The sequence below is a fragment of the Pristis pectinata genome, chromosome 3 (genome assembly GCF_009764475.1).
Source record: "Pristis pectinata isolate sPriPec2 chromosome 3, sPriPec2.1.pri, whole genome shotgun sequence".
Taxonomy (NCBI): Eukaryota; Metazoa; Chordata; class Chondrichthyes; order Rhinopristiformes; family Pristidae; genus Pristis; species Pristis pectinata.
In genome coordinates this window covers 23,546,475-23,685,982 of record NC_067407.1, presented here as the reverse complement: position 1 = coordinate 23,685,982, position 139,508 = coordinate 23,546,475, and the positions used below count along the sequence as shown (strand labels likewise).

At 41.0% G+C, this 139,508-nt stretch overlaps 3 protein-coding genes, 1 long non-coding RNA gene and 2 other non-coding genes across 7 annotated transcripts; 1 reads left to right on the top strand and 5 right to left on the bottom strand.

Moving 5' to 3' along the window:
• Window positions 1–23,332: 23,332 nt before the first annotated feature.
• On the top strand, window positions 23,333–33,794 carry best4 (bestrophin 4). Its single transcript, XM_052010629.1, has 9 exons — window positions 23,333–23,502; window positions 24,906–25,000; window positions 27,101–27,334; window positions 28,650–28,804; window positions 29,369–29,446; window positions 30,145–30,297; window positions 30,848–30,928; window positions 32,563–32,717; window positions 33,707–33,794. The coding sequence occupies exons 1-9, from the start codon at window positions 23,351–23,353 to the stop codon at window positions 33,792–33,794; spliced, it is 1,191 nt and encodes a 396-aa protein (XP_051866589.1). The 5' UTR covers window positions 23,333–23,350.
• Window positions 33,795–38,080: 4,286 nt separating this feature from the next.
• On the bottom strand, window positions 38,081–40,736 carry LOC127568247 (uncharacterized). Its single transcript, XR_007955979.1, has 4 exons — window positions 40,619–40,736; window positions 40,288–40,372; window positions 39,470–39,537; window positions 38,081–38,149 (listed from the first exon to the last, which is right to left on the bottom strand). It is a non-coding gene; the product is annotated as an uncharacterized LOC127568247 (long non-coding RNA).
• Window positions 40,447–40,524, bottom strand: LOC127568986 (small nucleolar RNA SNORD55/SNORD39). Its single transcript, XR_007956118.1, has one exon. It is a non-coding gene; the product is annotated as a small nucleolar RNA SNORD55/SNORD39 (small nucleolar RNA).
• Window positions 40,737–53,248: 12,512 nt separating the features above from the next.
• On the bottom strand, window positions 53,249–53,378 carry LOC127568990 (small nucleolar RNA SNORA35). The gene has a single exon (XR_007956122.1). It is a non-coding gene; the product is annotated as a small nucleolar RNA SNORA35 (small nucleolar RNA).
• Window positions 53,379–53,711: 333 nt separating this feature from the next.
• On the bottom strand, window positions 53,712–58,072 carry rps8a (ribosomal protein S8a). The gene is made up of 6 exons (XM_052011774.1): window positions 57,960–58,072; window positions 56,854–56,960; window positions 56,339–56,438; window positions 56,058–56,233; window positions 54,742–54,871; window positions 53,712–53,871 (listed from the first exon to the last, which is right to left on the bottom strand). Exons 1-6 carry the CDS (start codon window positions 57,961–57,963, stop codon window positions 53,762–53,764), a joined length of 627 nt encoding a protein of 208 aa, XP_051867734.1. The 5' UTR covers window positions 57,964–58,072; the 3' UTR covers window positions 53,712–53,761.
• A 12,345-nt stretch (window positions 58,073–70,417) lies between these two features.
• On the bottom strand, window positions 70,418–122,246 carry kif2c (kinesin family member 2C). Of its 2 annotated transcripts, XM_052011767.1 has the most exons (21): window positions 121,913–122,246; window positions 110,586–110,680; window positions 109,235–109,318; window positions 107,427–107,475; window positions 105,817–105,840; window positions 104,706–104,813; window positions 103,625–103,722; window positions 103,200–103,298; window positions 102,714–102,768; window positions 98,426–98,588; window positions 96,395–96,485; window positions 94,791–94,854; window positions 94,619–94,710; window positions 93,466–93,608; window positions 90,716–90,920; window positions 89,046–89,156; window positions 88,093–88,160; window positions 87,441–87,561; window positions 78,657–78,752; window positions 77,272–77,407; window positions 70,418–71,677 (listed from the first exon to the last, which is right to left on the bottom strand). In XM_052011767.1, exons 1-21 carry the CDS (start codon window positions 121,971–121,973, stop codon window positions 71,613–71,615), a joined length of 2,028 nt encoding a protein of 675 aa, XP_051867727.1. In that variant the 5' UTR covers window positions 121,974–122,246; the 3' UTR covers window positions 70,418–71,612. The 2 variants fall into 2 exon arrangements, with proteins under 2 accessions (XP_051867727.1, XP_051867728.1); XM_052011768.1 differs by lacking the exon at window positions 105,817–105,840 and having other exon boundaries at window positions 70,439–71,677; window positions 121,913–122,049.
• Between the last annotated feature and the right edge of the window lie 17,262 nt (window positions 122,247–139,508).

Here is a 139,508-nt window from a genome sequence, read left to right as displayed (position 1 = left end):
GCATATAGGGAAGGAGATGGAGAGGGGAATCATTGGGTGATGGGAGCCAGTGGGTTCAGGAAATAAAAGGGGAAGGAACAGAGGGGAGTAGTTACTGGAAAGATAAATGAGAGCATTCTTTATATTTGCCCTTCTCCTTTAAGAGTATAATTCAACAAACAGCAAGAAGTTCAAATGCACATCCACTTCAACCAGCCACAGAGATCAACTGAAAAAAGCTATACTTGAGACTCAAACGCTTCCTGCTGAATGCAGGAAATTGGGACTAGCTGGGTGGACGACATGGTCAGCATGGACTGGTTGGGCCAAAGGGCCTGTATCCGCGCTGTGTTGCACTATGATTCTATGATGAGTCCTGAATTCAAATTCACTGTAGAGTGAACCCAGGAGTTGAACAGTGCTGCATGCCTTTGGAGATGCATTAAAGATTGACATGATATACTGCTCACAATGCCATATCTAGTTGAATGTGCATCCTCTGAAGTCAGATTTCAATATAAATGAAGTGCCAATTGTGTGGTAAAAAGCAGCAAAAATCAGCTTAGAATTTTGTTGTCTGGTTCTGGAGGGAAATTGTGTGGTATTAAAGGTGAAGATTGTTGGAGCTTCATTGGGCATTCTGCCTACTATATTAATATTGAAAGAGAAAGAAATATTTGGCATTATATATTTTCTTTTCCACCACAGGACTATTCAAAGTGTTTACAGCCAATTTATGTTAAAAAACATGCAGTTGCTATGGCAATAGAGATTTAAATAGGCAAAGCATAGAAAGATATGGTCCTGATGTGGACAAATGGAATTAGTATACTGTTAATAGGCAATAAGGTCATGCTGGACTGAAGGGCCCATTTCTGTGCTGTACAAGTCTATGGCACTTTGACTCTATGAATCCTGAGAACTAATGGAATCAATTGTGTGCAGCAAGCCCCCATAACTGCACTGTGAAAAGGACCAAATGATCTGCTTTTTTGTTTCAAGGGATAAGGATAGGCCAGAAGAATGGGAAGAACCACATCGCTCCCAGAATGGAGCCATTGAATCTTCCATGTTCACTGAAAGAACAAACAGGCCACAGTTTAACATCTCATTTGAAAATGTTTGCTCTAATAGTATTGTACTGGCTGTAGTCTATATTTTATGTGTGGGTCAAAGGATAAAGGCTCACATTTATATAGCACCTTGCACAACCTCAGGACATCCCAAAATATTTTATAGCAAAGAGGTACTTATGTTGGGCTGTGACTTGAAGTACAATTTATGCACAGGAACTTATGCATTAGGAATTCACACAATCAGTAATATGCTAATGATCTGTGGTATTGTCTGAGAGTTAACATTGGCCCAAATACCAGGTGCAAGTGTAGTCACTTTGGCAATGCGAGAAACACCAGAACCAATCTTCAAATTAGGTGATCTTTTAAGTCCACCTGAGAGGGTAGAAAGGGCTGCAGTATAAAATCTCATCCAGAAAACTGCACCAATAAATCCAGATTTGCCAATAAATGCAGATGCACAAATTTCGAAAGTGCACAGATGCAGAGATGCCAGTACATCAGTCTGTGGGTTGAACTCATGGAGGAAAGAGAACTGGCACATATTACAGAACCACCTCCATTGGAACAAGATCTGGAATATAATACACAGCCAACCTAACAGATTGGAGATTATGAAATTCTGCTTTTGTTGTGTAACCTCATTGTGTTCATATGGTCACAATTAATCTATTCAGGGGCAGCAAGATGTTATTGCTTAAACACTTATTTTGTTTGAATAAACAAGAATTCCATTTGCTTTGCACAATAAACCCTCTGACAGTCAGAATTCAGCATCACGGCTGCACTGATAGCTCAGCATCTTTATTCAATAGCTCTCACATTGTCCCCTTATCCAAGTAAAAACATCCACAAGGCACTTCACAGGTGGGTTACCAGAGAAAATTTGATGCCAAGTCACATGAGACATCAGGATGGGTGAGTGGAAAGCTTGGGGAATATCAGAGCTGAGGGCCTAAGGTGTTGTGAAGAAAACTGAGCATATACAGGAGGCCAGAGAGGGAGGATTGCAAGGATTACAGGCTAAGCAAACATTTTGCGGAGCACCTGTGCTCTGTCTGCAATGGCCATCCTGAACTTCTAGTTGCATGCCATTCTAACTCACCCTCCCACTCCCACAGCAACCGGTCTGTCCTTGACCTTCGCCATTGCTGTGGAGTGGCAAAATTCTACCACTCTCATTGTGACCCCCGGTCCACTCATTTCTCCCCACCCATTCCTCCCTGTGCCCTGGCACTTCCCTCTGCAACCATCGGAGGTGTAACACCTGTCCCCTTACCTCCTCCCTCACCACCATCCAGGTACTTAAACATCCCTTCCAGGTGAGGCAGAGATTCACATGCACCTCCTCCAACCTAGTCTGCAGCATTCGGTTCTCTCGATGTGGCCTCCCCAACATTGTTAAAACCAAGTGTAGACTGAGCAACTGTTTTGTGGAGCACTTGTGCTCTGTCTGCAAGGGCCATCTTGAGCTCCCAGTTGTATGTCGTTTTAACTGTCCTTCAACTTGTCTGCCCTTGGCCTTCTCCATTGCTACGGAGAGGCCAAATTCAAATTGGAAGAATCACATCTCATATTCCACTTGTAACACAATTGAGTTTTCCAATTTCAGGTAAGCCACACCCTCTGTGTTCTCCTCCCACACACACTAACTTGTCCATCCAGTTTTCTTCTCCCTTTGTCCACCTCTCCCATCCCCCTCCCCTTACTTAGTTCTATCTGCACATCATTCCCTCCCCATTTAGTTTCACCTACCACCACCAGCTTCTATCCCACCTCACCCCACGCTTTTACTGCCATATACTGGCAGTCTTTCCAGTTGCCTCACAGTCCTGGGATAGGAGACTCTCCTGAGGAACTCCAGCAGAGATGTCCCAGGACTGAAGTGATTGACCACCAACAGAGACAACTCTCCAAAGACCTACGCAGGAAATGCTGAACGCTTCTTCAGGTGAGGTTAAATCAAGGTTTTGTCTGCCTTCTCAAAAGACACTGTTTGAAAAAGAATAATAGAGATAGGCATAGAACAGTACAGCACAATACAGGCCCTTCGGCCCACCATGTTGTGTCGACCTTTAAACCTCACCTAAGGCTATCTAACCCCTTCCTCCCACATATTCCTTTATTTTAAATTCCTCCATATGCTTATCTAGTAATCTCCTGAATTTGACCAATGTACCTGCCTCCACCACCACCCCAGGCAGCACATTCCATGCCCCAACCACTCTCTGGGTAAAAAAACCTTCCTCTGATATCTCCCTTGAACTTCCCACCCATTACTTTAAAGCCATGCCCTCTTGTATTGAGCATTGGTGCCCTGGGAAAGAGGTGCTGGCTGTCCACTCTATCTATTCCTCTTAATATTTTGTACACCTCTATCATAAGAATGATGTCCTGCCCAATATCTTTCCCTCAGTCAGTGTCACTAAAACAGATTACCTGATTATTACCAGATTGCCATTTGTGGTGGGACTTTCCAGTGCTATGAGACAGTCCAGTCAGTGAAAGAGACTATACGAATGCAAATTCTTTCATTATGTGTGAATGTAGCATGTAAAATGGATTGAGGGGAGGAGGTGGGTGGAAGGGAGGCCTACAATGGCTCTTGGGGGGACAGTGAGTGAGCTTTTGCAGTATTCCTTTTAAGTTATTAGTACAGGCACAAGTGGAACACTATAGTGTTCTGCCATCACTCACTGCGTGACCTGATTGTGCTCTCACCAATAACTAACTTAGTGTCATAGAGTCATAGAGCAATACAGGCCCTTTGGCCCAATGAGTTAATGCCAGCCATGATGCCCATCCATCTAGTCCCAATTTCCTGCGTTTGGCCCATACCTCTCTAAGCTCCACTCCTCCAAGTGTTTCTTAAATTATACTAATGTACCTGCCTCGACCATTCCCTCTGGCAGCTCGTTCCATATACTCACCCACCCTCTGTGTGAAAAAAGACTAGTGAACATTATAAGACTATTGAATTGTTATAAGACTGTTTTAAGACTATTGAACAGTCCCCTAGTATGATAAGATGGACTCTTGACTTCACAATCTAACTTGACATGGACTTGCATCTTATTGTCTGCATGCACTCCACTTTCTCTGTAACTGGAACACTTTATTCTGCATTCTGTTGTTGTTTTCCCTTTTACTACCTCAATGCATTGATGTGATGAAATGGTCTGTATGGATGCATGACTTATAAACAGGGACATTACACAACTGAGGAAACTTCATGAGGACCTAGGTGGCCTGGAGTGCCAATCTGATGCTGAAAAATATGGAGGGAGAAACAATTCAATGTGTCAACATGAGAAGGGGTGAAATGAAACAGAAAATGCTGCTAATACTCAACAAGCAATAACAGTGACGAGGGAAAAAGAGTTAATGTTTCGCATCTGGACAGACAGAAATTTTAGCTCTGTTTCTCTCTCTGTGAGAATGTTGCTTGACTTGCTGAATATCTCCAGAATTTCCTGTTTTATTTTGGATTTCCAAGAGGGGTGGTTGCAGAGAAAGGAATCCAGTTACTTGTCCCCCTCTGCTGAAGGTACAATGATTTATGTGTAAAGGGTGAGCTACAGTTCATGATGCCTGGTTTTTGTTCTGGTATTAAAAAGCAGGTGATCATATGCAGTGCAAAATGCCTGCCCAATAATGCCTCTGCAATGCCTGATAAAGTTTTACAGCCAATAAAACAAATATTTTGAGATACATATGAGGAAAGGATTTTATGACACATATTTGTTTTGGAGGTTGGTGACTTTTTCACACCCATTAAAATGGGGAAATATTGCATCATATTCCATTTTCAGCCCCTCGTGCCAACATTATGATTAAATTGTAAGTAAAATAAACGTTCTGCGTAGGTCAAGCTTTTATCTCTGTGTATTGCTTATATGCATAAGGTGAAATTCCAGAGCTGTGATGTTATCAGCCGACACTAATATGTCATGTTTGGCAACATGGAAACTTGTCAAGGTGCTTCATAGAGAGGTACCTTTTCTATGCATCCTTTAAAAACCTTATATGCCTCTGTAAGATTACCATGCAGATCTTTCCAAGATTAACCATGCAGTTTAGCTCAGGTCTCTGGAGTAGCAAAGTGGTGGAGCAGCACAGAGGCAAAGCAGTTAGTGACCAGGTTCGATTCTGACCTTGGGTGCTGCCTGTGTGGAGTTTGCACATTCTCACTTGGATTTCCTTTGGTGCTCCAGTTTCCCCCCCCACATCTCAAGGATGTGCTGGTAGGTTAATTGGCAACAGTAAGTTATCCCCGGTGTAGGGAAGTGAAAAAATAATCAAACGGGAAGTTGATGGGCATGTGAGAGAGAATAAGTTGCAGGAATAAAGGGAAATAGGAAGGAGAATGGAACAAATTGTAATACTTCATTGGGAGCCGGCAGAGACCTGATGAGCTGAATAGCCTCCTTCTCAATAATATGATAAGTATGACACCAAGGAGCAGCCTTACAGCTCACTTCAGATCACTGTCCCCAGGGATTTGTTGCTCAGGTCTCCCTGCCTTAACTTTGAGGTTTGAATATCCCTCTCGGTGATCCTTGCCACTAGGTAACTTTATTGTTAATGTTCACATCCATTGGATAAGTTACAATGTTGCTTGGATGTTAAGACCGGTAATTCCTAATTAATAAGAAATAATTGCATGAGGGAGAGAGATCTCAGCCACATAAAAGAATCTGTAGACACTGATTTGTCTACCAACCATCATCACCCACAGCAGCCTCATCACATAAATTACTCCTGTTCAAATGGAAAATGTTCCATTCCCACATGCTAGTTATATCCGGGCTTGGCAATATATTCTGAATTCTTGTTGAATTGTGGGGAATTTATGTGATGAGGAAGCAGGCAGCTGGGCTGCCCATCGCTTCATGTACAGTTGAAAGGAGATATTCACCTCATCAAATGTCCTTCAAACTCAGAGACCAGGGGAAGCATCACTGTCATATCTATCTATATAACTTCACAAATTAAAGAACTATATATGGCCTTTGGAGACAAAGGAGGAGTGAACTGAAGCTCCACCAGCTTTTTACAGAAGTTTCTTATGAAAGCATGTATTGTGACCTTGGCTTTCATTTTGTCTAATATTCAACTGATTGATGTGTGTGGTAAAGGAAAACACCACAGCCAATAAAACAAGGGAAGATTTTGTATCACTTGTGGAGTAAGTTCAACATCTGATTGGCAACTTATTGCAAAATACATTCAAAGCAGGTCTAGCATGAAACCATTCACTGAATAGGACCAGTGTACACACCCCTGCACTGAATTAAACCATGTGGTTTGGGTCAATTATATTCTACATTGTAGGTTAAAACAATATGTAACATAGCATTGACATAACTGAAAGATCACCACATACCTTGGGCCTTTTTATCAGTGCCATTCTGAATGAAGAAATAGAGACAAAATATTGAAACATAACCGAAAAGAGGTTCCAAAACTCAAAATCAAATGCAAGCCAGAACAAATTCAAGACATGACTGGTGAAGTGTCAACCTCTCCATTAGTCTGTGTGATACAAGCAGGGCCACAGTCTCCAGTCAACGCCTGCATAAGAACAGTATGCAAAGGGAAAGTGAACTGCAATTTTCCAACAATCAAAACTGTGCTGTGCTGAAAGCTCTTCCTCAAAAAAACAATGGCTTGGATCTAACTCAAAGATCTCAGTCAGGGCCACGCCAGTTCACCAGTCTGATTTCACAATGCTGTTGAAGGTTGGGCAACTATGAACAAGTTGATCAGCACAATTTGTTCAACGAGCTTTGCTTAAGATTAATTTACAGATGTTTAACATGTCCCAAGATTGTCCTGAGTAATTAGATTTCCTCCACTCCCAGTGTGACAAAATGGCCCTAACCAATGCCATGAATGGCATTTCTTGTAAATGTAACCATGGTTCTGATGCAGGGTCTTCACCTCAAACGTCGACCATCCCTTTGCCTCCACAGATGCTGTTTGACCTGTTTAGTTCTTTCAGCAGTTTGTTTAGTGCATCTGATCATTGTTGGTGGCCGTCATTTCCACCCCATCTCATCCCCCAAGGACAAATCCATGTCATCCCCCTCTTCCATGTCTTTATGCTGCCCCCTTAGTAGCATTATTCAGAGATACCACCAACTTCTACATATTGACTGTCTACATCTGCCTCAACTTCCTACTTTTGATGAATAGTCATTGACCTGACACATTAAGTCTGTTTCTCTTTCCACAGATGCTGAATGAGCTGCTGAGCATTTCCAGTGTTTTCTGTTTTTTTGTACAAGTTTCCAGCGTTCATGCTATTTAGCTTTGTAATATTGGCTCACTGCCACATCTCTTGCAGAAGTCCTCACAGAAAAGGTTTTACTCTTCTTTCCTATGGGGTTTCTATTCATTTCTTTTACCTTGTTCACCTTCATTGCTTTCAGTTTCTCTGCTCATCTTTGATCAGAAGCCTCTCATGATCTAGCTCGTTGCCTCTTTCATTAGTGACAGTCCCCAGCTCCGACTTGCTCCTTGCAGAATCCAACTGAAATACCAGGTTTCTTTTCTGTTCGAACCATGAGTGAAGACGGTTAATGTTACACAATCTATTGCTGTTGACATAACCTAAAAATCCATGCTCATTTTAGTAAGGCCTAATTAAATCATTTACCACTACTCTCACGTTGATGATAGGAAACTTCATGTTATCACAGTAACCTTACATAATACATCTTCTATCTAGTCTTTATGGTCAGAATGGTTATACAGCCCAGGAAGGAAGGCACGGTGATACAGTAGTTAGCACTGCTGCCTCACAGCTCCCGAGTCCTGGGTTCATTCTGACCAAGGGTGCTGTCTATGTGGAGTTTGCACGTTTTCTCTGAGAACACGTGGGTTTCCTCTGGGTGCTCCGGTTTCTCCCGAAATCCCAAACATGCGTTGGTAGGTTAATTTGCAACTGTTCATTACTCCTTAATGTAAGTTAATGACAAACAGAGACAAAGGGGAGTTAGTGAATATAGGAGAGAGAGGGTATGTTGCAGAGGTACAGGGAAATAAGGAAAGGGGAATGGTACTGTCAGGATTGCTCTGCTGGGAGCCAGCAGAACCCATTAGACAAATGACCTCCTTCTGTGACATTATAAATATAAGATTTGAACATGTGGAGTTAGCAGATCTGAGCTAGGGCACTAGTAGAGGAAAGGAGAAAAATAACAGGGGTTGTCAGGTGCCCATTTAAAGTCATGAGTCAGCACCTTCATGGAAGTGTATGCTTAGAACTGAACTGGGCTCATCTCAACTAATTATCTTTCTCTTTATCTGAAAATGAATGGCCTGAGGACAATATCAGTGTCTTAGTCTCCCATATAAAAGAGAGAATGGAGTAAATTGAACTTCAAGGAGACACAAGAGATTCTGCAGATGCTGGAATCTGGAGCAACACACACAAAATGCTGAAGGAACTCAGTAGGTCAGGCAGCATCTATGGAGGGAAATAAACAGTCGACTTTTTGGGTCGAGACCCTTCATCAGGATCTCAGGATCTCCATGTATGCTGACTGACCTGCTGAGTTCCTCCAGCATTTTGTGTGTGTTGAACTTCAAGGAGATTCTTGCCTCTTCTTCCACAGTGGCAGTACTGAGACTGACCATGAAGCTTTGTTTTATTACCTGGTGATGGCTTTCAAGCAATAACATGACTGTAAAATGGAATTCCTCAAAAAGAAATTCCCATCTTTCAAGCCAACATAACTGCCAATCCAGAACCGCAATGTGCATATGTGTCAGTAACTGTAAGTAATAACTGACATGCAGGTATTACAGGACCTATAAATCAGATGGTTTCTGACAATATCAAAACATGAAGGACTAACTTGAGTGGTTTATGATTGTCAGCAGGATCCTGTGGTTGGATTTGTGACCTTAAGCATCTATTACACATTAACCACAAATTTCAAACAAAAAAATCAAGTCTCATCCTAGGCCATCTACAGGGGTACTACTGCCAAGGCAGGCCAAAGATAATTGCAGGCTTTGTGGTTGTGACCAAACAATATTTGCTACCATGGAGGAAATGTGCTGGTGACCACTAACAAAAAAGAAAGCTCATGATTAGTCTGCAACCAAATTAAACACATCCTGACGGTAAAGTTGTAATGAAAGGAAACAGTTATCATCAACTATGATTCCTTTCTCTTGGCATCATTACAGAAAGCCTGATTCAGTCCTTAATTGAGGAAATTAATTATATTGAAATGGGCAACCCCTAATGTTTTCTGGCACGTTTAGTGGATACATATTGCATAAATGCAGCAATTCTCACCTCTTATCATGTGTGAATGCTGAGTCAGGGCTAAATTCTGTTAGAAGTTTCCAGAGGATCAGGCCTCCTGTAACAGTAACTTCCAGATCCTCATGTTCCATTGTGTGTATATGTGTTTGATACAAGTTGCTAACCGATTCACTCTAATGGCAGTGAGCAAGAGAACCTGTATAAGGTAGAATCTAATAATAGAATTTGTAGTTGTGGGCTTGCAAAGGGTGCTTGTTATTTCTACTTGGCCAATGAAACAGAAGTTAGTTTCCCCATGGTAAGGCGAATGAATCTGTGTCTTTGACAATGAAGGAACAGTAGCCTAAGAATTGGAGAGTGTGGTGCTATATTTTTCAGTGAGATGTTATCCAATTTCAAGTTTATCTGGAGGCAATTGTGCCAGCAACCACTTCTATGTTAAATCATGCCAATTGCTAAACTGGACTGGGCTGTTCTGCTTGCCATCAACATTAGTGCCTGACTTTATTGCAGCATCAGGTGCAGGAACCCAAGTTAATCAACTATTCAGGCAACACCTATTTCCACTCTCACTGACATAAATGGAACTCAAAAGTTCCACATTACAAATGTCAGACTTATTCCAACAAGGAGCACATTCACCTTGCACCAGTTTGAGGCTTTTCTTTTTACTTAAGTGTACACTCTGCTGACATTGGGAGACTTGACTAGATATCTTCACAACTGACTGTAGACTTCCCAAACACCTTCCACAGTCCACAAAGTATGCTAGATATCTGCTAGTATCTTCACACACTTAGCAGCTGAGGTACTGCCTCAGCTGTGACAACGCTAGCATCACCTCATTGGCGGATGCTCTTTAGGGGCAGGACTGGTACCTAGGGACCTCAGACCAGGAGGCACAGATATGCAACCCTGTTGTGAAGAGCCTGTTCCTATGGAGTCCCCAGGGGCAACACATCTTGACTGTATCTCTCCGATGGACAAAGTATTTGCAGGCCTGTCAACAATGAGATATGCAACTTTCTGCAGGAAAACTTTCAGCCATGCTCTCATGCCTCTCTCCATGGAGGTCAATGTCATATGGACTTTGAATGACACAATCATTCCGAGAGGCTACAGCAGATCTTTTCCATGTATCCCAGCTTCCTGCTCGCCACAGTGTCAAAGAGGTCACCCAGGCTCTGAGTTCACAGCTAGTGACTTGAGCTGCTTTCATTTCAGTGAAGACAGAGCAGCATTTCAGGCACAGGTATTTACCAGTATTGTTGTTTTTCCATAAAAACAACAACTTCTTGTAAAAATTGGGTATAACTTATGTATCATTTATGTTTTTCTTGTGAATGCTACATATGATGCTATGTGACTGTGATGCTGCTGCAAGTAAGTTTTTCATTGCACCTGTACGTATGACAATAAACTCAACTATTGAAAAGCAGCCATCATTGATTCACACACCTACTCATAAAGATTCTCCTTAATAATTTGGACTTTCTTATGAATTGGAGAGATTTCGACTTCCACAATGTGCAAGTTGCTATGGCTCATTCAGTGTCAAGCTCCAATCAACATTTAGCTCAGGCATACTCAGATAATATGCATGACATTAACAAACCTTCTATAAGAGACATGCCAGCAACTATCAGTGTCCACTATGCCCAGGACACAGTGTGAACTATCTCTGCACAATTAAGTATGTTATTTGATGCAAATCTGAACACTTTGGAATAGTATTTTAAGAATCACTTTTAGCAAAGCTACATTAAATGGTACATTAGAGGAAAAACGTAAGAGTAAAATTTTCCACTGGTCACCTATACCTTGGACACCATGGTTCTTTCATCTGGTCTAAATGATATACCATCTGTATATCATACAGCTAGCCTTCTTAGTGCCTCATTTTTATCTATTTTTAACCTATTTTTTAATTTGAACTATAGTTCAAGAGTTCTTGTCACCATCCCAAGTAAAAACAAATTAACTCAGCACAGGTTTGGGGATCATATCTGGGACCCTGCTGATCCCTGCACCTCTGTCCTGACTGGATAAGTCTCTGAGTTATCAGCAACATTGATAAGCTGCCATTGTGGAAGGAAATGATGAGAGGAGCTCAGCTCCTCCAGGAAACAGACAGTAAAAACTGGAAACACTGGCCCCATTGCCACTGGAAGGAGATGGCACAGCAGTGGGACAGACATAGGAACTAATTCTCAGGCAGCCCTCTTGGCTCAAGGGTGTAAGATGCAGGGAAATTACAAGAGGAAACAGGGAAAAGTGAAATTAGCATAAGTTAAATATTGAGATAGTCCCAGGGTAAGTGTAAATTCTTATCCTTAGGTAAATAAAAGTCTTTACACAGATTGAAGTTGGTGTTAATTAGCATCTTTCCTGTGACATAAATCCCACAAACAGGTAGGAGATGAAAGATTAGTCAATCTAATTTTAGGAGATTTTAAGTTGAGGGAGGAAAAGAATGCCCAGGAAACAGAAGAAAACTTCATAATCTTCCAAGCATCATACTACATAATTTTTGACACTGTCTTGAAATCGTGCTTGAGATATTATCTAAAAGAATTATCTGTGAAATTAATGTTAAATTAAAATATGAAACATTCATGGCAACATATCCTTCCTTAAAAAAATTATTCCTGTTAATAATTCTGGCACTTATTGTCCATCTCAAGATGTCGCTAGAGAAATTGGCAGTGAACCATCATCTTGAACAGTGGGGGAATTCTGATTACCCACAGTGCCATTGAGTAGGCTCACTGTATAGATTTGGTGAAGCTTGTGGCAGAAAAAAACAGTTGGCTTCTAAAGTTGTTTTAGTGAAACACCGTGTAATCCTCAAAAAGGGATCTATTAGTATAAAGCATACTGTGGTTGATATTTCAAACTCTACTTCATTTTATTTTTGAGCATATTTTAGACCGACAGACTTCAATTGTTATGATTAGTCAACCATTTTGTTATTATTACATCATGTGTCCGCTAGGATTGTTGAAAACAATCTTTGTGGAGTATGGTCTTTTCTTGCCTACAATTTTCTGTATTCCTAATATTTCTCCTATACTGTAAGTTTTTTCCCTTTCCTCTCATAAGATAGTGCCCCCTTGTGTCTGACACCCAATAAACAACAGCAACACCCTCAGATTACTAAAATATCCTTATAATATAACCAAAATTCCGGGGAGGACTTTCTACTACCCAATCAGAAAGCACTCCCAGAGCTAAGCTACTTAAAACCTTCTAATCTGCCTGTCCAGTGACGGAGAGATAACTGTGATCCACTGGCTGATATCTTACAGTCAATTCTTCCCAATTCTCCCACCATAACTCCCTTACCAACTCCCCCCTCCACACCCACCGCCCCCACCCACCCACACAATTTGTCCTTTGTTGTTCTACTTTTAAAGGAGCATCTTGCATTTATAAAGCACCTGTCCAAACCTCAGGACCTCACAAAACACAGCAGCCAAAGAAATCATTTTAAAGTTGTAATGTGGAAATGTTGCAGTTAATTTATACACAGCAAGCTCCCTCACGCAGTTGCATTATAATGAATAGATATTTTTGAGACAATTTGCATCAAGTCAGATTCCTGCGTAAAGCATACTGTGGTTGATATTCCACACTCTCTCTACCTCACTTATGTCTGGGTCTATCTTAGACCAATAAATAGACTTTAATTGCTATGATTAGTCAACAATTCTGTTATTATTGTATCATGTGTCTGCTAGGATTGTAGAAAACAATCCATGTAGACTGTGGTCTTTTTTTTCTTTTTAAAGTTGTAATGAGGAAATGTTGCAGTTAATTCATATACAACAAGTTCCCTCACACGGCTACTTTACAATGAATAGTTTTTGTTTGGGGGGGGGAGAAATGTTGGTTGAGGGATAATTAATGATTCAAATAATATTCCTGCAATGATATTTTGTAACCATCTGACAGAGGAAGCAGCACTTCTGTTTAATATCACATCCAAATTGCAGTACCTTTAAGAGCACGACACTCCCTAAGGACTGCATTGGATTGACAGCCTAGAGTCACAAGAGATTCCGCTGATGTTGGAATCTGGAGCAACAAACAAAAAAAGTGCTGGAGGAGCTCAGCAGGTCAGGCAGTATCTATGGAGGGAAATATACAGTCGACGCTTCGGGTCGAGACCTTTCATCAGGACCTTCATTGAGATCCTGATGTAGGGTCTTGACCTGAAATGTCGACTGTTTATTTCCCTCCGCAGATGCTGCCTGAGTTCCTCCAGCACCTTTTGTGTGTGTTGACAGCCTAGAGTTTTGTGCTCAAATCTCCGGAGTGGCATCTGAACCTATAACATCTTTGATTCAGAAGCATTGGAGCAGCTGATGGAGCTGCTACCTCACAGCTCCAGTGACCTAGGTTTGATCCTGACCTCCAGTGCTATCTACGTGGAGTTAAAAATTCAAAAATCAAAAAGTCAAGAGTTGAGTTTATGCACAAGTACATGTATGCACAGCTGCAATGAAAAACTTATTTGCAGCAGCATCACAGGCACATAGCATTAGAGGTATAACATTCACACGAAAAACATAAATTAAACATAAATTATACAAAACTTTACATGTTCTCAATGTGACTGTCTGGGTTTCCACTGGGTGATTTGGTTTCTACCCACATAACAACATAGTGCGGACTGATAGGTTAATTGCCAACTGTACATTGCCCCTAGTGTGTAGATGAGCGGTAGAATTTGGGGAAGGGGAAGGGAGTGGATCTAATGGAACGTGGGGAGACCAAAAAGAGTGAGGATAGGATCTGTGTCAAAATGGGTGCTTGATGGTCATCATGGACTCAATGGGTCAAGGGGCCTGTTTCAGTGGCTGTATCTCTCCATGACTATGACTCTATGACAGTACCAATTGAACAAGCACTGATAATGTCCAGACTCTTTACCAGCCTAAACTTGTCCCTGACAGATTCAATGATTTAGCTGCCAGTAGCTGAACCTGTTTTTCCTGTTCTTGACAGCAGCACTCAGACATGTCGGGGTGTAAACCTACACCAGGACTGACCCACATATACCATGCAGGACAGGAATTCTACACTGGACAGATTATTTTGGGTACAATGTTCATTGTGCAGGTTAGTGGTGGTTTTGGCAGGGTTGGGGGCTGGTGCTGTAGGAAAATCATTTTCTCAATGATTAAGCTTTTTGGCAGGGAAAGTTCTAGGTTTGATAATCGGGAATGATTAAACAGTCTCTTGTGGATTGGTTAAGAAATGTCAACATGGACTTGTTAAAGGCAAATCAAGTTTGTTTACCCAATAGAGTTTTTGATGAAGTAACAGAGTGGATCAATGAGGGCATTTGATAAGGTGCCACATAATAAGATTGGCACGGAAAAGCAACATGGATAAAAAATTGTTTTTTTTAATCAAAATAAACTTTATTCATAATAAAAGACAAACTATATACAATTATAAAACAGTGCAAGCCTTTACATTCTTGTACAGATCATTCATTAGTATTACCTTTTTATATAAAAAACAGCACCAATGCCACACTTGTGGCTCCCTGGGGGCTACCCAGTCCCGTATTTACAATATTTAGGGGCTTTCTTGTCTGGCCCCGCCCCTCCCCTCCCTCTCCAGAAGCAGAAGAACCCTAAACTGTAGTCCTTCCCCACCAAGCCCTTGCGTTGGCTGTACCCAGCTTCAGCGCGTCCCTCAGCACGTACTCCTGCAGCCTGGAATGTGCCAGTCGGCAGTATTCCCCTACGGACATCTCGCAGTGCTGGAAGACCAACAAGTTTCGGGCCGACCAAAGGGCGTCTTTCACCGAGTTGATGACCTTCCAGCAGCAGTTGATGTCTGTCTGTGTGTGTGTCCCTGGGAACAGCCCGTAGATCAGAGAATCCTCTATTACGCAGCTGCTGGGGGTAAACCGTGACAAGGACCCTTGCATCTTTCGCCACACCCTCCTCGCAAACCCACAGCCTGAAAAGAGGTGGTTAAATCAAGTAAAGAGGGAGTAGTGATGAAAGACATATTTTCAGACTAGATGTTTTCAGGGCAGGCATGGTGGTGTAGCGGTTAGCATAACGCTTTACAGCGCCAGCGACCGTGTTCAAATCCGGCTACTGTCTGTAAGGAGTTTGTACATTCTCCCCGTGTCTGTGTTATCTTATCTTATCTTACACTTAGCAGAGTCCCCCAGGAGTCACTAATAAAGCCAGTGATTTTCTCAATACATACTAATCACCTTGACTTGGGTCTTAAGGCACTTTTCCCACATTTTCAGATAACACAACATCTGGAGGCATAGTAAACTATGAGGAGGATAGTAATAGACTTCAGATATAGACAGCCTGATAGATGGCAAATGAAATATAATGCTGTGTTATGTTTTGATAGGAACTTTGAGAAGAAATAATGCAAAGTAGAAGGCACAATTCTAAAAGGAACACAAGGATAGAAAGTATATGTGAGAAGAGTTCAAAGTGGCTAAAATAATAGAGATCCTTGGCTATATAAATAGAGGCATGGAGTACAAGAGCAAGGAAGCTATGATTAACCTTTATAAAACACAGGTTTGGGCCACAACCGAAGTATAGCATCTAGTCTTGGGAATTACACTTTAGGAAAGATATGAAGGCTTTGAACAGGGTGAGGAAGAGACTTTAGTCCTGTGAATAGTCTGGGGAATCTGGGTTTCCCTCCATGGAGCAGAGGAAGTTGTGAAGAGATCTGAAAGAGATATTTATAAGCATGAGAATAGATGGGAGAGAAACTCTTCCCAATGGCTGAGGAGTCAAGAACTAGCAGACAGTGAAGAACTAGCAGAAAGTGATTGGCAAAAGAACCGAAAGTGACATGAGGAAACATGTTTATACACAGCAAGCATTTAGGGTCAGAAATGCACTGCCAGGGGTGATAGTGGAGATATACTCAACTGTAGTGTTCAAAACACAGTTGACTAAGTACTTCAAAGGAAAATATTTGCAAGGTTTTAGGGTGAGGCAGAGAGTGGGAGTAACAAGATTGCTCTTAGATAGAGCCAGTACAGAGTGGACAATCTGCAAATCTCTCTCCAGTCTATGAGAACAATGTCAAGCACAACAAGCTGATGCACAGATGAACAGGTGTACACCTGTACTTTCAGGTGAATACTATTCAGACCAACACCCAATCCACACAATCACTTGAGATCACTTAATCATGTTGATAGAACATAGAATATTGAACAGTACAGCATAGGAACAGGCCTTTCGGCCCATAACGTTGTGCCGAACTAATTAAGCTAATGATACCTAACTACACAAATCTCTTCTGCCTGCAAATAAGATATCTTTATTAGTCACAAGTACATCAAAACACACAGTGAAATGCATCTTTTGCGTAGAGTGTTCTGGGGGCAGCCCGCAAGTGTCGCCACACTTCTGGCACCAACATAGCATGCTGACAACTTCCTAACCCATACATCTTTGGAATGTGGGAGGAAACCGGAGCACCTAGAGGAAACCCATGCAGACATAGGGAGAACGTACAAACTCCTTACAGACAGCGGCCAGAATTGAACCCGGGTCGCTGGCGCTGTAATAGCATTATGCTAACTGCTACACTACCGTGGCCGTATCCCTCCATTCTCATTACATTCACGTGCCTACCTAAGAGCCTCTTAAATGCCTCTATCGTATCTGCCTCCACCACCACCCCTGGCAGCACATTCCAGGCACTCACCATCCTCTGTGTAAAAAATCTTGCCTCGCACATCTCCTTTGAACTTTCCCCTCTCACCTAGATATCTGCATCGATGATAAAGCTTTCATTTACAATACAATTCAAACCTTCAATCCAGTACAAAAAGAGCTTAACATCACCAGTTGCTGTGATCATAGAGTTATAGACTGATACAGCACAGATACAGGCCTTTTGGCCCAACTGGTCCATGCCAACCAAGATTTCTACCTAAGCTAGTCCCATTTGGCTGCTTTTGGCCCATATCCCTCTAAACCGTTCCTATCCATGTACCTGTCCAAGTACCTTTTAAATGTAATACATCATGTAATAAATCAATAGCAGTTGAAGCTCCATCCAGTTGAACTGTTGTTAAAAATGTCATGTGATTTATGGCTTATAACAATTCCTGGAAGATGAAAGGGCTGTAAATAAAGAATATTTGTTGAAAGAAAAAATATCTAGTAAAAAATTGCAACACTTTTGGTGGGAAACATGATAAGAGTCTTTGCAAATCATCACTGATCCCCAGTTTATGGTAAATTTGCACTTTAGACTCACCAAACCTGGGAAAAGTTAAAGACTAAAATTGTTTCAATTTAAACCTGGAGACAGAGTCAACTGAACCAGCTAAAATATACGATATATTAATTCTATTAGACCACAGCAGTTTTAAAAAAATTTCAGTGGAACCTTCTTGGACTAGAGAAAAACAACAAGTTTCCCATCTTTGCTGAGTTGAACTACAAGATTTGCAAACGGGAGTATCATGTTGATACAAAACATGAAAGGAGCAGCTGTTCATGTTGAAAGTAATCAAAGGAGAAGGCTACTCAGCCTCATGTATCTGCTCCACCATTCAATATGATCATGGTTGATCTTTTATCTCAGCATCACTTTTTAATCTCATGGTCATTGATTGTCTTAACATCCAATAAACAAAATGGCTTTTGGATAGAAAATTCCAAAGATTTTCTACCCTCTGAGTGAAGAAATATCTTCTCATCTCAGTACTGAATGACTGATCTCTTAATTTGAGGCTGTAATCTCTGGTTCCAGACACTCCAGCCAGAGGAAACATTAACTGAGCATCTACCCTGTCAATCCCTAAAAGAACTTTGTGTGTTGAGCATCTTTGGATTCTTATCCTATCAAAGATGATAAGGAGCCGGGGGAACAGCTATTTAGTTTGTCCCAATGATTTTAAATTTGTAAGAGATGCAACATCTCATAGTCAAATACATGTGTTTGTTCCACTAGGTCACAGCTAAAGGAGGAAAACCTTTGAGGTGTCAAAAGCAGTCTGGAGGTTTTGAGTCCAAGAGTACTGGTGAATGGATCACAGGAAGAAGAGGCGACTGTTTTGGTACCTCAAGAGTGCAAAGGATAAAGCTTTACACACCGTACTACCTCAATGCACTCTGTACTAACTCAATGTAACTGCACTGTGTAACGAATTGACCTGTACGATCGGTTTGTAAGACAAGCTTTTCACTGTACCTCGGTACAAGTGACAATAATAAACCAATACCAATACCAATACACAGTGGCAAGAAAATGATAACCCAGGCTAGAATGTCTTTCAGAATAAACTCAGCTATCGGACATAGCAGATGGGAGTGACTATGAGCACTGGAGAGGTTTAAAAGGGGAGCACTATAACTGCGTTGTCCCTGTCCACCAGTAGTAAAGAAAGGTGCAATTATCCTGTGCCATCATGCCGGAGAGACCTTGCAAACTCTTACATATATCCCCAGCATATCATGTGCATCCTGTTATTAAGAGAACATTTCCATGAATGGGATAGGCACAATGGAAAACCTTGTTGTGTGCATTAAATATAATGGGAGGAATTTACCTTTCAAGTGAAATTCAAAAGTGGATTGTCCAAAGGTGTGATTTTGGCAGCTTCACAATAGATGTACAATGAAAGTTTTAGTGAAATGACAGAATATAAATACATAAATAAAAGCAAACAAGAAATCACGGTAATAATTATTCCTGAAGGAATCCATCTCACTACACAGAACTCCAGAATCAAGTTACAAACTAAGATTAAAGCAGAAGATTAAGAGAATACAGTATCTTTTGGTTGCAAAATAAACATTCTATTGTCTATGACCAACTCTTTTGCACACTAAATAATCTTAACTAATAAACATACAGAGGAAAAAGAAATCCTGTGGTTAGGAATGTAATCTTCATCAAAAGTTTTGTTCTTGTCTCCCTCAACAAATTCTGAAGGAAAGCTGAAGATCTTTATAGCCCTCCATTCATCTACTCAGTTCTTGATGACTCATTAACTCCAGATAACAGTTAGTGTGACCAAGTTGCCCAGAGGTACTCAAAATGCCAGGTGCCAGCTTTTAGTACCTACCATCCATTGTTTGAAAGTGTATTCAGCTAAATTGTACATTGATATATCAACCTCTATAACATCCTGGGAATGAACAGTTCAATTATCCATATAGAGGGAAAACAAAATCATTAATCCCATGAGATGAAAACAAATTTTTTTTGAATAGAGTATTTTACAGAAGCATCATTCATTCATTTACATTCTTAATGAGAGGAAACTATAAAAATTAACAATCAATTGAAAATTCAAATTGTGACTCTAAAATAGAATGCCCTGTTTGATAAGATGTCCTTGAGTATGTCAATACTTTGCAGAGTAGAAGTGATTGTGTAAGAGAATAATGAATGACATGTGGTGATATTGGTGCAATGTATCAGCATTGGGCTGATTGTGCCTGAGGTCACTGTACTTAAAAGGAAGACCAAATCCTCTCATAGAATAAACTGCTGCAGAGAGTCACCTGTACTCATTAAGAGGTGAGAAATGATTACTGTTTATTCATGTTTTCTTTAATTCTTTATATTTGTTCTTTACCTCCTACCCACAAGTAGTCCTACGTTGACCTTACAATGCAACATTCACTCAGCTAAGAAAATGGGCAACTGACCTACTCTGAGAGCTTTGGTAAAGGGAGAGGGAGGGTTATGAAGGAGTGTGTTCAGTAGAAATGTATTCCTTCTCTTTATGTTCAAGGACTCTTCTAGATGGAACCAATCACTCACCTTGTGGGGAAATTACAACCCACAATGCCAGCAATCGATTGGAAGTCTAAAGCACATTAAGTTGGAAGGAGCGCATCATGAATACTATTTCTAGAGCCTGCAAAGAATAAGCAATTCAAGTGTCTATCTTGGCATAAAGCACTTTTATTGCATTGAAAAATTCAGTTGGCTGAGAAGAAGAAAGGAGATAAAGCAAAGATAGGAACCAATCAGGTAGTTAAGTAAACACTGAGGCGAGAAATACTGAAGGTAAAAACTCATTTTAAGATGATCCTCTGATGTGGGGAAAGTGTGTCATGTTCTGTAATTTGTATCAGACAAAGTTAATCTGATTGAAGTAAAGCAGCTTATGTCAGTTTGCTTATTCACAGAGACTGAAGTACAAGGGTATGACTACATATTTGGGTTCAGGTCAAAAGGGAGCTCTATTGATACACCTGCACCTTGTCACTGTACAATTAGATATTGGGCAGTGTGAGTCCTCCCATAAAAATATTCATTCTGCTTTTGCGAGCAATTAAAGACACTGAACCCAAGGTTGTGTCAGTAGAAATTCCAAATTTGGAACAATTGTAAGGGAGGATGGTCTAAAATTCAGAGGATTGGATACAGCTTTCAATGTGCATTACTATATTTTGGTAGCTTATTGAAATAGCAGAAGATCTGCTCCAAAGAACTATGAGTAATGTCAGTTTGTTCAGTCAGAGTGAATCAAATGTATAAGGTGTCAGTTGGAATGAGACCATCAGTAGTGCTGGCGAATCAGTATTGCCCTCCTGCTCTTTGCACTATTCCCCCATCCCCACAAACGTACAGCAGTTCCCTCTTCAAAATTCCTACTCACTCCATACCTCCTCCACAGATGCTGACCCATTTCTAGACCCTGTTCCATCGATCGCTAGGTCTTCAAATGCTCCATTGCTCCATGTCTATCTCTCTTAAAATTCTCAGTTTGAACCCTTTAATTTCAGAATTGACCCTGCTCGCAGTATGAACACCATCCTGGCCAAAGCCACAAACAAGATCCTTTGTGTCTGCAATAGTGTGTTCCTTGAACAGAATTTACTCCAGTTTATAATCTCATTCTTTTACAATACCCACCTCTACGAGCAGTCTTACTCAGACATACCTGCAACAATTATTTTACTTCCCACTCCTGCCTTATTAAGTCAGCGCTCAAAGGTTCCACCTTTTACTCATCTACATATAGCTCCCCGTCATCCTGGGACCAACTTCTGCATGTAGATTGAGGACAATCATTTTTACTCCATCAAGTCATTGAAGCCTATTTAGCGTGTAGCTAAAAACTGAACACTGGCCTGAACTTAGCCACTATTGTCAGCACCTCCCCCCCACCACACTCCCCATCAAATATACTCTGCTCCCTTGCCAGTGACTCCATTACCATTCTTGGTCATGTTTCAGGCTATGTTTGCCCATATAAGACATTATTAGGCCCCCAGAATCATAAATGATCATCAAACCCTCTCTACCCATTATCCAAATTGTTACCTCTACCAATACAACATGATCTGTCTCTGACAATTAGAACCCACATTAAAGTGGTTATGGTAAAGTATTGGTTGTGGTACTGGACAAGTATTCCATACATCATAAATGTTTATCCTACCAAAGTAAGTTGTTAAAATCAGTTCAATAAATGTGGCATTTTGTAGCCTGTGAAGCAAACCACTTCACATTATCAGAATCAGAATCAGACTCAGGTTTATTATCACTGTCTTATAGGATGTGAAATTTGTTGTTTGCAGTAGCAATACAGTGCTAAGACATGAAATTATTATAAATTACAAAATAAATAAATAGTGCAAACAAAAGGAACAATTAGGTAGTGTTCATGGGTTCATGGACCGTCCAAAAATCTGATGATAGAGGGGAAAAAACTGCTCCTGAATCATTGAGTTTGGGTCTTCAGGCTCCTGTAACTCCTCCCTGATGGCAGTAATGAGAGAAGGGCATTGAAGGTCCTTAATGATGGATGCCACCTTTTTGAGGCACTGGCTCTTAAAGATATCCTCGCTGGTGGGGAGGGTTGGGCCCGTGATGGAGCTGGCTGAGTCTACAACCCTCTGCAGCCTCTTGCAATCCTGTGCATTGGAGCCTCCATACCAGGCTGTGATACAACCAGTCAGAATGCTCTCCACCGTACATCTATAGAAATTTGCAAGAGCCTTTGGTGACATACCAAATCTCCTCAAATTCCTACGAAATAGAGCCGCTGGTGTGCCTTCTTTATGATTGCATCAATGTGTTGGGCCTAGGACAGACCCTCAGGGATGTTGACAGCCAGGAACTTAACGCTGCTCACCCTTTCCACCGCTGACCCCTCAATGAGGACTGGTGCGCGTTCTCCCAGCTTCCCGTTCCTGAAGTCCGCAATCAATTCCTTCATTGGGCCTTCACTGAGGGCAAACTCCTGGAAGGCATGGTCTGGAAGGCATGTGACTCCAGTCACTGATTCTTGACGATTTATGAAGAGACTTTGCATATCACTCAACCATAACAAAAAACTGGGAGATCGATAAGCCCATCCAAACATTTGGCATTGAATTTCTGCAGGAATCTTTCAATTTCTGCTGTATATCAGCAGACTTCCCCAAGAAATTATCTGAACAACTATTTTCATCCATCTGTGCTGTTTCTCCAGACGTGCTGCTGAACTGCCAGTGGATTCACAGACTTCCAGGTTTTTGTTCACATTCTGCTTTAAAAGAGAAGGAATGTTGAGCCACTGACACCAAGCCAAACCTGATGGGAAGAAAACTAGATTCCCATGACCTGTGAACTGAGGAAACATTTCAGAATGCAATGACACCCCACAAATCATTTCTCCAGACATTTAGAAATCAATAAAATTCAGAAGCAGACATATATTACTTTGATTTACAATTCAGTTTACTGGAATATAGGAGATAAATATTGTTTTAACAAATTGCATTAAAAGTCCCAGAGACTCTTTGCAATTTTTCTTTGGAGTTTTCCCAATAGATTTTAGTCTTTCACTCTATATTTCCCACTTCTTCATCTTCAGTCAAATCCACCTCACATAAGATGGTTAGTCTATCTTCCTACCTCAGTTGAGATATCTATCAGTTAACCTTGAAAGATTTTATGCAATACACTCATATGATCTTTGTAAATGTTAATTTGAGACTCTTATAGCACTTTCAGATTATTACACCCAAGAGACACCATGACGATCTCTTACACACTAAAAGTTGCAGATGCCCGATTCGCTGGATTCTCCAAGCTACTATTCCATTGGAAAGGAAGTATTTACAAACTTTTGTACAAGGAATTCATTGTTTTCATCACCTTGTACTCAACATTCAGTGTTATGTACAGGTAAGGATGTCATTCAACATCTGTTTTTCTCTTTATAATTGTATTCACCTGACCAATGAGTTCCCCTCCTTGATCCCCTAACAAACCCTCTCCTTCTCCATTTATGTTCAATATTTTTGAAATCATGTCCTTATCAAAGTAACTACAATCTCACTCCAGTCATTCTTTTCTTTCCGAAAATCCCGATCTTTCACTTCCAAGTCCCTCTTTCCTGCAATTCTTTGCTTAAATCCTTCCCATTAGAGTTCTAACCCTTCCACAGAAATGTAACTGCCCAAACCAATGGCATGAATTGCCTCTTTACACTTTATAACATCAGTCCACATGGGAAGGGTGGAGGTAAATGCAGGGCAGGCAGTGCAATGCATGGATAAGAAAGGTTTTATTTTATTTCAAACAGGGGCAGGCTCAAGTACAAGTGCACAGTTCACTGAAAGCGGGCATGCCAGTAGACAGGGTGGTGAAGAAGACGTTTAGCATGCTGGCCTTCATCAGTCAGGGCATCGAGTTTAGGAGTAGGGACATTATGTTGCACTATTATAAGTCATTGGTGAGGCCAGACTTGGAGTATTGTGTACAGTTTTGGTCACCCTGTTATAGGAAAGACATTGTCAAGCTGGAGAGGGTGCAGAAGAGATTTATGAGGATGCTGCCTGGACTAGAGGGCCTGAGTTATAGGGAGAGATTGGCCACTCTGGATCTTTAATCCTTGGAGTGTAGGAGAATGAGGGGTGACCTCATAGAAGTTTATAAATTCATGAGAGGTATGGATAAAGTGGATGGTCATAGCTATTCCCCAGGATTGGGGAGTCCATAATTTAGAGGGCACAGATACAAGATAAGAGGGGAGAGATTTAAAAGAGACCTGAGAGGTAACTTCTTTACACAGAGGATGGTGAGTACCTGGAATGAGCTGCCAGAGGAAGTGGCCGAGGTGGGTACAACTGCAACATTTAAAAGGCATTTGGATAGGTACATGGAGGGGAGGGGCTTGGAGGGTTATGGGCCAAATATAGGAAACTGGGACCAGCAGGGAGGATGCTGTGGTCAGCATGGACCAGTTGGGCCGAAGGACCTGTTTCCGTGCTGTATTACTCTATGACTCTATGCTCCACAATAATCTTCTGAGAAAGCATGCATGTCTGCAGGTCATGGACAGGACACACATCCACTTATTCATTTCATAACACCAAGGATGCATATGCATGCCTCTCCAAAAGATAGTAAATTTAAATTCCTGCACACATATTTATTTTGGATTTTTAATTCAAGGGGATTCTGTGCCTGAGATCAAAAAGCACATTCTGACACTGAAGAAAATGAAACAATTCAAGCTCTGATAAAATTATACTTGCGTTTTCAACTTGTCTCTGAGAATGTCTTTCCACTTCTATTTCTTGCAGGCATTTCCTCACACATGAACAGAGGCTTGTCTTCGAGAAGGTGGCTACGTACTGTGATAAACAGACCAGTCTTATTCCAATGTCATTTGTTTTAGGTTTGAATATAAATTTTCTGAAAAATACTATAAAACCATTCAGGATTGTTGCATTCGAACATAATAAATCAATATCAAAAATGTGCATTTATATTGTAATTTTAAAGTAGTAACATGTTCCAAGGCATTTGCTTCCTGACAGTTTTTGAGGATTCTAAATAGAATGAGCACATAAATAGGAAGTTGTAACAGCGAAGTTATTTCAAATCCCACAAAAGGACTCAGGGAACTGTCACCAATACCAAAGATACTTATGGATGTTAATAACCTAAACACCTGAGAAAATGACAAAACCAATGGCCGCGCAAATATTTGAACATTAGTCCGAGCAGGGTTTGGCCTGACCAGTGTGTCTACAGCATGCAGAGTGAAGCGATGATATGAGAAAATTAATCTCTCTGATGCATTTAACATTTTTGACTATGACCTTCTCCTGCAGTGTCTAATCAGCCTGATCCTTCTCTACTGTATGATGCTCTCAGCATTCCATCCCTTCTTTTCTAATGCATCCACTATATCATTTTCAATGATTTATTATCCCTTGCACAGACAAGTCTCACCACCACCACCATCAGCATGCTGCAAGGTTTTTCCCTTATTTATCATTGACATCCTACCTCATAGAAACATCATCCATCAGATCTACATCTTCAACTCGCTCCATGTTGTCACTCTGCTGAGAAATTGTCTCCATTCCTACATTCAAATCACACACTCCATTCCTCTGACTCCGAGTTACCACCAGCTTTCCATTCCTTCGGTTTCTGCACTGGTGGCTAATCTTTTAGTCAAAATTTCCCTTGTTTCTTGAATTGTTTCCAAAATCATTTGGCCTTGCCCACTTCACCTTCTTAACCATAAAAGACATAATAGCACTTATCTCTTTTAAGGTGCCTTTGGTCTCTCCCAGTAAATTCCTCCAGCATCTTTTCTTCTTGTAAGGAATACTGAGTGAAGAGGATGATATGTGTAAGTTGTTGGCATTTATGTTAAATAAAAATCTGTAAAAATAAATTTCAATGATTTGGAGGTAACATTGATGCCAAGTTCTCAAATATATCAAAATAAGGTAAAGCTACTGGGATATGTCAAAAATGTAAATCAGACCCGATTACACCTGCAGAATTTTCATATCTAAGGAAAAAAACAACAATCACAGTTAGCCCTTCCAATCTAAAGAACTTTTTGGGATCTGTAGTTACTTTTAAAAAAAGTCCAGAGTCCCTGAAAAATGAGCACCTGGGTAAACAGGGCATGCTCAGGTGACATGAGACAAGAGTAATTCTTGTCAAGAATGGCCATTACTTGCCAGTGGATCGATTGCCAGCTGGTTGTTCTGCAAATAAATCAAAGACATTTCTGTCAGAATGCCGTGGTCTGAGAGGAGTGGTTATTGGGTTCTCTGCAAGTATATTTCTATTGGTGATTGTTTTAATATCTTTCTAATCATCAACTTTTTTAAAAGAAAATTAAACAGTGTAGATAAGTGGAGCAATTCATTGGTATTCCAGTGTAACGTCCCACAGAGTAAGAGGAGAGGGACTGATCCATGTGAGATTTCAGGTTGCACTGCCCAACCCATTACAGGGAAATCAGAGCTCATCTGATACCCTGACCTGGCCTCATTGCTAATGCTGTGGTCCATTAGCACAAGAATTTGAAAGAAATTTCCTTCCACTGAACGCATTGTAGAAGCGGGTAATGTGACCCTTATTTTTAGAAGGACAATGAGTTGACATGCAAATCAATGTTTTACTGGTGATGTCCCACTGCTATTTTAATATTACTTATGGGTTCTGCTACTAGGATTGCAGAGTTGTTTTGGTAAAGACCCTTAACAGTCCTCTGAACAGTGAAGTATAAAATGGCATTAAGGGAAGCAAAAGGAAGCTTTCACATTATATTTTTGGATGTTTGTTTAAAGGCTACACACCTGAGTGTGATATCAAATGACGATTGTTGTAAAATCTCTTCAGAAAAATATTCACGCTTACTATAAAATATGGAAATGTATTTGTACCAGGTCAATGTGTCACTTTTTCACATTCCTGTGCACTGACAATAATCTATAACCCTTATCCCTGTGACCCACCTTGGCAGGGTTTTATGTTACCCTTATTATCAGCCGTTGGTGGAACCAGTACACAAATATCCCACTTCCAGATCAGCTGATGTGTGTGGTGTCCAGTAATGTTCACGGTGTTGACGAGAGGGGTCGGATTCTGCGACGCACACTTATCCGATACGCTAACCTGTCTGCGGTGCTTATTCTCCGGTCCATTAGCACAAGAGTGCGAAAGAGATTTCCCTCCATCAAACATGTTGTAGAAGCAGGTAATGTGACCCATATTTTTAGAAGAATAATGAGTTGACAGACAAATGAATACTTTTTCGGTGAATATTCTTTGGCAGAAAGTTAGGAACAGAGCATATGTCTTTGAGTGCATTAGTTCTTCTGTAAGTACAACAAAAGGATCCACAGCTTCTAGATTTTGTAAATGTACATATACAACTATAAGAAGTATTGTCAGTGGAATATTCATGCACAGGGAACATTACTGCTGAAACCCCTGCTTTTTAATCCAAGATGTTCTTGCACACACTTTAACATAGAGAAAATAGAATATAGAACACTACAGCACAGTACAGGCCCTTCGGCCCACAATGTTGTGCTGACATTTTATCCTGCTCTAAGATCTATCTAACCCTTCCCTCCCACATAGCCCCCTATTTTTCTATCATTCATGTGTCTCTCGAAGAGTCTCTTAAATGTCCCTAGAATGGAATCAGAGGACAATTTTTAGCAGCGATAATCTTGTCACTTCACAATGCTATGCCTTCAACCCTGATTCTAATGAATTAGTTAAGCAAAGAACAGTCACAAATACCTGTCTCAGAGTCAAAGTACTGTGATACTATCACTCATTCAGCCACTAGAGATAACCTCTCTCACACACCCAGCCTCCTACTTCAGCAATGCACAAATTCTTTGGTAAATATTCTATACTTTATAGCTGGAAATGATAAACCTTTACTATTTCTTAATTATATTCTCTTTTTCTCAGTTCATACCATGAAACTCCTGGACTGGTGTCATACCATTGTAAAAGATCTACTCCACCCATTTGGCCATTTGCAGGGCTGTTTGCCTATCTTTTCAAATCTGCAATACTCAGTAAAAAGCTAGTTTCTTGCCAGGTAGTAGATAGCGATTGCTCAAAGACTATTACCTATTTTCAGGAAATGTATCTACAGCCAATATGAGCTTAAAATTAGTGCAAAAGGAAGATGTGCCCACAAAATCATATCATTAAATAGTTATTGGCAGCTTAATTGAAACATTCTGTTACTTGAACAGAGGATATGAGACCAGAATTGTACCTGAGATGGTCAGATTTTCCTAATTCTGCAGCTGTGAGTTTTGAATTAAATAGACACAGCTAAAATAGAAATCAGGTTGGAAGAACATTTGACCATAGGTGGTGCCACCTAATGTCCAGTAGTTGAAATTGGTGGAACATTAGGAAAATTCCCTTGCAGGCATGTGATCCTTCCACTTCATTTTTCTGTGTTTGTTGCACTAAGATGAATTATAACTTATCAAGCGCATAAATACACTCCCATGAATGCTGGTCATTCTTGCTTACAGGTTTTATGACCCATGAAGAGTTAGAGAAATTTGAAAGCCTTTACTCTGACTTTAACAAGTATTGGATTCCATGTGTGTGGTTCACGAATCTGGCAGCTCAGGCAAGGAGAGAAGGCCGAATCCGAGATGATGTGGCTCTAAGACTACTGATGGATGTAAGCATGATCTCTGGGGTATTATGAAGAAATCAAAGTGCCTATTGATAACTTTATCTCGGTCATTGAGTTAGAGGACAAAGGTGTGTACATCAAGGCTCATAACAAAATTCACTGTAGTTAAGGGAATTTTACTCAGAAAACAATGTATCTAAAGTATTGAGAAAACAATCAATGCCCAATACTATAGCAACTTCTCCCAATAGAAAAAGTGATTTCTCAAGAAAAATACTATGAGTGGAGGATAGTTAGCACACAAATTATGTGCATAAAATCATTCTAAATCACGTATAACACACTGTTCAGCAAGCTTTAATGAAAGACAAATTATCCAATCATCTTTACCCTGGAATAGGGCTACCATTATTTGCAGTCTTCAACACATTGATAAAGTATAAATGACTACCAGCATGCAGCATCATTTACAGGTCAAATACATGATACTCCTCGGTGATCTTCACCATATGGATGTTGGTGCACTAGATTAATATAATTTGTACATACACACAAACATAAACAATTAAACAGTCTTGTAACAGATATATCTCCTTTTCTTACTTGCAGGAATTAAATCATCATCGGGCAAAATGCAGTCTGTTATTTCACTATGACTGGATCAGCATTCCCCTAGTGTACACTCAGGTCAGAATTTCATTGAACTTCATTCACAAAACTGAAAAATGCCAGCTTCAATCTTCTATTTATGCTGAGTCTGTTGATCTCAAATTGACCAGGCGGAAGGAGGCAGGAAACGCCTTGGAACTCCAGGCTATGCTGAAGAATGTGAGAATCTCCTCTAGACCATTAGACAGAGAACCCCTAAAAGTACTCCCGAAGCAGTTCTGTAACATGGGTGAGAAAAGGATCAAGAAAATGAACATTTTTCTCATCTACATGCTTATGGGGGAGTGGTGAAGAAAATTGGTGTGATTTTTTTTAGAAAAAGCAATGAGATTCACTGAGCTATTTTTGGTATTAATGGAATCAGCCTAATTTCATCCCATTGTTGATCAGCTAGGATTTTATTAAATAACAAGGGTTCAAGGGGCTGTATGTCCTCTTCATGCTCTTATTTCCTATGTTCTTGCTGAACTACCCATCATTATCTTTTGTGCGATGTTTGAAGTGCAGCATTATAAACGATGGAGTAATTTGGTCTCTGCAATGAATTTTCAGTTGCTGCTGAGGTAGTAAAAATTCACCTCCAGAAATACAGTAAACTTAGAGATGTGTTCACCTAGTGATCACAAGTGTAGATCTGAAAACTGATTTTCTCTGATTACTCGAATGGTCCACATATCATGACTAATGATTGTCCCTTTTGTTTCTCTTCTTCACAGGTAGTTACTATTGCTGTCTATTCCTTCTTTGCCTGCTGTCTGATTGGACGCCAGTTTCTGGAACCAAAGCCAGGCCACGAAGAAGATAAGATAGACATTTATGTTCCTATCTTCACCTTACTGCAGTTCTTCTTTTATGCAGGCTGGCTTAAGGTGAGAACTTTCCAATCAATTGCATCCATTGCACTTAAAGGGACAGATTAAGGGAATTTTAGATGGTATAATGAGTTGCATGAAAATGGCCGTGAATCCACAGGCTGCCTTATTTTTCATTTTTAAATTTCTCCTCAGAAATGTATTATTCACAAACATGGGAGAAGCTCATGGATGCATCCCAGAAACATCCAACTTCATATTCTAACACTGTTATTTTCATAACTGTCTGTCACAGTGCTGTACCTTTGCCTAGAGAACACCAAGCTGTGGATGAACCTAAATATCTTGTAGTTTAACTATGCAAAGACTTAAATTATGCAACAGAAACTCCGGGTAGTAAGTCTGCCAGTCCTAACCACCGTGTACCTGTTGGACTATGAGATGTGCATCAAACCCTCTTCTTATATGGTTATTTGTGCCTTCACTAATTTTGGATTCAACTTTTCTAACTTTCAATTACAGCCACCCTACATTATCCTCACATCATCCAGATGGCCTCTAACTATAATTTTTCTTAAGCTACTTTCGTGTCTTTTTCCACAACCAGGTAGCAGAACAGATCATTAATCCGTTTGGAGAAGACGATGATGATTTTGAAACAAACAAACTGATAGACCGCAATCTTCAGGTGTGTTACTTTGCACTAAAATGAACTTTTTTTTGTGTTCTAATTGAGTTCTTTCTTGTAAAATGTGTGTATAATTTATGTTTTTCTTGTGAATGCTGCTTATATAATGCTATGTGCCTGTGATGCTGCTGCAAGTAAGTTTTTCATTGCACCTGTGCATACATATACTTGTGCATCTGACAATAAACTCGACTTGAGTATGTTACAGACTTGGTGAAAGTCCCTTTAAGATAGAGAGTGTGTGTGTGTGTGTGTGTGTGTGCGTGCGTGCGTGCGTGCGTGCGTGTGTGTGGCGTGCTTACGTCAATAGAAGGTAGAGGACATAATGACGTTGTTGAAGAGGTCGAAGGAAGAGAGAGAGAGAGAAGGGAGAGAGACATCAGCCTGCTAGTTTTCTCTATCGATGGATGAGAAACAATAACTGTGTCTACCATTGAAATCCATGTATGGAAATTGGAAGTAATCCAGTGGAGTTCACTTTGTTGCTGACCTGTAGAAGGAAACAGGTATTTGTGTGGACGACCACGATTCGGATGCTTTTTGGGGTGAGGAAGTCACTACCGAGTAAACACTGAGGTGTCATTTGGGTTCTATCGTGGAACATTTGGATTTCGTAATTACTTTCTCTATGTTCTCTACATCTACGTCTTATCTTCAGACAACAGTGGTTGTTGAAGAAGCCTTTGCTCATGTTTCACCTTACGGCTTGCTGAACTGAACTTTAAGAACCATTCTTGGACTTGGAGTTTAGGACTTTGCCACACACACACGAAGAGTTTAGTTTTTGGGGTTTAACATTTTTGAATTCTAACATACTAACATTTTTACTTTTATTTTTTGAATTATCATAAGTAGTGATTAATAAAATAGTTTTTAACACTGAATCATGACTCAGTGTGTTTCGTTTGTTGCTGGTTCGTAACAAGTAATATTGTGGTTTTGGATTATTCACTGCAATGAGCAAGACAAGTGAAATGCAAAAATGATTAAAATCAGAGGTGTTTACAGCAGATACCTCCCATAGTTTCAAATATTTCACTTGTGATTTAATTTTAATCAACAACTTCTTTAAAGTGCCAGTGTTCTTCCTGTCTCCAAACCCACCCAAGAGAAAATATGGCTGCACAGTTGGCAAGTGCCTTCACGGAATATGTCTGACACCAATAGCTCGTGTGAGTATTGACTTTGAAAAATGAGGTTATCAAAGAGAAAATTAACTGTGCTGCCAAGGATCAGGTTTTGCGTGTTTTAAATAACAGTGATTAATTAAAGATTTGCCTTCCCTAAATTCTCTTAACTTTACAAAGTGCTTTTCTACAAGGAAATCCTTTGGGCTTAGTGAGTGTGGATAAACAGCAATTTTGTGCTTCACGGGCCACAAGGATGGTTGGGAGAAGATATCTTATACATTTTACAAACATAGTTTTATTTCCCATGAAATGATATCTTATATTAAGCACAAAATCATTAACATATACTAAACCACATATTTAGTTTGAAGACAATCAATCAGATCTTCGATCTGGAACATTAACTCTGTTTCTCTTCACACAAATGAGTATTTCCAGCGTTTTCTGTTTTTTATTTTAGATTTTCAGCCTTTTATTTTATTTTTTGTATTTTTGGATCTGTAGGTTTCCTTTCTCTCTGTGGATGATATGTACCTGAATCTCCCAGCTTTGGAGAAGGATAAATATTGGAATGATACTGCACCTCAACCTCCCTACACCATCGCCACAGCCAACGAGACCCACAAACCATCATTTTTAGGATCTACCTTTGACATGCGGTCAGTAAGAGTTTTATTCTATATTGTCATTAGAATGAAAAGTATCAGCAGAAAAGGGAGTTACAAGTAAATGTTACACTGGTAACAAGGTTTGAAGCTAATCAGTTAATTTTTTTGACAATGATGAGAACATCACTGCTGGTTCTGGCATTTATTGCCTATCTTTAATGGTCTCTGAAATGAGGAGGCCATTAAGATTCAATTGCTTTGGTTGGTCTGGAGTCACAAGTAGACCAGATGTCAGAAAGATGGCAGATTTCCTTCCCTGAAGGCCATTAGGGAACTAGACAGGTTGTTAAGACAATCAGCTAGTTTTGTGATTATAATACAGAGATAGCTTTAATTACAAAATTTATTTAATTACACAAACTTAAATTCTCCAGTTGCCATAGTGGGATTCAAATCCATGTTTCTGAACCAATAGTACAGAACTCCATGTTCTAGATTAGTAATTAACCATGATGTGACTGTATTGTAACATTTGCATACCAGAGTATCTATTGCATTAATTACCTCCAGACTAAACATTCTTTTTCAGTTAAATACAATCTAAATTCTTTTGTGTATGTCACTTGTATATTGAGTGGCTTATGTTCATTTGATGATATACCATTGACTGATAGCTTATCACCCTGAAAATAGGAGACCTACTCATAACAACTGGTACTTATCTAGCATTTTTAATGTAACAGTACATCCTTATGCACTTCATAGGAGTGTTATCAAATGAATTTGAACCTATCTGGATCAACAAATTCGCATTTAAATTATCAGAAATTGAAGCATCCATTTCATTCTGGGACTAGGGTTGATTTCTGATTCAAGTTCGCATGAAGTATTTTATAATTCTTCTTCAGTTGGCAGAGATCACAAGGACAGTCACAAAAGAGGCATCCTCGTAAATTGGTTACTAATCCATCTGAACAGGTGGCAATAATTACTTCAACATTTATTTTATAAATTAACTGTTCACATTTTCATTGTTTCAGTGTTATCGACAACCCGGTTCCTGACGTACAAGTACAGCAGGAGTCAGAAGTGGAGCTCAAAGTTCACATCCCCTTAATCGTTTCCTGAATGTTGCTGCTTCACCAGCCATTGGCAGGGGCAATAAAATAAATTTATTACACAGCCATATGGATGGTAGCCCTTCAAACTGCCAGCTTGATGAACCTGATTTAGCCATACACATGAAGGAAGAGAACTCAGAAAAGGACCAAGGCATTCCTAGTGAATCTTCTAGTCTTGGTAGCACATTAAAAAGCTCAGATGATCAAAATTAGAGTGACAGCCCTTGGTACAGTATACAATCTAATGAAAAATGGAAGAATGACATTCCATTTTCTGCTTGGGTAGCTTGCAACCCAATGGTACGAACAGTGAATTTTCCCGTTTCAGGTAACCCGCACCTCTGGTGTTCACCCACACACTCACCTATCTACCTGGTTTTCTTCTTTCTTTGTGCACCTTTCCCATCCCCTCTCCCCACCTGGTTCCATTTGCCCATCATCCCCTCCCCATCTGGTTCCACCTATCACATATCAACCACTAACCCCCCTCCTCCATTTGCAATCTTTCCTCTTCTGTCTCAGTCCCGATACAGGGTCTTGACGCGAAACATTGACTTATACCTTTTGCCTCCACTGATTCTGCTTGACCTGCTGAGTTTTTCCAGAATCCTGTTTTTCTGTAATGAAAAATGTTAATAAAGTGATTTGCCCAGATCTCAGCTCTGCATCTATACTCCAGCCTCATGTTAGCTCTTTACCTGTAAAATCAATGCTAGCTTAATTAAACTGTTCAGGGAATTCTTCTCTTCATGTGCAAAGCACTCTATATGGGATCGAAACATTTTTGCAATCAAGCACACAAATAGGCAATGACAAAAATAATCAACCTGCCTTTCCCATGGAGAAATCCGGTCATTATTACAATGATCAAGCCTGCCATTTGGTATTGGTATATTATTGTCACTTGTACTGAGGTATGGTGAAAAACTTGTCTTGCATACCGTTCGTACAGATCAATTCGTTACACAGTGCATTGAGATAGGACAGGGTAAAAACAATAACAGAATACAGAGTGAAGTGTCACAGCTACAGGGAAGTGCATTGCAGGTAGACAATAAGGTGCAAGGTCATAACAAGGTAGATTGTGAGGTCAAGAGTCCATCTCATTGTATAAGGGAACTGTTCAGGGGGTCATTTGTGAACTAAAGATCCTTCTTTGCATGCAAAATCAAAAAAAAATCCAAAGATGTTTTAGAAATACAAAGAGAGCAGAGAAAACAAAGAAATGAGGTAAAATGCAAGGAGCCTAACAAGCAGATGAACTTAAAAGAGAATTGATCGGCACATGGGAAAATGACATTGTTGCTCAGAGACATGGAAGGGCAGGACTGGCAACTCAACATTCCAGGGTATAGAATCTTCAGGCAATGACAAGGTGGGGGGACAGGGTATGTGCAAAAGATGTGATGGCATTGCAATACTCATTAAGGAGTCCATTAATGTAATGAGAGAAGACATCCTAAAAAGCTCTTCCAATTATGCATAGAGTAGGAGGAACAAAGGGAGAGAAATCACATTACTGGAAGTATGTTATAGGCCTCTGAACAGTCAGCAGAAACATATATAAATTACAGAAAAATGCAAGAGTAATAGAATTATAGAGGTAGGGGATGTCAATGGCCCCAGATTTAACCAGGATCACCCTAGGGTGAAAGAGTTATAGAGGGGTGGAATTTTTAGAGAGCTTTTTAAGGCAGTACATAGATGTTCCTTATTAGAAAAACAGCAGTACTGGACCTAATCATAGGAAAAGTATCCAGATCTGTAGTTGAAGTGTCAATGGAAGAGCATTTCAGCAATAGTGACTATAACTCAAAAGTTAGGAAAAAATTTCAAGGTAGTTGTGATAAAGATGGTTTGGAAATTAGTAGTCCTAACTTGGAGGAACACGAGATTCTGCAGATGCTGGAATCTGGAACAACACACACAAAATGCTGGAGGAACTCAGCAGGTCAGGCAGCATCTACAGAGGGATATAAAGTCATTATTTCAGGTTGAGACCCTTCATCAGAACTGGAAAGGAAGAGGGCAGAAGCCAAAATAAGTTTGAGGGAGGAGTACGTGCAGGCAGGTCATAGGCGAGTCCAGGTGAGAGGGGAAGGTAGGAGGGTGGGGTGGGGGAGAAGAAGCTGAGAGGTGATAGGTAGAAGAGGCAAAGGGCCGAAGGAGGAATCCAGTAGGGGAGGGTGGCGGACCATGGAATGAAGGGGACGTGGGGGATAGGCAGGTCATGAGGGCGGGTGAAGGGGAAAGAGGGCCACAGGAATGAGGGAAGACAAAGGAGAAAAGAGATGGGTGAGGAAGGAAGAGGGGAAGGGTTACAGGAAATTAGAAATTGATGTTGAGGCCGTCAGGTTGAAGATTACCAAGGCACAATATGAGGGGTTGTTCCTCCAACCTACATCTGGCCTCAACACGAGAGTAAAGGAGGCCACAGATAGCACATCAGTATGGAGTGGGATGTGGAATTGTCTGTGTAGCCACTTTCAAGTAACAATGTGCCTGCACCCTCAGGTCTCCCTGTCCTACAATAATCCCCAGATCATTTACTCTGCCCTGCCTTACCAAAATGCAACAACTTGCATTTATCCAAATTAAACTCATTTGTCATTCCTTGGCCCACTGAATCAAGATCCCCTTGCAGTCTGAGGTAACTCAGCAGCACAGTAGCATAGCGGTTAGCACGATGCTATTACAGCGCCAGCGATCGGGGTTTGATTCCTGTCACTGTCTGTAAGGAGTTTGTACATTCTCCCACATTGCAAAGACATACAGGTAGGTTAATTTGGGTTTAAAATGGGCAGCATGGACTCATTGGGCCAGAAGGACCTGCTACTATGCTCTAAATAAAATTTTAAAAAATTTAACTTTCTTCACTGCCCTCTATAACCAATCTTAGTGCTATGTGCATCCAAATCATTAATATAGATAGTGGCCCCAGAACTGATCCCTGTAGCACACCACCAGTCACAAGCCTCCAGTCTGAAAAATGCTCCACCCTCATGGAACAAGCTGCCAGAGGTGGTGGTAGAAGCTGGTACAATTACAACATTTAGCAGGGACATTGATAGGAAAGATTTAGAGGGATTCCAGGACCAGGCAGATAGGACCAACTCAGTTAGGCAACTTGGTTGGCATGGGCCAAAGGGCTTCTTTCTACACGATACCATTCCAGCACCGAACATGTTTAAAGAGGGAAATAGAAACCGATCAAGGACCATTTAACATCAGTGGCAGGTAAACCATCAGTCTTGAAGGACTAAAGGAGCACTCAGCATGGATGTTAAATTCCTCTCAAGAGGGTCATGAGTCAAAGAGCAGTAGAAGCAAAGGCTGAATATTTTATGGCAGAGGGACAGTTTCTGATAAGGAAGGGTGGGGGGGGGGTTGAAGGGATACCAGACCAGGTGAGAATGTGGATCAGCCACAACCTTACTGAATAGTAGACTAGAATCAAGAGGCTCATGCCTACTCTGAAATCTGTACATTTTTAGAAATGCAAATGAAATCTTTAGTCATTTAATATTCAGTGGACAAATAAGATCTTTATTAGTCATGTACATTAAAACAGTGAAATCCATCTTTTTGAATAGTGTTCTGGGGGCAGACTGACCACCCCCAAAATGTTTATTAAGCCATTTCCAAAATAGATCAGTACTAATGGTTCAACCCAACACATTGGAGGAATTCAGCAGGACAGGCAACATCTATGGAGGTAAATAGCTGACATTTCAGGTCAAGACCCTTCATCAGGACTAATGGTTCTTCAGTTTAACTCTTCTTCCCAGTGGTGAGAGCACTGTTGAGCCAAGTTAATTCTTCATGTCCAAACTGGAAGGGAAAAAATACATCACCTGTGAATACAATAAGCTAAATTCTGCAGCCAAATCACTTCCATTAGAATACTAAAGTATTTTTGATGATAAAACCATGTTTGCAGTTTTGCCATTCTCCATTCAAATTACTGACTAATGCAAAACATGCAGAAGTACAGCTCAAGGGAAACAGGTGACAATGCACCTGAAATTCCCATAACTCTCTGCCAGTTGGACCAAATGATAGCTACAGCTAGTTAAAGGTTGTCTTAGTATTTGAGCACTAGAACTGCTAACAAAATGCAAACTTGTATCAGGCAACTGTTTCCATGTCTTCAGTCTACAAAAGTAGCATCATTATTTCAGAAGCAGAACTGGATAATGGTGTCATCATTAGATCAGGAAACAGTTGATTAGCACCAAGTTATTTGAGATCAGTTACAAACACTCATTTATCTACTAACACCACTGGTACTTGCCTTGGGCACTTCTGTTCAGATAGGCCTCCACTTTGCCTTCATCTGCTACTTCACGATCATCTTCAAATCTAAGAATACAAAGACAAACAATAAGATGTACTACAATGACAGCATATGCCCAGACTACTTGCCCACTCATTAACCCTTTAAGTCTTCAGATCACTAGGTATCACCACAGATACTCAAGCAGAACTGACAGAAGTTATCATAAGACTGGGATCACTGCCAATGCAGAGTATCAGATGACAAAGAACAAACTGATGCAGGGTCTCCACCCAAAAAAATCAGCTGTCACCTTGCCTCCACAGATGTTGCTCAGGCTGCCTGGCATCCTTCCAGCAATTTATTTTTGCTCCAGATTCCAGCATTGGTTTGTTTCCCTGACTCCATGGCATTTATGTCTGATAATAGATCCAAGTAAAAATGAACCTCAGTATTCCCATTTTTGATTTTGAAGTCTTAATCAGGTCAATTGCATGCTTAATGACAATTTATAAAAGCTTTTTTGGAATTTGGTAATATCAACACAAATGTTTGAGTGGAAAATACAATAAAGTATTTGCAACATGGGGTGTATTACCTCAAGGAGCTCCAACATGTCATATAATTGAGTATGATGTGGTTTCCAACCAGGTTACCCACCAAGGGAGTTTATCAGTTATCCTACTGTAGAAAGGTATTGTTTGTCAAATCAAAAAAGTATATATTTCTTTTTCTCTGGATCTATTCCTCCCCATCTGTCTTTGACTTTGCTGCCAATTGCCCCCACCTCAATTATCTTATTTATGTGGTCACTATTTTTACCCAAGAGCCTGGAATATATATCAGCTGGATAGTTAACCACAAGGTGAGCCTTATCCAGTCTTGCCAAGTGCACATTTTGAAACCATGGGAGTGGCACAGCTAATGGAGCTGTTGCCTCACAGCTCAATCCTGACCACCAGTGGTGACTGAAATTTGCATGTTGTCCTTGTGACCATATGGATTTCCCCTGGGTAATTCAGTTTCCTCCCACATCCCAAAAGTGGGTAGGTTGGGAGGTTAATTGGCCACTGCAAATTGCACTGAATTGTAGAATCTAGGGAGAGTTGATGGGAATGTGGTGAGAATAAAATGGGTTTCAGTAGGATTAGTGTACATTTGGGTTTGCATGGACTTGCTGGGCTGAAGATCCTGTTTCCATGCTGTATCTCTACGCCCTGGAAATCTGCAGTCTCTTATGCCTCTGAGGAGGAAACTGTAGCAGATTTAAAACAATGCAGTTCATTGTTTCAACAATGAAGAAATTGGTGGGAAGCTTAGGAAGGACAAGGTAAGTGGTCTCCACCTCTCCAAGCCATGTTAAAAACCAATTCAACATACAGAATTGTAAAATTCAGTAAACATACCATGATCCCAAAACAGACATCCAATACTTCAACTTCATATTCAATTCCACCAGTTGATGTTGACAGATCTGTAAATAGGAAATTCTCTTTCAATGTCCAAAGAATATAATTTCCTTTATACCAACAGTTTAGTCAAAAAGTGAAGCAGCCTCAACTAAATGCTAAGAAACAAACTGTCAGAGGAACTCAGCAGATCAAGCAGCATCTGTGGAGGGAAATGGCTAGTCAACATTCCGGGTTCAGATGAAGGGTCTCTACACGAAATGTCGACTGTCCATTTCTCTCCACAGATGTTGCCCGACACTCCAAGGTCCTAAAGCGGTTAGTTTGTTCCAGATTGAGAAATCTACAGTCTCTTCCGTCTAAACTAAGTTGTAGTTTCTCATGAAAATTACACACCCGGCTGAAGGTCACGAGAGTCAGTCTAGCTTCAAAAGCAATATGTAAGGAAATTTAACAGCTCGATTTTAATCAGAGTAAGATTATCACTGACATAAGTGCCCTGCGATTCTTCTGAAAGTTATATACAACTTGCCTAACGACGCTAGGATTCGAGGAAACAAAACGCTACATTTAAAGTTTTTAAGCGCAACATGGTCAATTTTGTGAAACTAACTTACGCAGTAAAGGGCATAATAAACAGATAAAAAATACACACTGCATTAACATGCTTAGCAAAAAATACAACCCAAGCAGATCGGTATTTCGATTCTGCTTGCCAATACCACTTCCATAAAATAAAGTTATGTAATACAAAAGGATCTCGAGTCTTTCCTATTAAAATAAACATCAAAAATCATCAATGCAGCCACACTTACTTCATGGTTGATATCCGGACCCGCAAATCATCGCAGGTCTAACATCTATACCCATTCCAGTGTAACGCATGGCCCTCTCTGGACACTAAAATAAAACGGAATAAAAAAATTAACGTGAGCCCGGATGGAAATGCAGTCGGAGGAGAGCAGGTTGACTAACGAGTGCTCAGTTCTCCAAGGAACATCTCCATAATGTGAATTCGGGAGATTGCAGCGTGTTGTCCTCACAGACACTCGCCCCACCACGCCGTCAGTAGCCCGGCTGCAGCCTTGGGCAATGACCCGGCCCCGGGCTACGTTCGGAGCCACGCGCGCGGCCCCATTGTCTTACCCGGCACGTGGCCTGGCGAGCCCAGGGCGCCAGCAGCAGCGATACAACCATCCCGCTCCCGTAGAAAAGGCGGAACACCGCCCCGGACCCTGCTTATATAGCGCGGCGCAGACGCAAGTGAACGCTATTGGGAGACGACAGGCCTAAAATACACGTAATAATCCTTAACTACGTGATTGGCTGGAGGCAGCCCGTGGTTGAGGGCTGTGATCGTATTGGTCGCCCTTGAGCGCGCAACTATGTCTACAATGCACCAACCTAAAGGGACCTTGGACCTTGAACACCATGTGTTCTTATTCCCCACGTATCGCTTGGCCAGCTTTTCTCTGTTATTACTTTGCAAAGGGACATCTGGCTCATTGTGCATGTGCTGAAATGGTTTCAATTAATCATACTCCTGGGACATTTGTTTTTACAACAAAGTATATCCTTTGGCAGACACAAGAGACTGCAGATGCTGGAGGAACTCAGCGGGTCGGGCAGCGTTGATGGAAGGAAATGGACAGCCGATGTTTCGGATCGAGAGGCTGCCTGACCCGCTGAGTTCCTCCAGCATCTTGTGTGTTGCTCTATATCCTTTGGCGGGTGGGACCAGACGATCTTAAGTGAAGGGCAGAGTGAGATTTTTTCAATCTGGGATTACATGAGCGAATGGGGGAAGTAGTATCAAATAGGACATTCATAAGGGATAAGCAGTTTTTAGGAAAATAATTTACAGGGCTATGGGATTTTTAAAAAATTCATAAATAAACCTTATAATAAAAATATATACAAAAGAAGAAACAGTGCAAATTTTACATTCATGATCAATACATTAAGTAGTGTCAACCATAGCACCATTGCCATTTATGTGGCCCCCTGAGGTGAGACACCATTTCAGTGTTTGAGGGGCTTCCCCACCTGACTCAGCCCCTCCACGCGTGGCAGTGGAAGGAGCCTAGACTATGGTCCTTCCCACAGAGCCTTTGCATTGGCTGCACCAAGCTTCAGTGCATCCCTCAGCACGTACTCCTGCAGCCTGGAATGTGCTAGTCGGCAGCATTCCCTTGCCATGGGAAAAGAATAGAGAATTACAGATTGCCTCAAGCAGCCTGCTTTGACTCATTGAGCAAAATAACTTCCACACTTTTAACAATTCCTTTTTAAATTATTATTGAAACCACTTCCAACTCATTGGTTAAGCATCATCTGCAATGTTGTGGGGGGGGGGGGGTGTGTGGCTGAAGAAGCACAACTGATATTAGACTTAAATTGTGAGAATGAAAATAGAACAGGACAGTGCAGGAACCAGTCCTTCAGCCCATCATGATGCCAATGTAAACTAATCCCATCCGCCTACACATGGTCCATATCCCTCTTTTTCCTGCCTGTCCACGTGTCTGTCTCAATGTCTCTTGAACATCACTATCATATCTGCTTCCACCACTTCCCCAGCAGCGTCTTCCAGGCACTTACTGGGTAACTGTGTCAAAAATAAAATAGCTAGTGCATCTCCTTTAAACTCCCCCACCCCTCACCTTAAAACTATGGCCTCTAGTATTTGACCTTTCTAGCCTGGTAAATAAAAACTCTATCTACACCTCTCAAAATTTAATATACTTCTATCAGGTCACCCCTCAGCCTCTGATGCTCCAGCAAACACAATCCAAGTTTGTCCAACCTCTCCATATAACTAATATGCTCTAATCCAGGCAACATCTTTTCTTCGTACATGGAATGCACCTTCTCCAAAGCCTCCACATCCTTCCTATAGTGTGGCAACCAGAACTGCACATAATACTCCGAATGTTGCCTAACCTAAGTTTTATACAGCTGTTTTGGAAAAGTTACGATATTTTCCTTGTATTAGGGAGCATGTAGTTCAGGCACGGTAGTGTAGTGGTTAGCGTAACAGTATTACAGCGCCAGCAACCCCGGTTCAATTCCGGCCACTGTCCGTAAGGAGTTTGTACATTCTTCCTGTGTCTGAGTGGGTTTTCTCCAGGTGCTCCGGTTTCCTCCCACATTCCAAAGATGTACGGGTTAGGAAGTTGTGGGCATGCTATGTTGGTGCGGGAAGCATGGAAACACTTGCGGGCTGCCCCTAGAACACTCTACGCAAAAGATGTATTTCACTGTGCATTTCGATGTACATGTGACTAATAGATATCTTATATAAGAACTGCCCTCCAACAACTTGAAACAGTAATCAGCTTTAAAATCACAAGTTTTAAAAACATCATCCACTCTCTCCCACCCACTGTCATCTGGTTCCATAAACCACTTGCAACGCTATCCCTAACCGTTCTCCCTCCTTACTCTCCTCTCACCACCTCTTTCTCACAATCCAATATCCCCAAGACCTCTCTTCCTTACCCCTCCTTTGACCCCACACCTTATCCCAGTTCCAACCCCTGCTGTGTCTTTACCATCCCTCCTGACCTCCCGCTCTCTTGACACTGAGTGGTCAGTCCTCAGCAGAGCCCTTACTCTTGTACCTCTAGCCCAGACATTACTGAGTTCCAGGCCTGACACAACATCCAGCTCTGCTTCTGCCTCTATTTCTTTGTTAAAGAATCCTCACCTTTCACAGATGACCCCTTCTTCAGCACTCCCCTTCAAACTTGACTCCCACTCCTGGCCTTTTATTCTCGTTTGGTCATTTAATTTCCAATTGCCAACACTACACTGACTACCTTGACCTCCACTCCCCTTTGAACATGCAGGACTGCTCATTTCAGACCAATCCCGACCTCGTCATCAACTCCACAGACAAGGAGAGGCCAGATGCCAGCTTTCTGACACCTCTTCATTTCTTCCTCTGCACCATGACCCCACTAACACACCAGGTCACCATCTCCCACACTGTTAGAGATCTCCCCTCCACAGCATCCAACCCGTACTGCCCGCTTTTATCTCTTACCAGGGCGATCCATAAAGAGGACTGCCTGGTAGGCCCATTGTTTTTGCCCACTCTTGTGAACTCATTTCTTCATACCTGGACTCCATCCTGTCACCCCTTGTCCAGTCCTTTCCCACTTAGATATGGGACACCTCTCATGCCAACCATCATTTCAATAACTTCCAACTCCCTGATCCCAACCGGTTCATTTTTACCATGGACATTAGTCTCTATACACCTCCATCCCCCATCAGGAAGGTCTCAGGGTCCTTTGTTCCTTTCTCGAACACCCAACAAGTTCACCTCCACTAACACTCCCATCTGCTTGGCAGAGATTGTCCTTAGCCTCAACTTTTTATTCCTCCCAGTTTCTACAGGTCAAAGGGGTAGCCACAAGCACTCTCATGAGCCCTAGCTACACCCGTGTTTTTGTTCACTATGTGGAATAGTCCTTGTTCCAAGCCCATTCTAGCACACCTCCCTAACTCCTTCTCTGCTACATCATCGACTGCATCGCTGGTACCTCCCACACTTGTGCATGACTTGTCAATTTCATTACCTTTGTCACCAATTTCCACCCTGCCCTCAAACTCACCTGGACCATCTCTGACACATTACTTCCTTTTCTGCATCTCTCAGCTTATATTCCACTTGGTAGCTTACAGTTCAATGGTATGAACATTAAATTTTCCGATTTCAGGTAACCCATAACCCTGTTCTCCTCCCACACATGCTCACATGTCTGTTTTCTTTTCCCTTTGTTCAACTTCCCCACCCCTTCCACACCACCCATCCCCATTCCCCCCCCCGCCCCAAATCTGGTTCCACTGGTAAGGGAGTTGCATGCAAAAGCAAGATTTGCTCCCAGGTGGACAGAATCACAATGTAACTGCACTGTATAATGAATTGACCTGTACGATCGGTTTGTAAGACAAGCTTTTCACTGTACCTTGGTACAAGTGACAATAATAAACCAATACCAATACTGCTAACCAATAACACTTGAGTCCATGTGCAGACCCAGTGCCTTGGTGAAGCAGCCAGCATAATCAAAGACACCATCCATATGGGTCATTCTCTCTTCTCCCCTTTCCCATCAGGCAGAAGATACAAAAGCCTGAAAGCACGTATCACCAGGCTCAAGGACAGCTTCTATCCCGCTGTTATAAGACTATTGAACAGTTCCGTGGTATAAGATGGACGCTTGACCTCACAATCTATCTTGTTATGACCTTGCACTTTATTGTCTACCTGCACTACACTTCCTCTGTAGCTGTGACACTTTACTCTGCATTTTGTATTGTTTTCCCTTGTGCTACCTCAATGCACTGTGTAATGAATTGATCTGTATGAATGGTATGCAAGACAAGTTTTTCACTGTACCTTGGTACAAGTGAAAATAATAAACCAATTCCAATGAAGCAGCCAAGTGCAAATACTGGACCCATTTGAAACCATACAACTTTAACACCTTCTCATCACAGGCAGATCATGGGATCCAGTCAGCCCCCTATTTCACTACAGGAAACACAAATAATGAGCTGCTCCCTGCTTCTCGCCCCACTGCTCCTACTGGAAGCAGAGCTATGGATGCAAAGGAACAGGACTGTAAAGGACACAGAGTGCACCTCAATAGACCTCGAAGGAAGCACTAAAATGTTGTTAATGGTACTTTTAATAAGTATACATCCGTAATGGAAGCTGGTGTGACTGTCAGATATTTAATGGCAGGACAATTAAGGAAACAGCAGAGTATAACACATCATATGTCAGCATGGGGAAATTACAGACATTGGAAGGGATATGGATCTATGAAAAAGGATATTATAGATCAGGACTGATCAAAAGCCAGATGCAGCGAAACAGGGAGACCTCCAAATTTAAGTTATGAAAGCAGGCATGAGGTGGAAATCCTACAAAGGGATCTGACTGGTTTATCAGCCTCAAGGGCCAGGCACACTGAGACGAGAGAAGGGGGAAAGATGTCATAGAGAGGTAAAGCAGGGAAACAGGCCCTTTGGTCCATCAAATCCACACTAATCATCAATCACCATTTTATACTTATTGTACATTATTCCCAATTTTAAAAATTCTCCTTACCTTCTCATCAATGCCTTCCAGATTCTATCACTTATACACGTGAGCAGTTTACAGTGGCCTATTTACCTACCAGCCTACAGGTCTTTGGGATGTGGGAGGAAACCAGAGCACCCAGAGGAAACCCAGGTATCCGGACATTACATTGGCCTAGATGGTGGCAGAAAAAAGTGGAGACATACATTTGTGTGAGTCCTGCCACCAACCAGCTCAATGACCCTATAATGTTATCAAAAGCCAGTTACTTCAGTCTGTATGGGAGTGATTACAATGTCCTGGGCCCTTTCAGTCAAGAAGCCAACATTCAACAAGGATGTTTTTGTGACTTGACAGATTGCACAGCTCCTTCCTGCAGATTTGGCTGGGATTACTCAACCTGGAATAGTATAATGGATATCAGCAAAGGGCAACACCTTGCAGTGCATGTAACAAAATACAATGTCACCAACCTTTTGCTTCTTCCCCTCAAAACACATTCTGTTGGGCCTACACATAACACCAAGCTTAAAGGGGAGTGAATAGATGAAACTTGTGCAGACAACCACATTACTAGATTTGGGCATGATGTCCCTAAAATGCAAGAACACTTAAATTGAACTCAAAACAAAGTACAGGCACATCAGATAGCTAATGTAAATGCAGATCCATATAGGTACATGCTTTTCTAGAAGCTCGAGGACTCGGAGAGGATTTTGGCAATGGCCATTGTAACCAAATCAGCCAGAACTGTGTGAAGAGTGTACCTGCACCTTTTAACCAGTGCTGAGTTTGATCTCCCTGGGGCGGATTTCTGCATCGTCAATATAGGATGTCATAAGAAAGAACCAGCTACCAAATACAATTTAAAAGCAGAAATTTGTTCTGAAGCAGCAATGGACACAAGGATCACTTCCTTCTGAGGAAAAGCTGTATGGTCAGCGAGGAGCCAGTAAATGGTTGGAAATTGATCAAGTTATACAAGACCACGATTAGTTCATCAATGTGTATATATATTTGCTTGACATTTTATTCATATAAATTTTATTATTAATTTATATTATTTATATTTTAAAATGATAATTTGTACACACTAATATATTAACATTATAAATTAAAGCAATTTATATTATTGCATTAATATTAATATTTTTATAGGAGTTGGGAGTGAGGAAACCTTTAAAAAGGCAAATCTCATTGATTGGTTAATCAGAGGGCACTTTAAGCAATAAAAGGAAGCTCAGGTTAAGTGGAGCAGCCATTGTGAGAGTGGGCTTGTGCAAGAATGGGGGCTTTGGCTTTAGTGAGAGGAGAGACTGGTAAGTTTTGCTTTTCAACTTTACTTTTAGAGTAAGAGCAGTGGTTAAGTCAGTCAGGGTAGTGGTGTGTTCCTTCTGTAGGATGTGGGAGATCAGGGAGACACCCAGTGTCCTTGAGGACTACACCTGTGAGAAGTGTTCCCAGCTCCAGCTCCTCATTGACCGCATTAAGGAACTGGAGCTGGATGTTCTGAGGACAGTATGGGATGCTGAGAGTATTATAGATCAGAGATTCAGTGAGGTGGTCACACTTAAGGTGCAGGTGACATATAGTTAGGTGACTGCCAGGAGAGGCAAAGGGAACAGACAGACAGGGTTCCCCTGTGGCCACTCCCCTCAGCAACAAATATACCCCTTTGGATTCTGCTGGGGGGATGATCTTTCTGGGCAAAGCAGCAGCAGCCAGGTCAGTAGGACTGAAACTGGCTCTGAGGCTCAGCAGGTAAGGGAGAAGTCAGGCAGGGCAATAGTGATAGGTGACTCAATAGTTAAGGGGCCAGATAGGAGATTCTGTGGCTGCAAAAGAGATACCAGGATGGTGTGTTGCCTCCTGGGTCCAGGGTCAGGGATGTCTTGGAGTGCCTACAGAATATTCCCAAAAGGGAGGGCATGCAGTCAGAGGTCATGGTGCACATTAGCACCAATGATGTAGGTAGAAAGGGGTATGAGGTCCTGCACAGTGAATATAGGGAGCTAGTAAAGAAATTAAAGAGCAGGACCTCAAGGGATTAATCTCTGGATTACCCCCAGTGTGATGTGCTAGTGAGGATAGGAACAGAAGGTTAAAGCAGATAAATGTGTGGCTGAGGAGCTGGTGCAGGGGGCAGGGTTTCAGGATCATTAGGACCTCTTGTGAGGCAGGGGTGACCTGTACAAGAGGGACAGGTTACATCTTAACTGGAGGGAAACAAATATCCTGACAGGGAGATTTGCTGATACTAACCAGGAGGGTTTAAACTAGATTGGCAGGCATGGTAGTGTAGCGGTTAGCATAATGCTTTATAGCGTTAGCGACCCAGGTTCAAATCTGGCCACTGCCTGTAAGGAGTTTGTATGTTCTGCCTGTGTCTGTGTGGGTTTCCTCCAGGTGCTCTGGTTTCCTCCCACATTCCAAAGATGTATGGGTTAGGAAGTTGTGGGCATGCTATGCTGGTGCCATAAACATGGCAACACTTGCAGGCTGCCCCCAGACACTACGCAAAAGATGCATTTCACTGTGTTTTGATGTACATGTGACTAATAAAGATATCTTATCTTGTGGGAACCAGGTCACAGAATGAAGGGATTGAAGCAAGTTAGGTGTTGTGAGAAATTGCTGCTTAATGCTCCAGGGTTTTGATGTTAGGCAGGAAGGTAAGAGGGAGAGGGGTTGCATTACTACTCGGGAATAATCACAGCTACAGTCAGAGGGGAAGAAATGGAGGATTCATCCACTGAGTCTCTATGCATAGAACTCAAAGGAAGGTGCCATCACCCTAATGGGTTTATACTATGGATGCCCCAAATAGCTGTAGGGACACTGAGGAGCAGATATGCAGGCAGATTGTGGAAAAGAGCAAAAACAACAGGGTTATCATTGTGGGTGACTTCAACTTCCCCAACCGAGACTGGGGACTCCTTAGTGCAAGAAGTTTAGATGGGGTAGAATTTGTTAGGTGTGTCTAAGAGGGTGTCTTGAAGCAGTATGTGGATAGTCCAACTAGGGGGGAGGCTTTACTGGGTCTTGTACTGGGGAATGAGCCTGACCAGGTGACTGACCTTTCAGTGGGTGAACACTTGGGAAACAGTAATAACTCTTAAAGCTTTAAGATAGCTATAAGGTTAAGAGCAGACCTAGCAGGGAAGTATTAAATTGGGGGAAGGAAAATTATCTGGGAATCAGACAGAAGCTAGGGAGAGTTAACTGGGAAGAGCTGTTTTCAGGCAAATCCACACCTGACATGTGGAGGTTGTTTAAAGACCAGTTTTCTTCAGTAAGAAGGAAGGATGAAGATGGCCAGGTATGAGAGGTAGTTAATTTAGCCAAGAAGGAAGCATGTGTAAGGCTTAGGAAGCTGGAATCAAATAGGGCACTTGAGGACTATAAAGAAGCCAGAAGGGAACTCTCAAAAGGACTTAGGAGAGCTAGAAAGGGTCATGAAAAGTCCTTGGTGAGTAGGATTAAAGAGAATCCCAAGGCATTCTACACATACATCAAGAGCAAGAGGATAACTAGGGAGAGGGTCGGACTGCTCAAGAATAGAGAACATGTGCTTAGAGGTGGAAATGTAGGTGAGATCCTTTGCATTGGTGTACTGAGGAGAAGGATGTAGAGGTTAGTGAGATCAAAGTGGAGCATGCTAAGATGGTAGGGCATTTTGAGATTAGGAAAGAGGCAGTGTCAGGTCTCTTGAAAAACATTAAGGTGGATAAGTCCCCAGGGCCTGATGAGATATGCCCCAGGTTATTGAGAGAGGCAAGAAATGAGATTGCTTGGGCCTTGACCAAGATCTTTGTATCTCTACCAGCCACACATCTGGTGCCGGAGGACAGGCAGGTAGCTCATGTTGTTCCTTTGTTCAAGGGGAATGGGGATAATCGTGGAAATTATGGACTAGTGAGTCTCATGTCAGTGGTAGGAAAACTAATGGAGAGGATTCTTAGGGATAGGATTTATGAGCATTTGGAGAAGTGTGGTCTAATTAGGGAGAGTCAGCATGGCTTTGTGCAGGTCATGTCTGACTAATCCAATTTGAGTTTTTGAGATGAAAAAGGTAGAGCAGTGCACATTGTATGCATGGGTTTCAGTAAAGCATTTGACGAGGTCCTGCATGGTAGGCTCATCCAGAAAATTAGGATGCGTTGTGACTTGGCTGAATGAATCCAAAATTGGCTTGCCCTTAGACAGGGTAGTGGTGGATGGGTCTGCAAGGATCTGCACTGGGACCTCTGTCATTAAAATGTGGTAGGGTGGGTAAGTTTGCCGACAAAACAAAGATTGGTGGTGTTATGGATTGCATAGAAGACTGCCAAAGGATACAGTGGGATATAGATCAGTTGCAGATATGGGCAGAGAAGTGGTAGATGGAGTTTAATCCAGGCAAGTGAGGTGCTGCACTTTGGAAGATTCAACATAAAGGCAGAGTACAGTTAATGAGGATCTTTAATAGCATTGATGAACAAAGGAATCTTAGTCCAGGTACGTGGCTCCCTCAAGTGGCTGCACAGGTTGATAGGATGGTAAAGAAGGCATATGGCGTGCTTGCCTTTATTAGTTGAGGCATTGAGTTCAAGAGCCAGGAAGTTACTTTGCTGCTTTATAAAACTCTGGTTAGGCTACAATTGCATCCAATCCTGGTGGCCTCATTATAGGAAGTGTGTGGAGGCTTTGGAGAGGGTGCAGAGATGTACCAGGATGCTGCCTGGTTTAGAGGACATGTGTTATGAGGAGAGGTTGGACAAGCTGGCACTGTTTTTTCTAGAGCGGCAAAGGCTGCGGGGAGATTTGATGGTAGTTTCTAAAATCACGAGGCATAGACAGTATCCTTTTCCCAGGATTGAAATATATGGTGTTAGAAGGCACGTGTGTAAGGAGAGAAGGGGAAAGTACAAATATCCAAACAAGTGTTTTTTAAAGAGTGGGGGTCTGGAATGCACTGCCAGGGGTGGTGGTTGAGGCAGACAGCATCGGAATGTTTAAGATACACTTAGATAGGCATATGAATTATGCAGAGGAGGGATATGGTCAATGTGCGGGGAAGAGGGATTAGGTTAAATCTGAGTCATTGGTTTAATTAGTTGGGCACAACATCATGGGTCAAAGGGCACATCATTCTATGTAATATCGGGTACCAAATAACGTAACATGAACATAAGGCCTGTTGATGAGGGTTGACCAAATGTACAGAAGTAAACCATCTGAAAACATGAGACAGATGCACCATGCAGCTGAAAACAGCCAAAATAGATAACAAGTAGGCATTAGATCTAGGCAGCTCACAATGCACAAATCGACCGTGTCTCTGACTCAATGATGGATCATGGAAGGCTTCAGACCAACTACTTTGCCTTCTAGCACAAGTTATTGCTAAATGTGATGGCTGTCAGTATGGAAAACAGTATTTGTTTATGGGGATTCTCACCCTTCCCTGCACATTCACTACATTTACACTTGACACACCCACATTGGAAAACAATGCTAAAAGTTGCCTAACAAGGATTTTCAAATTGAGCATTTTTTTTGTAAGAGTAGATTTTGGGTCAAGTAACTTCATAATTACTGGTAAATGATCAAGAAAGGAAAATTTCAATTATCAAAATGGCTTGATGGTGGAAGACATAAATAATTACAATTATGAATAGCTGGGCTGCAAGCCCTGTTGCACTCCAATAGCATACCAATTTGACAAGGATCTATTCCCACTTTGCTTTCTGTCCAGTAACAAACTCAGTCCATGCCAGCACATTTATCTACATGGACTTATTAAAGGCATTTGACAAGGCCCCTCATGGTAGGTTGACCAGGAAAATTAAGATGCACAGGATTCAGAGTGAATTGGTAGTTTTCGATTCAGAATTCTCTTCTCTATAGAAGACAGGGTAATGGTGGAAGGTTGTTGTTCTGGCTGTTCTGCAGGGAACAGTGCTGGGACCTGTTTGTGATAAACATATAAATGACTTGGTAGGTGGGTGGGTAAGTTTGCAAACACAAAAACTGGTGGAGTTGCAGACAGTGAAGGTCATCAAAGGACACAGCAGGATAGAAATCAATTCAAGTTTTGGGCAGAGAAATGGCAGATGAGTTTCATCCAGGGAAGTGTGAGGTGCTGTGCTTTGAGAGGTCAAATGTAAGGGGAAAATATAGTTAACTGCAGTACCCTTAACAGCATTAACATACAGAAAAATCTTGGGGTCCAAGTCCATACCTCCCTGAAAGTAGCATCACAAATTGATAAAGGCAGCAGATGGCATGTTTGCCTTCATTACTAAGAGTAAGTTGTATTGCATTTGTATAAAACTTTGGTTAGGCCTTTACCCTTTAATAAACATGTGGGCATTAATTTTTTTTTAAATCAGTGACAGAAATTAGTCCCATTCATGATTTTCAGAATGGCACTACTTGTTAGGATGATCAGTCAATAGCTATCAGAACCTGAAATATTAATCTTTTCACTGATTGATTTCCAGCACATCTAACATTACAAGCAAGTTTAAGAGCAGTATCTGCAGCCCTGTAATACACTTGCTCAACTTGCAAGTTGAGCAGAGTCCCTTAAATCAATTCATCGCTCAAAGAATATTCCATCAGATGAGATTAAAATCTCCACTGAGCCTCAAGTCCTTTCTCTACTTTCATAGAATCCTACACCATAGAAATGGGTTCCTTTGGCCCACCTCATCCATGCCAATGAGGATGCCTACCTATGTTAATCCCATTTGTCTGCATCATTTTATGCCTTTCCTAGTATCTGTCCAAACACCTTTTAAAATATTTCTGCCTCTATACCACCTCTGGCAGTTTGTCCCAGATGATAACCACCACCCTCTGTGGGGAAAACACCCCCCAGATCTGTCACTTTCTTCCACTTCACCTTAGAAACTGTGCCCTCTAGTTCTAGACTCTGCTGTGGTAAAGACTCAATCTCTCATCTATGCCTCTTTTTAAAAAAAATCTAAGACCACCCCTCACAATCCAGTGAGAACAAACCCAGATTTATCCACACTCTACAATTACAGCTCCCCATCCCAGATAAATACCACTGAATCTTTTCTGTATCCTTTCCAATGCTACCACATCCTTTCTGCATTGTGGCAACCAGAACAGTACACAATATTTGCAGCTTAAAAATTACTCTCTTGCTAATGTCAAACACTTCAGTGGCCAAAATATGCCCCCTACTTCCATTATTTCACAAACCCTTTCTTTAACCGCATATACTTCAAGGCATAAAATAGTTCCAAAAATTCCAGTAAATAAACCCAGTTGATCATAATTTTGTTAAGCACATCTTTGCATTCTCCACTCGATGCATTCTCTAGGAAAGGAGCCCTTTTTAAAAATCGCAACTTCCCTCACATTATCTTCTCTACTTTAAGAAATGGGGTAAACTGACAGCTCCAAGTCCATTTAATATTAATTTCCTAAAATGTTTTGATATTTTGGTCTAAGCTTTTTGCTCTAATTAAGTCCTAACCAACTTAGTGTTATCAGCATTTAGTTTGTGCCCATTTAAAAAGCCAATAAGCAACATAGCTGAAGCCACTTGGTTAAATGAGCATTTAAAATCCTTGTGAACTTCCCACTTTAGATGCTTATTTGTGGATAATGCTTCTTGTAAAAAGTTAGGAGAAATGCATAAAAGGTTACCAAGTGAAAAAAGGTGTTTCCTGCCTTCGAAAAGGTGAAGCTACAAGTAAAGCTTTTCTTTCTGCAAACAGGAGTTTGATCTTGCACAAGAATGAGCCTTGGAATGCCACAGCAAAAGCACCAAGTCACTAGATTGTGCATATGAACCATCATTGTTTTATGAAACAAAGCGATATACCATGAACATTCCAGTAAGAGTGAAAACTTCTCTAATGTCCTTCCATTATACAATCAGCCTCAGTAATCTGCAATCATTTTGCAGAACCTTGGGATAAGTGGTGCAATATCTGCCATTGGACATCACCTCACCCATGAGGAGTACAAATCATGGTTCACATATTTGAAGATTGCTGTTTAGTTTTATGCAACTCTTCACCTCCAAGCTGCTGGAAAACACAAATTACTGTGCACTGTTTTGTGTCACCCTCTACATTAAGTCTGAGCTTCTAATGGGATTAACAGGAGATAGCAAAATTGGTTGAAAAACATTTTATTAATATCACATTTTCTGCAAAGAACTATGTTTATTTGCCCTTTTTGGCTTTGATTTTCCTCAGGTAGAATTCCAGCTCTTTTCCTTCAAGGATGTAGCCATCAGCTCTGCCACACTGGCCAGGTCTCGAAGATATGCAAGCTGCAAAAGAACATTATCAAGTAAATTGACTTGACTTAATTCTTACATTACATTGGTTTGTAAATTGGTTAGTGCTGTCCCCGACCTGTGTTGCCTTGTGCTCAAGTGGTATCCCTAGTTTCAAACCAGGATGCTGCCAACTGTTGTGCCCTGATCATTAATTGATATAACCAACAAACCAGAGCAAAGGATCAGGTGTCAATTCTGTACACACAACACACACAGACAATAGCCACAGAAAAGGGAAACCAAAGTTCTGCTCATTCTGCCTTGTGTTTTGAACATTAACAACAAAAGGTGTGTCAATGACTTATTTGATGGAATGGAACTGTTCTCCCCCAAGGAATGCCCTCCAAAAACTGCAAATATATTTTCACAGCCTACAGAGTAGAAACCAGTCATAGCATTAACAAACACTGTCTGGCATAAAGGACAGACACACCCAGACCAAATTAGAAAAATTCTTCATTATTTCCCAGCCAATCCCCTCTATCTTCACAGCCAATAATTTATCCTCAAAATCTCAAATCATACTTGGTGTCATTTAATATCAACCCTCCAATAAATGATGCAAGTGATTGGCTAAGCACATAAAAGCTAAGCAAAACCCAAACCTTCAGTCACACTTTCAAACTGTACCCAATCCTCAAGAATTGAGCAGCTAATTTGTAGCAATACACTAAAAACTTCATGTTCACAAAGCCATGTATTCAACTGAAAAGCAGTACTCTTCAGAGATCCACTTAACATTCAAACACTAGCAAATGAATTTGGCAAACTTTACATTTTGTGTAAAGATATCCAGCATGGATATAGATATGCAAAACTTGGGACCTTCTCTACAAAGGGATACACTTTACATTAATTTACCAAGCAATTTCCCCTGCTGGAATTGTTCTTCTAGCAATGGACTGATTTTTGCATTCTTTCTTCGATCATCATATTTCTTCTGAATTTTCTTTGACCTCTTCTTGTTCAGAATTTCTTCCTCTTCAGGTGTCTGAAATCAACAAACCACTCATGTTACAAGACAGAAAATAACCATAGCAAAGAGTCAAACCCCTTGGCACCAATTTGCACCACACCTTAACACTTCATTCTGCATTGTTATTGTTCTCCCTTGTATTACCCCAATGCACTGTTGTAATGATGTCTGGATGGCATGCAAAACAAAGTTTTTCACTGCATCTTGGTACAGTGATAATAAACCAACTTACCAATAAAAGTTGTGCAGTATCAATTGAATATTTTGTTAAAAACTATATTACTCCAAACAAAAACTCACTGGGATTTCCGAAGTACATCAAAGCTGCAATGACCTTTAATCCTGGGAAAACTTGATTTCTGCCGAGGGGAATCTGCACATTTTATATTCTTTTAAGGATCCATCCCATCAATTGAATTATATCCAACTATAGTACAACATTGAAAGTCATTCCCCTTCAGCTTATTTCCCCACTAATGGAAACCTGGCCACTGCCTCTCCCCACCATCCAAATGGTCAATTCTCATACAAGACACGAGATGCTCTTGACACATGGGTATGATCACAACACAGATTATTAAACTGCAAGTTGTACATTTTTAATTCTATTTAAGCAAATCTAGGGAAACAGATTTCACACTTGCTTAGATTCAGCATTCTTTGCAGAAACTTGGCAAATATTTCAGTAGCTTAACAAGACTAAAAAGTCACTGAATTCAAAACAGGTTGAATATCATCTTCTGCAGTACTTCAAAGCAAAAAAGTTGAGTGTGGATTACAAATGGAATACATTAGTCAGGAATGGGACCAGTATATAAACAGGATATTGTCCTTTTTCAGCCACATACTTAGACTAGGAAAAACACACAAAGTAAAGCATTTTTGGAATATACTATGGGGCTTCATAGGAGGCTAGGTACACAGTAGTACAATAGCAAACATTCAAAACGTAATACACCCATCAATCTTGGATGCAGCAATTACTAAACCACTATCTCACCAAGTAAATTTCACCTCCCTCCCCCCAAAAAGGACAAAACAGTGCAGGTTTAGAAACAGAAAAATTCAGTCAACACTGACCAAAGCTTGCTGTGAAGTCTTTAAATGTCAAAAAGCAATGACTGTTCAAGAAAAAAAGCAGAAAAATACAAAAGCAAAGCGTAATGGTTACAAGAATATATCAAATAATTGTCCAACATACCAGCTTGGCACCCTTCTTCCGCCCAAGTGGAAGGGCGAAGTAAGATTCATACCACTGCCTGAAAGGAGTGCTATCAATCTGAACAATACAGTTCTTTACTAATGTTTTTGTCCTGACCAATTCATTGTTGGAGGCATTGTAGACTACATCAATGATCCTGGTCTTCCGCGTACAACCTATAAAGAGAAAGACATTTTAGTACTGATTTAGGAATTGAGGAAGAGTCTACTTCAAAAGACTTTGGACAAGACTGCCACTGACATCTCCCAAAAGAAACTTACATTCAGAACCCCAGGAGTAGTTTCCAGCATCCAACCTCAAAGCCCGATATTTTTTATTTCCACCACGGACCCTCACTGTGTGGATACGACGTGGTCCAATCTGCAGACATGTTAAGATATCACTAAATAATAGTGAAAGACGATGAAATCTCCAAGATAGCACACACAACGAGTAATCCTGACACTTGGTACAGATTATCATAAAATGCAAGCTATTCCTTTGTGATAGATGCAAGCCCACAATTCTACTGAATATAACACTTTTCTTTGTGTAGATTTTGAAAGGAACAGGCAGTGTGGTCAGTGTAACTATGACAAAGAAACACAGGTGGGTATAAAAGTGACCAGAACAGTCAAAACCAACCCACCTATCAAAAAAGCCATATTATCATCATTCACACTGCAAGCAGCTGGAATCAACCAATTTCCCCACTCTGAAATGCACCCAACATTTACTTGGAGTGCTAGTATTTACAATAAGGCCATAATTAAACTCAAACTACTATGGTACATACCTTGGTATTTGCAGGAGGACGTCCAAGTTCATACTTTCTTTTTTTGTGATATGGCTTCCTTTTACCTCCAGTCTTGCGGCGCTTGTGCCAATTATTCCGGGATATACCTGTAACAAACCAATGTTAATAAACTACCATTCCATGCTAACAAGTCAAATTGATGGTGTACAACAGCAGGTATTCAGGTCTCCAAGGTGATCCTCTACAAGAAGTATTCAGTATTGTATAACAGTTTCATCATTTATACCTGCTGAATTACAGATCAACATTGTTATAACAAAAACCTACAAAGTTAGCAGCTAATGATATCAGTATACAACATATCTCATCACATCATTTCCATTAAAAGATAAACCTCCAACAGATCCTGAAGCTGTAATACTCAAAGCCACTGTCTATTATTGTTGTTCTACCTTTGATATTTGCAACTTAGAAATAGCTGAGTGTAGGTGGTTCCTAATTTGAAGCACCAGTGGTCATTTATACAGCAAGACAAGTTTTTCACTGTACCTCAGTACAAGTGACAATAATAAACCAGTACCAATAAATTAGGACTACTCCTGAATGAACAGAGTTGTGATCCACAAACTGCAGCACTCCGGTGTTGCCTGGTAGATTTCAACTCATCTGGGCAATTCCCTCCACCCAGAGCTGCAATACTTGCTGCTCGGCTCACTCGTTAATGAGTTATTGGACAACCGATTTGAACAGCCCCAACCCCACCGTCCTTCCCCCCCACCCCCAAAGTGAGGGGATCCCGGCTCCACACAGTTCCCCTCCCCCTCAGTGAGGGGGTCCCGGCCCCTCACCATCCCCCACAGTGAGGGGCTCCCGGCCCCGTCCAACCCCAGCGAGCAGTGAGTTCCCTCCACCCCCCCGCTCCAGGCGCGGCCCGAGAACCGCCATGTCGGTCGTCTCCGTCCAAGCACCCGGGCCCTCCGACACCAAAATATCAGCAGGCTCCGACCGAGTTGTGCCCCTGGACAAGGCCGATGCTGATCCCCGATGTTACGTGACCGCAGTGTGTGAGAGTGTGCCGGCCCCGGGCCGACGCCAGCGCCCGATGGACACGGATTGCATGGGCTCAGACCCGGCACTTCACCTACCCATCCTCAGGCTGCGGCCGGAAAAGGGCAACGCGCAGCCTGCCGCGTCATAAGTCGATGCGAAGTCTCGCGTGGGTTCGCCGGGCCGCCGTGTGACGTAGGGGGAGAGGACGGTGCCGTGTGATGGGATGGGGAGGGGAGGGGAGGGGAGAGAGGAGAGGGGGGGGAGGGGAGAGAGGAGAGGGGGGGGAGGGGAGAGAGGAGAGGGGGGGGAGGGGAGAGAGGAGAGGGGGGGGAGGGGAGAGAGGAGAGGGGGGGAGGGGAGAGAGGAGAGGGGGGGGGAGGGGAGAGAGGAGAGGGGGGGGAGGGGAGAGAGGAGAGAGGGGGGGAGGGGAGAGAGGAGAGGGGGGGGAGGGGAGAGAGGAGAGGGGGGGGAGGGGAGAGAGGAGAGGGGGGGAGGGGAGAGAGGAGAGGGGGGGGGAGGGGAGAGAGGAGAGGGGGGGGGAGGGGAGAGAGGAGAGGGGGGGGAGGGGAGAGAGGAGAGGGGGGGGAGGGGAGAGAGGAGAGGGGGGGAGGGGAGAGAGGAGAGGGGGGGGAGGGGAGAGAGGAGAGGGGGGGGAGGGGAGAGAGGAGAGGGGGGGGAGGGGAGAGAGGAGAGGGGGGGAGGGGGAGAGAGGAGAGGGGGGGGAGGGGGGAGAGAGGAGAGGGGGGGGGAGGGGGAGAGAGGAGAGGGGGGGGGAGGGGGGAGAGAGGAGAGGGGGGGGAGGGGGGAGAGAGGAGAGGGGGGGGGAGGGGAGAGAGGAGAGGGGGGGGGAGGGGAGAGAGGAGAGGGGGGGGGAGGGGAGAGAGGAGAGGGGGGGGGAGGGGGAGAGAGGAGAGGGGGGGGAGGGGAGAGAGGAGAGGGGGGGGGAGGGGAGAGAGGAGAGGGGGGGGGAGGGGAGAGAGGAGAGGGGGGGGGAGGGGAGAGAGGAGAGGGGGGGGGAGGGGAGAGAGGAGAGGGGGGGGGAGGGGAGAGAGGGGGGGGAGGGAGAGAGGGGGGGGAGGGAGAGAGGGGGGGGAGGGGAGAGAGGGGGGGGAGGGGAGAGAGGGGGGGAGGGGAGAGAGGGGGGGGAGGGGAGAGAGGAGAGGGGGGGGAGGGGAGAGAGGAGAGGGGGGGGAGGGGAGAGAGGAGAGGGGGGGGGAGGGGAGAGAGGAGAGGGGGGGGAGGGGAGAGAGGAGAGGGGGGGGGAGGGGAGAGAGGAGAGGGGGGGGGAGGGAGAGAGGAGGGGGGGGGAGGGGAGAGAGGAGGGGGGGAGGGGAGAGAGGAGGGGGGGGGGAGGGGAGAGAGGAGTGGGGGGGGGAGGGGAGAGAGGAGAGGGGGGGGAGGGGAGAGAGGAGAGGGGGGGGAGGGGAGAGAGGAGAGGGGGGGAGGGGAGAGAGGAGAGGGGGGGGAGGGGAGAGAGGAGGGGGGGGAGGGGAGAGAGGAGAGGGGGGGGAGGGAGAGAGGAGAGGGGGGGGAGGGGAGAGAGGAGGGGAGAGAGGAGAGGGGGGGAGGGGAGAGAGGAGGGGGGGGAGGGGAGAGAGGGGAGGGGGGGGAGGGGAGAGAGGGGAGGGGGGGGAGGGGAGAGAGGGAGGGGGGGAGGGGGAGAGAGGGGAGGGGGGGAGGGGAGAGAGGGGAGGGGGGGAGGGGAGAGAGGAGAGGGGGGGGAGGGGAGAGAGGAGAGGGGGGGGAGGGGAGAGAGGAGAGGGGGGGGAGGGGAGAGAGGAGAGGGGGGGGGAGGGGAGAGAGGAGAGGGGGGGGAGGGGAGAGAGGAGAGGGGGGGGAGGGGAGAGAGGAGAGGGGGGGGAGGGGGAGAGAGGAGGGGGGGGGAGGGGAGAGAGGAGGGGGGGGGAGGGGAGAGAGGAGGGGGGGAGGGGAGAGAGGAGAGGGGGGAGGGGAGAGAGGAGAGGGGGGAGGGGAGAGAGGAGGGGGGGGAGGGGAGAGAGGAGGGGGGGGAGGGAGAGAGGAGGGGGGGGAGGGGAGAGAGGAGAGGGGGGGGAGGGGAGAGAGGAGAGGGGGGGGAGGGGGAGAGAGGAGAGGGGGGGGAGGGGAGAGAGGAGAGGGGGGAGGGGAGAGAGGAGAGGGGGGGAGGGGAGAGAGGAGAGGGGGGGAGGGGAGAGAGGAGAGGGGGGGAGGGGAGAGAGGAGAGGGGGGGGAGGGGAGAGAGGAGAGGGGGGGGGAGGGGAGAGAGGAGAGGGGGGAGGGGAGAGAGGGAGGGGGGGAGGGGAGGGAGGGAGGGGAGAGAGGGGAGAGAGGGGAGGGGAGGGAGGGAGGGGAGAGAGGGGAGGGGAGGGGGGAGGGGAGAGGAGGGGAGAGGGGGGAGGGGAGAGGAGGGGGAGGGGAGAAGAGGGGGGAGGGAGAGAGGAGGGGAGAGGGGGAGGGGAGGGGGGGAGAGGAGGGGGGGGAGAGGAGGGGGGAGAGGGGGGAGGGGAGGGGGGGAGGGGAGGGGAGGAGAGGAGGGGGGAGAGGAGGAGGGGGGAGGGGGAGGGAGGGGGGAGGGGGAGGGGAGGGGGAGAGGGGAGGGGAGGGGGAGAGGGGAGGGGGGGAGGGGAAGGGGAGACGGAAGGGGAGTGAGTTCACGCCTCACATGTGTTGTGCCCCTCCAGAGCCAGGGCACGGTGTTCACCACATCAGGTTTATTATCACTGGCTTATATGGCGTGAAATGTGTTGTTTTGCAGCGGGAATGCAGTGCAAAGACATAAAATTACTACAAATTACAATCCATGGACTCTGTCTTTACCTCTCGTTGTCTTGGTGAAGCAGCCGCAAAATCAGAGCCCCCACCCACCCAGGACATTCGCTGTTCTCCCCTCTCCCATCGGGTAGAAGATACAGGAGCCTGAGGGCACGTACGACCAGACTTAAGGACAACTTCTACCCCACAGTGATAAGACTATTGAACAGTCCCCTTATACAATGAGATGGACTCTGACCCCACAATCTACCTTGTTGTGACCTTGCACCTTATTGCACTGCACTTTCTCTGTAGCTGTGACACTTTACTCTGTACTGTTATTGTTTTTACCAGTACTACATCAATGCACTCTGTACTAACTCAATGTAACTGCACTGTGTAATGAATTGACCTGTACAAACAGTATGCAAGACAAGTTTTTCACTGTACCTTGGTACAAGTGACAACAATAAACCAATACCAATAAATAAATTGTGCAAAAAAGGGGGAATAACAAGGTAGTGTTCATGGGTTCATGGACCATTCAGAAATCTGATGGCGGAGGGGAAGAAGCTGTTCCTGAAATGTTGAGTGTGGGTCTTCTGGCTCCTGTACCTTTTCCCTGATGGTAGTAACGTGAAGAGGACATTTCCCGGATGGTGATGGATACTGCCTACTTGAGGCACCGCCTCTTGAAGATGTCCTTGACGGTGGGGAGGGTTGTGCCCGTGATGGAGCTGGCTGAGCCTACAACCCCTTGCAGCCTTTTGCGATCCTACGCATTGGAGCCTCCACACCAGTCAGAATGTTCTCCACTTTGCACGTATAGATATTTGCGAGTGTCTTTGGTGACACACCAAATCTCTTCAAACTCCTAATGAAGTAGAGCCGTTAGCATGCCATCTTCGCGATTGCATCAATGTATTGGGCCCAGAATAGATCCCCCTGCACATCACCGAAATATTATTGGTCCAGACAATGAAGTTCCTTCTTTCCGCGTGATCTGCCCATTGGGATGGGACTGGTGCCACCTTGTCACTCAACAAGGATTCAGACACCTGGGCGCTGGTCTTTCCCATTTGATCCTTTCAAGTTCTGCACTGACCCGATGAATATTTGCAATAATCCAGTTGGAGGGTCAAGATGTTGCTAAATTAGTAAACCTGGGCTTTAATTTTCTCTACCTCTCAGCCTGAGTTTCTTTCAAAGATTTACCAAGTCATTGATTACATGATTTCCATTCCCTTTGAGTTTGTAAGACTTTGTCAAATGAAGCAAAGCACAGCAGATACGGGAAATCCCTGACAAAAACAAATACATTTTATGCCATTCATTATCATAGAGTTGTACAGCACAGAAACAGGCCCTTCAGCCCATCACTTCCATGTTGACCTTTTTGCCCATCTGCACTAATCCCACTTACCTGCATCAAGTCCATATCCTTCCAGGTTTTGCCTATTCAATTGACTGTCTAATTATCTCTTAAATAGTAATTATTTCTGATTCTACCACCTCCTCTGGCAGTGAGTTCCAGATATCAACCACCCTGTGTAAAAAATAGTTTCCTTCAAATCCCCTTTAAAACTACTTCCTGTCACCCTGGCCCTACACTCATCTCTGGAGCATCTGGATAGTAAAGGCATCTATATTTGACTATTGTTTATTGACTACAGTTCCGCCTTCAATACTATAATTCCAAGCAAACTCATCTCCAAACTCCTAGACCTGGGACTCAACATCTCCCTTTGCAACTGGATCCTTGACGTCCTGACCAACAGACCGCAATCAGTAAGGACAGGCAGCAACACCTCCGCCATGATTATCCTCAACACTGGTGCCCCACAAAGCTGTGTCCTCAGCCCCCTACTCTGCTCCCTATACACTCATGACTGCATGGCCAGATTCTACTTTAACTCCATCTACAAGTTTGCAGATGATACCTCCGTAGTAGGCCGTATCTCAAATAATGAGGAGTTGGAGTACAGCAAGGAGGTAGAGAGCCCAGTGATATGGTGTCACGACAACAACTTTTCCCTCAATGTCAGCAAAACAAAAGAGCTGCTCATTGACTTCAAGAAGGGGAGCAGTGCACATCAGAGGTGCTGAAGTTGAGAGGGTTGAGAGCTTCAAGTTTCCAGGAGTGAACATCACCGATAGCCTATCCTAGTCCAGCAAAGTAGAGGCCACGGCCAAGAAAGCTCACCAGTGCCTCTACTTCCTCAGGAGGCTACAGAAATTTGGCATGTCCCGTCTGACCCCCACCAGTTTTTATCGATGCACCATAGAAAGCATCTTATCCAGATGTATCACGGCTTGGTATGTCAGCTGCTCTGACTGTGACCGCAAGAAACTGCAGAGAGTTGTGGACACAGCTCAGCACATCACAGAAACCTCCATGGACTTTGTCTGCATTTCTTGAAGCAGCCAGCAAAATCAAAGATCCCACCCATTCCTCTCTCCTTCTCCTCCATTCTCCATCCTCATTCTCTCTTCTCCTCCCTCCCATCAGGCAGAGGATACTAAAGCCTGAAAGCACGTACCACCAGGCTCAAGGACAGCTATTTAGCTGTTATAAGACTATTGAACAGTTCCCTAGTAAGTTAAAATGGACCCTTGACCTCACAATCTACCCTTTTATGACCTTGCACCTTATTGTCTACCTGCACTGCACTTTCTAAGTGTAGTGATTAGCGTAACGCTATTACAGCACCAGCGACCCGGGTTCAATTCCCGCCGCTGTCTGTAAGGAATTTGTATGTTCTCCCCGTGTGTCTGCGTGGATTTCCTCCGGGTGCTCCGGTTTCCTCCCACATTCCAAAAAGACATATAGGTTAGTTGTGGGCATGCTGTGTTGGTGCCGGAAGAGTGGCGACACTTGCGGGCTGCCCCCAGCAGATTCTCAGTAACGCAAAAAGACGCATTTCACTGTGTGCTTCAATGTACATCTGACTAATAAATAAATATCTAATATCTACATCTCTAACACTTTATTCTGCACTCTGTTATTGTTTCCCCTTGTACTACCTCAATGCACTGTTGTAATGCATTGATTTGTATGAACGGTATGCAAGGCAAGTTTTTCAGTGTACCAATTTAGCAACTTACCAAATTTTAACCTATTCCCCCTTGTTTTAGATACCCTCATTGTGCAAAACAATTCTGTTAAAAACAATCTTCAGCGTTTTGAATTTGGAAGATTATGCTCATCCAAAACTCTGATGGTTACATCATAATCACCGTCAAATATTTCCTGTTTCTGCTGGCTTTTATCGTCTCCCATTGTTCCGAATGTAAACAATTTAAAAATAATCTGCTCAAATCCCTTCATGGCTTTGCCCCTCTGTACTTCTCTCTGGTTCTTCCCAAAAAAAACCTTCTCAGAACTCTTGTACACAACAGTGAAGTGACTGTATGATTATCAGTTCTTCATTGGAAACTGATGTGAATTTGTGTTTGAAGTTAGGTTACATTTATAATAAGTACATTTTTCTTCAGCTTCATTGAACTCAGTGTGTTTCATGTAAAAAAAAATCAAACTGTAGGGAATACCAATGAAGGAGATTTTAAAAATGATTAAGGATGCAATTGCACTGGAGATAGTGCGGAGGAAACTCACCAGAATGTTGCCTGGGATGGAGCATTTCAGCAATGAAAATAGGGCAAGTGTGTTTTCTTTGGCCTGGAGAAGATTGAGGAGGGACTTGATTAAGGTATACAAAATTATGAGGGGCACAGATAGGACAGTGAGAACCTTCTCCCATTGGTATAAGGTGAGGGGTAAGAAATTTAGAAGGAATTTCAGGAAGCATTTTTTTCACCCAGATGGTGGCTGAATCCTGGAACGCATTACTGAAGGGTGGTAGAGGCGGGTACTATCACAACATTAAATAAGTATTTAGACTAGCACTTAAAACGCCATGGTTTAGAAGGCATGTTGGAAAATGGGATTAGTATAGACAGGTGCTTGATGGCCAAAGGGCCTGTTTCCATGCGGTATAATGCTATGAGGCAATCAAAAGTGAAACTCAGGAATCAAACAAAAATGTTTTGTCGCCTGGTTTAGTGCAGTAAATATTGCATCCTGATTATCTGCCTATCGCAAGTGCAAATTGAACATCTACTGTCAGACTGAGGCAAAACCAAAGGTAATTTATTTAATAAAGTAGCTTAAATAGCGTTCAGTGCAAATAGCACATCTTATGTTATTTACAAATTATACTAAATATCAAAAACAATATTTGCTGTGATTCACAAATATAGACAGGAGTTTACGAAGGGATAGTCATAACTCAAAAGATGGGAAATGAGTTCAGGTGTGGCTGACTGATTTCAATATCTTGAATGCAAGGTGAAGTATTTTGGTAAACGTCAAAATACAATTACCTTGACTGAAGCAGACTTCGTGTCATGGAAAAGGAAGAGGATTAGGATTTGTAAGGATATTTAAGGTCAAACCTCAGGCTTGTAAAAAACTGTGAAAAAAAAAGCTATTGAATTCTAGGTTTCAATACAAGAGCTTTAAAATATAAAGACGAGGTAATTATGAACCTATATAAGACTTTAAGAAGAGCTGGAATATTTCCTCCTTCCCCCCCCCCCACCCCCTTTGTCTTCCCTCATTCCTGTGGCCCCCTCACCCCTTCTCTTTCCCCTTCCCCCACCGTCATGACCTGCCCATCTATTCCCCACCTCCTTCTGCCCTCTCCTACCTGATTCCTTCTTCAGCCCTTTGCCTCTTCTACCTATCACTTCTCAGCTTCTTACATCTCCCCCTTCCCCCACCCACCTACCTTCCCCCTCTTACCTGGACTCACCTATCACCTGCCAGTCTGTGCTCCTCCCCTCCCCCGACCTCCTTATTCTGGCTTCTGCCCTCTTCCTTTCCAGTCCTGATGAAGGGTCTCAACCCGAAATGTCGACTGTTTATTACCCTCCACAGATGCTGCCTGACCTACTGAGTTCCTCCAGCACTTTGTGTTTGTTGATACTGTATACAATATTAGATTCTGTGGTAAAGGAAGGACTTTTATACTTTAGAGAAGATTCAACACAGATTATCTGGGAAACTGTTCTGAGGAAATGTTAATTGGAATGACAGAATATGAGGTGATCTGATAGAAAAATCATGAAGCTTAGGTAGCTGACTTGTCCAGTTAGTTATGGGGTCAGGACCATAGACCAATAGAGAAGACTGCAAGCGTGGTGAACTTGGGAGGTTTGTGAATGTTGTACGGATGGTGTTTAATGAAAATACAGAGAATATTTATATGAAAGTGACAGGAACATATCAAATCTCATGGGAAAATGGAAAAATACCCTGTGTAACTGCTGGCCTTTCCCTTTGTAACTACAGTATTTGCAACTAAGGAATTTATATGTTAATAAGATGTCCCAAGTTGTGGCGAACTACTCCTGGTATCTTTGTCAGCTGTTTTCCAAAGTCCCTTTCTCTCAAATTTTAGTATATTAGGGCAAAGTTGTGGCAACTTCCTACCATTTACAATGGGGAATCAACCTGTATCATTTGGATCTGACACAGGGACAACTTCCCCATTCACTTCAGAAGGGAAAAGCAATGAAGGATTAAAGTACTTGATAATATTGTTAAATTGAGTTTAAGTGAATGCATTTGATTTTGTTACTTTTAGAACTTTTAATTTATATTTCAATACTTTGAATAATTTGTAACATTTGAAATATGTTAATATTTCTGGATTATTTACAAATGACTCTCCAGAACAAAATTAATACTAGTAAAAACATAAAAAACTTCAGATGCTGGAAATCTGAAGCAAAATCATAAAACAGTAGAAGCACTGAGCAGGTGAGGGAGAATCTGTGGAAAGGGAACACTTGCAGATTAAAAACCATTTGTCACAACTGAAAAAAAACACATTTAATATTAATTTGATTAACAAGAAAGTCAGCATGGATTTAGGGATGTACCGTATTACAAGGTCCAATTCAAGCTTGAGAAACAGCATCTCATCTTCTGTCTGATGATGTTGCAGCCTTATGGACTCAACACTGAATTCTCCAACTTTAGGTAACTTGCTCTTTCTATTTTTATGAGAACTGGCCATTTCTACCTGTCCTTTATCTGTGATTTTGGCTCAGTTTTCTCTCTCATTAGTATAGCCTGACTGCTGTGCACGTCTCAGCACCTTACCATTAGCAATACATAACACACACAAAGAAGCATAGTTGCCCTCTGACTGCCCCATTAACCTGTTTGACAGATATTTCCTTTATCCTATCCCACCACCTTAGCGACAACTTAAAATGATCTTTTAAAATCTTTTTCCCTGTTCTGGTGGAGACTCTCAGACCTGGAATGTTAATTCTCCTTCTGCAGATTCTGTCTAACCTCTGAGCATTTCCAGCATTTTGTTTTTGTTTCAGATTTCCAGCATTTACAATACTTCTGATTTTCATTTGGGTAATTTGTATTTAAATAAGTAGATTCGGATTTCAGAAAATACCAGAAACACAAGCAAGTCAGAAGTAATCAGGCAGTTGTTGAAAAAGCTAATGTTTCAGGTCAATGATTCGTCATCAAAACTGGAAAAATGAGAAAACAAGCATGTATTCTCCTCACAGCAAAAAACAAACTGGTCATTGACTTCAGGAAGGGGGTGGTGCACATGCACCTGTCTGCATCAACGGTGCTGAGGTCGAGAGGGTTGAGAGCTTCAAGTTCCCTGGATTGAACATCACCAATAGCCTGTCCTGGTCCAACTACATAGATGCCACGGCCAAGAAAGCTCACCAGTGCCTCTACTCCTCAGGAGGCTAAAGAAATTTGGCATATCCCCTTTAACACTCACCAACTTTTATCAACGTACCATAGAAAGCATCCTATCTGGACACATCACGGCTTGGTATGGCAACTGCTCTGCCCGTGACTGCAAGAAACTACAGAGTTGTGGACACAGCTCAGCACATCACAGAAACCAGTCTCTCCTCCATGGACTCTATACTTCTCACTGCCTCAGTAAAGCAGCTAGCATAATCAAAGATCCCACCCACCCAGGACATTCTCTCTTCTCCCCTCTCCCATTGGGAAGAAGATTCAAAAGCCTGTGTACCACCAGGCTCAAAGACAGCTTCTACCCCACTGTTATAAGACTCTTGAATGATCCCCCAGTATGATCTGATGGATTCTTGACCTCACAATGACCTTGTACCTTATTGTCTACCTACACTGCACTTTCTCTATGGCCGTTACACTTCATTCTGCACTGTTATTGTTTTACCTTGTACTACCTCCATGCACTATGTAATGAATTGATCTGTATGAATGGTATGCAAGACAAGCTTTTCACTGTACCTTGGTATATGTGACAATAATAAACCAATTCAATACTGCTGGAGGAACTCAGTGGGTCAGGGGGCATTTGTAGAGGGAAATGGGCAGTTGACATTTTGGGTCGAGACCCTTCACTATTTTACTTATTTCTCCAGGTCTCAAGAAGGGTGATTGACCCCAAACAATGACAGCTTCTCTCTCTCTGGGTACTGTCTGAAATGCTGTGTGCTTCTGGCCCTTGGTAGTAAAAACAAAGGAAAGTAGTGGAGGCAGATTCAACAGTGACATTCAAAACTGAATGGGATGAGTACTTGAAAGAAAAAAAAGAGCTTTTATAAGATAGTTGTAGAGTGGAATATGTTGGATTGATTTTACCTAGAGCAAGCACAAACTCAGTAGGTTAAAGCAGCTCCTTCCTGGTAATGTTTCTGTGACTGCCCATCTTGTGAAAGTGTAATGGATGATTAGGTCTGTCCTTTTGACACATTTCCCATTGTTTCCATGAAGGCTGAAGGAGTGCAAGTTTGGACGCTTGTCACCAGTCAATAAAATAAACCAAGTCATGTGCAATTACTTTTGAAGACAGTTAAAACTTTGTAGAACTTGGTCTAGAATGAGTATTGAATTTATGAAACATAGAACAGTGACTAATCATTGATGGCAATGTCTGTATCTGCTCTGGCTCAATGTCTGGAGAGCAATTACAAATCCAGCTTGAAACTTTGAGAGAAACATCAAAAGATTTGTTGTGCCATTTTAAATGCTACATTTCAATGAAATGTTAAATCAAGACCTATTCACTTCACCTCAGTGCTCTGGTCAATCTATCCTTGCATTAACATTACTAAATTACTTGGTCCTTCCGTGGAAGTTTCAAGCGAAATTTTAGGTGCTATCTGCAGGCATTGTTTGTAGATTGACAGTTGCGTCACCTATGAAATCGAATCATTTATGTGGGTATTTCACCAGCTGTAAAGCATTTTGGGATGCCCCAAAATTGTGCAAAGCACTACAACTCTATTTGAATATGTGACACTTGATGACCTTCATATAGAGGTAGTGGAAATTAGAAACTTTACAAGATCATTAGCCAGAATGCAAATCAGACTCGGAGCTAGGTTCAACTGGATTGTCTGCTCCACTCATTGTCCTCAAGGTGCTGTAAATAAATAGGAAGAAAGGGAGGATTAGAAATATCCTTCATTTTACACTTTTAATGTAGGAAGTCTTTAATAGGGTAGGACTAAGAGAAAACAAAAAGGATTTGTGGAGGTTGCCAAACACACATCAGTATGTGTGTTGAAGTAGGGCTTGGACAAAGAACCACAGGGCATTTGGAGGGGATTTCAGATGCTGGAGCCTAGAAGAGGCACCAAGTGGGGAGAAGCCTGTTGACTGAGACACAAGGTTTATGGGACAGTAGTGTTACAAAGCATAGGCTGCTGAATTCAATGAGTGAACTAAACACTTGTATACTCTTTCCTCCCAACAGCACCTGTTACTGCAACTTAACTGATTGAATGAAGTCTGCCCGAGTCCTAAATTCACTTTTGAGTCAAGGTAGTTGTCAAGTTATTGCATTATTCACCATGTCACAACTGTGTCAGATCCTGTTTCCACTTAGATACCTTGTAAAACATGCCTTCCTGGCCTCCTCCAAAACAGTTTGACATTTTTTCCTGCTCCTGCTAGCAGCACTTAGCAAAACATCCAAATGTAAACTGTAGCTAACTGAATTTTATTAAACAATTATGACAGATGACAGACCACAGCAGCAGGATGACTGAAAAAAAATCAGTGCTTGCAGGTGTACATTATTTTTTCCCTCCCACTAGTTTTCCCCCAGCTTGATATCTGCTGGTCATCAATCTGTTTGCATTACGCATTGTTTCAAAAGTGTGCTATTGATAATTTGTTAAAATGTCAAATTTTCTATCAATTCTCATCAACTGATACATTGTTTTTGTTAACAAATACTTGGGTTCCTGGTGTTGTAGCAAGAGGTAATTAAGAATTGTAATATAAATCAGAGCAACTTTCAGATTCTGGTTGTGCTTTAGTACTCCTGAGTGACCCAGAACATCCTGTATGAAATTGTAGAACCTACATATTTCTTGGATTGAAGAATTATTTTAAACCTTCAAATATCCCTAGAGTTGGAGTAGGTGATGATGGGATAGCAGAAATAGGATTTACAATAGACTAGGACTATAGAATTAATTTTAAATGCCTGTAATTGTTATGCAGCATCGCTCAGGATTTTAAGCAGAGGATGTGGTCTAATAAGGGGAACTAGATAAAGACAAAAAGGGTAAGAGAAGGACCTCACCTTGTTTCTTCCAAAGTAGTTCAAATAATGAATTTAAATAATGTTAAAACATTAGTGGAAATTTGCAGTAGTGCTATTTTATGTGACATATTCATTTGCAGCTTTCCCCTGAAACCATTAAATCAGTTCACCACATTCATTCAGCATGCATGCACTTATTTAAATTAAGAGCTGCACACCAGCTTTATGGTATTTAATCTCTTTATTAAATATGTCAAGAACATTACAGTATAATGATTCCTCAATTCAACAAATTCCAATGGACCATGCAATCTGGAGTAGATACAGACCAGAGAACAGTTCACATTTGACTTTTCCATCATGTACACCAATCATTTAAGGGTAGACTAAGGAAACCTTAATTCAGTTCTTTGCCAGATAGTTGTTCATAAAAACACATCTAGGTTACTTCAGAATTAGAAGTCAATTGATTTCTCTCCTCCTACTCCATTTCTGGATATGCAGAATAAACAGTGTAGAAAATGGTCTTAAGTTATGAATTAGGCAGATTTATAATAGTTTACTTTGTCCTCCGGGTCGAACAGTTTTAGAAAAAGAAATTGCAGTGCTTCACTTGGGATCTACCGGACTCCTATTGTATTGCCAAGCATTATACAATTTGTGATGAATCAAAACATTCTGCAGCTGCTTTATATTTTGTTCACCAATGACAAAACAAAAAAATCAAGACTATTTTAACAGCCTAAAAAAGTTATACCATTCTGTCCTTGAACTTGGTAGTGTTTCATTGGTACACTGAATTGACTTTTGATTGCAAACATGCTGGAGGACAGCAATGTCAGTCACCATTCATTAAACCTAAGTACCAAATGTTTGGCAGGTTATCCAACTGGAACAATAAAACAGTTTTGTGGAATACTTAGCAAGTCTTTATGTATTAGGTAACTCCAGCACATTAAAATATAGTTTGCCGACATGAAACATTTCTGCTATATTTTGGGGCAGGGAATGAAAACAAAGACAGAGCAATTCCACTCTCCTCCTTCAAAGTTCTCTTTAAACAAGTTGACTTTCTCATATACAACACTGGAATGGATTAGAGAAATCAATGCATTCTGAAAAACTAAACAGCATAACTGCATCACTATGTATGCAAACTTTCACTTTTAGTTATGTGTCACAAAGTCAGTTCAAGCATATTATATACTAGATATAAATCTGTACATTTTCAAAAGAAAACATCTAAAAGTCACATAGACAAAAGTTTTAGAAAGAGGATTGCAAGGGCATGAACAGCAAAGAGGAACACGTACAAAATTTGCAGCCCCCGGATGAATGAGAGTTGAATCTAGTGGCCACAAGAGTTACAATCCGAATACTTGACAGACACTCAAGATCCTCAAATTGGAGGTCATGGCTTCAACCTTGAATTTTAGCAGCTTGTTCCTCCTTCTGCAAAGCTTGTCGCAAGGCTTTCAGGATTTCTGCAGTTAAAAAGACAAGTATTTAATAATATACAGACCAAAACAAGTTTAATGTTCAGATGAACAAAACATTACTTTATGAAACTTTGCAATATGAATAAATTGTAAATAAAAACTTGAAAATGCTTCAACACTGGTCTGATTTTCTGTTCCTATACAACTAAAACAGCATCTCAAATACAGAAAGGTCACTGGCTAATATAGCATTAGTTGCTCTCAATGTTCTAAAGAAAATTAACTCAAATGTATCCTTTTCATTTTGATCAGAAATCAAAGTAAAATGTGTGCAATCTTTATACAATAGCAAATAACTCCAGTACAAATTCCAGAATACAGAATAAGGAAAATTTAGTGGGTTTGAACTCATTACTATATTGCTTACTTGTCATTTCAAGATTGAACATCTTTTGCCACAGTTCTTTGAATCTCAATATTGATAGACTACACAGATGATTACCAACATGAAAGTTTTGAGTGATCAGGATATTATAAGTATGAATATTTAACACAGCTTAAAGGAATGTCATATCTTCCTCACAACATTTGGCTTATAGGTAGGTAGGTTTACCTGTTATCTGTTATAAATTTTTAAATAGAACAACTGGGGGGGGAGGGGAGAAAAGAAATAGTTCTGATGGAGGACATGATGGTGTGCTGCAGCTGCTTAATGTGGGAGCTCGTGGACCTTGCTGTGGTCCACGATGGCCACATCTGCAGTAAGTACTTGAGGCTGGAGGAACTTTGGCTCACAATCGATGAGCTGGAGTTGCAGCTTCAAATACTGCGCAGCATCGGGAGGGGGGGGGGGGGGGGTTGGAGTTTTGTAGATACTGTACATAAGGAGACAGTTAGCCCCCCCTTACAGCAGGTACTACTGGAGTCGAGGAAGTAGATAGAATGGTGACTGTCAGGGGAGAGAAAAGGAAAAAGAAAACGAACAGGCAGATAGAGCAGAGGACCCCAGAGGCTGTTCCCCTCAGTAACAGGTTTTCCGCTTTGGAGGCTGTTGAGGGAGATGACTTGCCGGGGCCTAGCAGCAGTAGCCAGGTCTATGGCACTGGGACCGGTCCTGCTGCTCAGAAGGGAAGGGAGGAGAAGAGGAAGGCGGTAGTGATAGGGGACTCAATAGTCAGGGAAACAGATAGGAGGTTCTGTGGCAGTGAGCCTGAATCCTGGATGGTATGTTGCCTCCTGGGTGCCAGGGTCCGGGATGTCACTGATTGGGTCCACAGGATTCTAGAGCGGGAGGGAGAACAGCCAGAAGTCGTGGTTCATGTTGGTACCAACAACATAGGTAGGAAGAGGGATGAAGTCCTGAAAAGTGAGTTTAGCGAGCTAGGCAGAAGGCTGAAGAACAGGACCTCGAGGGTAGCGATCTCAGGATTGCTGCCAGTGCCATGTGATAGTGAAGGGAGGAATAAGAGGAGATGGCAAATAAATGCGTGGCTGAGAAGTTGGTGCAGGAGGGAGGGCTTTAGATTTTTGGATCATTGGGATTTCTTCTGGGGAAGGTGGGACCTGTACAGAGAGGACTGGTTACACCTGAACCAGAAGGGGGCCAATATCCTTGCAGCCAGGTTTGCTAGGGTGGTTCAGGAGGGTTTAAGTTAGATTGGGAGGGGGAAGGGAGTAGGTCAGAGGAAGAAGGGGATGGGGAAAGTCAGATCTGATAGGTAGAGAGGCTTTGAGGAAGGAGAAGCAGAGTACAGGCTATAAAAGTAGTAAGGTGGATGGGCTAAAGTGCATTTACTTAAATGCAAGCAGCATCAGGAATAAGGGAGATGAACTGAGAGCTTGGATTAGTACATGGGACTATGATATTGTGGCTATTACAGAGACATGGCTGACATCAGGGCAGGAATGGATATTGAATATTCCTGGTTTTCAGTGTTTTAAAAGGGATGGGGGGGGGTGGAGAAGATGAGGAGGGGTGGCAATACTGGACAGGGACACTGTTACAGCTGCAGAAAGGGTAGATAATGTAGAAGGATCCTCTCTAGAGTCAATATGGGTGGAAGTTAGGAACAAAAAAGGGGAAGTTACCCTCCTGGGAGTATTCTATAGGCCCCCCGGTAGCAGTAGGAATACTGAGGAGCAGATTGGGAGGCAGTTTTTGGAAAGACGCGAAAATAACAGGGCTATTATAGTGGGAGACTTCAACTTTCCAAATATTGATTGGCACCTACCTAGTGCCAAGGGTTTAGATGGCGCGGTTTGTTAGGTGTGTCCAGGATGGATTCCTGATACAGTATGTTGACAGGCCAACTAGAGGGAATGCCATATTAGATCTAGTTTTAGGTAATGAACTGGGACAGGTGACAGATCTATCGGTGGGTGAGCATTTGGGGGATAGTGACCATTGCTCCAGAACCTTTAGAATTGTCATGGACAGGGATAGGAGCAAAGAGGATGGGAAGATATTTAATTGGGGAAAGGTGAATTATGAGGCTATAAGGCGAGAACTTGGGAGCGTAAATTGGGATGACATTTTTGAAGGGAAATGTACTATGGAGATGTGGTCGATGTTCAGGGATCTTTTGCAGGATGTTAGGGATAAATTTGTCCTGGTGAGGCAGAGAAGGAATGGTCGGGTGAAGGAACTGTGGGTGACAAGAGAGGTGGAACAACTAGTTAGGAAGAAGGCGGCAGCATACATAAGCTGTAAGTAGCAAGGAAGGAACTTAAGGAAGGGCTGAGGAAAGTGAGAAGGGGACATGAAAAGGCTTTGGCGAGTAGGGTTAAGGAGAATCCCAAGGCTTTTTTCTCATACATAAAGAGAAGGATGGCTAGGGTAAAGGTAGGTCTGATTAAAGACAAAGGTGGGAGGATGTGCCTGGAAGCTGTGGAAGTGAGGTTCTCAATGAATACTTCTTTTCAGTATTCACCAAGCAGAGGGGTCTTGATGATGCTGAGGACAGTGTTGGTGAGGGTAATGTTCTAGAGTATGTAGATATTAAGAAAGAGGATGGGTTGGAGTTGTTAGAAAATATTAGGACAGATAAGTCCCCGGGGCCTGACAGAATATTCCCCAGGCTGCATCGTGAGGCAAGAGAGGAGATTGCTGAACCGTTAGTTAGGATCTTTGAGTCCTCGTTGTCCAAGGGGATGGTACCGGAGGATTGGAGGATGGCGAATGTTGTCCCCTTATTCAAGAAAGGTAGTAGGGATAGTCCAGGGAATTACAGGCCAGTGAGCCTTACGTCTGTGGTGGGTAAGCTGTCAGAAAGGATTCTAAGAGATAGGATCTATGAGCATTTAGACAATCATGGACTGATTAGGGACAGTCAGCATGGCTTCGTGAAGGGAAGATCTTGCCTCACAAGCCTGATAGGGTTCTTTGAGGAGGTGACCAGGAAGATTGATGAGGGTAGTGCAGTGGATGTGGTCTACATGGATTTTAGTAAGGCATTTGATAAGGTTCCGCATGGTAGGCTTCTTCAGAAGGTCAGGCCAAGGGATCCAGGGAGGCTTGGCCGTGTGGATTCAGAATTGGCTTGCCTGTAGAAAGCAGAGGGGGTTGTGGGGGAGGGAGTACATTTGGATTGGAGGGCTGTGACTAGTGGTGTCCCACAGGGATCGGTTCTGGGACCTCTACTTTTTGTGATATTTATTAACGACTTAGATGAAGGGGTGGAAGGCTGGGTTAGCAAGTTTGCAGATGACACAAAGATCAGTGGTGTTGTGGATAGTGTGGAGGGCTGTCAAAGCTTGCAGAGGGATATTGATAGGATGCAGAGCTGGGCTGACAAGTGGCAGATGGAGTTCAATCCAGAAGTGTGAGGTCGTACACTTTGGAAGGACAAACTCCAAGGTGGAGTACAAGGTAAATGGCAAGATTCTGGGCAGTGTGGAGGAGCAGAGGGATCTGGAGGTTCATATCCACAGATCACTGAAAAGTTGCCTCACAGGTAGATAAGGTAATTAAGAAAGCTTATGGGATATTAGCTTTCATAAGTTGGGGGATCAAGTTTAAGAGCAGCAAAGTGATGATGCAGCTTTACAAAACTCTGGTTAGGCCACACCAGTTCTGGTCACCTCATTATAGGAAGGATGTGGAGGCATCGGAAAGGGTGCAGAGGAGATTTACCAGGATGCTGCCCGGATTTGAGTATGGATTATGAGGAGAGACTAAAGGAGCTGGGGCTGTTCTCATTGGAGAGGAGGAGGATGAGGGGAGACATGATAGAGGTATACAAGATATTGAAAGGAATAGATAGAGTGGACAGCCAGCACCTCTTTCCCAGGGCACCAATGCTCAAAACAAGAGGACATGTCTTTAAGGTAATGGGTGGGAAGTTCAAGGGAGATGTCAGAGGGAGGGTTTTCACCCAGAGAGTGGTTGCTGCATGGAATGTGCTGCCTGGGGTGGTGGTGGAGGCTGATACATTGGACAAGTTCAAGAGATTGTTAGATAAGCATATGGAGGAATTTAAGATAGAGGGATATGTGGGAGGAAGGGGTTAGTCTTAGGTGTAGTTTGAAGGGCAGCACAACATGGACCGAAGGGCCTGTATTGTTCTATGGTTTATCAAGTTTATGTAGGTTCTTTGAGCAATTCCCCCTCTTATTACCCTGTAACCTATTCCTTTATACGCCCATCAACTCCACCCCAATTCTTCTACCATCCAACCACGTGTAATTTATTTTTGCCATTTAACCTTACACCCAACCCATCTTTGGGATGTTGTGCTCAGTTAACATTTTCACCTGCTAATTGGAAGGCTTGAATAATTCAGAGTAGCATCCCTAAATAACATTTTCCCAATGCATTGAAAATCATTGTCCACCAACCCTCCTTGCTCAACCCAAGGGAAGAAAATAAGGCAACAAGAAAGATCATGGGATTGCAATGTTGCAAGGCAAGTCATAGGTTTGTTTCCTCTTTTTTGGGGCAATATGGATTGCATTTAAATCTATTTTATTACTCAAAATCAAGCAAAAAAAAAATCACTTCCATGTCTCTTATGATGCCTCCAGAACCAGGGAGATATAACAGCACAATTTTTTGGGATGTTGGGAAGTGGGATATGTGTGCTGATCAAAATGCAGTCTCACACACATGCTTGCAAGTTAAATGGCATTGACTTCTTACACATCACTGGTCAGAAAGGAATTGGTGGTGGGAGGGAAGGGTGGAAGCATGCAGTGGTACAAAATGGACAATACTAAAATGTGCTGGCGACACGAGAGATTCTACAGATGCTGGAATCTGGAGCAACATACAAGATGCCAGAGGAACTCAGCAGCATCTATGGAAGGAAATAAACAGTCGATGTTTCAGGTTGAGACCCTTCATCAGGTTACTAAAGTTTGTTGCCCATTTTGCTTTGAATAGGAAGTAATCTCTGATAGGAAAGAACAATGGTGTATTAAAGCAGATTGCCTCTTGTTATTACCCATAACCAATTTCAAATGACTCCATTCGTATACATTTCTGGTCAAGTCTCCAGCTCCTTTAGTAAAGCAAGATGAGAAGTGAAAAGCAACAGGGCTGTATTATGAATAATAGAAATATTCAATCCTTCCCCTTGTTTTTACATATTGAGATCAACTCTCCCTCATCCAATACAAGAATATAAATTTGAAAACTGTACTGTCAAATTCTTGAAATATTTCCATCCTCTCGTCCATGTATGATTGTAATATGTTGGTGTAGTTTTCAACATTATAGTCTGGTAGCTGCGTCATCTTCAAGAGTTTATTATCTGCTTCACTCCACTGTAGTAATTTCTGATGAGAAAGATAAATCATTATTTTCCATATGAAACTGCCTTGTGTTAATTAAATATCTGCTCCCTCTTCTGGTGATTGTTGGCATAGAGAAGGAAATAATAAGCATTCATATTTGGCACAGCACAGGTTGGATTAAGTAACTACCCTGTTCAGCTGCAGCCAGCTCAACTGACCTTTTGCAAAATATTTGGGGGTTATTTTCCTCCATTAGTTCACTTTGCAGGTTCCCTGCGAGGGTCATGGGCAATTTTTTTTAAAAAGCTGTGAACTCAGCAAAATGTGCAATTCAGATTTGACAGGGAAAAATTTACAAGGTTTCCAATGATTGAAAGGGAACTAGTAGGGAGAATCTCAGGGCTACGGGCCAGTCATTTAGCACAAAGATGAGGAGTGACTGCTTCACAGAGCTGAGGATTTTTGGAATTCACTAACACCAACTGCAAATATTGTTACATATTGCACTCTAATGGAAAGGGGAATTTGGTGGGGAAGTGTTGTCCAGGATCAACCATATCTTAGTCGATGGTTTCAAAAGGTAGAGCCACATACACATGTGCTCCCATTTGCCTTATGAACTCAAAATATTCTGGGAATCAGGAAACTTGTATTTACTTTATCTAGTTCTTAGTACTTATTTTACTATTGCCCAAATCAACAAACTACATCAACATTCCAACAGAGGCAGCACAATTCTGGATGAAATTAAACTCAACTTCCAAGATCATATTGAACCTCACACTGTGCCAAAACAAAAGCCAAGCCAGCAATATCCTGGGACTTGGAAACAACACACTTATTGATCAAGTGTAACTGAAAATGTTTCTTGATTTGAGTGTTGTCATGCAGGATATTACTAGCAGACCACAGCAGACTGTTCTATCAAAATTAAGCAAGCAAGTTGTATTTTTAGCCAAAGCGTTTACTTAAAATATTAAATACCAAAGCATTTTAACAACCTGGATCAAGAATCCCATCAAAACCTCTAAATCATGACTCCAAGAAAAATTTGTAAGACAGCCCTGATTGGATAAAAGTGGCCCACTTCAACAAGGTGGAGAGTTGGGAGGAAAGAAAGCAGAGAGAAGGCCTGATATCCTTGCATCTGCAATGGTAGCAGTCACAACTGACCTGATCATAACCAGCTGAGACATTGTGGGTCAAAAATGGCTGTTATTCAAAACCACTTGGGGAGGTAAGAAATTAGTCAAGATTATGACTTTTTTGCAAAATAAATTACTTTTCTTACCTGTTGAATTTCTCGGTGTTCATCCACCACCTGTTCTTCCAGTTCAAGAATTCGAGAAACATCTACATGCAAGTCACAAATTTTTGATGGTGCCTCCTTAAAATGAAAGTTCATATATTTAAAAATTGGGCATAAAATTGCTTAAGTAGCTTCATTCAGATCAAGGTCAATGCCAATTACTGAAATGTTCATAATTTCACAAGGAACAATGTTTTGGTCTTCCATTTGTTCCTCTTATTAAGAACAAGTTGCTAGTTAACTTGAATTAGTGGCTTGTCTGCAAATCTGGGGAGCTAGAAGATTATGCAGTTGAATGCAAAACATGACCTGATTTAAGTTAGACATTCCAGCTTTTGCCCATTACCTAAAACTTGGCTTTTGAAGATAAATTATACACCCAAGTAACTGACTGGCCTTGCTACCCTTTCCTTCTATACTATAGGCAATTAAATTTAAAAATAATTTCATGTTCATAATTAACCAATTAGAAAAGATCTTTGACTATGGAGGCAAATGAAGAACATAAAATTGCTGTATTCTTTGATTATGTGCAGATGGAAGTTAAAGATTTCTTAAACGTTAGATTGAAATTGGTTGCAAATAATTGCCAACACTATTGCTCTGCAGATTGAACAAACTTTACATGGCTGACATTTTGTGTTGACTTTGCATCTGACAAACAATCCCAAATGATGATTTGACCTAGAGATGCCCAGGAAAGCACTGAAATACATAGTGAGATAAAGGGTTTCTTTTACATACTACCTATCAAAATAAATATTTAATGAAAATTTCAAATAAAAGGGGACAGAAATAAAAGGAGGTGAAAGCAAAGATCTCAAGATCAGAATTAGCATATGATCCATTAGGGCTGTTGTAGGATGTAGGAAAAGGGAAAGCTGATCTTCTAAATAATCTAGGGGTTACATTTCTGAGAAGAGCTTTTGGTTAAACAACAGCTAAGCCAACGTAACCTTTAAACAAATACCATGAACTTTGGAAATCTACAAGAACTTAGAAATAAAAGACCCCAGCCCTAATTATTCTGGTCTTCACTAAACACAAATCAGAGGCAGATGAACCTGGGTACTTCCAGCATTTTGTTTTTACTTAAATATCTATAATATTGACTTCTACAGCACAGCTTATTAGAATGGATGAGCAGTTAAGTTAAAAGGAGTTTCATTTAGGTAGGGTGGGAGTAGAAAATAAGAGAATCAAATGGATAGTGACAAAGCTGTTGCATCTGAGAATTATACCTTTAGTATTTTGCTTCAGAGAACTATGTTTTTCTTTTAATTATTTCCCTACATTAAGAAATAACTTTGATCAGGGCTGTTTCAGATACATGGTGGTGATTTGAAATTCTTAAATTGTTTCCCCATCTGTAGGTCTTAATTGAATAGAATTATCAGCAAATTGTTTTATGGGTACAGAGATCTTTACCAAAGTCTCTGTAACTCATTCATCATAGTTCATCATACCTTTCCAATAGACATACTTGGAAAGAAAACATTCTCAAAAGATAGATTATTCTTGGCCAGACCACTGGACCAATATACACTAAAATGCAACCAGCCAAACTTCAAACTACATATGCATGCTTCAAAAGATAACACATTCACAATGAGACAAACAACTACTTTGTGTTAAATTTTAAATATTCTGCACTATACGGCCACTTGAAAACAGTGCAACCTTGATGTGATACAAGTGGTGCAAGGGGACAATTTAACATCCAAGTTATAAGTTAAATAATGTTTACCTAATGTTGGATTCTTTCAATATAGTACAGAATGCACACAGACAGGTTGAACTCATTTCTGCAATATCCACCCCCATTCCCTCCACTCAGTCTGTTACTGTACATCACATGGGATTGCTCTCATGGAAAAAAATATCACAAATGGTGGATTACCAATCCTTTCCCAGAACCTATTGCTCCCTCTTCAGCACAATCATTGTCAGAGGGATTTTCACGAACAAAGATCTATCACATACTGCTGGGAATTACTATCTCCTGTATTTTTGGAATAAAAATGCAAACTGCCTTTAGGGATATGGTAATATGCCTGGTTTAACTGAAAGCACAATATATTGAAGAACGCTATATCTAGGTTGCTCTGCATTTCCAGTTCAAAATATTCATTGAATGAGCATCCAGTCTGGATGAAAAACAAATCATCCAGAGAGCAACTTAAACCCACTAAGTCAGAAGGGCCAAAAGTTAACACCCAACCGTGGTTAGTTACTGAGATGACGATGGCCCTTTGCCTTCAGCAATCCCCATAGTGACACAACTAGATAGGGGTGAGATTCCTTCATTATCACTGAAGCAACATCCTGAAATATAAATAAACAAGTTGGAGGAGAACTCAATGACTTGGTATTCTTTGGGCTTACTGCTCATCTTCACGAACAGAGATTAAGGAACTCTGAGTATTGCAGAAGGTAATAGGAGTGAAATAGTATGGTGCCAGAGCACATCCACGGCATACTAAATACAGGTGGCAGGCTGTGATCCTGAAGGATATTAGTGCGCAAATTGAATTTTCATACCAATCCGGTAATGTTATTTTTGATATCATCCATATATTACCAAATTAAATTTTCAGTTTGACAGAGATTTGAACTCGCCTAACAAATTGGTGGTCTTGTACACTACCATACCCAAAATGGTAGTTAGCAGATTTTAAAAGCACAAAGCTTGATGATAAATTTACTGCCATTTTAATTTTGAACTATATATTATATTTAAGGAAACAGAACCCCTTAAATCCTTCTGAAACTTGGCATAAATCATATTGTAAAATACAACTTCAGGGCAAATTTGGCCAACTGGGTGTTTGAGTTATGGCACCATAAGTTGATGAATACCTTCACTCTTTGCAGCTTCAAACATGGACGACAGCTGCCCACATTAAAGTCTGAAAATCAAAAAAAAATGCAGGTGCTAGAAATCTGAAATAAAAACAAAAAAAAATGCCAGAAATGCTCAGCAGGTCAGACAGCATCTGTGGAAAGAAAAACAGCTAATATTTCAGATCAAAAACTCTTCTTTGGAACTGGAAGAGAGAAAAACATTTAAGACTAGATGGATCTTGTCTAGTGGCTCACAAGAATAAAGAATCTCTCTCCACTGACATTAATTTGCTAGGCATTCCACAGAACCCATTTAAGAGATGACTTTAGCAACTTACCACCACAGAAACCTTAACTTTGTCCTATTCAAAATATTCCCTCTCCCCCACTCTTTCTGCAAATTGTCACGAACCAGCAACAAAAGAAACACACTGAGCATGATTCAGTGTTAAAAACTATTTTATTAATCACTACTTATGATAATACATAAAATAAAAGTAAAAATGTTAGTATGTTAGAATTCAAAAATGTTAAACCTCGAACGTTAACCCCAAAACTAAACTCTTCGTGTGTGTGTGTGTGTGTGGCAAAGTCCAAAACTCCCAGTTCCGGAATGGTTCTTAAAGTTCAGTTCCGCAAGCCATAAGGTGAAACATGAGCAAGGGCTTCTTCAACAACCACCGTTGTCTGAAGATAAGACATAGACGTAGAGAAACAGAGAGTAAATACGAAATCCAAATGTTCCACGATGGAACCCCAGCGACACTTCAGTGTTTACTCGGTAGTGACTTCCTCACCCCGAAAAGCATCCGAATCGTGGTCATCCACACACACAAACACCTGTTTCCTTCTACAGGTCAGCAACAAAGTGAACTCCACCGGATTACTTCCAACTTCCATACATGGATTTCAGTGGCAGACACAGTTATTGTTTCTCATCCATCGATAGAGAAAACTAGCAGGCTGGTGTCTCTCTCCCTTCTCTCTCTCCCCTTCTTCTTCTAACTTCTTCAACAACGTTATTACGTCCTTTATCTTCTATTGACGTAAGCACGCCCCACACACACTCTCTATCTTAAAGGGACATTCACTGAGTCCATAACAAAATTAAAACTGTTGAGTACACAAGAGTAGGTTAAAAGTCTATGACTTGATGTTATTTGTTTCTCTTTCCACAGATGCTGCATGACCTTCTGAAGTGTTTCCAGAATTTTCTGTTTTTCCCCCCAGATTTCTAATATCTGCAAATTTTAATTTTGATAGTTTATACCACTCCAGACTTGCAGCAATGTGGTCGACGCTTGACTACTTTTAGAAATAATACAACTGGCTTGCTTGGTTATAACTGCTTTGTTTTAACAAAGGACAAAACAGATTGGTCCACTGGCATCAATTTTGGCAGCAAACTCAGGAGGTAACCGTGTTGTTCCCAGCCCAATCAACCTTCCAAAATCATCCCCTCAAAGATCTGGGGTCTGGTATTTAAACTGGGAGAGCTGTCCCACAGATAACTGCCCAACACAGTCATACTCACAGATTTGTACCTTACAGACAATATGCCAAGCTCTTCCACTGCATTTCCTGGATGCACCTGGTCTCACCAGTAGACTAAACTGAGGTGGCAGTACATGCAGAGGGCATAGGCTTGAGTTCTCCACATCAACTCCAAGGTTACTTGGCTCAAGGCCAAACACGGACTAGGAAACCACTTCTTGATTACCACATCATCCTACCTCAGCTGATGGATTAGCACTTCATTTTTTTTTGCATAGTAGGGGAATTAAGGGTTATGGGGAAAAGGCAGGTAGGTGGATCAGAGTCCATGGCCAGATCAGCCATGATCTTATTGAATGGCAGAGCTGGCTTGATGGGCCAGATGGCCGACTCCTGCTCCTATTTCTTATGTTCTCACATTGAAAAATCACATGGAAACAGCACTGAAAGTAGCAAGAGCATAGAATGCTCATCACCGAGAGTGACTTGCTAGCACCACTGATGACTGAACCTTGTAGGACACAGCTGACAGACCGAATCTACAGCAGGTAGTGAGAAAACCAACATGAGGGATAAGACCTACTTGACTTGGACTTCACCAATCTACCCATTGCAAATGCATTTGCCCACAACAGCACATGTAGAAGTGACCACTGCAGTCTGTGGTGATAACAAAGATTCAATCCAACAATGGATGCCAATCATGCTAAGTGGGAAAAAATCTGATACATTTCACGTTTATTCGGCCTCATCTTAAAATAGATATGCTGTAAGATGAGAAAAGTGGACGAGTATAAATGGCACCATGGACTGGATCTGCTGTATACCCTATGCAGTCCTATGTAAGCAAACTTGATAGGATAATATTAAGCATCTATGAGGCCCTATGGACCAAGATAGCATATATTTACACCAGCAAAGCAACCCAATTGTCCATCATATCCTTCACGCTATTGTCATAATCATAGCGGGGGTTCAATAAGTGCAGAAGAGCATGTCGGAAATGGGGCATGTATGTAAAATTGACACACTAACCCAGTGAACTTGCAACATGGCAATTTGTGTCACAAACAATAAAAGCAGAATTTAATAGAGAGAGTCAAAGTGATCCCACGGCGAATAGATCAGTTCAAAGCTCTGCAGCCCTGCCCCATCTAGTCTTGTATGGTGATTGACAATTAAAGGAGTTGGATTCAAGAACATGCTTGTCCTCTGTGAGAGTGCTAATGACAAAGCTGAAGCATTCACAACCATGTTAAGCTAGAAGTGCCAATGACCGATCCATCTTGGCTACTTCCAGAGATTCCACCACTGCAGTAGCCAGTCACAGAACATAACAGCACAGTACAGGCCCTTCGACCTACAATGTTGTGCTGACATTTTAACCTGCTCTAAGATCTATCTAACCCTTCCCTCCCACATAGCCACATGAATGATAGAGAAATGGAGGGCTACCTACGAGTCTCTTAAATGTCACCAGTGTATCCGGGCAAACACAATCCAGTTGATTACTGATGATTAAGAGTAGATTGGGTAGTAAAGTGTTGGAAGGAGTGTTGACCATATCATTGCGGCACTTACTCAGCAATGCCCAATGTGGATTTCCCCAGACCCCCTCACAGCCATGGTCCTAACATCTGATTTCCAGAGGTGAGGCAAGAGTGACTGCCTTTGACATTAAGGCAACATTTGACCAAATGTAACAATAAGCAGCCCTGAAGAAACTGAAGTCAATGGTCATCAAGAAAAACTGTTCAGAGTTATACCTCATGAAAAGCAAGATGGTCACAGTTGTTGGAGGTCAAACATCTCCAGTTCCAGGATACTGGAGTAATAATTCCTACGACAGTCCTATGTCCAACCATCTTTCCCACGGCTCATTGTCAACAAAAGCAGCAATGCATGTCTGCATGCAGCAAAACCTAGATAATATTCAGGAATGGCCCGCTAGATGTCAAATAATATTCATGCCATTAAAAAAGCCAATGACAATCTCTAACATGGGCGAGTCTACCCCTTAGCCTTGATATTCAACTGTATTTTGGGGTGGTGTGGAAGGCAGAGGTGTCACTATTGACTATAAACTCAACTGAAATAGCCAAGTGAATACTGTATTTACTAAAAGGGAAGGACAGAGACTGGATATCCCTTGTTAAATGACTTGCCTCCTAAAATCCTAATCTCCTTCCACCACTGACAAGGGTCAAATCGATAGCACAATGGAATACACTCCATTCACTTGAATGAGTGCAGTTCCAACAACACTCAAGCATCATGACACTATACAAGACAAAGCAGCCCACTGGACTGGCACCTCATCCACTAGCCTGGACCATTCTTACACCATGGCTGGATTGTGTACAACCTGCCAAATGTCCCATAGTCAGTCACCTTGGTATTCTGATAACATCATAACCTCCACTGTAGAGAACAGGGACAAAAACATGGGAATACCAACACCTGCAGGTTTCCTGCAAAGTCACACATCATCCAAAATGGGAAATATTGAGATTATTTCACTGGATACCCGATAGCATTGTGGGAAGGACGATAGTGGTTCACAAAGGCAGCTCACTACTTTTGAGCAATTAGATGGGCAATAAATGCAGGCCAAGTCAGCAACATACATCCCAAGCAAAAAAAAAATTAAACAGACCAACATTAATTGATTTTGGAAAGAAAAGTCTGTCACAAAGATCATAACTTGCTTCAAAGTCAGCAGGGTGTGCTTCCACTTCACTGTTAGCTGCAAAAATCTAGGTTAAACTGAATGTTGGAAGACCTAGTACCTACAGTTGTTTTTTGTAAGCAACGAAATTCTGTCAAATTGAAAGCACCCCAAATCCATAAGAATCAATTGTGTATATACAGTAATTTATTCACAAATTTAGACCATGCACCAAGCTTACATATTACAAAAACATCTGGATACCAAAATACCATACTGTATGTTCAATTACAAATAATGTAAACCATTAGAAAATTAAGGAATATAAATTAAGAATATAGATTTTAAGCCCTGCCCTGAATAAAATCTGAAACAGCCCTGAGATTTGGGAAAGCTACTAACAAACTATTAGCCTAACCTGAGATACGTCCAAACCACCTTGCGCTGCAACTTTTTCCTGATTCTCACTTAGAACTTCATTTTTGCTGGGCTTTAAAGACAACATCAGATGGGAGAGTGAGACAGTGTGCTCTACAGGAGTTACTATAAACAGAGGTTAAGACTACATTCAGTAGCAAGGCATTGTCCAGTTCTCTTGGAGGAATATTAATAGAATTCCTTTAGCGACATTCTATTTTTGAAACAAATTTAGTCAAATTATTCCACCAAGACAGACTTTTAAACAATACAAACAGATATTGTCTACATACATGTATCAAATGTGAAGCCAAAAGATACTGAGCACCAGATGTTAAGAACATGCAGTGTTATTTTGCGACCGAGGTCTTTTTACGAAAAGTCAAAAGTTGTACATTGCTGATACGTATATTTTACACTAAAGCTGCATCAATCTCTCAAAACGGCAGATTAAGTTAGCACTAGGTGACATTATGGTTAATATTAATACTTGAGATACTTTCAGTGAATAAATAGGCAGAATAAATTATGACTAATTAGGACAGTAGATTATATTCTTTGATTCAAAGGTTATTTCTAAAGTTATACATTAATAGACACCCTTTGGATTTTGCTCCAACAAAACTGAACATTCTCATCCCCAAAACCCTCTTTCTCATTGGAACTGGAGCCTGGCCCACGTTTTGGGCTGGTGGTCAAACAAAATATTGGATGGCCAGTAAAGCTGTTAATCAAGTTTGATACAGAATCCATATTTTTAAAGTGAACCCTATACAAACTTAACATACAGAACATTGTTCCCTTCCTGATTTATATAAACATCAGATTTGGCAGCAGGAAAAAGATGCAAAAAAAAACATTGAACCTATACTCTAGGTTCCTGGTACACTGAACGTGGGAGAATAATACATTAAAGATTCTCAGTTCAAATTACTTTGTTTCAGAATAGAAAGGATCAAAATGTTAGTTAACAAAAATAAAGAGGACATTCCCCTGGGAACAGCAGAAGCCTTCCAATCCATTATCCATTGGTTGGAATCGGCAAACAAAGACCCCCTGAGCACCATATTTCATTCAAACTCACCTGGTTCACTGGAAGAATTGTTATACTACTGTGTAACATCTATACAAAAAGGGCAACTTAAAAGTGTGTTGATTTATTAATAGGAGTTATATTCAATAGTCTGGAAAATCTGCCAGTCCTGCACCAAAGTCCTGAGGATGTCAGACTATCAGAGTTTTACTGTAGATAGTTTTCTGCATGTGCAAAATTGTTAATGTCACTTCAAAATATTCACTTTGCATTCTCAGAGGTTATTTCAAAACAGTGCCAAACTACTTACAATTTTCTCACACAGCAACCGAATATCAGACTGTTCCAAGGATTCATTGATTCTTTTCTCTTTAGAGATTGTGGAACATTCTGGTTCATTGGAAACTTCTTCAACACCAAGTTCTTTCACCCTTGAACAGATACGAATACAATTCAACACACAATCACACAGGCTTTTATGGTTCTGCTCGTTCCCGTTTCACCGTCAAGACCTCTCAGGATCTTGTAAGTTTCACTTAATTACCCCTGACAGGTACATTATGTTTATATCATCTTAATTTACAACTTAATTGTTAATGAAATATTACTTCAGGTACTTGTATTCTTAAGTATCAAGACTTATTTAACAAAAATTCTTTAGCTCGTGAACAAAACTAGAGTTCTTATATTGAGACTTATGGCAAATGCCTTTATGATTTATAAAGTTTTGGTTAACACAATCTTTTCCCGAAAAGTGACCCCTTTGTAAATTGAGGGAGACCTGTACTTTTGAATAATTGAGTTAATATAACACTTTCAAGAAACAATAACTCTCCCCAGTGCAAAATTTTAAGTATTTGAATGAAAGGAGCTAATATTGAATCAGTTGAATAGTGTCAGGCTCTCATTTTTCTTGCTCATAGAACAGTCTGGAAATTCAATTGTAAAGCTTGAACCATTACCTGTCTGCATATCTCAATGTGTTTAGAGTGTGCTCACAGGAATTTAAACCAGGTGAAATCATTGCAATCTAGAAAAGAAAGAAAATATTACCCGACAATAGGCTCTCCATGGATAAGAGGGCAACATTGGATACCTTTTCTCCCCCAACGCCCCCCCCACCCACCTTGCAGAAATGTAAATACATTTTTTGCAGTTTGTTTACACTTCCTCACATTCCACAGTACAAAGGCCAGTCATAAACGCTCCTGAAACAGTGTTGAATAAGAACACCTTTCACCTTCTTTTGAACAATCTGTCATACAAAACAAAAGATATGCCCAGAGACTAATGCATATGATCAGAGGAAAAAATAAAGTGCAAAACCTGTGGCACTTGGCAAAGTCTGCCCACCATTTGCTTTTGGCTTTAAAGCTTGGAATAAAGTCTAAGATGCTGTGTTATGCGTGTGCTTGAGCTATGGCTAGACATGTCCTTGGTTGATTATTGGCTATAGAGTTCAGTTCATGTGCACTGGGTATACTATTCACATTTCCCAAGGAAGGCAAAATTAAAAGTCAATTACTTCTCAGCATGTGCTGCTGGAAATCAAATTTGAATACTGACATTCTCCTGTGTCGTAAAAGTCAGCTATAAGTACATAATATGCAGAATAAATCATTTTATATGGATACTGAAGAGCTGATTTTACTTGTAGAACCATACCTAAATATAAAACAATTAAGTGGTATTATAAACCCACCCCTCAATGTTAACAATGATACTGCAGAAGCTTGATCTTGAAGCGCAAGATCATTAAATGAATTCTTTTAGGAAAAAATCTTAAGATATCACATGTGACTCAGGTGTTAAATTATGCAACTCTAAGAGCATTCAATTACTATCTTAAAACAATAAAAAACCAAAATCACAAACATTGCGAGAAGCAAATCTTTATCATGGGAAGAAGTCATACCATGCAGGTCCTCGAGTTTTCACCAATAAATGAATCTCTCAGCACCAAAGTCAGCTTGCTTGCTCGAAAAGGTGTGTAGATATTATTCTGGCCCAATGATCGAATGCACTCCTGGAAGAAAATAAACAATAACTGCAAAACATACATTTAAAAAAAAAATGATCAATTAAACTTTTAATTGCTTGTAAGGTACCATTTCAGTAAAGCAGTATAACAAATTGGCCAAATTTTAGTTAACCTTGTGCCGAGTTAGAAGTACTATTTCAGTAGAAAAATGCTACATCACAATATCATGGCAGAATGAAAAGTAGCACTCAGGGTACAACATAACCCATCACCTAAAGTTCTTCTGCCATCACTGATAGAATCCCATCTCCTGTCAAATTCGCCATAGTTGTTCTGCCAAAACTTGTATACAACACACTCAATTCTCCACTTCCATTCACTCATTGCTTATGAGGTAACTATATGTACTTTCTCCAATCTAGTATACTGCTTTGTTAAATCATAGTCAATCTTCTCCACATAGGAGACAAAAAATAAATTAGGTATCTACATCTCTAAACATTGGTCTAGATGTGGAACATTTAATTATGAACTTTGTTGCTTCTCCATAATTCTACCAATTACCTTTTTAAAGATGGAAGGCCCACCATTCGTTAAGTTTAATTGTCATCCTATATCTGACCTTCCAAGAAATATTGACATCTCTGAATATTAGTTGAAGCACCTTTGGATTACAATTCAAGTAACATACAAAATAATCAAACCATTTATAATATTCAAAAGAGACACTAATTATGCATAATTACGTCAGATTAAATTGGTTACTTCTAGAGTTTGAGAGCACATGCATTATGGGCTGCCTGACATGCCAAAGACACCCCTTTGCTGCAAGCTCTGGGCATTACTGAGAACACACTAAAGATCCCAATTTTCATGCAGTTTACCCGCTTGTTGTGATTATTGGACTAATGTTTACTTTTGAAGTATTATGAAATATTGTTTCCCTTCTGCATTTACTTTTGTAGGAAAATTACTTAAATTCTTCAAACTCTGTGCAGAGCTCACTATAATCTAGCAAAATCCTGACAGACTTCTTTTGCAAAATTGAACATAATCATCCTTCTCTGCACGTTATTGACCTAATGATGACAATGGAGACACCAAGTTTTTTGTTTAAAAGTTATGGTTAAATAACTGCAATTAAAAGCTGGGTCAGTAATCAGAAAGCACAAAGGCAAGGTCATTGGCAAAACAAGGAGGGGAGAGAGAGTAGCTGCAAGTTTTTAAATCTCTAATAAACTTCTTGAAAGGGCAGAAAAAGCAAATTCAATAGCAACTTGCAACTGGGAATCTGACATGTACTTCAGAGGCAAAACAATCCAGGATGATGGAACAGTTCGGCCAATAGGACAGTAATGTTTTCCCCCCATATGACCAACATTGATATGATAAGCCAAAGTCTCCTTGTCCTTCGAATTTTATTGTTCACTTTAATAGAATAAACATTTTATTGGGTCATTTTCTTCTCCTTTCTTCTTGATGGCATCAACTCTTTACTGGGATATAATCATTCTCAAATACCATTCTCTGATATTCATAGAACAAAAGTACAAGAAAAATAGAAGTTATGCAGTTTATATATATATCCAAATGATAAATACTACCTTCAAGGCAAGTAGACTTTTATTAATTTCTGCACCTTCCATTCGTGTTTGTCTGTCTGCACTGCTGGTATCAGCACCTCGCTCATTTCCAGCCAGATCAATGAGGGAAAACTGGCCATAAAGTTTATCATTCCTTCGCAGAATAATTTGGAAGACTGCATGAGATCTGGAAGAGTTATTATTTGCAGATGTTTGCCCTGAAGTCCTATAAATACAAAAGCAACCCATTATCTTTTAGAAGCAAACTTGTAGACATTAACTGGGTGCAACAATGCATTCAATTAGTTTTTGTAAGGGCTTTCAACATAGCATTTTTATAACATTATGCATGCGTGAATGGTCAACACTGAAGTGCTTCTGCTTCTCTTCAAATAATGGATGTGATGAGCCGTCAATACTTTCAGCTCACCTTCCTTGCCATGTGCAAGGCCCTAGAGAACTTTCTGCGGAAACTGCAGAGCCTCTTTAGCAAAGTCCTGTGTTTGGAAGTAAACCCTATCACAACAATGCGTAACATGTGCACATCCTAAATAGTGTTAAAAGAAAAAAAATGAACTGACAGCCAAAACTTGCAACCAAACCTTGTATGAAACATTAAAAAAAAAACAATTTTCTTCAATTGCTTGATTAAGTACTCATATTTACATAAATATAGTTGAAAATTGCAATTACATTATATGACCTGGCTCTTCCCAGCCTTCCTTCTCCATTGAAATGAATGGAGTTGCATTTTCCAAAGTCCAGGTCTAACAGGCAGATTCCTCAGCTTAATTATTGGCAAACTGCAGGAAATTTGTGCTCTGCCACTGGAGTCCAGCAAATGTAGTTAACAAAAGCCTCACACCACTTGCCAAAAGTTCAGGACGTCCAGGAAGTTTGCGGGAGTTCAAATTTCCTGACACTTATGAGAAAACAAAGGTGAAGGTATTGCTGGAAATTACTTGCAGAATTACTGGTTCTCTCTGGAAATCCTTGGCCAATAACAAAAGGGATGTCAGAATCTGCAGAGGTCAAATTTTGATCATGGGCTGTTTCCTGGGTTTTGATTTTACTAATTAAACTATGAAACTGTAAAACTCTATTCAGCTTGTCCAATGTGCCTTGAGGCAAACCAGTGAATGCAGTTTCACCAGTATGCCACAAGGTTTGGTGCTGGGATCTTAACATCTTACAAATTTTACATGGAAAGCAGCAATGGGTGTTAAAATTTGCTGATGACACAAATAAAGGTAGGAAAGCAAGTTGGGAAGACGACAGGAGGTGGCTACAGAAAGGATAAAGATAGGTTAAGTGAGTGGGTGAAGATCTGGTCTGAGGAGTATAATGTGGGAAAATGGCAAGAGAAATAAACAAAAAAAAACATTTATCTAAATGTATAGAGATTGCAGAGCTTTGATGTGCAAAAAGATCCAGTTGTCCTAGTGGGGGATTCACTGAAGGCTATCATGCAAATACTTCAAATAATTAGGAAAACCAACAGAATCTTGTACTGCTGTGGGAAATAAACAGAAAAGTAGGAGGTTACGTTTCAATTACAATAGGGCATTGGTGACATAGGAAGCAGTTCAGAGGTGTTGTTTACTTGACTAAATTTCTGGAATGGGGAGGTTATCTTGAGGCAGGACAGGATCAGTTTTGAAGAATGAGAAGTGATGATCAAAATATAACATCCCAAGAGGCTTTGACAAGGTGGATGGGAAGAAATTTTTTCCTCATAGGAGAATATAGTACTGGGGAGAAGGGGGTTGGTAGGGTGGCTCATTGTTTAAAAACAATTTTACAGGGTTGCCCATGTTAAATTTTCTTTCAGAGGAATGAGAGCCTGAAATTATTTCTCAAAAGGGCAGTGGAAGCAGAGTCCTTGAATATTTTTAAGGCAGAGATAAATAGATTCTTGAAAGGCAAGGGTGTGAAAGTTCACTGTGGGAGACAAGAATATGGATTTGAGATTACAATCAGATCAGCCATGATCTTATTAAATGACAAAACAGGCCCTAGGGACTCCTTGTCCTAATTCCCATGTGTGGGTGATCACCCCAAATGTATTTAAACAAGAGCACAGTTCCAAGTTTCCAAGTATTTGTTATATTGGTACAAATGAAATTTAGTTTGAAAGGATTTAGAGTGACCAGCTTACCCTTAAATCACCAGGAAGGAAGTGTTTACACACAGTTATCTAGTGATTCTTAAAAATAATGCCCACATAATTGGAAGGTAGATTATTAAGAGCCAGTGATAGTTCGATACACCCCTTTGCCACCAATTCCGATAGAATTGTATCATTACATTTGAGAAAACGCAATAGTTTGTTTACATTGGAAAAGAGAAGGTCAGTGGGGGGGGAGGGCGAACCTACAAAGGATAGATAATAAGAAACATTTCCCCATGGCGAGGTGTCCAAGACCAAGGGGTTTAAGATGAGGAGCAAGAGATTTTGCAGAAATCTGAGTTAGCAAATTTGTACTCACAGGGTGATTGCAATCTGGAATGCACTGCCTAAGAAGATAGGGGACACATTTACTCTCAACATTTAAGAATCTGGACGAGCATTTGAATCGCCAAGGCATAGTAGGTGATAGACCAAGTGCTGGTAAATGGAATTAGTATAAATAGCTACTTGTTGATCAGCATGGACATGGTGGGCTGAAGGGCCTATATTTGTGCTGTATAACTCTACCACGCTGACAAGTTTTTTTTTAGAAAACCACTGGATTTCTTCTTAGACAAAAAACAGGGTGAAAGATAGTTACCTGTAATTATTCCCCATATCAATATTCATGATCACATCATCTACACAGAAGACATCCTGCTCCAGCAGCCCTACTATCTGCACCTGTTGTTTATTGTCTTCCATTATACGCAACTTTGTTTTCTTGTTCAGGAGATCAAATACCTTTAAGAGAATTTTCAAAATCAGAATTAGATTAATCAATAGCCAACTAGGGAAGCAATATTTATTTGAAGTGTACAATATTAAATACATTTTCACTTGCTCTGCTTGCAATAGCTTCAATGAAAAAGAACACTAAACAAAAACATTAAAATCCAGATATTATCTCACACAAAATGAAGGCTTTATTGAGGCCAGGAACCTCTTTTTTTTTTAAAAAGACACCAAATTCATGATTATTTTCTGAATAAACCTCCTTAATTGAGCATATTTTGAAAATCCACTTGGAACACATCTACCACTTTTCTATTGATAAAGTGAGGATTTAGAATACCAGTCAGCCTGTACGGCCATTTGACCAACTGTAATTACTTAATCACTTCCTTTCTTCAGTTGTGATATTTTAAACAGTTACACACCAGCTCTGACAACTTGCAAATGTAAAGATTTAACAAGGAATTGTAGTTAGAGCCAATGCTTTCCTTCAACAATTTTTGACATGTACCATATGGATATAGCAACATTCACAAATAGTTCTGCTACTTTCTTCAAAACCAACTCTTCTAGCAGTTTTAACCTGCATCTTCACCTCCACCATCATTTAGTTAAAAGGTTAGGGATAATCAATTTAGGGATGTACTACGGCCAGAAAAAGCTGGAAAAATGAACTGATGAAAAGGCATATCAACTACAGAAAAAAAAGGTAATTCCCATTATAAAATTCACATCGAGTATTGACACAAGTCATCAGAAGCATTTTTTATTTTATTATATACTGCCTGGAAACAAAAACACAAGTTTAAAAAAAAACATAGGTTTGTTGCACCTTTACCTCCATATCACATTCTTCTCTGTTGAGCAGTCCCATCCTCAATTATTTCTCTTTCTAAATTGTCAGCCTTTTCCCATATTCCTTAAGAACCTCAGTTCTTTTTTTTTAAAAGAATCATTTACATTGGTACAGTTAGCATACAACTTCTATGTACTCTTTGATTTACAAAGTGTGAACTCACCTTACCACTATAGATTTCAAAAAAGCTTACAAATACTTTCAGATTAAGATCCTTGTATCGGGGCTGTTCAAGCAGCAAAAACACATCTTGAGCTGAAGAAGGAAAAGGAAACTTGATAATTTGCCTTTTTACACACAATTATATTTTACAACCAGATTTGTCTATTGCTTACTTGCAAGAGCATAGATTCCTTTGGAACAGTCTTGATTTTTCCCAGAGAAGTCACCTCCCATTGTCTATATAAAAAAAATGGAAATATTAAAACATTTATTGTGTTTTGTTTTGACTGAGTAACTGCTAAAATAGCTGTCAAATCAGGGCTCACTGTTACAAATAATTAAGACACCCTCTCGAAAGCAGACAATAAGTTACGCAGGTAATAACACATCCTTGTTTTCCCCCATCACCACCTTACCATCTGTTTGGACCCAATTCTATTGGAATTTATTACCTATTTAAGTGGTGCACAGCTTCATCTGTGGGAAGACCTCTGACTATTTAAAAAAAATTCTGATGGCCACTTATGAACATGAAAGCATAGAACTTCTTAAGCAGTCCTTGTTTTTCTTGTTTTCTGGCATTTGACCATTCCAGCAATGGAGCCATAACTTTAAGTTTTGCTCCGATGTCTGGGCATTGAAATTGCACCAAGTTTGATCTGGCATAGATTTAACAACTTCATTCATTACAATGGACAAAAATGGATTCATGGCAAAGGAATCAAGTATGTAATAACTTAGTACAGTCAACAATTAATCATTTGCTAGAATTTGAAAGATTTAATTTTAAAATGTATTTTTTTTTAAAATTGTGTTTGAATGGTTGTTTTGCAAATATCAGAGACATTCATAAACATTTCCAAGTTTTTTTGACAATTTTGATAGATGAGATAGAGAGAAACTGGCTTTGGTGACTTGCTCTACTTAAGCATTGAGGCAGGCCAGACAGAAACATCCACAGGTCAGACAGGGCCCAGATGGTGCTCCTCTCTCCAGAACCTCCAGCAATATTATTACTTGGCACAACTGTGCTCCTTAGCTCCATTCCCATTAATTGCCTTGTGGAAGTGCACCTCCTGCTCTGCTGCTGGACTCGCATTTCCAGAGTAATTCTTCATTTGAATAGGATTGCCATACTGGATGGAAAATCTAAGGCAAATGGTTTGTCTTTTTCTTCATTTGAAAATACAAGTTTCAAATAACTGCTTTCAAATCTCCAATTATTACGAGATGTAAAAGGCCACCAGGGTGATCAGGGCATTTGTTTTTGGGTGGGTGGATGCCTTGGTATCTGCTGCTTGAGGTTTAGTTATTTTTGTGGACTATGAAGTGGGATGGCAGTGACAAAATAGTGGTGGGCCAGATCTAGTACAACTCAGTCCAGAAGCTGCACACCTGGTGTTTTCAGACTTATGCTCCAATTCCCAGTCTAAATTATTTTCTTTAAAAAGTTTAGCACTTCAGACCATTTTCTAACATCATTCCAAATGCAGGTCACAAGTGACTCTGCAGTTAAAAAAAGACAACATTCCAAGGTGGATTTAACTTTACCCTCTCTCCCCCCCCAAAAGGGCAAACCAAACAGTTGCACAAAAGACTCCCATCTCTAATCGCTAACTGGTGGCATTTCTAACTGAAGTGTGGCAGCATCGAGGCACAAACTTGCTTATTCCACATTCCAGCAACTCCATATAAATCTACAGTTAAACTAATAGATCAAAAAGATAAACAATTGAGAGGAATCCATGTCAGAGTAGATGAATTGTGCACATCTTACATGAGTTTTGCCACTTCCAGTCTGCCCATAGGCAAAGCAGGTAGCCATTCCTCTCTCAAAGATGGTTTGTACTAAAGGCTTTGCTGTGAACCTGCAATTTAAAAAAAACTCAAAATGCTGCAACATCTTTTTATTAGCATACATAATTTTGTTCAAATTCAAGGGATTATTTGCTAAACAGGAAGAAAAAGATGAAGATCTTATTGCAGAACTAAACCATTTGGAAACCAAAGCCTAGCTACTCACCCCAAATCCAACAGGACCTGACATGTCAGGTGTGTATTCTGCGCCATGCATTAGGATTCAGGCCCAGATAGTTCAGTACTTTATATAAATTAATGCATTATTACATTTTAGCAAATGGTTTCCTTTTCAGCTTTTGCATGTGCAAATGCCTCCCAAAATAACTTCAGCCTTCCTCAGAAAACCCCCCACAAAGAAAGTGATAGTTGGTGAAATCAGGACTGAAAAAAAATTCACAAGTGCTCATGCTTAGGTTATCTGTGTTTGGGTTACAGCTTCATATCCAAGCAGACCACTATGGCTAGATCGTTGCAAGTACAACTCAGACATTTTCCTAAAGCAAGCAATGTTGAAATAAACATTTCCAAATCTGAAAAGTAGGCCAAGAGCCAAATAAACTGTAGCATCCCAAAATGTTGCAGTACAGAGCAAGCATTAAGCTCAACTAATCTGCGCCACCACTTATGCCCCAAGTAACCTCAATACATTTCATTACAGCCTATCCATATCAACTTCCTATTGAATTCTTTTCTATACATTCCCACTTCCTTTTAAATGTATGCATTCTGATCTTCACCATTCTGTGGAACAGCAAGCTCCACATTCACAACATGTAAATTTTTTTGAATTTATCCCAATATTATGCTCATAGCCAAGTTTTAGACTTTCCTGCCATTGTCGATTTTATTTCTGTATTTACTTGAAAAATAATTTGAAGAGTTTTATCAGGGAGCTCAGTTTTCTCTTATATAAATATCCAAGCCCTAATTTTTCCTCCTAGTTACATCTTTTATGTCAAAAAGCTTTATTTTTTCCCCAGATCTATTTGCTTCGAGCAATAAAACTTCAGCTGTACTATATTTTAAATGCAGTCTGATCAAGGTAGCATACAAACTTGTTTTTTTTTGTTCAAGAATTTACCCCTACTTCATTCTTCAAACAGGTTTAAGTCTTTGTAAAGCTATGTCACTTTAGTTAATAATTTGTGCACATAGATTCCCCTGAGCCTCTTGCCTCATACTCCACATACTACATTTCAGGCTGCCTTTTACTTCCTAGTGAAATGCAAAACCTCAATTTCCCTACTTATTTCTCTGTTAGCAATCCTCACTTCATTATTAAAATTTATAAAGTTCTACAATAGCATTCATTCAGAATGAATGTAGAGGTTCTTTCTTTGATTAAATCTTAAATTTTGGTTTATCAGGTCTCTTTTAATAATATTCAGTATAGCAAAAGAACAAGGTAAATAAAATTTTATAAAATGGATACCAGACCTTAAAGTCTCAAAACGATCATGCATTTGAGATAAGCGTCTGGACTAATTGCTTAGTTTACGCCAAATTCAATTTTTAGCACCTCGTGCTATAAAGTCAAAGCAGCAATTCTTTTAAAAAAAAAACTTTAACGGAATTGTCTAAAACACACATTGTTAGAATACTTTAATTCAAATCAATCACATTTTAATTTGAAAAATTATGCAGAATTACAATGGTGAAAGGGAAAATTTGGCAATATATCCACAAAACCAAGGCTCAAATCACATTTAAAATATTGTATGACTAAATATGATACCAAATTTAAAGAAATGATAATTAAAAAGGGAGCAGGTGAGAGGTAACAAGATAAAAGACCTTCATGGTTTAAGACTCACCTCTACTAAGGTGAATTCAGTACCATGCTCATTTTACACACTCCCCCATCAGCAAAAATATCTTTAATCACTTAAAGGAAGAGTGACATTAATACTCTTCAAGGCGAGTAACTTCACAACTAAATTTAGAGTACCTATATACTTCTTCATTGGTAACCGAATCATCAAAGGCATAGTCAAATCTGAAGGGCTGGTTATCCAAGTATTTGGTGAGATCAACTTTCATCTTTGGTTCATGCACAAGGACAACATTTTTACTTGAAACTGTAATAACATCGATCTCTTTTTTCATTTTTTCTGTGGAAGTAAAAAAAATACAATTAAGGTCAAACATTAAAAAGATAACTTAAGGAATCATAGCCACTGTCACACCTACTCTCAAGGTTAGCTAAATTCTGCAAGATTAAAAGTTATTCCTTTTTATTCAAATGTATGCACAACCTACTACGACGAAACTTTTCAGAAACCTCTTCTCAACAATACAAATATCTTAAGTACTTTTGCTTTTTAAAAAACCAACACTTATCTTTTGAATGTAACCGAATGGAATTTGTTCTTGTGAAAAACACCCAAGTCTCATGATTCAAATGGAATAGTACACCTAATGAATCACTTGTACCAGAGTCATTTCCCAGAAACATGGTAAGTGAACAGTAACTCAGATCCATTTGACAACAAATAAATAGCACTTATCTATTGTTTACTAGAGTTTAAAAAACATAATTACATTAGAACATAGAACATTACAGCACAGTACAGGGTCTTCAGCCCACAATGTTGTGCCAACATTTTTATCCTGCTCTAAGATCTATCTAACCCATCCCACATAGCCCTCCATTTTTCTATCATTCATGTGCCGAAGAGTCTCTTAAATGTCCCTAATTATCTACCTCCACCACCTCTGCCAGCAGTGTGTCCCACACACCCACCACTGTGTAAAAAAAAACTTACCTCTGACATCCCCCCCTTGTATCTTCCTCCAATCACCTTAAAATTATGCCCCCTCGTGTTAGCCATTTTCGCCCTGGGAGAAAGTCTCTTACTGTCCACGCGATCTATGTCCCCTATCATCCTGTACACCTCTATCAAGTCACCTCTCATCTTCCTTCTCTCCAAAGAAGAGAGCCCTAGTTCACTCAACCTATCCTCAGAAGACATGCTCTCCAATCCAGGTAGCATCCTGGTAAATCTCCTCTGCACCTCTCTAAAGCTTCCACATCCTTCCTATAATGAGGTGACCAGAGATCCATAGAGCTGCAACATTACCTTGCAGCTCTTGAACTTAATACCCTGACTAATGGAAGGCCAACACACCATACGCCTTAACCACCCTATCAACATACATGGTAACCTTGAGGGATCTATGGACGTGGACCCCAAGATCCCTCTATTCCTTCACACTACTAAGAGTCCTGCCATTAACCTTGTATTCTGACTTCAAATTTGATCTTCCAAAGTATATCACTTCACACTTTTCCAGGTTGAACTCCATCTGCCACTTCTCAGCCCAGGTCTGGATCCTTTCAATGTCCTGTTGTAATCTACAGCAACCTTCTACATCATCCACACCACCGACAATCTTTGTATCATCAGCAAATTTATTAACCCACCCTTCCACATCCTCATCCAAGTCATTTATAAAAAAAATGACAGAGCAGGGGTCCCAGAACAGATTTCTACGGAACACCACTGGTCACTGACCTCCAGACAGAATACACTCCATCTACCACCACCCTCTGTCTTCTATGAACGAACCAATTTTGAATCCACACAGCCAAGTTTCCCTGGATCCCATGCCTGACTTTCTGAATGAGCCTTATCAAAAGCCTTACTAAAACCCACGTACACCACATCCACTGCTCTACCTTCAATGCACTATGTCACATCAAAGAATTCAATCATGCTCGTGAGGCACAACCTGCCCCTCACAAAGCCATGCTGACTGTCCCTAATCAGCCTATGCTTCTCTAAATGCCCATAAATCCTGTTTCCAGGAATCTTCTCTTGTAATTTGCCCACCACTGAAGACTCACTGGCTTGTAATTCCCAGGGTTGTCCGTACTTCCTTTCTTGAAAGAAAGGAACAATATTTGCCACCCTCCAATCATTTGGCACTACTCCTGTGGCCAGTGAGGATGCAAAGATCGTCGCTAAAGGAACAGCAATCTCTTCCCTCGCTTCCTGTAACAACCTTGGATATATCCCATCCAGCCCTGGTGACTTATCTATCCTAATATCTTTCAATAGTTCCAGCACATCCTCTTTCCTCATGTCAACATGCCCTAGCGTATCAGCCTGTTGTCCACCATCCTCACAAACGTCAAGGCCTCTCTCACTGGTGAATACTGAAGCAAAGTATTCATTAAGGACCTCCCCTTCCTGTTCCGACTCTAGGCACGATTCCTCTTTTATCCCTGATCGGTCATACCCTCACTCTAGTCATCCTCCTATTCTTCACTGTAGAACGCCTTGGGGTTTTCCTTGATCCTACTCGCCAAGGACTTCTCATGCCCCTTTCTAGCTTTAAGTCCATTCTTAAGCTCCCTCCTGGCTACCTTGTAACTCTCCAGAGCCCTATCTGATCCTTGCTTTCTAAACCTTAGATAAGCTTCTTTCTTCCTCTTGACAAGACATTCTACATCTCATCAACCGCCGTTCCTTCACTCTACCATCCTTACCCTGCTTCAATGGGGCAAACCTATCCAGAGCTCCATGCAAGTACTCCCTAAACAACCTCCACATTTCCGTTGTGCACTTCCAAGAATATCCGTTCCCAATTTACACTAAGTTCTTGCCTAATAGCATTATAATTCCCCCTCCCCCAACTAAATACTTTCCCATATCATCGGCTCCTATCCCTCTCTAAGGCCTTGGTAAAGGTCAAGAAGTTATGATCACTGTCTCCCAAATGCTCTTCCACTGAGAGATATCAGGCTCGTTGCTTAGTACAGGTCCAGTATGGACTCTCCTCTAGTTGGCCTGTCCACAAACTGTCAGGAATCCTTCCTGGACATACCTAACAAACTCTGCCCCATCTATCCCCTTCACAATAAGGAGGTGCCAATTAATATTAGGGAAGTTGAAATCACCCATGACAACAACCCTGTTATTTTGGCACCTCTCCAAAATCTGCCTCTCAATCTGCTCCTCATTGTCTCTGCTGCTATTTGGAATCTGTAGAATACTCCCAATAGGGTGGTCACTCCCTTGCTGTTTGACTTCTACCCACACTGACTCAGTAGATGATCCCTCCAGGATGTCCTCTCTTTCTACAGCTGTGATACTGTCCCTGATCAGCAAAGCCAGTCCCCCACCTCTTTTACCTGTGTACCTGTCCCTTTTGAAACATCTAAACCCTAGAATATCCAGCAGCCAATCTAAGTTAGCAACATTAGATTAGAAACAAGGTCATGATTGACCAAGCTGATATTAATTCTTCTTAGTAAAATTGTAGGCAAGGGATAGAATAAAAAAAATATATAAGTCCTGGCTTAAGGTCTTGCATACTAGTTTCATGACACGGGAGTTCATGCTTATGGACTTGATTCCAATACAGTTGAATAAACAAGTTTCTCCTGAATTCCTTACTGAATTTACTAGTAACCATCTTAAATTTGCAACTCCTTCATTAGGACACTGCAAAAAGTGAAAAGCCTTTTTGAAGCAAAATGCATTTAAAAAGGAAGCTGATTAAGCACAGATGGAAGAAAGGAAGAAGCTTCCATGCCTCAACATCACTTTGATTCTAATAGATGAGAATAAAGGCCTGATCTACTCGGCGATAGTTAGTTCAGTCTAGAAATCAACCTAAGAAATTTTAGTTGTACTGTCCCAAGGCAAGGGGACCAGAACTGCACACTGTCAATCAGTACTCAAAGTTCCAAACACTTCTGGCAAGACTTCTTTGCCCTTGTACTCAACTGCCTTCCTATAAAAGCCAATATGGCTTTTGTTTCCCAAATTACCTGCTGTACTTGCACAATACCTTTCAGATTCAGGTAAAGGTCACCCAAATTTCTGAATTTCAACTACTGTAATAGTTCTCCATTTTCTATTCTTCCTACCAAAATAAATAATCACATTCATCCACATTATACTCCATCTTTGCACATGCACTTATTTAGGCTAAATCCATTTGTGTCTTTCTCACAACATACTGGAACTTAAATCTCAATAATATTAGTGCAAGATTAGCATTGTGCAAGTTCTGAGAGCAAGTGGATGCAACACACCACAGGGTCATTTTTGGTTTCTGTAGCAGTCTGGAAATTGTCATCAGACCCACAAAGGATGGAAATTCCTTCTCACACCATGCAACAGAAAGCCAAGTACGGACAATAAATTATAAGCACTTCAAAGCCTATAGAGGCACCACAGTCACTCAAAAAGGTGCAAAAATGTCTTATTCATAATTAAACAAACCTTTTTTGCTGAGTGGTCGTTTCCGGACACAGACACATATTTTGTGCAACTCAACCTGAAAAGAATTGAAAAGGCAAAAATGAAAATAACAGTTAAAACCTTGTATACTACGCTGTTTTCATTACTTAGGTTAACTATAATATTCAATTTCTGAAATGAGACCAAAATCACATATCCCAAGGAGTTAACTGTCAGCATCACTATATATTTTAAATATTAAAAAAGCTTAAAACCATTGCTGTTCATCTTTAAACAAGTCAGCTCAATAGTAACAACCAGGTATCTTTAGTCTTTCACTGCACTGATCAAGATGCACTTCAGCTATTCCAAAGCTGCATACAACAATTTGCTGGAAGAAGGCAAGTCTACAGTTCTGGTGACCAGACCTTTGAGATCAGCTTTCCTAGAGGTTAGGGACAAGCACCATTGCTTCAACAATGGCCATTAGATCTAAATCAATGAACATGATACAAGATTATTACTCACAGGATCTGAAGAAGAAAGATGATGATAACTGTCTAGTGTTGCTCTAAATTCTGTAATCATTTTCATGAATTCCCAGTTTGGATTGCTGGTGTCATATTCCTGTAATAATTAAAAACACTAGATACTTAGCTGCTAAAAGTGTTTAAACAAAATCTGTCTCATAACCAACCTAGACTGGTGTGTCCATTTTTAAAAATAGCTTGTGCAATTCACACAAGAAAGTATAATTTCAGGTGGTGAAGTGAAAGAGAAAGAATGTCTTTTGTTTTAAGAAGAGGGAAAACTGAACCAATGCCAAGACAGAATCCTAGAAAAAAATTCTATTTTTCCAAGCAAAGTATCAAACTTTGAAGTTAGTTTTACATTCCAAATAAGTGGCATTTATTCAATTTGCTCCATGCCTGGATATATGAATAGGTTCCTACCTGTGCACGCTTTTCTCTTATTTCTTGAAGCTGAGTTCGCCTATCTTCCCGCTGTTTCTTAAGCTTTTCAGTTTCCCTTACACAAGTGGATTTTCTTCCTGCAAAGCATTTCATTAATCTGTTCACTGCTAGGATTTTACCAGTAACATGAACCAGCAAAAGTTAACAGAAGCGCAAATTTTTAAATCAAAAAAAAAATCACCAATTACACACAGAACACAAAAAAAAATGGCATTTACTTATGGTCACACAGAACATGTAAACCTGGCACATTGAGTAATGTATAAGGGTACACAAATAGTCAAATGGAACTCCAATCAGGCGGTAGAAGTTACATACACAGAGCTTTCCCCCTGCCTTCATCACCATCCTGTTCACATGTGATTTATCCCACTTACTTGAGTTTGGACAGATTGTCCTGCATGATCAAACAGACTCCACTTAAAATTTCAGAGTACCCTTCTGGATATTGTATTGGATTTGCTCTAGTTCAAGAGTGATGGACATGCAAACGTAAACAAAAATGTCAGTCAAACCAAAACATTATGGAGTAGATTTTGCTCACACTGCCAGTGGCCTATTGAAAACATGGATTAACCCCAGTACAATTCTTCCAGCTGGTCAGATCCTTTATGGTAAAGCATCCAGACCTAGCTCTGTTGATTGAAAAAGAAAAAAAAAATTGGCAGCTGGATTTCCACTTTAACGTGGATGTTGCTGACAGGTACATGGGATGATATTGGTGAATGCTAATAAATTCTGGACACAAGCCATAAAACTGAAGTGTACCATCAAGTAATCCTGCTCCACAGAGCCATCATCTTTGGGACAACTTGGCCAGCTGAACCAAGCAATACTGCTTTGCTGTAATGAAAATATTAGGAACTCTGGTCAAGGCCTATTCATTACATATCATTCAGGCTGTGACAAATCCAGGACTCTGGTTACAATCTGAAAGGCCATAAAACATGCCAGGCACCTTCACTTTGAGAACAATATATCAATACAACTCAATTAAATGAGTGCTATAGTACAAGTGTGCATTTAAAATCAAAACAGACCTTGGTGACAGGTCTTTTACCTGTAGAAATGTTCCTGCAGTTTACAGGATCTACTTCAGCTGATCTCGAATTAGGCACTATTTGTACCTCCAATGCAGCTTGTGTTCGTGAACGAGTGGGACGTGGTACTTGGAAAACGCAGAAAAAGATACCATATTTTAACAAATAAGTGACTATTCACATTTACTCAAAAATTAACATGCAATATACAAATGATTTGCCATAAAGTTACCAATCAATCCAAGTTATAACCAGATTACAGAACTGTGGAACTTTCTAGTACAATGACCAATAACAATAAGCATGACTGAGCCAAGATTCCAACCCAGTTGTGATTTTTAAATTATGGCAATTCTTTAAATTACAATAATGTGGTTTAAATAAGGGGAAAAGAGCTAAAAAAAAAACTTTGTCAGCATCTGCAACAAGTATCAACCAATTTCTTTAGTTTTTAATGACAATTTTGTTTTTATACTCAATGTAGCACCAGAGCCCCTGGAGACCACATCACCATTCTCATCACCTAGTAATCCCACTGTAACCTAGCCACCACCTTTAGCAATTCCCATTAGTGTGCCTTGCACCAACTAACTGCCCCATCTGTATTTTGGAGCTTTGTGTGCTCACTATTCATGCTTTCTGATCATTTCACTTCAACAGCAGAAATTCAACTAGTGTCCCAAAATTGTAATGAAATTCTTTATACAATAAAGTGGAATAAAAACACTGAACTTTTAATGAGACTTGGTGATACCATTGTCCATTTTCTGGTGGATTGTTATAGCACACTTTCAACTGATAGCAGCACTGGCCAAAACAAAAGGAACAAATCACCTTCTGGAAGTAGAAACTGCGAAATGAGGAGGACAATAAATTAAAGCTCACCAAATGCTAGCTCTCAGGAACTGATTGGTACTTTAGATTTACAATTCAAATCAATGATTAAATCTGCTGTCAACCAGAAGTGATATGGTCAGGTTTTCAAGCCAGTGGAAGTTGGTGTAGTTCAAAGTTTTAAAAGGAACCAATACTTCAAAAAGTATTACTACCAATACACACTGTACTACTCCCTTAAAGTGATTGAAAGATCTGGATTAAGTGCAATTTAGTAAATAGTAACAATAACGTTACCTTCAACATCATCAAATACAGGCTCTAGAGTAGTCATCACATGAAAAGATAAACAAGGTCCATTAGATTCCACACAACAATAATTAACTCTCTCTCCCCTTCCACAAACCCAAAATTGGTTGCTGACAAATGAGTTGCATTTCAATTTATATTTAACATGCAAGATCTCATTTCATTGGGAAACCTGAAACATTTAACATTACTTCAAGTACAGCAATTAAACCAATTTACAAGATGCAAAGATCCAATATACTCAGTTCATCTTTCTAATAAACTTCAACACAACTTAAAAATTCTCCAAAAGCTATTGCTGTCATCTGGCAGGTTGGCAAAGATATGGAACTCGAGTATTACAAAGTTTTAACATTCTTGGGAATGGAGATCTTTCAGGTCAAGTTCAGAATTCAGATGGAAATTTTTAATCATGCCACTCAAATTTGACACCTTTATTCTTCAATGACAAAAATGTACTAAAATTTAAAGCTGTCAATTGCAGTGAGAGCTACCTAAACTAAGTGATATTTTAAACAGACACCAATTCTACATTGGATATTTGTTATCTATTGGAAGCTTTTGTTTCAACATTTTTTCTCATGCCTTCTTTTCCTTCCTGAGATTGCCAGCTCCTGGAAAGGATATAGTTCTTCATCTATCAATCACCCTCAAACAGAAGCAACTTGGCAATGTACATGTAAGTATCAATCAGGCTATTTAACTATTGGGGAACTAATCAATGTTGCCATCAACCTGAAAATACCATGCCTGAATAATAGCAGTTAAGTCTAGTAAAGAGGGATTTACAAAGGGGCATTTCAACATCAAAAGGAATACTTATTATTTCTTTTGGATGCAAGTTTATGCAATATATATAAAAAAAAGTAATATCTTCCAAATCTGAAACAAAATATTGAAACTCAGTTTCTGTAGGAAGAGTCTTGCATTGCTGAAGTACCATGGACTGTGTGGTGGGTTCACCTGTATGAACGGTATGCAGGAGAACTTTTTCGCTGCGCCTTAGTACACGTGGCAGTGGTAAACCAATTTGCCAAACTTCCTATTTACAGGTGGCTTGTTTGTTTTCAGGCCCTCACTGCAATCTTTGTACCATTGTTGTTTTGCGCTCGTTGTTGTGCTTATTGTTGTAGGGCAGGCATGATAGTGTAGTGGTTCGCATAACACTATGACAGTGCCAGCAACCCGGGTTCAATTCCAGCTACTGTCTGTAAGGAGTTTGTACATTCTCCCAGTGTCCGCATTTTACATAAAAGATAATTAAATGGAAGGAGCCATTAATTAGTTGAAAGCCCACTATCCTTATTATTTACTAAATTAATTTCCTTCATACCATCAATAATGTCTTGCATATATCAGACAGTTTCATCTGGTTTTAAAAGGTGCAGTTATCAGATGAAGGGATCCTTTTAGATGATGCAAAAAAAAATTCAATGTAGAAGAATTTTGGCCATTCCTTTCATAGGTCATATCCAATTTGTTCCATTATAGGATGTCACAAAACCATTTAATCTTAAGCAAAATATCTTCCAGCTTCCTCTAGCTCTTAAATGATGAAGCAAAGCATAAATTTGAATTTGCAGTAAACTTCAACTCACTTTCCTTAGCGATTCCATTCCTCGGCAGCGCTGATTCACGTCTTGGGAGCTAAAATAGATAGTTACCTATTGTAACTGGAAGGGCAAGTAAAATCTTCCATTTCTTCCTGTTTTTAAAAGATAGCTTTCAACTATTCCACATTCTCAGCACAGACATTAATTAAACATTCAATATCCAGTTTCAATTAGAATGAAAATAAAGACTGCTCATGACCATTGGTAAACAATTAAGAAACTAAATTAGCTTGCAAGAAAGACTTTACTTTTCCAAAACATAATTAAGCATTTGATTTGCCAACACAAAGGTGTTCTTTTGAAAAAAAGGAAAGAAATTGAGTGAAGTGCTTTGAGAAGTCATGGTAGGATTCAGGGACACCTGAAAAATTTACTGTAGATAATTGTTATTTTATAGTAACCACTAAATAAAATTAGAATCTAATTAATTGAGAGATCAGAGAACACTTCTTCATACATGGGAGATATGCAAAACACATGAAGAGCAGTTGTAAATGCTTTGCCTTTTTTTGGAAAGAAGAAATTTCCACAAAGTTGCCTATACTTCTCCCTCCCAACAAATACAGATATATTCCAATTTTTTTTTTTTTTAAAAAGAAACCCTAAAAGCTGTTGACTGGAACTTCCTTTCAATCCCCAAGCTGGAATTAGTCCACAAAAGCTAGTGTTGCCAGGTACAGCAAAAGATACACCATTGAAATTTTAATGTTGCAGGAATAAATCAAAACAATATCCAAGGCAGCCTACATGAAAAACAGTTCCAGTACAACCCAATTCCAAGTCAAAAGGATAGTCTGAAATGGGGACTTAATTATGCAATGGCTAACTTTTCGAAGTATCTGTGGTAACAGCCGTTCAGCCTGTTACCATACGAAACTACCAAACCTCTGGGTGAAAAAAAAAATCTTCCTCGCATCCCTTCTAAATTTCCCACCCTTGACCTTAAACCTACACCCTCCTGTTATATACACTTTGGCTAAGGAGCTTTTTCCATTCCAAAGAAAACTTTTTCAGAGCTAGATGTTGCTCTAAGAAATTAAAATTTTTTTTACCCCTTTAATAACTCATACAGTGGTCGGATTTGAAGCCAGTGACCCGGGTTCGAATCCAGCCACTGTCTGTAAGCAGTTTGTACATTCTCTCAGTGTCTGTGTGGGTTTCCTCTGGGTGCTCCAGTTTCCTCCCACATTCCAAAGATGTACAGGTAAGGAAGTTATGGGCATGCTATGTTGGCGCCGGAAGCGTGGCGACACTTGCAGGTTGCCCCCAGAACACTAGGCAAAAGATGTATTTCACTGTGTGTTTCGATGTACATGTGACTAATAAAGATCTTATCTTAGATGGATTCCTTTTCAGTATAATACTGAAGATTGATAAATGGAGTTGAGGGTACAGAGTGAAAATGTCAACCTGGCACACTTGGGACTCAGCTGCCAGACTAGCAGAAGTTATTTTATTAATATTCCAAAACAAGTTTAAAGAGTGCAGGAACCCAAGCCCCATTGAGTGGGCAGGGAGCACAGGAACTGGGACCTGTTTGAGCAAGCATCATTTGGTGAGGCAGATGTTGAACCATCGGGACTTCTGAAAGGTGGGATATTGGATTCAGTTTTACTGTTTCAACTATGATCTAATTATTGGATTGATTGACCTACTCCTGCTCTCATGCAATACTTTTCTCCACTTAACCACGCTTGGTTTTGTATCTTTATGGAAAGATGAGTTACCAGTTAAAATAAGGACATTACAGCAATTAAAATAAACATATCAACTCCCAAGAATTTAAAACTTACCCGTGTGTTCCTTCTTGGGAGCTTTGGAGGTGGCATCTTTTCTATTAAGTTAGGATTTAACAACAGTAAGCTTTCAATGTCGATCTGAAGATAAAAGAAATATATTCAGAGCTCACTTAAAATCAATATAAAACCTTTGAAAATGCTAAACACATACTGCTTAAGGATTTGAACAGTGATGTACCTAGAAGATGTCTTTATCCCAAGACTAATGTTAAATATCTTACTGCTTGCCCCCTATATTATCAACATGCAAACCAATCCTGTTCTTTATTACATGGATACAATGAAGACACCCTATGGAGGTGGGTGGGTTGGGGAAGGGGAAACAAGTTCCAAAAGCGTATCAAACTCTAGCTACCCTGCAGTTTTTCCCCATTTCTCTAATAGTAATTAAGGATAGGCATTGAAAAATAGGATTATTGCTAAGATGGGAAAAGGTACCATTTCCCCTCAAAAAAGAAGCAAACCAATACCTCACCTAATGCTTACAAATGCATTCCCACAAATAAGTGCATTAATGGATTCAGTTCTAAAAGGAGTTACTTATAACATTACATTTAGAGAGAAGAGTTGCTGACAGTACTGCTGTGCCAAGACCTGGTGCAAATACTCTCTCCATTGCTGTGCCGGATCCTGGTATGAATTAGCCCAGGGCTTAGTTTGGAGATGCTGCTTGTGAAGGTTGGTGTCAGGCAGGCTGATCACTGAGATGAGGCTCAGGTCTACATCCAGGCTAGCAGAAAATCATGGGCCATTGCTGAGAATCGGTAGAGGCTGCCCCTTGTGTTGAAAGACACCTGGAACACTCCATCTCCTGTTGAATGCGAAGGAAGCTGCCATCTTCTTCTGTCTGACTGCACAACTCTCCCCAGCCCGAAGTGCAGCCAGAATCTTTAACATACTGGAAGGACTAGCCTGTGAGGTCCGCTAGCACTATAACAAGTCAACTCTCTCTGGTGTAGCAATGGTAGTGGGGCACCAGTATAACTGTGCTTCAGTAGTCATGGTGTCATAGAGGGATACAGCATGGAAATAGGCCCTTTGGTGTAACAAATCCATACCAACCAACCAGCACCCATTTGCAATAATCTCAATATTTGTTTTTCTTTAAAAAAGTTCAGAATTACTCATTTATGTTTAGACAGGAATAATAAATGGGAAACAAGGAAAAGTCATACATGTTAAACCAATACTTTGCATCAGTCTTCACGGTGGAGGACACTGACACACATCCTAAAGATAACTGATGGGCTAGTTTCATGTGGCATGGAAAACACAATTTCACCTCCCAACAACTCTGCCGTCTCCAGAATATGCAAAATCCATTTCTGACAGAAGATTTCCTTACCTCTTTGGCTTTACTTACGGAATCCTCCAGCCACTCGGCTCTTACACAAGATTTCTCAGTATTTAATTCAGTTATACTTGCATCTTGTATCATCCCTATGAAGAGAGAGGCCACAATAATCAAAAATAAATTATGGAAAAACAAAATGCATTTCCTCCCCTCAAACCAGAATAAGATAACATTGTTACCTCTTAAATATAGCACCCATTCAAAAGTAGTTTGACATGGTTTAAAGTTTTTTCTTTAAAATCCAGGTAATAGAAGCTATTAACGGATGTACTGAATTCAGACTTAGCAAAGTCGCTCCCAGCCTAGTAAACCTTGCAAAGTCCTCCTTACAAACATGTGGGGATTGGAGTCTAAATAGGGAGAACTATTCCACATATTAGTCTAGCAAAAGGCCAAGACTGTAGCATTCACAGAATCAAACCTTATCAACAATGTGGCAAGCTCCATTTCCTTAGAGACCAAATGGATTCCCAAGTTGTGCTTTGTCTGAGTGGCAGGGCAGGCCCACCAGGAGTGCCAGTACATTACTACACAGGCATGGAATAGGAGCCCGTGGAGTCCTCAGCATTGACTCGATACATGCTACCAGGTCAAACACAAGTAAGGAAACCTCAATAACTTGCTCTATGAGAAATGATACCTGGAAAAGAAACTAAAATAGCAGGGCATAGAATGCACTCTAGCTTGGGGACTTCAACATCCATCACCAAGAGTGGCTTAATAGCACCACCACTGACTGAGATGACCAAATCCTGAAACACCAAACTGCCAGCTTGGGTTTGCAGCAGGTAGTGAGTGAACGAACACAAGGATAGATTTATTTGATCTTGTCCTCACCAGTCTGTGGGAGATAGATCTGTCCCTGACAGCCCTGGTAGAAGAAACCACTGCAGTCCCATCTTCACACTACAATAATGCCAAATGGGGTAAACTCAAAAACAGATCTAGTAGCTCAAAACAGGGTATTCAAGAGGCACTATGGACCACCAGAAGTATAAACCACCACAATCTGTAACCTTGTGGACTCGTGCATCCTTTGTGCCACCATTACTATCAGGACGTGGCATGAACTCAGATTTGACAGTGTGGAATGGAATGCTGGGAGAAGCACCTGGCATACATAAAAATGATGAGTGCAACAGGGCCAATATGTTCTAAAGCTAAAATCATATGCAATAGACAGAGCCAAGCAACCTCACAACCAGATTTATACTCTGCAGCCCTACTACATAGTCACAAACTGTGATCAACAATTAAAAAGCTAATGGAGGCAGAGGCTCAAAGAATATCCCCATCCTCAGTAATGCAGATCGCAACATTTGACACAAACGCCAAATAAATGATCCATCTCAGCTCCTTCTCAAGAACCTCACTGCTTAAAAGTCAGTTTTAAGCCAATTAGATTCATTCCATGTGACATCAAGAAATAACTAAGAGCACTAGAAATAGTAAAGGGCTATTCCTAAGAACAACACTGAAGACCTGTGCTCCAGAATTCACTGCAGCTCTGGCCAAAAATTCACATGTACCTCCTCCAACTATTGCATTTGGTGTTCGTGATGTGGCCTCTTCTACACTGGCAAGACCAAGGTTAGACTAGGGGACCGCTTTGCAGAGCAACTGCACTCCGTCTGCAAAAGCCATTGAGCTTCCGGTTGCATGTCATTTGAACTCCCCTTACCATTCCTACACAGACCTGTCTGTTCACTGCCTTCTCCATTTCCAGGACAAGGCCAAACACAAACTAGAAGGACAACACCTCATACTCTGTTCAGGTAGCCTACAACCCAATAGTATCAACATTGAATCTTCCAATATCAGGTATCCCACACCCTTATGCTCCTTTCCAACTCCCACCAGTCCACCCAAGTTCTCTGTTCACCCCTTTACATCCCTTCCCCCTTGTTACAAACCCCCCACCTACACGGTTTCATCTACCCATCACCCACATATGTACCCACCTGGATTCCTTCTATCTCAGTTCACCTTTCCCATTCCCTACCCCCACCAAGTTCCATCTGCCCATCATTCCTTCATTATCTGATTCCACACCAGCGTGTCTCTTACCACCCCTTCCCCCACATGGTTCCACCTGCCTATTTTTTCCCCCTTTATCTATCACCCACCAGCCTGTCTCAACATTCCTCCCTCCCTCACCTAGCTCCATCTGTTCATCATTCCTCCCTCATCAGCTTCCATCTCACCCCTCCCTCTCACTATATATTGGCCATCTCCCCTCTACACACTGTGCTGATGCAGGGTCTCAACCTAAAATTTCAACCATCCCTTTGTCTCTGTAGATGCTGCTTGACTTGCTGATTTCTTCCAGCAGTTTAATTTCCACCCCTCTAGCCAAACTGTTCATGTTCAGTTGCAATAACTCATTTATCTGACAACGTGGAAAATTGCCACCAAAAACAGGACAAATCCAATCTGGTTGATTGTCACCCAATCTCCTTCAGTCAGCAAAATGCCATAGCATAGTTACAACAGCTTCCATCAAGTGCCACTTGCTCACTGATAAATTGCTCACCGATGCCCAGTTTGTATCTGCTGGGTCCACTCAGTTCCTGACCTCTCACCCTTTCCAAACATAAACTTGAGAGCTGAATTTGGGTGAGCATGGCATTAAAACAGCCTGATAAAAATGAAGTATTTTCCTGTTGGTTTCAGTGGTTGGCGTCAAATATCACAAACATGATGGTGGTTGTTGGAAATCAATTATCCTAACCCCAGGACATCACTACAGGAGCTGTTCAGGGCTTGGCTAAGTACACTGCCATCTTCAGCTGCTTCCTCAATAACCTTCCCTTCATCATGAGGTCTGAAGAGAAGTGGCTGATGATTGCACAGCTTTCAATTCCATTTGCAACTCTGCAGCAAATAAAGTAGCTCATACCCACATATAGCAAGATCTAGACAAGATTCAGACACAAGTTAAAAAAGTGGCAAGTAACATTTGCACCACAAGTGTGCTGGACAATATCGGTTTTCAACAAGGGAGTCTCATCAGCCTATCCTGGATATTGAATGGCAATACCATCACCAAATCTCCACCATCAACATCGTAGGGGCTATTATTGACCAGAAACTCAACTGAACCAGCTACAAATGCTGTGGCTACAAGAACAGGTAAGAAACTGGGTATCCTGCAACAAGCGATTCACCTCTTGAAAACCAAAAGACTTTCTACCATCTGTATGGCATAATTAACTAGTGTGATGGTATGGTCTCACATGCCTGGATGAGTGAAGCTCCAACTATCAGGAAGCTCAACACAAACTGGGAAAAAGTAACCCACTTGAATGGAACCTCATCCACCATCCCAAAACTTATTCCCTCCACCACTGGTACATACTACAGCCACTGGGCTCCATCTACAAAATCAACTGCAACTACTCAACCAGGCTGCTCTGCCAGCACGTAATAAGCCTGCAGTCTCTCCCACCAAGAAGGACAAGGGCACAGTACCCTGACTTGAAAATTCATCATTGGTCCTTTGACGTCACCACCAAGTCCAAATCCTGGAACATCCTTCCTTCCCAAAAGCACCGAGAGAGTATAGTTCACCACAAAGTTTAAGGGTAATTAGGGCTGGCAATAAAAGCCGACTTTGCCAGCATGCCTAGGTCCCAGAAAACAAATAGCTTTAAGAATAAAGAAAGTTTTAAGAATAAAGAAACAGTTCTTAAAACAAGGCCTAATCAGTATTTATTGTAGAATATACATGGGAACATTCCTAAAACTGGAACATTATAGACAAATATCTGCTTATTGTATACATTCCCTATAATAATTTATTTGCTAATTACAGAGTAATTGAATTCAACCATTTTTATCACAGAAATGCAATAAAGTTTATGTAACAAATTCAAGTTCTTTTTTTTCCAAAAATCAAGTCACTTGCAATTTAAGAGGTTGAACTTCTGTTGTTTGTGACATATAAATGATCTGGACAAAAACATAGTAAGCTTGCAAAAATTGGCAGAGTTGTGGATAGTGAAGAAAGTTGTCAAAGGATTCAGCAGTAAATAGACCAGTTGGAAACGGTCAGAGAAATGGCAAATGGAGTTTAATCCAGACAAGTGTGAGGTGTTCCACTTTGGAGGTCAAACAAGTGCAAGAGGAAGGTATACACAAGTGGCAGGACTCTAGGAGAATTGATGTACAGAGGGATCTCGGGGTGCAAGTTAGTGGCTCTCTGAAAGAGGCAACACCAGTACACAAACTGGTAAAGGCAGCCCAAGGCATACTTGCCAACATCAGTCAGGGTGTTAGGAATGAGGTTTCGGCATACTTTGAATCACATGATAAAATAGGCTGAAGTCAGCATGGTTTCCTTAAGGGGAGATCTTGCCTGACAAAACTGTTGGAATTCTTTGAGGAAGTAACAGGCAGGATCGACAAAGGAGAGTCAGTGGACGTTGTTTACTTGGATTTTCAGAAGGAATTTGACAAGGTGCTGCACACGAGGCTGCTAAACAAGACAGGAGCCCATGGTATTACAGGAAAAGTACTAGCGTGGATAGAAGATCGGCTGACTGGCAGAATGCAAAGAATGGGAATAAAGGGGGCCTTTCCTGATTGGCTGCCAGTGACTAGTGGTGTTCCCCAGGGGTCAGTGTTGGGCCCAATACTTTTCACGTCATATGATAATGATTTGGATGATGGAATCGATGGCTTTGTGGCCAAGTTTGTGGATGATACAAAGATAGGTGGAGGGGCACAGAGTCTGCAGAAGGAGTTGGATAGGTTGGGAGAATGGGCAAAGAAGTGGTAGATGGAAAACAACATAGGGGAGTGTATGGCCATGCACTTTGTTAGAAGGAATATTTTTTAAATGGGGAGAGAATTCAGAAATCAGAGGTGCAAAGGAACTTGGGATTCCTAGTGCAGGATTCCCTCAAGGTTAACTTGCAGGTTCAGTCGGTAGTAAAGAAAGCAAATGCAATGTTAGCATTTATTATTTTGAGAGGAATAGAATATAAAAGCAAGGATGTAATGCTGAGGCTTTATAAGGCTTTGGTCAGACCATGTTTGGAGTATTCTGAGCACTTTTGGGCCCATATCCAAGGAAGGATGTGCTGGCATTGGAGAGGGCCCAGAGGGTTATGAGACCAGGGTTAACACGTGAAGAGCGTTTGACGGCTCTGGGACTGTACTCGTTTAAAAGGATGGGGGGGGGGGGGGTGGAATTTCATTGAAACCTACTTAATATTGAAAGGCCTGGATAGAGTGGACATGGAAAGGATGTTTCCAGTAGTGGGAGAGTCTAGGACCAGAGGGTACAGCCTCAGTAGAACAGAAGGACAACCCTTTAGAACAGAGATGAGGAATTTCTTTAGCCAGAGGGTAGTGAATTCATTGTCACAGACAGCTATGGAGGCCAAGTCATTAGGTATATTTAAAGCGGAGGTCGATAGGTTCTTGATTAGTAAGGGTGTCAAAGGTTACAGGAGAAGGCAGGAGAATGGGGTTGAGAGGGAATCATGAATCAGCTACGACCGAATAGTGGAGCAGACTCGATGGGTCAAATAACCTAATTCTGCTTTTATGTCTTATGGTGTTGTGTATAAAAGTCATGAAGTCATTTGCCAGCTGTACAAGACCTTGCTTAGGCCACTTTTGGAGTACTGTGTGCAGTTCTGGTTGCAGCATTACAGGAAGGTTGTAGAGACTTTGGAGAGGGTGCAGAAGAGGTACACTTGGGTGTCACCTGGATTAGAAATTAGCTATAAGGAGAAGTTGGAAAAACTTGTATTGTTTTCTTTGAAGCTTGAGGATGAGGGGCAACCTGATCAAGTAATATGAAATTATGAGAGGCATAGATAGGGAGATAGTCAGAATCTTTCTCCCCCAGGGTGGAAAATGTCAGATACTAGAGAGTTATCGCTTTAAGGCGAGAGAGGGGATAGTTTAAAAAGAAATTTACAAGGCAAGCTGTATGCTTAAAAAAAAACATACACAGAATGCTCGGTGCCTGGAACGTGCTGCTGGGGAAGTGGTAGAAACAGCTACAGTAGCAACCTTAAAGAGGCATTCAGACAGGTACATAAACAGGCAGGGAATGGAGGGATATAGACCACATACAGGCAGATGGGATTAGTTTGGACCAGCATCATGGTTGGCACAGATGTTGTGGGCTGAAGGGACTATTCCTATTCTGTACCGTTCTACATTGTATACAAGTTCTATGTAAAACTGGGACATCTGACAGGTTTGCTGTCAGATCCATTTCTATCTGGGCAAGTTTATCCATGTAGAACTGATGACATTCTCCATCCCCCACTTCACATGAAAACAAAGGAAAAGCACAAACCAAACACACAAAAGTACTCAGAAGAATTTGCTATTACATTATTGCCATAAACTAACATTTACCAGGTATTACATGCACTTCTTTTTGGTAATTGAGTTAAATGTCAAGTTGGTTTATTTAGATTCTATAATCAAGCTCCAACAACAAAACCAACGAAGAGCACTTGTGTCAATGTACAGACAACAAAATTTACATTATTCACAAGTGTCCTGGTAGAAGCACTATATAATTGAAGTTAAAATTCAGTCAAATTGCTTCATGGCTTTGAAGAGTCTTTGATCTGAAACATTAATTGTCTACCACACCCCACAGGTGCTGCCTAATCTGATTATTTCTAGTATTTTTTTAAAATTTCTGTTTATGGGAGGTTCAAATCAATAATTATCCCTTGAACATTTAAGTTAGTATTGACAAAGAAGTTCAACAATGCAGTACTTGTAGTTTCCTACTGGTATTTTATACATTATGTAAAGAAAGCTTACTGTGATGATGGTATCAATCATAAAATGACAATTCCTTTGTTTAGGAATTGCACAATAAATACCCAAGTACATCTAAGGCCACAAACTCAATGCACACATCTTTGAGAAATTCAATCATTCCAAGCATTATTTCAAATGATAAATGGACCTCCATTTTACATGTACAAATATTGTACCTGCAGTACGCAAGCACGCAATCTTATCAGGTATATACTAACAGGAACTACTTTTCAGTCTACACACATCCAGGAAAACATGGCTGATTTAACCTACTGGTTTGAGCTTTGGTACAGCACTTCAATTCACAGGATATGTTTAAAGTACCTTAACTGCAAAATACCATTGAGTGAATGCTGAAAGAACATTGTTTATAATCAAATTTGTGACATTCTTGACACACTTCTCACATTCTGTAGAGCACCTCCATTTCTCATATCCTCTCCAAGGTTTCAAAGCACTTCAGCTAGTCCAGAAGATGTGATAAAAATTAAGCAGACACATTCATCTTGCATTACAAAGTGGTGGATGGGAAAAGCAGGCTGATGAGACTGCCCACATAACCTTTAAATCATCATGAGGAAGATATTATGACATCATAGAAAAGCTCGACTACCATTTGCAGTTAAAGTCTTATAAAATATATACAAAATGTACAAGATGCACCGAAGCAGATTGAACAGCTCACTGCATTTTAGTTTCTAATTGTTATCTCACTGCAAGATAAAAGGCACAAATCTTCAGCATAGTTTTGTTTTAAATATCCATTAGTTTAAACTAGAACATTCCTTTAAGCGTATCCAGAAAGTCTTGCTGTTGCTTCTCATTAATGGGAAACAGAACAATGCTCTCATAATGTTCAAGGGCACAGTAGCAAATGTTGTCACTAAACCAATAGTCCACTAGGTTTAGACTGACATTGGATAAGAGCTCAGAGCCCATCATGGAGGCTGTGAATTTAAATTCATGAAACCAGATTAGTGAACAAGATTGGTTTTTACACCAAAATTCTCTAGAGAAATCAACAGTCCTTACCTCATCTGGCCGGCGAGAGACTGGACCAATAATAATTTATTTGACTTTTAATCACCATCTGAACTAGTCTAGCAAGCTACTCAGTTGCTAAGATAGAACAGTACAGCACAGGAACAGGCCCTTCAGCCCATGATGTCAATGCCAAGCATGATGCCAAATTAAACTAATCCCTTCTGCATGCACGTGATCTATATCCCTCCATATTCATGTGCCTATCTAAAAACCTCTTTAACATCATCATATCTGCTTCCACTACTACACCCGGCAGCACCTTCCAGGCACCTGCCACTGTCTCTATAAAAAAAAAACTTGCCCTGTACATCCTCTAAACTTTCTCCCTCACCTTAAAGCTACGCCCTCTAGCATTAGACATTTCTACCCTGGGAAAAAGATTTTGGCTGTCTGCCCTATTTATGTCTCACATAATTTTATAAACTTCTCAGGTCTCCCCTCAGCCTCTGACGCTCCAGAGAAAACAATCCAACTTTGTCCAACCTCTCCTGATAGCTAATACCCTCTAATCCAGGCAGCATCCTGGTGAACCATTTCTGAACCCTCTCCAAAGCCTCCGCATCCTTCTTGTAACGGGGCAACCAGAACTGCATGCAACGTTCCAAGTCCGCCCAACAAAAAAGTTGTGTACAACTGCAACATGACTTCTTGACTTTTATACTCTATGCCCCTAGTGACAAAAGGCAAGCATGCCATACACCTTTTTTTGTAAACCACTAGGTAGATAGAACAGTGCAGCAAAGGAACAGGTCCTTCAGCCCATGATGTTGTGCCCGATTAATTAAATGCTCAACTAAACTAATCCCTTCTGCCTATCAATGTCCACATCCCTCCATTCTCTGCACATTCATATGCCTATCTAAGAGCATCTATCGTATTTTCCTCCACCACTACCCCGCAAATCTCCTTTGAACTTATCCCCCTCACCTTAAAAGTTATGCTCTCTAGTATTCAGTACTTCTACCCTTGGAAAAAGATTCTGGTTGTCTATCTATGCCTGTCATAAATTTACAAACCTCTGTCAGGTCTCCCCAAGCCTCTGCCACTCCAGAGAAAACAATCCAAAATTGTCCAACCTCTCCTTATAGCACATGGCTTCTAATCCAGGCAGCATCCTGGTAAACCCCTTCTGCACCCTCTCCAAAGCCTCCACATCCTTCCTAAATAGGGCAACCAGAATTGAACGCAATACTCTGGATGCAGCTCAACAAGGGTTTTATAAAGCTGCAACATAACTTCCCGACTTTTGAACACAATGGCTCAACTAAAAGGCAAGCATGCCATACTCCTCCTTTAGCATCCTATCAACCAGTGCAGCCACTTTCAGAGAGCTATGGACTTGAACCCCAAGATCACTCTGTACATCAATACTGCTAAGACCCTTAATAGTATACTGTCCCTTTATATTTGAATTCCCAAAGTGCAACACCTCACATTTGGCCAGATTAAACTCCATCTGTTATTTCTCTGCCTGTATTCCGCTGTATCCTTTAGCGATTTTCTACACTATCCAAAACTTCATCAATTTTTGTATTGTCTGCAAATTTACTACCCACCCAACTACATTTTCATCCAGGTCAGCTCACTCTACTTGCATCACATCCAGCACCTTAAACATTCACTCCTTTCTCAACCAGGACTTTGTGATGGTCTTAAGATCATCTACAAAATATACAAATTATTTGCCAAGTTACTCATACAACATTTCACAAAAACATGACGTTGACCACTATGAAGGTCAAGAGCAGTAGGCACATGGGAACAAGAATCAGCAGACTCCCCTTCCCACACAACATCCTGACTTGGAAGTACATCATCCCTTCATAGTTACCAGGCTAAAACCTGGAACAACCCACCTAGCCCCAAGAGTACCTTCAGTGGATCAAGAAATTGGCTCAAGGGCAATTAGGAAAAAATGCCCATGTTGCATAAATATTGTTTCCGAAGCACTCAGCATCAACATAGTATAATTGGGTTGTGTGGAAAGAGAATTTCTGTTTACCTCTGATTTAAACTTACAAAATGGTAATCCAATTCAGTGTAAAAATATTCAAGGTAAAGAAAATCAGTTTTCAGTGACTCTAATAGGCAGCCAATATTGAAGATTCATTCCTTTTATGGTACATGAAAAGTGTGGAAATATAAACCTTTAAAAAAATTACAATTATAGGGCTACCTATGCAGTTCAGCAATTGGAAGAATTTTATGATTGAAACACATTTTCAGTCCAGGATCTCAGAACTGACAGTACTTCATCCATTTGTGTCATCAACAGCAGCAACACCACTTCGCATCAAGCCTAAGTGCTTGGAACCTGCACTTCACTGGGAGGAAAAAGTGGCAGTGACTGCAAAAACAAAGATAAATGAATATTGTTCAAACTTACCATCTTGGTACACAAGTCTGTGGCACTCAGCAACATCAGAATGACCACCACTTGGTGAAAGTGGTGCTAAAGAGGAGCAGAAATATTGAAAAGTGCCCTTTACCTCAAGGTTGCTTTGAGACTAATTAGATCACCATACCCTAGGTTTCTCACTTAGCACAGATCACTGATAGAACCCTGCCCAATCAATGGACTCAAGACCTCCTGACCTGCACATTTGTCAGCCCATTTACAAACTAACTCATTTACCCTGGTTGAGCACATTTCAGTTACTTAGTACTCAACTACATCAAAATACAACCTTTTCAGTCCGATCTTGACTGGAAAAAAAAATCTTTTCAATCAATCTCTCAGAAACAATGGCTGGCATTCACCTAGCATAATCAGTTCTTTCCACGTTATTTCCTGAAAGCTTTAAAAATTCTCACTTTTTATTTTATGTATTTAGGAATGAAGAACACAACTGTTCCTAATCATGTGGAATTATTCCAGAATTTTACACTCTAACGTATTGAAACAAAATAACTGGGAATATCCAAGTGGTCAATTTTATGAGATCAGGCAAGAGCATCCTGATTCACGTTATTTAGACTATTTTACGTTTGCTTCCAGTATTTACGTATGATAATCACAAATTTTTTTGGGGTAGTTAATAATTACAGAGCCTTGTTTCATTTGTATGAACATTTATCATTCCCTTAAATTGAGCGCAGCCCGGATGGAAGCAGAATTGGCTATGCTGCCGATTCAAATTCAGTGGCCAATGAATGGACAGCTCACGGCGCCCAATAGCGTGCCGACAATGATGTCACAATGCACCCGTCACCCAATCGCTGATGAGGCGGGACCGACGCGAGTGACGTCGACACGGCGGGTAATTCAAAAAAAATCATGGCCTCACTACGCAGGTACAATTCTCCGTCCAACAGCCAGCGAGCTTTCCTTTTCTGATTAAAATCTGGTCCTCACGAAAAGAAACGGCTGAAGAGCCACCGTGAGCCGAGCCTCCCTCCCCCCACCTCCACCGAGATAAAATCAGGCCATTTACTTCAGCATTGGCAAATTCAGTTAGAAAATAACGCCTTACCATTGCTGCGTTTGATTTTAACAATAAGACCCACTTTCAGCCTCGCAAGATTCTCAGCCATGCTTTCACGCAGTCGAATTAAAAAATTACGCACAGCAGCCGCCGCCAAACCGAACAACTTTCAAAACAGAGCGCGCCCAGGTCCAGCGAATGAGCATGCGCGGCAGTGTCGTCACAAAACGCCCGCAACGTAATAGAAACCCTTAAAGGGACAGTTAAAGGCAAGGTCAGAATCCGGCGATGTCACGGCGTTGTGCTCGGGGGAGATTTGGTTAATCCGCGCTGTTCCTTTAAGGACACAACGTTCGTTGCAAACACTGACTTTTCTGGGGGTGGGGGGGAAAAGAAGAAAGACCTGCATTTATATAGCACCTCTCAAGTCTCTTTCAGGATGTATCACAAGCTCCTTACTACCAATGAAGTGCAATAATTAAATATGACAGCCAATTTGCACACAGGTGGCACCATGCAACATCAATATAACAGCCAGATCATGGTTTTTAGTAATGCTGGGGGAGTCAGTGCAACGTTATGTACTCTGATATTGTGATTGAAATCAAAAGTGTTGAATGGAAATAAGCGTACAGAAAATGTTCTAACTGTAATTGTATAAAGGAAATGTACATTAAAATTATTGTGGAATTATTTAATTGATTTATAAAGTAGGCAAGTTCATCATTTGTAGTTATAATGAATTTTCTATTTTTGATTTTACGTTTGGAAAGCAACGTTTGGAGATTCAGTAAAACTAGTGCTGAAGAAGCAATGTTCAAATTTATAGGCTCAAAGAGCCTTCAATCAGAAATGTTAACTCTGTTTCTCTTTCCACGGATGCTGCCTGACCTGCCGAGTATTTCCAGCAATGTCTGATTTTACTTCAGAGGTTCCAGCACCTGCAGTTTTTTTTGTATATTTACAAGCTCAGATTTTCCTGAGATATGGAAACATGAAGCAATAGGATTTTCAGCTTGCACATTTACTGGGTTGGGCTCTAATTTTATATTCAGTTTAAGTTTTAAGAGGGATTCCTGCAGTTGACAAGTGGTCACTACATGGCTGGAGACAAATGTGGGCTAGCCACAACGGTTTAAAAACAAAAGCAAGTGATAGATTCGGAAGGGCAGAACACTGTTTGAGAAAGGATCAGAGCACATGAATATTCTTTGAAAGCCAGAAGGGGCTGCAGGACTGGGTCGATACCACGGCAAACTGCTGATACCTTCAGAAGCTAATGAAGCTAATTTTGGCAGCTGTAATTTTGGCTCTCTAGCACACAAGGCACAAAGTGCTGAAATAAGGTGATGGGGGAAACACAGAATAAGCCAATCAGAGCCATCACAATAACAACGATGTTGATTTGATGGAAACTGGATGCTACTTACCTACGATGTCTGTAACAACTCTTTCCCTCCCTAAATCCACCTACCTCTCCAGCTTTCTCTGCTTGTTTAATGTACAATTTAAATGCCAACTCTTTGATCAAGTTTTTATCTTTTGTGCAAAATCCATTATTTTTTCTTTGCAGGAATGTGCTTTTTCAAGTTGTGAAGAAGAAGAAGAAAAAGACGACCTATGAAGGGACACATGATAAGTCACTCATAAGAGTTGCACAGAGTTCTGGTGCTGCCACCTGTATATCCACAGCAGCAGGGAAAGCTATTGTAAATTGCCCCTAGAATAGGTGAATGTCAGGAGAATCAAGAGAACGGATTAGTTGATAAATATGCAAGAGGAAATATGGGAGATATGTGTGCATGGTGGTCCCACAAATAGGTGAGCTGTGACTCCACAACTGTTTAAAATGGAGAGGGATCTTGATAGGGTGGAGGTAGTTTCTTTGTTATTGGGAAATGACCTTGCAGATGGAGAAATTGTTCCTGTGGTACGGTTAACGACCAAACCAAGGATTGATGAGTCTGAGAATGATCCAGATGTTTACCCATCATGTGCCGTGACTCGATCTAGAGCTAAAGAATTAGCCAAGACAGACAGTCCGGTGCAGTCTGATGTGGTTCCTTGTGACAGTCCTAAACAGGAAGAAAATTATGATGCCTTATCTGAGACTTTTCTGTCTTCACTGGAGGATCAACATCCTTGTAGTGAGCCTGAATTTAAAGATTTGTCTTTGTCGAGGAAGAATTTTATGGTGGAACAGACAAAGGACCCTGAGTTGACAGAATTGAAAGAAAAAGCACTCTCATGTGAGGAGATTGAAAAAGTGCCAATTGGATACTATGTCAAAAATGGAGTGTAAATGAGGAAGGCCAATTTAGACCAAATATTGTTCCATCGAAACTAAAAAACCAAAATATCATGGAGAACCTTGAAACGAAGTTGGACCATTTACAAGTTTCACAAAAACAACAGATGAGAGAATTAATTTTAAAATTTAAAAATCTGTTCCCAGATGTTCCAAACAGAACATCGATAATTACCCATGATGTTGATGTTGGGGATGCAAAACCAATCAAACAACACCCATATCGAATGAATGTGGAAAAAAGTAAACTTGTTGATCAGGAAATAAAATACATGTTGGAAAATGATATTATTAGACATTCTACTTTGAATTGGAGTTCGTCCTGCGTTATTGTACCTAAACCTGATGGAACTGTTAGATTTTGCACAGATTACAGGAAAGTGAATGCTGTAACAAAGTCAGATGCTTACCCTATTCCTAGGGTGGATGATTGCATAGATAGAGTGGGAAAGGCAAAATTTCTTACGAAGATTGACCTATTAAAAGGGTACTGGTGTGTTCCATTAACAGATAGAGGAAGGGAGATTTCAGCCTTTGTAACCCCTTCTGGATTGTATGAATACAATGTTTTGCCATTTGGAATGAAAAATGCTCCGGCAACATTTCAAAGAATGATTAATTCAGTGATTCATGGGTTAAAACATACAGATGCCTACATTGACGACGTAGTGACTGGGAATGATACTTGGGAAGATCACATATCTGCGTTAGAAAGGCTGCTTGAAAGACTTTCCAAGGCTAACCTTACAGTTAACTTGGCTAAAAGTGAATTTGGCCATGCCACTGTGACGTATCTTGGTTATGTTGTAGGTCAAGGCAAGCAAACTCCTGTTCAGGCAAAGGTTCAAGCAATATCTGAGTTCCCTATTCCCACAGGTACGAGGACTGTTAGAAGATTTTTGGGAATGGTTGGATATTATCGAAAATTTTGTAAAAATTTTGCTGATATTGCTCTTCCCCTAACTAATCTTCTGAAGAAGGGAGTAAAGTTTGTTTGGACAGATTCTTGTCAAGAAGCATTTGAGAAGCTGAAAGCCATTTTATGCTACCATCCTGTGCTCAAAACGCCTGACTTTGAAAAGCCATTTTCATTAACAGTAGATGCCAGTGATGAAGCTGCAGGAGCTGTGTTGTTGCAGAAGGGTGACCTTGATGATATTGACCATCCTGTAGCTTACTTTTCAAAGAAATTTAATGAGCATCAAAAGAATTATTCCACCATAGAGAAAGAATTACTGTCGCTTGTTTTAGCCTTGCAACATTTCAGTGTATATGTTTGCACCGCTCAGAAACCATTGACTGTATATATGGATCATAACCCATTGGTGTTTCTGAGCCGAGTCAAAAACAAGAACAGAAGGCTGTTAAACTGGAGTTTATTTTTGCAAGAGTTTGATCTCATGATAAGTCACATTAAAGGCAAAGATAATGTGATTGCTGATTGTCTTTCCCGATGTTAAATGGGAAACATGTATCTGTACGAATCTGATAGTCTGTAGTTGTGTAGAATGATAATTATTAACATTACTAACTGTATGTGCGGTTAAATTTTTCTTGGGAAAATTTTTTTTTAGGTGGGAGGTGTTACGGACTCAGTGAAAGTCCCTTTAAGATAGAGAGTGTGTGTGTATGTGTGTGTGGGGCGTGCTTACATCAATAGAAGATAAAGGACGTAATGACGTGGTAGAAGTTAGAAGAAGAAGAAGAGAGAGAGAGAAGGGAGAGAGACACCAGCCTGCTAGTGTTCTCTATCGATGGATGAGAAACAATAACTGTGTCTGCCATTGAAATCCATGTATGGAAGTTGGAAGTAATCCGGTGGAGTTCACTTTGTTGCTGACCTGTAGAAGGAAACAGGTATTTGTGTGTGGACGACCACGATTCGGATGCTTTTTGGGGTGAGGAAGTCACTACCGAGTAAACACTGGAGTGTCGTTTGGGTTCCATCGTGGAACATTTGGATTTCGTATGTACTCTCTCTCTGTTTTTCTACATCTACGTCTTATCTTCAGACAACGGTGGTTGTTGAAGAAGCCCTTGCTCATGTTTCACCTTATGGCTTACGGAACTGAACTTTAAGAACCATTCCGGAACTGGGAGTTTTGGACTTTGCCACACACACACACGAAGAGTTTAGTTTTGGGGTTAACGTTCGAGGTTTAACATTTTTGAATTCTAACATACTAACATTTTTACTTTTATTTTACGTATTATCATAAGTAGTGATTAATAAAATAGTTTTTAACACTGAATCATGCTCAGTGTGTTTCTTTTGTTGCTGGTTCGTGACAAAATTTTCCTCAAAGGATGGTGGAAGCAGAGTCTATCATAACACAGATTAAGGCCGAGGGCCCTTTTTTATGTCAGTGCTTTGCTAAAATAGACTATAACTGCCCTGCATTCTTCCTATTGTTTCAATTATCAGCAAGTGTGTTGAGGTCTATGTACCAAAGAAGATAATACGGGTGTTCCCAAACCAGAAACCATGGGTGAAACGGGAGATTCACTCCCTACTGAAGTCAAGGACTGCAACATTCAAATCAGGTGATCCTGACCTTTACAAGAAATCAAGAGATGACCTCTGGAAAGCTATCAGAGATGCCAAGAGACAATACCAGTTCAAACTCGAGTCCCAGACCAGCTGTCGGTTGTGGCAGGGTTTACATGCTATAACGGGCTACAAAATGAAGTCAGGCAGCATTGCCAGCAGCAGCACATCCCTTCCCGATTAACTTAACACATTCTATGCATGTTTTGAGCAGGAGGGGATTGGAATGTTACCACTCACCCTGACAGCCTCCAATGCACCTGAACCCGTGGTCACCATTGAGGACGTAAGATCAGTCTTCTGGAGAGTGAACCCGCAGAAAGCATCTGGCCCAGATGGTGTCCCTGGCCATGTCCTCAGATACTGTGCTTCAATCTGGGGTTCCCACCTGTTTTAAGAAGACCACTATCATCCCGGTACCTAAGAAAAACAAGGTAACATGCCTTAATGAATATTATCCGGTGGCTCTGACATCTACCATCATGAAGTGCTTCGAGAGGCTGGTCGTGACACGCATTAACTTGAGCCTCCCAGAAAACCTCGACCCACTGCAATTCACCTACAGCCGAAACAGGTCTACAGCAGATGCCGTCTTCTTGGCCCTACTGGAGCATCTGGACAGTAAAGATACCTACGTTAGACTATTGTTTATTGACTACAGCTCCAACTACAATTCTATAATTCCAAGCAAACTCATCACCAAACTCTGAGTCTTGGGACTCAACACCTCCCTCTGCAACTGGATCCTTGGCTTTCTGACCAACAGACCGCAATCAGTGAGAATAGGCAGCAACACTTCCAGCACGATTATTCTCAACACTGGTGCCTCACAAGGCTGTGTCCTCAGCCTCCTACTCTATTCCCTATACACTCATGACTGCGGGGCCAGATTTTGCTCTACCTCCATCTAGAAGTTTGCAGATGACACCACCATAGCGGTCCGTATCTCACATAACGATCAGTTGGAGTACAGGAAGGAGATAGAGAGCTTAGTGACATAGTGTCATAACAACAACCTTTCCCTCAATGTCATCAAAACAAAAGAGCTGGTCATTGACTTCAGGAAAGGGGGCGATGTACATGCACCTGTCTACATCAAAGGTATTGACGTCGAGAGGGTTGAGAGCTTCAAGTTCCTAGGGGAGAACATCATCAATAGCCTGTCCTGGTCCAACCACATAGATGCCATGGCCAAGAAAGCTCACCAGTGTCTCTACTTCCTCAGGAGGCTAAAGAAATTTGGCATGTCCCTTTTGACCCTCACCAACTTTTATCGATACACCATAGAAAGTATCCTATCTGGATGCATCACGGCTTGGTATGGTAACTGCTCTGCCCGGGACCACAAGAAGCTACAGAGAGTTGTGGACACAGCCCAGCACATCACGGAAACCAGCCTCCCCTCCAAGGACTCGGTCTATACCTCTCACTGCCTTGGTGAAGCAGCCAGCATAATCAAAGACCCCACCCACCCGGGACATTCTTCTCCCCTCTTCCATCAGGCAGAAGATACAGGAGCATGAAAGCACATACCACCAGGCTCAAGGACAGCTTTTATCCCACAGTGATAAGACTATTGAATGGTTCCCTTATACGATGAGATGGATGGACTCTTGACCTTACAATCTACCTTGTTTTGACCTTGCACCTTATTGTCTACCTGCACTGCACTTCTTCTGTAGCTGTGACACTTTACTCTGTATTCTGTTATTGCTTTTACCCTGAACTACCTCAATGCACTGTGTAATGAATTGATCTGTGTGAACAGTATGCAAGGCAAGTTTTTCACTGTACCTCAGTACAAGTGATAATAATAAACCAATACCAATACCAAATATTTAACACATTTTCCCTTCAACAAAGCAATTATTTTCTGCCTCTTTCATTCCATGGCATTCAAGGAATTAAAGTTAACACCTCTCTAGTGACCTGGAAGATTATAAAAATGGAGAGGAGTATTTCACTTCACATTTTTTCTCTGTCTGCCATCATTTGATGAGTTTAATATGTGCATTAGCGTCTGATCGCCATGAGGTGGCATAAGATGCCTGCTCTAAATACATTAGCCCTTTAAATAATCAAGTTCAACTTTGCTAATGCTCCTTGTTTTTGGACAGGTTGCGTGAAAGAGGAAAGTGACAGGGAGTCGCACCAAATTCCTGCCCCCAAACACACCTACTGCGATTTCCTTTTGTAACAATGTTGGTAACTAGAAGTTCCAATGATCTCTGTGACATGGACTTTTCCTTTCCCAATATGAGTTGGTCAGATGAGGAGATTGCTGACTTCCAGCAACAAAGATGTTATCAATGAAGAAGTTGAACACCCAGTCACCTTACAGGATTCTCATAGATTGCAACATAGGAAATTGAAAGGTTGGAAAATGCATGTGGGATTGAGGTGGAAGGTGAAATATCACAAGCAAACTTCAAACAATTCACATGACAACCAATGAAGCACATTTGAGGTGTAACTATTTCAGTATAAAACATAGGAACAAATATATGTACAAAATCTCACCAACAGCATTGTAATAGTAATCAAATAATCTGTTTCAGTAGGGTCAATGTAGTGGATTATCTTTGACATTTGTATGGCAGGCACGGTAGTGTAGCGGTTAGCGTAACGCTATTACAGTACCAGCGACCTGGGTTCAATTCCGGCTGCTGTCTGTAAGGAGTTTGTACATTCTCCCCGTGTCTGCGTGGGTTTCCTCCGGGTGCTCTGGTTTCCTCCCACATTCCAAAGACGTACGGGTTAGGAAGTTGTGGGCATGCTATGTTGGTGCAGGAAGCGTGGTGACACTTGTGGACTGCCCCCAGAACACTCTACGCAAAGATGCATTTCACTGTGCATTTTGATGTACGTGTGACTAATAAAGATATCATCATCATCATCGTCATCAATGTAGCAATAAATAATGCTGACACAACAGGGATAAATCCCTTGCTCTTTAAAAATGGTTCTATGCGATCTCTAATATCCAACGGAGAACTTGGATGGGGACTTCAGTTCAAAGTTACTTTTGAATATTTTATATCCCATGGAACTTTGGTACAATTATTCAGGAGAATTAGATTCTTATTTGCATAATGTCACTTTTTAAGAGTCAGAGAGGTTGTTAAGCTTAGTTGCACCTCATTCAACAAAGTGTAACATTTTGAAAGTATTTTTCCAATCAGAGAATTTGGTAAATGGCTGAAGTTCTTGTCCATTTTTACACCAGGAAAGGCTGCTGCCATGTGGAGGAGAGGGAGATCATGGACTGCAACTTAGGAATTTCTGCATTTAACTCTGTATGTATAAACTTCAAAGTTTGCACTCAGGTTTTCTGGTGGTGGGTATGCTAGCCTTACTATTACTCTCATCACAATTTCTGTGCCATTGAAACATCTGAACCATTATCACTGCTGAACTACCTCGCCAACTAGGCACAGCTTAATTGCAGGCGTTCAGGATTGTTGGAAGACTGTATCAAATGGAAATGGTTTGTTATTAATCTTATTTAACAGTAATATTTATTGTCAGTTAATTGGTATATTGTTGGCATTCTTTTCCATCCAAACCATGCTGAAAGGTTCAGTGTTGCTTCTTGACCTGTCTAGATTCCTTTTGGCACTTCTAAGAATTTATCCACCATTAGCCAGTAATTACTAATTTACCAGGATATCTCTAATCATATTTGCTGCATTGCCACTGGAACCTTCAATAATATTTTGTCATGTGATCTGGTTAGTAGTGAGGTAGCTACAGATCTGTACTATCAGCTGCAAGGAGACCCTGCCAACACATAGGGTATATTACAACCTATGATATTACTGGCGAGAAACTTCCTCAAGCCTGAACTCATCTCTTGCAGATGTGCTGTAGAACCAGCCTAAGGTTTGGTTCCATGGAATGTCAAGCAGGGCCAACGCTTCACAAAGCATCATTTCCACCTCAGCTTGAAACTGAATTGTTTCTTGCCCACATATTGAGATTTCCTTCACTTATTTTTAATAACCCTTTAAGCATATTTTCCTTTAGTCCCAACAGAAGATGCTAATGGGTAATGAGGCATTTTGGTTTTCCTGAGGCTGTGAGAATGTTCTATTCTGTTTTGGTGCCTCTCTTTTAAATTTCTCCCACTTGAAATCTGCCTCCACTGCTAGAGGGCTGCCTTTAACCATCCAAATCCAAACCAGGAACTGTAAATATTTTTGCTGTTGGCTAGAATCCCCTGAATAAAGTGTTTTAAGCAAATCGCTGGACTGGACTGGTGAGCTTTTAAATTAAATTGGTGAATTGGTTTATTATTGTCTCATGTACTGAGGTACGGTGAAAAACTTGTCTTGCATACCGTCTTACAGATCAATTCATTACAACAGTGCATTAAAGTTGTACAGGGTAAAACAATAGCAGAGTGCAGAATAAAGTGTTACAGTACAGAGAAAGAGCAGTGCAGGTAGTCAGTAAGGTGCAAATTGACAAAGAGGTAGATTGTCAGGTCAAGAGTCCATCGTTAAACCATTTAATCCAGAACACAAAAGTAAAATAACTTTTTCAAGATGCTTTTCCAGTCAGAATAGTTGGTAAGTGGTTGAAGTTATTGTCAATTTACACTAGTAAATACTGCTTCAACCTACCTTATAACTCAAAAGCAAGTGAAGAAACTCTATTTAAGTTTACTAGATTTTCCTTTGAAAACTGGCCCCTTGATACTTTTTTGTGGAGACTGGCTCACCTGCAATCTGGAGCAACCCTACACCCTTCCCTGAATGTCTACCTAATCAACTTGCATAATCCTCTCGTTGAGCACCTTGCCCATCCACAATCCTCTCCTTGGTCTCCTCCTCATCCTCTGTCCATTCCAAAGTAAACAAGACATTTCTTGGCAGATACTGGAATGAAACACATGATTTGTGAAGACCATAGAACGTATTACTATATTCCTGCACTTGATACATTGGATCTCCTGCATGGACATATTTAATCATCGCATTCAATTTTATCTCTGCATAAATCAACAGAAATTTGGGTAAATTACCTTGATGGCATAAGTTTCTCCCTGATTGAGTTTTCTGTATCTGGTGAAACAACAAAGCAGCCTATCATGAAAGTGGAATGCCCAGTGCATTAAGTATTGACCTGAACCGAAATCTGATTTTCTGCCTGCCTATCTTCTCCTTCTGGACAGAAGCTATAATTAGATACTTACCCAAGGCTAATTGTGTTTGTTAAGGAAAATTTAACCTCCAGTTTAAATCCAACTTAAAGTAATCCTCTCTTTGCCTTGGGAAGTGATTGAGTTATGAAAGTCTTCTGAAAGAACAGGAAGCACCTGGCTTCTTTTCCTTTTTTAACATTTATTTTTCAAGATATATTTATATATATTTATTGTTAGGTTTCCTTCATGTGTACTATATCAAGCCTTGTAGTATAGTTTCCCCCACACCCACAAGCCAGGGCTCCCTCACCTCCCCTGCGTGTCAGACTGAGCTGGAGACATCATTTATCATAACAATACACTTTTCTTAACTTAAACACCTTTTGCCAAGTCCAGATTCTCTCCTCCAACAAATTGAGATCTGTTTACATAAATTATGCATACTCATATATATCCAGCTATCACCCCCTGACATTCAATGGCATTACAACATCCTAGGGGTTACCATTGATCAGAAACTGTACTGGTATTGCTATATACACGATGTGACTACAAGAGCAGGTTAGAAGCTAGGAATCCTGCAGCAAATAACTCACTTCCAAACTCCCCAAAGCTTAACTCTCCACTTCCTAAGTCTCCACTTGCCTGGATGAGTGCAGCTTCAACAACACTCAAGAAGCTTGACACCATACAGGACACAGCAGCCACTGGGAAGGCACCCCATTCACAACTATTCGCTCACTCCACCATCATTGCACAGTAGCATCAGTTTGCACCATCTTCAGGGTGCACTGCAGCAACTCACCGAGACAGATAGCACCTTCTAAATCCATGACCGGTACCAGCTAGAGGGACAAGGCAGCAAAAACATGGGGAACATCACAACCTGGAAGTTGCCCTCCAAACCACACACCACCCTGACTTGGAAATATATTGCTGTTGCTTCACTGTTGCTGGGACAAAATCCTGGAACTCCCTCCATAATAGCATTGTGTGTATACCCACACCTCAAGGACTGCAGCCGTTCAAGAAGGCAGCTCATCACCACCTTCTTAAGGGCAAGTAGGGATAGTCAATTAAATGCTGGCTCATTTTCATGCAGAAATTTCATCATCGCTTATATTTAGTTATTAATAAGGATAGTAAATTTCAATACTCCAACATTGATCCCTGCGGGACAACACTGATGACGATTAAGTCATCTGAAATATTTCCTCTCAATCACAGCACCCCATGAAAAACAAAATTGTCCAGCGACATTGAACAGTGGTAGTGGTGGCGGGGGCAGTGTCGTTAAATTGCTAAGATTTGAAAGCACATGCAGTGTGCCATACAGTAATATTCAAAAGAAGGAACATTTTGCACTGCCTGACATAAACCAATCCAGATGGTTAAGAAGATCTGCTACTCAGAATGCTTCATCCTATCAGTGACCACTGTTAATGTAATGATGAACAATCACTCTAGCAATTCAAAATCTCAATACAGATCAAAGCTCAATTCTGCACAAATTGGCATTTGAGCACTTAACATCTGTCACCCAGTCATAAATTGTTTTATTCAGTATTAGTGAAAATAAATGTGAGATTATACATTGTGATGCAAAAGTACTGGTACGATGCTGTGAAGGAGAGGTAATGAGCAGGATATTTTGTGAAGAATCAAGCCTTTTTTCTCTTTCACTTCGCATGGGTTTTAGGAAATCATAGAATACTAGAGATTCTTATGCTTCATCCAATAGGCATTCATGTCAATAACCTGAATGTAGAGATTATTCTCTATAGCACGAAACTCTCTATATCACAAGAACTGCAGCTTCCTTTTGCAGCCTTCCACCTCTTGATTACTTACCTTTTATGAGCTTTCCATGGAATATCTTTGGAAAATGGTCATCTGGTATTTTCATTACATGACTTGGTCACCTCAGTTGTGCTCTCATGATCATAGAACTGACTGTATCCTTTGACATTGAGGATTACTGGCTCGGCAATTGTTTCTTTCCTCATTCACTGACGAGCACAGCAAAAAAGTGCTGCTTCGCATTGTTGGTTTCAGAGGAGGACTAGCGTTCTGGAGCTTTATTCCTCACTGGACTCTCTTCATTCTTCCACTCTGTGATCACTCAAATGAAAATATGTGGTTAGCTCCTTTTCAGTTAGAACCGCAATGTGGATATGTAATATCTTTACTGAACAGGATAGTTTATCACTCTGGTTTCTTGTTAGTCTCACTGTCCTGTTGAGTTTTAACAACTTTTAAAAGACATTTGGATAGGTACATGGAAAGCTAAAGTTTAAAGGGATATGGCTCAAATGTGGGGAAATGGGACGAGCTTAGATGGGCATTTTGGTCAGCATGGATGAGTTGGGCTGAAGGACCTGTTTCTGTGCTGTATGACTCCATGACTCTATATTGAGTTCTCATGTTTTAGGTTTCAGTGTTCAATGGTTGTAGGTTTTGTATTTGTTGTTGATTCAATTATAAAATGTGATTTTAATCCACCAGGGAAAACTGGCAGGATTTGTGGATGAAAAAGAACCTTCCTCCAACCATAGAGGTTAGCACAATGGGTTCATAGACATTCAGGAGACTATTAAACTGTTTCATTCCAGTGTCAAGTCACTATGCCTTGTGCAGATTCTCAATATGCACCTTCTGGTATATCTATTTCTGCCTAACACCTCAGTACCTTGGGCAGTGGTTTCCTGAGATAAAAAGGCACTTGCTGGCATGTTATTGACTAACTTTGAGAAATTGATTAGATTTGAGTAAGGGTGTGATGGTTCTCTCTCTCTCTCTCTTTCTCTTTCTCTTCCAGCTGAGTGCAAATGGCAAAATAAAGTCCAGACAGCTGGAGAGGAGGTTGGATGCAATTTATAACCTGCAATACCTGATGCAACTCTAGAGGTGACCTGAATAATCCAAAAGGCTTTGCTGAGGTGTCTTTGTAGGTTGGAGAAATCATCAACAAAAACAGAAATGCTGATCAAGTGGCACATGTGGAAAGGGAAACCAGACAATATTTCAGGTCAGCAACCCTTCCTCAGATCCTTCCTTCTGACTGGTTTCTCTTTCCACAGATGCTGCTTGAATGACTGAGATTTTCCAGCATTTCTGTTTTTGGTTCAGATTCCAGCATCTGCAGTTTTGTTTGTTTTCCATTAGTGGAGAAATCAGCAATCTGTTAGTCTCCTTCCGTAGCGTTTAGATAGGAGAAGAGTAGGATAGGTGTGCCCCTTCCAATTCTTTTGTTTCATCAAAGATTCCACTACCTTCGCAAAGGTATTCATTAGCTCATCACCAATGGCACTTTCTGAGCCACGGAAAGTTGATTCCTTGGTGTTGAGGAGTTCTTGTTAAAGCACTTTTGCTGATAATGGTAACAAGCAGCAGAAGGCTGCAGCCTGACCTTCAGCTTGGACTGACAGGCTGACATTGTCTGATTTGTCACAGATGCTGTACTTGACCAGATGGAGGTTTATTGTGGGAGATTTTGATGAAAACTTTGACTGAGAGGAAGAGGAGCTTTTATATTTCCTGATAGTGCAGGAAAATGGATGAAAACACCAGCAAAGGCGATGCTTGAGGGGAGTAGTATTAACAGGTTTTAGAAACATGCATCTGCTTGACCTAAACCTGTGACTGAGACATGTTTTAAAAAACTTTGATTGTAGAGCAGCTGCTCCCTCTTTAACGTAGGTACACGGATATATACCTGACAATAAGACTTGAAAAATATTTTGTCTACTTTGATCATGTTAAGTAGAGTGATAGGTAGGTAAATAGAGATAAATAGATGGCTTGATGGCATTAATTCAATTAAATTGCGCTGATAAAGTTGTTACAGTGCTGGATCTTGTTAAGATTAAGATAGCTGGTGGTGAGTAATGAGAAAGTCAGCCACCTCAGTGAATATAACTAAGAACTACAGCAAAATATCTATGGTCTTAATACAAATGACAGCTTAAAAATAAGCAAAGGATGGGAAACAATTTCAAAAAAGCTGACATAGCATCAAACACAATGACCTACTGAAACGCTGACTTGAGTATAAGCATACGGAGTGCAAAAATAGCTAAATTTGAATTGTGGTGTGATCAAGGCCTGTTGCAAGTTAGGATTCAATAATTCTGAATGGCCCATCATTTGTCATTGCAGGAAAAAAATACAGTTCCACAACAGGGCACTCAGCAGTAGTGCCAGGAATTCATGGTGGAGTCTGAGTACTAAAATTACAGAAGTTATCGGAAAGTTTGCTGCTCTATTTGGTGTACACTTCAGCATCTGTAGTCCCCACAGGTAAATTATAAAGAGTAGCTTTTCATTATTACTCCCTGGGGTTGAAGGATCGTCTGAGTTCCAGGGGAAAAATAGGAGTAGTGTGTCAATGTGGTAAAACTGGGTGTGCTGCTCGATTCTCCCTGTCCATTTTTCACCTCTGCACTCTGACTGAGCCATACTTTACTCCTGTGTGGTGAAAATACAGGTCCTTCTGAATTTATCCAGGTACAATTAGATATAAAAATAATGTTGTTCAAAGTAAGAGTAAAACTATCTATTAATGTTGTTCAAAGTAAGACTTCCTTGCACTGAGAACTTAACCTCAGAAACATGACAATAATATGTAAACAAGGATCATTAACTAAGTTAATGGTGCACTTTCCCTGATAGCATGAGACTGCTATCATGTTGTCCCTTTGTTGGACTTCATGGCAGACCAACTGAGTGATTAAGGAGATGAAGAAAACTAATTTAACCAGTTTAACAGAAGTCTGTTCTGATATATTCTCAGCAAACTTAGATGGAGTCAATACTGTTACATCCAGAATCGACCTTAAAAGAGAATTCAGATGTGCTTTCCTCCTTATAGGTTTGAATAAACTGCTGCTTTCGCAGAGAGGTCTGTGATATGGTGCCCAGTAGCTCAGTGAATGCATCGGTACTTTGATCACAAGGACTCCAACACCTAACAGGAACATCACAAGAAGGCGGTTGTCTTGGTGATATGGCACCAAGATATCAATCTGTGATGAGGTTAGGTCTTGGTTTCCTGCTTACCAGGAAACTGGCCAGATCAAAGAACTCATGTCCACAAACTCTCAAAGATATAACATGGTGCATTCCGCAGATGAATACAATGCCCCAGTGTGGTCTCACAGCTGTCACACCAATACTCTTGACCCACAACCCAGAAATGCAGAGCATATGATATAATGGACTCTCTAATTGACTCTTGTCTACTGATACTAGCTCTCATCCATCCTCCACTTGTCAGTAAATGAATATCAAAAAACTGCAGATACTGGAAGTCTGAAATGAAAACAGAAAATGCTGGAAACAATCAGCAGATCAGGCTACGTCTGTGGAAAGGAAAACAGTTAACGTTTCAGGTCTGGGACCCTTCATCAGAATTGTCAGTGCTGACAAAGTTCACCTGAAACGTGAGCTGTTTCTCTTTCCACAGATGTTGACCTGCTGAATGTCTCCAACGTTTTCTATTTTTATACAATGTTCCCTGCATTAGGTCAATGCAAACACCAAGATGCCAATTCCCAATACCTTGAGGAACCTCTTGAAGACAAGATTAACCAGTAACTCTATATGGAAGAAGATCAAGAACCTGATACTCAACCTCAAACACTAAGGAAGTATGGAAAACTTTGTGGACAGCTTCAACCACTAGAAATAGACATCTTGTTATTGATCCCACTTGAGATCTGACCCTACGTATGTCAGAAAGACTTGCGCAAACTGAACTGCATCTGAGCATCTCATGTGACTACGTAGCCAAACACTCCTCAACTGGAGAATGAAGCAAACACCCATGTGCAACTATGGCCATCTGGCACCAATGAAGTAACTGATTATCTCTGAGTTTATTCGATGCCAGGAAAAACATCTCTGAGGGAGGATTTGACCCTGGATTGTGAAAACCACATTTTTTAAAAATGAGTAACAATAAAATTACAATGGATTGCATTACCTCAAATTATTTCATGTTTTTCTTTTGGATGCAGCATAGTAATTTGAGCAGGGGTGTATAGAAAATATTCTGAAGATCATTGGTTAAAATATTAATCTCTAATAACTATCTGCAGACTGTAGGTATGAATCTAGCTGAAAGCTTTGTAGCTGTCTCTCTGAAATTTCTAAAAGTCATTAGTGAGATGAATAAGAACAACTTTAATTTAGTTGCTAGAGGGCACTAGTGGCTTGCATAAAGTCATTCCTGTTCAGCGTAAAATAAAAGAAGACTTGCATTGATATTATGCCTTTCACAATCTCAGGGCATCCCAAAATGCCTTACAATCAATGCAGAACACTAGATGTGTGGTCAGTAAAGTAGGAGACACAGTAGGCTAGTCGGCCACAGGAATCTCATAAAACAGTAATGTGATAATAGCAGATAAAGTGTTGCTTGACAGATAAATATTGCTCATGTCAGAAGGGATAGCTCTCCTTTTCCTCAAATCCGTGTTGTGGCATTGCTTAGAACTTGGGAAGGTACTTTGGGTTGACAGGTATGTCCAAAAGACTGGATGTTCAGCAGTGTAATACTCCCAAAGTACTATCTGTCAACATAGATTTTTGGAACAAAATCTTAAATTAGGGCATGAATTTACAGCTTTCTGAATCAGAGACGAGTGTAATTACTGAGATGACAGATAACACCTAAACCAGAGTTTCCTAGGGAAATTACAGAATTAAAAAATCACATTCAAACTTTCCACTGTATTCTATCTACTGATCATAAGCAAACCAGTGACATAGATTTTGTTGGGGCTACCTGACATTTAGAACTGTTGGCAATTTGCTGGTAACTACTGGTGGGTTTGAGAATTCTGCATAAATGAGGAAGCTCAGAACTTGCGGGTTGAGCTTCATCACAGATTTCCATGCTGAATTAAAAAGTGTTAATAGATGATTTATAAAAAATATTGTTTACATTCTTTAAATAGTTTATTTGTGTAATTGTCTATTTCACTTTTAATAGTTTTTAAATGTTTCTGAATGTCAGGTACATTTAGAAGCATTGTAAAACCTTGACAGCTTTGCCTTCAGTCAAACTTTCTCAGAGGAGTTTGGTGGGCATGGTTTGTTCTGGTCCCTCCCATGTCTCAGTTATACTGGATAAGGCCCTGGCACTAAGAGAGTCCTCAGTGCTCAGTGCAAGGGCAATCTTGCCAAGCAAGATTCCATTTTTGAATATGGATAAGTGCACGATATTGATGTAGTTCAGAGGCAAATGTGGGTGCAGGCTCTATAGGTAAAACCTGGGCCATTTTATCATAGACCCTTCCCAATTTATTTGTTCTCTAGCTGAAGGATTTCTGCAAAGTTTCCATCTGCTCTTCAAGCATAATATCAGAATAAGTATGTTATCCTGGACCAGACAAAATGTTGATTCTAAAGGCCCACCAACATTCAGATAACATTCTGTGAAAATGAATGATAAATAAATAATGTTGTTCTGATACTCCATGACACAGAAAATATTTGATGGGAAAATTAAGGGGAAATATCATACCTCTTGGTTTATTTTGAATCTTCTAGAAGAGTATCTAACTTAGATGATTTTATTTAGGTGAAGAAAATCTATTATGGGCTTTGGAAAGCAGTGAAATTGACTCAGTATCTTGAT

Bases quoted from the DNA above. Each gene is read 5' to 3' on its own strand.
- best4 (XM_052010629.1), top strand. From the start codon at position 23,351: ATGACGATCTCTTACACACTAAAAGTTGCAGATGCCCGATTCGCTGGA. The intron at 30,298-30,847 runs GTGAGAACTTTC...TTCCACAACCAG, and splicing joins TTTATGCAGGCTGGCTTAAG to GTAGCAGAACAGATCATTAA. The intron at 30,929-32,562 runs GTGTGTTACTTT...TTGGATCTGTAG, and splicing joins TGATAGACCGCAATCTTCAG to GTTTCCTTTCTCTCTGTGGA.
- rps8a (XM_052011774.1), bottom strand. The intron at 56,439-56,853 runs GTATGTACCATA...ACATGTCTGCAG, and splicing joins GTCCTCCTGCAAATACCAAG to ATTGGACCACGTCGTATCCA. The intron at 54,872-56,057 runs GTATGTTGGACA...TGTTGATTTCAG, and splicing joins GGAAGAAGGGTGCCAAGCTG to ACACCTGAAGAGGAAGAAAT.
- kif2c (XM_052011767.1), bottom strand. From the start codon at position 121,973: ATGGCTGAGAATCTTGCGAGGCTGAAAGTGGGTCTTATTGTTAAAATC. The intron at 96,486-98,425 runs GTACTCTAAATT...TTTAAATTGCAG, and splicing joins ACCAATGAAGAAGTATATAG to GTTCACAGCAAAGCCTTTAG. The intron at 87,562-88,092 runs GTAATGGTTCAA...TATCTGTTCAAG, and splicing joins ACATTGAGATATGCAGACAG to GGTGAAAGAACTTGGTGTTG.